At 40.7% G+C, this 123,754-nt stretch overlaps 1 long non-coding RNA gene across 2 annotated transcripts; it reads left to right on the top strand.

Annotated features, from left to right (window-relative positions):
* The first annotated feature begins 11,712 nt into the window (after positions 1 to 11,712).
* LOC142436150 (uncharacterized) lies at positions 11,713 to 106,999 on the top strand. 2 transcript variants are annotated; one of them, XR_012781807.1, is made up of 6 exons: positions 11,713 to 11,788; positions 12,403 to 12,585; positions 17,969 to 18,057; positions 24,632 to 24,765; positions 24,869 to 24,924; positions 106,295 to 106,999. It is a non-coding gene; the product is annotated as an uncharacterized LOC142436150 (long non-coding RNA). The 2 variants fall into 2 exon arrangements; XR_012781808.1 differs by lacking the exon at positions 106,295 to 106,999 and adding an exon at positions 59,620 to 61,115.
* The last annotated feature ends 16,755 nt before the right edge of the window (positions 107,000 to 123,754 follow it).

Genomic DNA, 123,754 nt, shown 5'->3' with positions numbered 1-123,754 from the left:
GGGGCAAACCATGGCTAATGAAAACAGGAAAACCAAGGCAGGAATGTGTGAAGTGCTGACACCTTGTGAGAATTGTAACCCCGGGCCAGGGAACTCCCCATGCATGCATTGCTGGATTAGAAATGAATTTGCTCTGGAAACTTTCATGTAAATCATAATAAATATTTTAAAGACAAAAAATGGTGGCATCACTTGCTTTCCTCAATATGATTCCATTTGTAAGCAATCTCCAATAGCCACCATCTGTTTGTTGGCTCAAGGCCTCCACCTGTGATTTTTAAAAACATTTAAGAACACTAACCATTTAAATATAAAAATTGCCTGTTAATACTTTGTGCTAACAGAACAAAATTATAGTTTTTATTCCTATACTAAAAGCTATACTTAGTTATTTCTACAGCCCATATTTATGACCCATTAAATATCATTTATTCTATACATTCTTGTTATGTACTTACGGTAAGTAGTGAGTATTTAGTGCATGCTGTATAGAGCAGGTATAGTATACATTTCCATGAATCATAAAATATGATAAAGGATTCAAAGACAAATATATGGTGCTAACTGTGTTAAATGCTACGAGGGAGTGAGAGGAGGTAACTTTATCGGGTATTTAGAAGATCTTTCTTCAGAAAATGGATGATACACAAAGTTCTGAGGGATATAAAAGGGCTGAGGGGAGATCATCAGGAAGAGGAAAGAGCTTGTGCAAAAGGTAAGAAAAATTGAGCATGTCAAAGGAAGCAAGCTAAGGTGCTTGAGAAAAGTTGGAAGGACAAAAGACAAGGTCGGAGAGGTACGGGTAGGAGCCCGTCATGGGGTATCCAAATAGACTTTGTGGAGAAAATTGGATTTTATCCTAAGTATAGTGGGGTGTTCTTAAAGGGTTTTAAACTGGGATGTTCTCTATCTTTCTGCAAATATTGCAGTGGCCTTGAAAGAATCAGCCTACCATTACGGTAACTGGCTAATAAAATTAGAAGGGAATTTAAGTATCTGGTAAAAGAGGATGAAAGGTTGGATATGGCATAATTAGGTATGCAGAGGCAGGGACATATTCAAAATGTATTTTGAAGGTACAATTAGCGGGGACTTGGCGTACATTGGACGAAGAGTGAGGTGTGGGAGCAGAGGGAGAGAACAGAGTCAAGGACGCCTCTGCGGTTTCCTGTCTGAGGGCCTGGGACCAACCGGGAAGGACTGTACCGGTTGGGGGTTCCGAGAAGAGGGAGGGCCACCTCAGATCCAAATGGAGCAGCTGCCAAGGCAGGCAGAGTACCAAGTGTGCAGTGTCACCAGTGCCTGGAGAGAAACACGTTTCAACAACAAGAAAGCGAGCAGCAAGGTTAAATGTAAGATACATGTGGAGTAGGGGAAAAATGGAAACGTATTCTTTTGGAAGACTGCAATTTTATTAGGTTGAGTGGAATGGGTATAAGCGCATACTTTTTAAAAATTGCAAAAGAAGGATATTAGAAAAGTGAAGTAATTTGCTATAAAGGATATAAGGACTCACAGAAAGCTTTTGTTTTATTGACTACTTCAATATGGGAGCCCGTTGTACTAACAAGAAAAGGAATTTGGTAGTGCTCAAGAAGAGAAAACTGGCATCTCGGTCCTTGCGGTGGTGAAGGGACTAATTTTTATAGTAGAAAGATGCTTTCAATAAACTTGAAAATCTGGTAGTGGGGAGATGAGGGAGCTCCTTTCTAATTGTGCTTTTTTTCAGTGTTGTTTGAGCAAGGGTCTGTAGTGGAAAGCTGAGGATGAGAGGTGAAATGTGAGCATGTAGGTCTGAGAATAAAGAGGCACACCTACTAACTACTGATTGCCTCTTTGAGCTGGGTGATTATGAACGTATCATAGACTGAATCTGCTTAATTACAGGATTTTCTCCAGTGACGTTCAGCTGCACGAGTGCGGGTTTAGAGAAGAAAAATACTTGAATTCATCTGGAATTGTTTTTTTGCCAAGCTAGTATAATTGAAGAACAGAACTGAAAAGTTGAGGTGGCTATTTGCCAAGAATTGATTAAGATGAACTATGAAATCTAAGGAAAAAGAAGACAGAAAGTATCTCACACACATTAACAATACGAACACAAATAATAAACTAGTATAGTGTGTATGATTTTAGCACTGAAGAAAAGAAATTGCCTCTGAGAATATAAGAAATTTAATGTCCTTATAGAAGTGTCCTTAAGCCCATAAATGTAAAAATGTTCAAGGAAACCTTACCAATCTAGAACATGTGGGGCGGAACCTTCTGGTCTCGATTACATTGCTAGGCAGTCGTAGGTCCTGATGTCATGGAATGTGTAGGTATTGGAGAGAAGTGGAGATAGTGCGTATTTTTAAGTGTTACCTGTACGTCTTTCCAAACCTCTCCTCTTGAGGTCAGTGTCTGTACATAGAGGTATGGCGAGAATGAATGTCGTATGCCCATTTTCTGGGCTAGCTGCTAGCAAACCTGGCATCTCAGTAAATGGCTGCATAACTACATGTGCTAGGCCTTACAACTTCAGGAAATCTCTTAAACTCAGAGGGGAATTAGTTTTTTTCAGGTATAAAGTTTCGACTTCAACTTTTTCCTCCGTGCTTTTTGTGTTTAATTTGTTGTTATTTTAATAGTTTTACTGGGGGCTCTTAACAACTCTTATCACAATCCACACATGCATCCATTGTGTCAAGCACATTAGTACATAAGTTACCTTCATCATTTTCAAAACATTATCTTTCTACTTGAGCCCTTGGTAACAGCTCATTTTCCTCCCTCCCTCTCCCACGCGCCCTACCTCATGAACCTTTGATAATTTGTCATTTTTTTTCAGGTCTTACACCAATCTCCTTTCACCTGCTTTTCTGTTTGTTGTCTGTCCCCCTGGGAGAGGGTTATATGTTGACCATTGTGATCGGTTCCCCCTTTCTCCCCCACCTTCCCCTTGCCTTCCTGGTATCACTACTCTCATTATTGGTCCTGAGGGGGTTAGCTGTCCTGATTTCCCTGTGTTGCAAGCTCCTATCTGTACCAATGTACATGCTCTGGTCTAGCCAGATTTGTAAGGTAGAATTGGGGTCATAATAGTGGGGAGTGGGGGTCACGGAGGAAGCATTAAAGAACTAGAGAAAAAGTATGTGCACACTGACTGGCTCATCTCTTCCTCGTGACCCTTCTGTGAGGGGAAGTCCAATTTTCTACAGACGGGCTTTGGGTCTCAACTCTGCCCTTCCCCTCATTGACATTGATGTGATTTTTTTTTATCCAAGCATTTTTCTCCTTTAGGTTAATTCGTATAATTTCCTTTCATTGGCCCTCTGGAACATTTTGACTTCTCTTGGAAGTAAAGTTGAACAGAGAGAGGTTCAACCCAGATAGTATTTTTTTGAGCTTGCTCATAAAGTTTCTAATGTATCCTGATCTTTTTTGCATCATGTATATTTTTCTAAAGATTTATACTGTTTTCTGAGCACATGCTTGTAAGGTATACATTAATATTATCAGATGACTGGTAAGGGCCAAATTCCTTACCCAGTTCTTCTGAGTGTGTTGTCATTGAGTTGAATTTGACTCGTAGTGAGTCTTTGTGAAACTGACAAACAAACAAACACCACACTGCTTAGTCCTGAGATAAACTCACAATTGTTATATTTGTGCCACCATATATATTTATCTTACCAAGGATTTCCTTGCTGTGCACATCCAATATCTCTCAATTAAAATGCATTTTCGTTTCCTGTAGTCTCCTGCACTGGGTGCTGAGCAAGAGTAGGGTGGGGGCGGTGATGGTCATAGACGTGACTTAACGTCAGTGCCCTCTTGTTTCCTAGGAAATAGTGCATTTTGCCAGCCAAGACCAAATATGTCTGTTTGGTAAGCTTGTAGTGGTCTAAGTCCTTTACCAGGGCATTCAGCAAAGGCAGTTCCCAAACTTCAGTTTTACCAATAGATACATTTTATGTCTGAGTAATATTTCACTCTCGCAGTGAAAGTGAGAAGTAGGGCTATTTTAGTACTCCAGAGCACCCCAACAGACTATTACTTTCACACTATTTCACTTACAGGTGTAGGACCCTGTCAGGTTGTTCTGGAACACAGTACACATCCCAAAATAGAAATAACTGCCTTTCTGCTGGTGTGCCTGCATGTTGGAGTCTGATCTATAATTAATACATAAAATACATATAAAAACAAACCTGGTATAAGAATGTTTCGCTGTCTTTAATTAAAAATCAAATGAATAGACAACTAAAAATCTTCATGGACTTACAGTTTATTTTGAGTGAAAATCGTCTGCCATACTGAGTAGCTTATCATGAAAGTATGAGTTTTAAAATACTCATTAAGTAGAATGATGAAATTTTTAAACGTGCAAAATTGCATTTTGCTCCTGGAGAAATATCTGGATCCTCCTATAGCCAATCAAACTACTTAGGGAGATAACTTTTGGCATAAACACACATTAAAAAAAACCCACAGAATCAGAATGACATATCAACAATAAAGTACTTTTCAGCGATTGTTCTGCATATTTAAATAGCTTTGTTCTTAAATGGCACCTTGCTGTTTTATGGTGGCTGGAAACCTCCAGATCTTGACAAGTGAGTAAGGGTTCCAAGAGATCAAATGTTCTTCTGGGAAGCTTGACCACAGTTGAATGGTAAATAGGGACAATTAATACCTGTGCCTCTGTTTCCTCCTCTGTTCTTCTCTCTGATAATGAAAATGTGAACTTTACTGCTTTTATTTTGTTTTATGCTTTGTCACTGCTTTGATGCTCATTTTACATAATCTCATAATCTCTAACTAGTCTTCTCATATTACCTAAAATAGCATCTGGTCTATACTCCAGCTTTGTGGTATTTTACTTTGTCATCTGTCACTGTGTGAGTCTCCTTGCTGCTTTCGTTCAAGGTCAGGGATTGTAGAGACATCCTCTGAATGCTGGCACAGGCCAGCATTCCAATAGATTTTATCCCACTCTCGGTGACATTGCTGTGACCTGGCAGTTTGTAATCTGTGGTGGTGGTGTTCATGGACCCCTTCAGGTTACCACACTCTCACAGTGCACACACTGGCACAGATTGGAGTCCGGAGCTCGTGGTCCTTCCTCTGCTTATGGACCCCGGCTGTGGAAGCTTTTGTAAAGACAAGAAAGTAGCTTATTATAATTATGCACTGTCGTCGCTGTCGCTTTATGTGCACCTCCGTCTAAGAGCTTCTGCACAGGCTGCATCCCTTTCAGTTTCTGTGTGTGTACAGGTTTGTGTGTGTGGACTTTAACCTTCTGGTCTGCCTCTTTTGAAAACTTTCCCCGATACTTATTATGCGGAGCCCTGGTGGTGGAGGGGTTCTGTGTTGGCTGTGACTCACAGAGTTACAGTCTCAGAGACACAGGGGCAGGTCCCCCGTGCTACTGGGTTACTGTGAGGAGTCATCCACTCGTTGACAGTGAGTCCATTTTATAACACACACAAAAGCTGGTGGGTTATTAGGGAAATTTAGCCATATCTTTGTTTTGTTTGTTCAGCTTACGGCACCTTTTAGTATTCTATCAGTTAGGGTTTGGAGTTGCAAGCCACAGAAGCAAATTCCAGCTGTATTATCCAGAACAAATTTAGTGCAGGGTTCAAAGGTAGCGCATTGGGTCAAAAGAAAGTCTAAATAGCTGGGCTTTGGAAATAGAGTAGTAACTAAAGGGTTCTGTGAAATACAGAGAGGCAGCCAGAGTCGAGCTACAGAACTCTCAGATCCAGTTGCTGACATGGCCCCCACCCAGCTCCTGTCACCAAGACAGGACATACATTTCAATGATCTTCCTTCCCTTCTTTGCTCTACTCCACGGGCATTCACAGACCTCGAAGGGAGCATGGGGTTGTCTGAGGACAGGGGGCACGCCCATCCTCTCTTACCAGAGAGAGTGGCAAGTGTGCCTGTAGTATTGTGTCCCTCTCCTTGCTCTCTTATAAAAGTCCGTATTGAATTATTGCCCCCATCGAAAAGTGCTGTTTAAATGTCAGAAAGCCAAACACTGACATATTTTGGTATCAATTGTTCAAGGCACATTTTATCGTGATAGAAAGAAATAATGTTTTAAACCTGTTTCAACCTTCCTGCCATACAGTCAGGAAAAAAAAATCAATGCCTGAATTTATTTATCATTTCTCAAACTAGTCGTGCAAGTAGATGACATCCTCATAGCAGAGTCACTGCGTGCAACATGGGGCCTGGTCTCACTGTAGAAAGCATTGTTCGTGGTGTGCTCATGAGCGAGTCTTCCCTTTTACTCATGAACTGAATTCTGACTTTGTTCAACGTCTCACCTTCACCTACTCTAGGCAGCCATATCCTGCTAAGGACTGGATTCTGCCTTTTGCAAGATCCAAATGGTACTGCTTAGTGCATCAGAAGCATGTTTTAGCTAGGTTGGTTAAATTATATACTAAATAATCCTAATATGTATAATTCATGACATCATAAAATTCTGATAAAGGAGAAATTTGAGGTATTGGCTGCAGGATCTGAAGCAAAGGTCTCTTGAGTCTTTAACATCTGATGGAAGGAACAATTCTGTCTCTGCCGACTGTGATATCTGAATCTTGTGCTTGGGCCTCAGCTGCTAAGAGCCCAAACTGGAGGAAAGATTCCACTAAGGGGGCTCAGTGAAGTGCTCCGGAGGGAGGGGCTGCACCTCTACTGTAATCTTCCTTTTCTTAGAGGACGGGACACGTTTTTATCACTTTGAAAGTCATCCTGGGGAAAAAAATAAAGAAAAGTCATCATAGGGTAAATTTTCGTTTTACTTTCAGCTAAACACATCTAAAGTACGTCATGCATCTTTGGTTTTTATTGAATGGTCCCTCTGTAACCTGAGGGATAGACTACTCATGCAGCTAATCTGCTGCCCTAACACGCGGAAAGACTCATTAATAAGAGAGTAAGCATTCCATAACTATTTGCATGTAAACCTTGAAAGATAATAGGCCTTTACTTCCTCAGCTCAACATTTTACTTTCCCTCTGGCCTTTCTTAGTCCCACTGGCTTTTATATATGAAACGTTATGAACTGTACTACTTGTTAGCCAAAAGTGGAAAACCAAAAATGGTATTATATTCAATCATTCAAAATCTTTTGATATGGAACTGCATATGTATTAATGTAAATTATATATAACAAATAAACACTGAGAAAAATGAGTTTGAGTATTTGAGCGAATCTGGTGTGAATAGTAAGGAGCACTGTTGGTGTGTGAGCTGCTAATCTCAAGGTCAGTTGTTCAAACCCAACAGCCACAGAAGAAAGATGAGCCTGTGCATGCCTGTCCAGATGTGGTTGGGAAAGCCTATACAGAGTTGCTATGAGTCAGAATGAACTCAGTGGCACTGGGTTTGGTTTTCTTGCTTTTATCAGTGTAATAAATCTTTTACTTCATTGCAAATTAGTAATAGAAAAGCATATTGACTAAGGAACCTCAGAAAACACACGCAGATTGAGCATTTATTGCGTACTATATTGGGAACACAGTTTGGTTAAACAGTGATAAGCCAAAACAACCAGGTCCTTACCTTACACAATAGAGCCCTGGTGGTATATTAGATCACTTATTGAACTGCTAAGTGCAAGGTCAATAGTTCAAAAGTACCAGCTGCTCTATATGATTTCTGCTCCTGTAAAGATTTATAACTTTAGACACCCAAAGGGGGCAATTCTACTTTGTGGTATACATCATAATCATTTGGATACCAGTACCATTTTGTTTTTGACCTTATGGCGAGAGGCGCTAGTCCTGCAGTGGGGAAGTGTTCTGTGCTAACCAAAAGCAAAGTAGTTTTAACCAAACATGGCAGATCTCTGTAAAACAAAAGAAGCAAAATTCTAGGAAATGCTACCGGAAGTGTGACTCCCTCCTACAGGACGACCATGCAGTGGAAACAGCTGGATGCCAATGGTTTGGGTGGGATTTACTTAGGGAGTTTTTAGATTATGTGGGCAGTTAAATTAATGAGCAGGCAATTGAAACACAGATTTAATATGTCTTCTGATAGGGTACAAGGTACTTGGCTCAGAATTAGAAAGGAGGCAGAAGTGGGCAAAGATTCTCAGGGAAAATGCATTAAAATTGAGACTTGACTATTAAAGTGAATTTGCACAGTAAAGGAGAAAGGTAAAGTTTGAGTGGAGAACTAGGAAATAGAGAAAATATTGTATTAGGCATCTTCAAATAAAGTAGCTAATCTGAGACTGGGCAACAAGTGCTAAGAGGCTTGAGGAAGTACAGCGGGGCTAGTCCATGAGGGAGCTCAAGGTGTAGTGTTTTCTGAGCACACCGTATTGGCTGGCTAGCACAGTGGTGTGTGGTAGGGTTGAAAGAGAGAAGAAGCAGTGGCAGGCGCTGTGTCCAGGTGAGAAGCTGTAATGTGTAGCGTGGCACCTTAGAGGAAGATTCAGGATATCAGAGCAGTAATGTGACGGGAAGGACAGGAAGGCGTGAAAGATGACTCTTTGGTTCATATTCATCATTGGGGAAAAGCCCTCAAGAAGAGACAGTTTGGGGGAGGAGAGTGAGTTTAGCTTTCTTTGAATATGACCCTTAATTATCTTTGGGGAATCTAGTGGATATTGGGCTGTAGACATATGTATGGGGTTTGGATATGGACCAGGGTCTGTGATTTCAAATTTCCTGATATCTTAAATGATTATATTACCTATCCCAATGTTATGTGAATTAAGTGAAGGAATATAAAGCAATTCAGTGTTAAGAGAGGCAAATGACATTATAGTTTTTTATGTGAAACATTCCTTAATTATTAGTGATGCTACCCTTTGGTTGGTTACGTAATTCAGTTTCCTATTCAGTAGCCTGAGCTTATTAAGAAGATTATTGTAGCTAATATCACCTCAATCACTATTGGTGGTGTAGTAGTTACGTGTGGGACTGTGATCCACATGGCTGGCAGTTCAAACCCACCAGCAGGTACATGGGAGGAAGACAGGGCTATCTACTCCCGCAAACAGTTACAGTTCAGAAACCCTCGGAGGGTCACTATGAGTCAGCATTGACTTGATGGCAGAGAGGTTTGGGTTATATAATATTGAACCTTCCTTTTAACTACATTTTAAAGTAGTTCACTTCACTTTTAACTACTATGCATGTTGGCTTTCCCATAGGTAGATATATCAGAATATGCTTTCGGTTAATCCCTTTTTAACTTGTAATCAGTTTATATTGCTAGATAGGTCTCATAAGTATATTCAACTAATCATCTTCATTATTTTCAACTTCTTTCATTTCTGAAATATCTAGTATAGACAGCCCATCACTGTTCTTACAGTGGATGTCAAAGCATTATACTTTATACATTTATATTGTAATGTCATATCTAATATTGGATTTTCATATATGTGTCTATATTTATTAATAAATTTCTTATCCAATCATTGTCATATTCATTTACTGGTAGGTTAGAATAGAACTTAAAGTCGTTCGATGTAAACATGCACCAACCATTGGAATTGCTTTGGCTCTGTAATTTTTGGTCCAAGACTTTCACAGCTTCAGTCACAGGGACCTACTCAAATTGCATCTTGTTATTTACATTTTTTTCTCAACGACCTTTTGCCCATCACTGTTCCTCCATTCCCACGAAACCTTCCTGGTCTATACTAAGTGCATTATACAATTCATGGAAATAAAAGAATAAATAGATGATATGGTTTTTAATAGGCATGATCCTCACATTTTCTTTGTAATTCTCCAAAGACTAAGAATATATTTCCATATGTATATCGTTGTTGTATAAGAGAAAGGCTGGGATAACTAAAGAATATGTGTTTGGGGAGGAAAGACAGTTGAAATCTGAAGAATTCCAATGCCATGAATATTGAAGCTGATGGGATTCCAACAAAAACATACCATTTCTATCCTGAATATCCAGCCTGGCATATGAAGACCCCCTTCTTAATCCTGACTGATTGCCATTTCAGCTTGTTAGAAACAAATTGGAGCCTTATACAGAATTGGGAGAGTAAAAAAGACATTGAGCTAATGATCAAAATCAAGCTAAGATCCAACCGATCTCATGGTAGACTGACTGTAGATATTCTGATCCACCCCAAGGGGAAACCTGTATTCCTGCATCGGTCCTTTCCAGATCCGTCGGTGTCCCTTTGCTGCCTCTCTTTTATTATCCCAATACCTCTGCATAAACAGAACTCAACAATAATAGTTCTCATTTAAATAGATGTTTCACATACATTTATAAGTTTCAATGTCCATTGTTTTTCAGTGTATTCAAGAGATTCCCCCAAGATACACACACAAACAAATTAAAAGCAAAATTTCTAATAATTTTAACACCTAATCAGAAAATGATTTAAATCCTAGTCCCAGGGTTCAAATAGAGAGTGCTTCATATAGCTCTCCTACCCAAAGCTAAACTCCAGGTTCAGATTAGTTCTTTGGAGATCTAAATTCGCAGTAAAGTTGTCCAGAGCATCTTGATGAGAAATCTGTCATTGCTAAGTCAGTGTGGATGTTGCTTCTCCAGGCGTCTGATTAAGTGGGAGGTGCCATCTGAACATGTGAGTTGCCCACAAAAGCTCAATCTGTCACAGGTGCTACAATTTGTATTTCAGAAAATCTGCTTCTACAACTTTAATTATCTCCAAAGCATCCCACTTTACATAAAGTTCTCAATGGAGTCAGCATTTTCCCCCCAGTTTCAGAACTGGCATGTAAATTAAGCATTTGCCTGTTACCTCCAAGTTCTAGGGCTGAAAGGATCTCAAATGAGACACTTTGCTTAACATCATCTATGTTCTTCTCCTTCTCCCACTTCGACATCGGAAAACGAAGTGCCCAGTCGTCATAACTGAGGACGCATTCACCGCGATGCATCCATGCCTCCCAGAGAGGAGGAAGGCTTAAATTAGAAAGAGAGTGTGTAGGTTTAACTAATAGTTGGGAATTCCTAAATTAAAAACATATTAGACCAGGATAAAATTTCTTTTTAATAATACTTTTTCATCAAGTCAATGAAAAGCAATGTTTATCTCTGTGATAATAGGCACCTTCGCACTAGAAAGCCTGTGACAACAGTCCTCTTTGGGCAAAGTGATACCTCTTACCTGTTTGACTAACAGAAGGCCATTGGGACTCATTTACACTGGCTACGTAGACAAAAATCAGCCAGTCCCACTTGACCAAATCTTTCTTAGTTAGGCCTTCTGATAAGGGTCACACAAAACCACACATTGCTTTCATTTTATACTCTTCCATGGAATCTGAACTCGAAAGACATCCACCGCAGTAAAGATTTGTTATTGTCAGAGTTGTTCTTATCCCATGAAATATTTTTTTAGATTCCAGTCTAAAATCCTGATGGGCAAGGTTTCCCAAAATATTACACTGGGGAGGTAATTTAATTCAAAAAGCCAAGGTTGACATGATAAATGAAGGGATGTTTTTTGACCCCCCCAAATCTATAAATGATTCAACTCTCAAAAATAATTTTTAAAGATTAAAGTTATTTGATACTTAATTAGAAAATATGCTATGCTTAAGTTTTTTTGAATAGTTTAATTCTTATAAACCTTTATGAGTATTTCTCTTTGTATCAATATAAGCACAGCAAATAGAATTGTTTATTTGATTTGAGAAATGATTATATTAACTGGTAATTGCTTAGCAGTTAAATTGTAATTCAAATCTTATTTTCTTTGTAGGATTATTTAACCATTCATAAGTATGGCAACGCAGCCAGAAATGATCTCTGGAATGCCTTCTCAGAGGTAAAGTATAGGAAGAAAAAGAACCCAAACCATTGGTAACTTTTATTGACGCTGACAGTATGTTTTCATTTTGAGCTTTTATTTCCTTTGTCGCATATTATTTATAAATGTATAGTAATGAGCTATATAAAATGTACTAAAAATACAATGGGATTTAAATGTACTTAATGTTATTGATGCCTTTCATACTTTAAAAAGATAATAATTATGGAATACAATTTTAATATATTTGGGAAGTGAGTCATGCTAAAGTGAGAAATACTGCAAGTTTTTAAGGAAATATGTTTTCTTGTGTGCATGACAAATATTTAAATATACCAACTAGACACACTGGGGATATTTAATGATGCTGCATGTATTTACTTTACCAGTAAAATGTATTTTATTCTCCATTATGTAAAAAAAATTAATGCTAATGAAACTTCCATATATATATGCATGAAGCCTAACTTAAGGTGAGAAAATTAATTTTAGTAACACATTATATTAGCTTCACTGATCTTGAAATGTTTCATATTTAGGTAAATATTAAAGGTAAAAGTGAAAATGATTTAATATAATTATATGTATAATTCATGCTTATAAAGCTCATTTATCCAATTTGGGTTCTAAAGGCTTTGAAGAGGAATGGAAAATATGTAAATATACAAGAAGTCATGGATCAGTGGACGCTCCAGAAGGGCTATCCTGTTATCACCATCTTGGGAAATGCAACAGCCGAAAAGAGGGTAACCATTACCCAGCAACGCTTCATTTATAAGTGCTAAGACCAAAACCTTTGAACATCGAAACAGCAGGTACCACTGACTGTCTTTTAATTTAACATGAATATAGGAACTTTTCTTTTTGCCATTCACCTTTTAATTTTAATATTTTAAGATAATTTTGACAACATAATTCTGAAATATAAGTTAAGACTCTTTTTATTTCTTTATTTCCATATGGTATTTTTGATTCCTTTCACTGCCGATACCTTACATATTTTAACCCCTGATTGATGAGCACACTTATGGTATTTCATTGAAGACTATTTTAAATTATTCTAATCATTTTAAATGTGAGATATGATATTTTACTTTTTGTTATAATATTTTTTAATCATCTTTAAGAAAGTTAAGGTGTGTTGTGAATTGAATGGGATCAATCTAGAAAACCAAATCAAAAGTATTTAGATAATAAATATTATCCTAGTTAACAAAACTCAAAAACTAAATAAATACCTTAAGGTGATCTTAAGTAGAAGTGGCAATATGAAAATATATTCTCTTTCCCTCAAATGTGGTGTTTAAAACTATAGAAAACACACCTGAATTTTGATTTGCTATAAATTTAACATTGGGGAACCCATTTAATTACTTAAAATTCAGAATATAAACATTCTATCCAATTTTTCTAGTTTATTTTTACTACTTTGTTTCAGTAAAGACTGAGTCAATGTAAGAAAGTACACTTCAAATCAGGCAGTTTTTAAATTTATATATAGAATGCCCTGGTAAGGGATTGGAGGGGTGAAGGGAGGGCAAGTATAGAGATCAAAAGTAATAAGTAAATAGAAGTGCTCATATTAGTTTACTCATGCTGTGTCCTATCACCTTGGGAAATTAGGATGCTGGACTTCATCATCCATTATTATGTAGGATTGGTGGGGAATATTTTAAACTTACATGAATGAATAGCATCTCCAAGTTAGCTTGATGTGAATAAAAGTGTTAGGGAGATTCATGAACATTTTCTGGTGGCTGATATTGGAACTCCATTTAAGAAAACATGAAGTCTTCACTGTTGTATTGAGATAAATACTGGTACAGCAGCTATACTATACAATACGATACGATACTATAGTATACGATACGATACTATAGTATACGATACGATACTATAGGTGTAGGAAGGAGCTGGGCTCCACAGCAGTTAGAATGGAAAGATTGGCCCTGGGTTCTCACCCAGCCATGCTGCCGGGGACAGACTTGCAGGTCTGCTGCCATACAGATGAAAACCCAATTCTGCGCCATCAGGTTGATGGCGACTCCTAGCCCCCCTAAACACAGGGTTGAACTAGCCTGGGAGTTTCTGAGACTGTAGCTGGGGCTGGGAGTAGGACCCCCTTCTTTCTCCAGCGGAAGAGCTGGAGGCTTCAAACTGCTGACTTTGCAGTTTGCTCTACTCTCGTCAAGATGGGGGCACATGGAGGTTAAAGGCTCAAGTAGAGAGAGGCCTTCACCAGGTATGAGGAGTTGCCTTTTGCAATTAAACTGCTCGAACACGCAGAATAACACTCCTCCCTTCACCCTGTCGGGATCTGCCTGTCACTGCTTCGTCCCCTTCTCTGGGTCCCCACAGCTGTCAAAGGCTGCCCTGATCACCCACCGTCTGGCCCCAGGCGAAACACGCTTCGGCATGGACCACGAAGTACACAAAAACGACTTGACTGTGGCGAAGCCAGATTGGGGCCATGCCTTTGAGAATGAACAGTCTGACACAGGCCTCCCCGATGCAGAAAAACAGAAAGGACACCCAGATGACAGAACAAATATTGAACAAAAATACTCTGCCAGCCCATAACCTGCATCAGAGGTGTCAGCCAGGAGCCTGGCTCTTCACGGGGGAAAGTCTCTCAGCATGAGTAAGCAGTTTTAGCACAGAGCGCTTAGCTTCTGCTGGCATTATAAAACCACCTGGATGGTTCTGAATCTGAGAAATTGGTATATAAAAATGTTGAGGAAAATTAAAATCCCCTTGGTGGCGTAGTGTTAAAGTGCTCAGCCGCCAGCAAAGATGGCATGTCGAAGCTGCCAGCCACTCCCTGGCAGAAAGGGGGAGCAGTGTGCTCCCATTAAGACAGCAGACCGGGACAACCCTAAGGCAGTTGTACCCCGACCTGTTGGAGGACCATGCGTCAGAATCCATTTAATGGCAAACAGAGCAAAAAATATATATACATGACATTCTATTATTTAAAATAATTTTCCTAGTAGGACAGAATCCATCTCTAGATGAGAATTTACTATTCCCCACTTAGATTATTGCTTAATTTATATTAATGTTAAGTTAAAGCTTGAAAATCAAGTCTGTGTGCTCCTTGTACAAGCCTTCCGAGGTCTCTAGAAGAGACATTGCTGACGTGCTAAAATAAATGTTTCCCACGGCTCTCGACTTTTCAGCTACTGACTTGGATCGTTCATTGGAGGGGCAACTGGGAACTCACAGACAATATTTGAGATTAAAGGGTTTTATTTAAGGAAGTTTACAGGTTACATACAATCAAGGTGAAAAATACATAGGACATGGTTGTCCTGTCAGGAGAAGTCACCAAGTTCTCTTCCAGGTGATAACAAAGACCCAGCAAGCATGGCACTCCTGTGTAAGGTTCAGCCCAAAGCACTTAGCTCCAGCTCTGTGCATCAGCAAACCCAGTTAAGTGGCCAAAGGCCCCCCACTCTACAGGCCAGCCGTAGGTCCCAAAGCACCCAGCTTTACTGATCATGACTTTCGCTTTGCCATGACTGTTCTGTGGGACAATTATCATTACCTCTTACCTGGAACATTTTAAATGTGTAATGTAATTATTTTTCCATATGTAATAAATGTACATCCTAGCTGTTAAGTAGAGGAAGAATGAATCTTTGCTATTTCTAACAATTGCATATATTTAGTAATGTGTTTAAGTGCATAAAATCCTTGGTAGGACTTTGGTACACAGGAAGTTGTGAATTTTCGTAGTTTGTTTTTCCTTCATTTCATTATAAATTTAATACATTTCACTGTTAACTAATACCACCTGAAGCATGGGGCACCTCCTGGGAGTCTTGGGCGACAGGGCATTCTGTGTGTCCGCACACTCACCCTTTCCTTATGGGCCCCGCCTGCAGCAGTCTCCGGAGGGTTTCCCTGTGTGCATCAATGCTTCGTGAATGTTAGTAGCAACTCCTGGGTGTGATTTTTCTCATTCCACTTTTTAAAACGTACCAATTCTTTTCCATGTTAGTACAATCAGAATTCTTAAGAACTACTGAAGAAAGGGATATATTTTTTGAAAATTTTCTATTGTTACTTAAAATATGATATCCATATGATCAGTTAAACAGAAACAACAAGAACATAATCTAACTACACACATTAATTTTTTCTAATCACTTTTTAAAATATTACATACTACTAGAGTCTTAGACTTATTTAGAGGGTCTTTAGATGTTTTTAGTCGTATATATTGTTTGCTTTTTAATTAATATCTGTTTGGCTTCACAATTTAGATCGTCAATTCAATGTGGAAGATATACACCTATAAAGTCTTGTTCATAAAGTTAGTCTATGTCTTACAGAGAAATTGATTTGGTCTTTCATTTTACTTATACTCCACCCAGTTCCTTTCGGTCTAATTACAGAGAGTAATTAATTGAATGTCTCCAATATCTATTGTTTGCAAGTACACACAAAAAATAAACTTGTGTTTTAAATTGAAAATTAGATCCAGCATTTAGATTAGATCCAGGTACTATTGCCTCTTAACTTATTTTTCCAATTAACCAAAATAGATTAATTATCTTTGGTGAGGGATGCTGTTTAAAAAATAATAAAATAATCTGGCTGTGATGTTCCCACGGTGTGTCCATTGTCATATATTTATCACATGTTTTTCATTGCATGCGTCGAGGCCTCTCTTAAGGAACATAAATTGTTTTGTTCACTAACTTCTATCCAAAGAACCAGGTTAGGCAACAATAAATTGGTTCTTTCATGATGGATTATGTGGAGTCAATTACAGTGTAACAGGGTACCTTCACATGGTTGGCACTCAGAAATGTTTCTCTGATTAAGTTCAGCTTATCATTTAAAATTCAGAATGTCAAGGATGGCCTTTTGACTTTTGACTTTGGGGATAGCAGTTGTTATGACATAATGAATTTTCCTCTTTTCCATCTGACATATTACTCTTGATGAATTCCCATGTATTAATTGTGAGTGTGAGAAATGAACTCTGTGACACGTAAAACAATTATGTGTCGAGGGACCGATTCAGCACTGCTCTTCCCAAATCTCCAGAAAGACGCCCATTTTATGATCAGTCACTCGGCGTCTCCACTGGTTCTCAGTTCTTCAGTCGCTCTCCAGTTATGAAGCTGACACAGTATAGCTTCTTATATCACAAACAAAATATATGACTTTAATACTCATTGCTCGCTTGTTGTGAAGTCTTGCCAATGACACAATGATAAAAGCAAACTAAAACAACAAGACAGGCCCACGTCAGCAAGTCCATTCTGACTCGTCATGACCCTGCATAGGGTTACTGACCCTGTAAACGTGTACAGTTGCTGATTGCCCCACTTTCCTCCCGTGGGACAGTTCTTAGCTTTGAACTTCCAGCTGTTTAGCAATAGCACAATGATTAGTTGAAGGAATCAGGTTATATTTCAAGAAAATAAAATATAATGCTTGAACGCAATGTAAAATCATCTATCATTAACTGGTTAGCCTTTCAGATTAAATAGATACTTTATGTAAACATATAGGCCTTGATTTTTATTACTATAAAAGGCAAACCTTATCAAATGTTTCTCTTTTATAACTCTGACCCACATTTGAACATTAAGTATCGGTGGTGCTTGGCCAATCCATTTGGAAATTTCATTTAAATCAGCAGGACATTAGGTGTGCCCTGTCGGGTGCATTGTGTTTATATGGATTTTAGGGGGATCTTGTCAGTCTTGTTTTATTCTCTTTGCCTGAATCACCTTATGTGTGCCATATTAACCTTATGGAAATATAATAAAATATCTCTCTGAACAGTTATAAAATAAATAAGGAGAAATTGGTGAAATGTGAATACATAAAATCACTAGTGTTTAATATTAAAACAATAGAAATGAATTATTTTAAGATTCAAATCAATATATACTGTAGTATTTAGCCACTTTTAACTCCTAATGCAAACATTTTGGGTTTTTTTGGCAAAGTATATTATTAGGAGATCTCTTCTACATTGACAGAAAACTTCTGAGTGCACAGTCTTCTTGGTGAGATAGAAACAATGAATTAGAATCTACTTTGATGTCTGAGTGCTTTTTTTATTGTTGTTTTTGGTAGCTTCCCTAAAAAGCATTAATAAAAATCCCTCTGAAGATGCATGTTTTTCAAATGAACACCAATTTGTATTTTTAAAGCTACTCTTCTATTTTGCAGCTACCTGTGGCAGATTCCATTAACCATTGTGGTAGGAAATAGAAGCCATGTGTCTTCAGAAGCAATTATTTGGGTGTCTAACAAATCAGGTAAGATATATATTCTCCCCTGTGGACAATTGGTTTCAGATAATTGTTCAGCAACTTAACCTCTGGTTTCTGGGGTTATAAAAATGTGCATAAAGACAAACTAGAAAGAGAAGATGGAAGAATGATAATCACCTCTACAAGATAAGAAAGCATAAGAGGATCTCTTCGGTATAATTTCTGACTCATCCACTTTCACCCTGCCTATATAATTCTTGTTTATTCGTTCCTTTCATGGTGAAGAGAAAACATTTAAATGCTTTTGTAGATCTCATCGTGGCTGTTTTAAACTGTATAATTTCATAATCACACATTTAATTAAAATGTAAGCAGAACTCCCATTAGAGCAGTGTCTCACAAACTGAAACTGAGGCAACAGTTTTAATCCCATTCCACTGTCTTTCTTTGCATTTTCAGACTATCTCTTTTAGAGACCAGAGAAGCAATATCCTTCATGGGATTAGATAATTATAATTATTGGATTTGAAGGGAGAGGATTAGAGTTGTCCTCAAAGTGCACCCTTTGGGGGTCAAACCTCAAGGTGCAGGGAGAAGAGCCAGTTCATTGTCTTTCTACCCACAGACCCAGTGCTATCAAATAGATTCCAACTCCCAGCAGTCCTCGGACACGGGAGCACTGCCCCGTAGGGTGTCCCAGGCTGTACCTGCACGCACAGGACACCGGTGTCCTCTTTCACCCCCAGAGGAGCTGTGAGACTGAACCAGGGACGCTTAGTTAGCAGCTGTTGCTCTTTGACCCCAGCACCACCAGGGCTCCTTATTGTCTGTGTAAATGGCGCCAAACAGGAGAGGGGCCTATTTGCAATCACTCACAGAAGAGTACTTGAGTCCCTTCTAAGTCCTTCATGGACAGCAGGGTCCACATGAGGGTTCCTTTTGCTCCGCTTCCCAGCGAGTTGGAGAAAAGGCGATGATCATCTTCTATTAACACTTCAGTGGCACTAAGAAGGTCACATTTTTCTACCTTTTTCCCCTTGCTGCTTTCACCAATGCTGTTAGTGTATTTTAATTCTTTATGCTATAAACATCATTTTGAGCATATATCTTTTGTTTTAAGTAAATAAACAAATGTTTGTTTCATTTCATACATGGCACAGTTAAGTACTCAAAATAGGTGCATGGCTACATATAGGCAAAATGTACTGAATCCAGAATGTAATCTGACTATCAGAAACATAAACACTTGTAATTCCCAGGGGTGAAGGTTACTCATAATTTCGTGTTAATGTAATTTTAATATGAAACTGCATATTATAAAGAGTTACAATTCCATTCACGTTTATTGTATATAAGACATTCACATGTAATGTGGTGGTACATTGAAATGCTGACTGTAACATTTATTGGTTTCTTCTCCTTTAAAATAACTCATTACAATTTGTTCTTTTAATTGCTTTGAGTTAGCGTTTATTTCGTGATTCTGAATTCACACTTACTATCTTATCTTCCTTTATAATTCTCTTTTATCCCCATGAAGCACCTTTACTTGAATACATAATATGTTATTACATGGTGAATGAAACTAGGGAGTTGTAATTGTCCAACGATTTGAATTATGCCATCCCTCCATACATTTCTTAGAAACATGAGACATAATAATCTTCAGAAATAAACTACGACATATCCCTTTGAAATGTAGAGTGGAAATGAGAAAGTTAAAGAAATGTAGAAGTACTTACTGATTATATATTTGAATCAGCCTAAACACTCAGCTTAGAAGGTGAGGGCTATAGGGAGTCTGTTCTTACTGGAAACCTGCTGGAGAAGGTATTTCCTCTTTATCCTTTACTTTCTCCTTTTTGGGAAGACCATAAGCCTTCCCTTGACCAATACAGGTTGTACTTGAGAGATTGCTTCATCTTGAGTTATTAATCAGGATAATGACAGTCCATTCTTTCAACATGTTTGCCTTAAATATCACCAATGTTAATATGAAGAACTGCTATGAACAACTGCACAGGTATACGCTTTAAAACTCTAGGGGATGCTATTTATGAAGGGGGTATTGTGAGTGGCACATCCCCACCCCACAGTCAGGCACTGCACACATATCAGAGTGTAAGGTGTCCTTTTGTTTCAATCCCAGCAGTGTTCTCTATTTGACACGAACATGGTAACACTTAATACTTAAGGTTGCTCAATACCGTCAAGTGTTTACTCAATAGCAAGTAAGTTTTCCACATGTCACTTGAAGGCCTTATAAATGCTTTATAAATGCACAAATTGGGGTGACCCATTCCCAGTGAAGCTAAAAATAAAAGTCATCTTTCTAGTTTGCCTTTTTCAGTGTCATTTTACCTATGCACCGTCTTCTCTTGAAGTCCTGAACTTCGATGAGGCCTAGTAAAAACCTGACACCACACTATAATTAGATAAAAAGAAAAGATTGGTTAACCTCAACTTCTTTTATATGTTATCTCCTATTTTATTCAAAACAAACAACTAATGTACATGAAAAGTATCTGCATTAAGCCAGGGAGAAAAACGCATTGGTCAATTGTTATAAACACATGTAAAAAAATGCCAAATTTTAATGACAACAACCAGATCAATGTTTTGTAATTTTTCATGGTCAGTAAAGATTTTATTTCACATATATTCACACAAGGCCATAGTTAATTATAAAGTTTAAATTTGATTATCATCATCATATTTTCTTGAGAGTTAAATTTTTGAAGCCCTTTGGATAAATATATAATTATTTCTAAAGATGACATAAAACGCTACCTAAAGTATTAAGTCAATTTTTAAGTTATTAGAAACAACCAAAATTTTTTCTCTCTTTCATTTTCACTGAGAAAATACCAACAATCTAGGCATTATAAATGTAATAGCTTGCATATTTACTGGATATTTGCTTACCCAAGAGTGGAAGGCAATACATTCAGTTACATTTTAGGAAAGAACACAGTCAGAATAGAGTAGACACTGGCTCTGAAAGGTCAGTAAACACTAAACTAGTGCTGAAGTGCTCTCACCTTTGCCTTCAGCATTGGCTTACTTGAGACTCAGAAGCCCTTAGAAGCAATATGATTTTAATCCCCATCTTCTAAATGAGTTTATTACAATTTGATGGTAACTTGGGTCAAGTCCGTTGGCAAATTAGGTAAAGAGCTAGGTCTAGGGCTGTGATTTTCTTCTGTTATTTTTAATACTTCTCTCATGAGCACACCCTTATTTACCGTGGATAAAATTGTAAAGTTTTGTTAGGCTGTCTGGGCGATCTCTTAGTTATGTAACACTTTGTCATTGGGTGTATGCCAGTGACTCTTAAAGAGCTACAGAACATTATCTCATTTAATTCTCTTACAAGTTTAGGGACGAAGTCCACCTAAGTTATCACAGAGTTTATTGTGTATTTCCAGTTTTGTTATCCTGGTTGACATTTCTTCTCATCTGCAGCCAGCCAAGTTTGTAAAGAATATATCACCTTCTTCTTTTGGTCCTGGGGTGTGTGTGTTGGGTGTGTGTGTTGGGTGTGTGTGTTGGGTGTGTGTGTTGGGTGTGTGTTGGGTGTGTGGTGGTGGTAAATGAATGATAAGAACTAAAATATTTTAAAGTATTAACTGCTCTGTGTTTTGATATGGCCTAAGACTTGTGTCATTTTGGGAACATTCCAAATAGAAATTTTAATTATTATTACCGACCCTCAAAATATAGCTTCCATAATTTTTTATGGTTCTCATCATGCACTGTACATCACGAGGCCATGGAAAAAGAACACTTTAAAATTCATTGCTTGCCATTAGTTAATTTGAAGAATATTTTAGGGATATAATTAACTAGAACTGAAAAGGTATTTAAGAATGTATTACTATATCTTGCCAGGGATTATTTCTCTACAGATTTCACTTATACCAGAGACATAAAAATATTCACGAACAGTAATAACCTTCAGGTTTTAGTTATCAGTTTAATAATGGCAAACTTAAAAGCAGGAGATGGTTGCCTTTTATTTCCTTTCCTTCTTTTTTACTGACCAGACTACATAAAAGGGGTAAGAATTGCTTTTATCATTTATACATACATATTATTTTAATTTGAGTATAGATTTAAATTTTTGAATAAAATTGATTTAAAAACAAGAGCCAATTATATCACATGAGATTTATATAAAAGATGAGCATGAAATAACTTTTAAATTATATTTAATAATTATAAATCATGACAATTTGAAACCTGTAAAACCCTAAATTATATGATCAGATATGAGGCTTGAATTTTAAATATTATCACCTATAAAGTGACTACTTAAGGAGTGGGGAGATCCAATTTATTCTGTGAATTCAGACATGATTTTAATATTTTATAAGGAATAGATCATTGTGAACTTACAGATGCATGAAAATAAAGTCAAAGTTGATCAACAGAAACAGTATCCTTAATGTTTCAATTTTATTTTTTATACTTGCCACATTTTCTTGTTAACTATATCTCTTGTCATCATTGCATCCATAAAATGGGGATGATATTCTAAAGCTTCTTTATAGCAATTGTGTGGATAAACATTGAAGTTTTGAAGAAAAGGAGATTATAAAGTCTCATAGGTAGAGAAAATCATTCATACTCTAAAATAGAACTTGATAGACTTTTCCTTCTGCATACCACTATTAAACTAGAGATCAATTGTCAGCCTAAGAGAATGTATACCATTTCTTTTCCATTGAATTGTAGCATTGAAAGGGACCTTATAGGCCATTGTTTGTCCATCAGGTTATAGGTAAAGTGGTTTTAAAAAAGGAATATGCTATCGAAGTTTAAAAATTTATGTATATAGATGTATAGTCAGTCGGGCATGACTTTCTTGCCCCTATTCTAGTTTATTTTAACTGTCATATTTCTCCTTTCAAATTAAAAAGAGAGAAGGAATGTGAAAATGTGTATTTTATGATAGTAAAAGCACTATACCACGTTGTGTCAGGAGCATAGACCAGACTAGAAAGAAGCCTAGATGGTGGAAGACCTGAGATGGACTATTTTCAGCTGTGTTGGACAATTGAATTACAACTGTCTGAGCCTCGTTTGCACGGGTACTACATATAAATGTGGCCAAAGTACAGTGCTTTGAAACATTAAATATTAGATTTTTTTCAATAGTTTGGGATTATATTTTAGTGGACTGTAATAGGTGCCTCTTCATCTTGCTGGCATGTTTGGACTAAATCTTCCACTTCATTCCAGTTTTGAGCAATTAATGACCACTTTTGTCCACGATACCTTTTGTGGTAGTAGAATTATTTTCTGATGGACTCTATGTAAAGAGATTCCATTCAAAAACTATATGTTTGAATGCGTCCTTGGGGAAATAATAGGAAAACCTGATTTGGAGTCTGAGATGTAAAAACATTGACAATGGACTGAAGCTGACTCCAATGGGCTGCACATGGTCTCTGTGATACATTTTCTGGTGTGAGCTATCATGGAAATGATTTATTTTTCCCTTGGGCATGAGACACTGTTTTAGCATAAGCTCTGCTGAATCCTGGAGGCTTTGTAGATAGAGAACATGAACACATGCTATAGTAAACGGTGGCATAGCAAGCTAAGCATTTGGACTGCAAGCTGGTTCAAACTAGCCAGCTGTTCCTTCAGAGAAAGATGAGGCTAGCTGACCTCATAACCAGGAGCAGCAGTTCCGTTCTTCCCGATAGGGTCACTGTGAGTTAGAACTGACTCCATGGCAGTGGTTTTATACATGTATACGTGTACACTTACATATATTTCCTTACATTTATGCACAAAGATTAAAAATATTTTATTTAAAGAGTATGCAGGTTCTAGGACACACAAGGTCTGAAAGCATCCACAATGAAGTACAAAATCATTGGAATTGTGACCTATGGTTTGTAAATAAATAAGGAAACAATTGAAAATGAATAGCATTCTCCATATGTACCATATTTGAAGGAGTTAAATGTGTAAGAAGTTATAAGATTGTTTTTACCAGCTCGCTTTCTTTAATTGAATTACCTGGCTAATATAATCAAGTTACTATTTTCCAAGGTGATTCCAATAAGCAGAATTTATTATCTTTGTTTTTAATTATGTGTAGAAATATTAGAGTCTTAAGTAAATGCAGTTTCTTTTTCCGGCGTTATTGATGATGCTGCATCATCTGTTATTTATAGTATTTCCAAGAAAGCACAAGGAAGAGGCAAGGAACACCCATGACTCTGAAATAAATGAGCTCGATTGTTTTAATAACTTTCTTACTGAACGCGTTAAGAGAATGTAGTTCTCAAAACTTTTCCCTTCATTCTAATCATACTATATGCATATATAGTCTATGTCACACAGACACAAGTACATGTTAGGTCACATGTATGTTGAAAAAACAATTATGTGTAGGGGATAGGGATTTTATCAGGAATAGAGGCTAGTTATAACCTACTAAACATTTACTAGTATATCCTAGATGCAAATGATTACGTGAAAGATTAGCTTTTATTTGAGCAATAATAATTATTAGTAACTTTACACTTGGTATTAAGAAAATATACTTTATATATCATTAACATCTAAATCTATTTCATCCTGAAAAACATGCTGTTTGTAGAGCACCACAGGATCACTTCTCTGGGCAAAGGAAGCTGGTTGTTGGGGAACATCAATCAAACCAGATACTTTAGGGTCAACTATGACCTAAGGAATTGGAGATTATTAATCGAACAGTTAATAAGGAACCATGAGGTAAATTCTGGATTTTCTCTTTAAGATCCGTTTTCAGATGTGAACCCTGGATTTTAATTCTAAATTTCTAACCAGGACAATATTTTTCTGGTTGGCCTCATAGGTTCTCTCAGTCAGTAACCGAGCAGGTTTGATCGACGATGCCTTCAGCCTAGCCAGGTAGGTGTGTTTTCCTATGCAACTACCCAATCAAGACTCACACTAGTGAGACTTTCTCTATTAAACTCAATCGCGTGTATGTTTTGAGTAATCTTTTGAAATAATTTGTTTCATGTGCTCTGGGGGTGGGATATGAATTATAATCATATAATCTTGATCAATAGTTAGCCATAGGGTGTTTCTGAGTCAGAAGAAGCTTGATCAATTTCTACTGAAAATTCGATTGACCACTCTGGAGATTAATAATTGCTTCACCATTTCACTAATTAACTCTACAAAATGGCCATTGCACCATATTTAATGTTTGATAGACTACACTTTTCAGTGTTAGCAGTTTTTTTCTCTTACATAGATTAGTATATCTTTTTAAAATGTGGTGCATTATGAAAAGCTATTGCTTTCAGAAACAGGTAGTTCCAAATTTTGATTAAAAATGCAGATTAAACATCTCAAGAAAAGAGTCATAACAATCTTATAGTAGCATTTTCATTGATATTTTTCATAATTTGTTATACTATTAAAATAAATTATTCTTTGCATAATTAAATAAAATTATTTAAATTAAATAATTTGAAAATAAACCCAAGTGATTTATTCAGTTTGGAGACGAACTAGTAAAACAGCTCAGTTCTGAATTGTTTGTACTGCTTCACATGCAAATTTTAATTTACTAATTTGATTTTACAAGCTACAGATTAGGACACAGTGGTTCTCTTAACTTAAGTGTTTGTCATTATTCGTTATGTTAATTCTCCTATGATACTGTGAAAACCACCTAGAGATGTCTCGTGCATTAGGCACTGTCTCATAATGGGACATTAAACTGCTTTCACAGTGTGCACATCCCATCACATAGCAACTTTCTTCTGCATGTTAAAAAGCATATAGTTCCCTAGAGCTTTGTATTTAATCAAAACCAATGAGTCTAAATATCGATCCCAGATAATTACTTTGATAGAGGCAAAATCAAAGCTTGGAATCAGGTTTCAGAAAACAGCACTCATTAAATAAATAATAATATATATAAGGAAAACCTCATTTAAAAAAAGGTAAAGGACTTTCAGTGGTTCTTTTAAAAGAAATTTATATCTGGCCTTTGCTGTTTCCTTGTTAAAGAAGCCAAGAACCAGTATCAATATTTTCTGTTACTTGATGTCAGTGCCTCATTTTGGGTGGAACTTCAGGTTCAAAAATAGCTGCTCACAGAATGCTAAGACTAAGGATCATTTAGCAGCAATAAAATGTCTAATACAGTTGTATTTATTCAAAACAGTTGTTTAATTAGAAGCATTTTTTGCTTACAACCAGGTAATTAAGAATTATTCCATATTACAACATCAACTTATTGGGCAAACATTTAGAAATAATAGAGATTGAGAGGATCTCCTTAGATACCGATGTGTGAAAATAATGATTAAGAGGTATTTTTTGCTTGAAAGTATGATGTAAAGACTTTAAAGTATGTTTTAGATACAGTGGAAAGATTAAGTCGACATAGAAGTTCCAAAAAATCCAGAAAGTCAATGAGCATACACTTACTCCAATATTTCACCCAGAGAAAATCAAGACAAGCAAGTAGTGCAATAGATTACCACAGAAAGTTAAAGTAGCTAGAAGAAAACTTATATCATGAACTAACAATTACCTGAAACTTAAAAGGCACCAGACACAAATCTGTGTACAGTTATTCATTTAATGAATAATTGATAAAGCCTTATGAAATATGTAGGATTGGTTGTTGCTGCTGTCGGTGCCCTTATGTCTGTTCTGACGTACAGTTACCCCATGTAAAACAGGACACAACATGCCAGTCCCGTGCCGCGCTCCCCCTCTGTTCTTATGTCCAATCCTATTGTTGCACCACAGCGTCAAGACGTCTTTGTCTCTGCTCCTCTGCTTTACCAAGTGTGCTATTCCTTTCTAGGGGCGGGTCTCCATCATGCCCATAGTAAATGAGATGAAGTTCAAGCAGCATTATGGCTGCCCATCTTCTGAGACAGATTGGTTTATTCACTTCACATGCATTGTATTCTCAATATTTTCTTGCCAGCACCATGATTCAAATGTGTTGACTCTTCTTCAGTCTTCCTTATTCAGTGTCCAACTTATCATGGTCACATGCGTGTGAGGTAATTGAAAAGACCATGGCACCTTAGTCCTCAAAGTAACTTCCTTGCCTTTCAAAAGTTTGTTTTTTATATGTCGAATGATCCTGTTACTGTTTTATAAATAAGGAAGCTGAGGATCAGAGAAGTCGTTGAACCTGACCACGTAACGCTGCTAGCAATTAACAGGGCACGTGTGTACATCCAACTTGTAGGACGGTCGAACCCATACTGTTAAAAAGGACAAGAGTCTACACTTCAACAGCAATGCCATTTATTTTAATAAAAGGGAAGTTTACTTTAGAAAACTGAAGGACTTTAAAAAGACATTTCTATAAAGAGGGGGAACCCCCGCCCCCCAAATGGAGAAAAAAGCCCCACTGGGCATAACTTTCACACTATGCATTTTTCTTGGTAGGTGAGTAACTTGCTCTTAGCGCACCCAGTGGCGTCACCTGGGAAAGTTCTTTCTGGTCTCAGTGAATTTTTTTTTTTTTTTGTAGAAGTAATATCACTGGAAATCAGTTTTTCTTTTGGCCAATTTAAGAGACCAGGATGCAGTTGTGAAATTTTATTTCCTGCCTGGAAAATATGCTTCAGAAACTCAAGTGTATGAATGCTTTTCTTATTTCAAGAAAGGTAAAATGCCGATTGATGATAAAACTCATTCTAGACATCCGTCGACATCTCAAAAAGACAAAAATGTTGACTCATAATCCACTTGGAGTTCCTTCCACCAGGTCAGATTATTAATCAAGCTTTCTATTTAGAGGTTCTGAAATGATAGAGTAACTGTGCCACAAAAAAGACCTTATTTGTGGCAGATGGGACTCTGGTTCTGCCACCACAACAATGCACCTGCTCAGGTAGCCATCTCAGTGTGCCAATTTGGGGTGAAAAAACAGCATGCCCCTCTGGCCCCATGCATCTTAACTCACCTGACCTCACTCTGTGCACCTTCTTTTTATGTCCGTGAATCCAGAGGGACATGAAAGGACAGCAATTTGATGACACAGAAGGTGAAGAAAATAATGAGGGAGGTACTGTCAGCCATCCGAACAGATGACTTTTAATGTTTCCAAGAATAGAATCACAAATATGACAAATGTGTTAAGGGTAATGGAGAATACTTTGAAGGTGATAAAGGTTGTTTTATTTAAAAATTTTAAATTTATAGTTTTGAAAAATAAATTCCATTTATTTTTTCCCTTTAGTGGGTACCTTCTCGTATTCTGAAAGTTTTAGAATGCTTATGAGAAAACAAGTAGTGATATTTTAAAGACAGAGAGCAAAAGAAAATGGAAAATATGTGAATATTTTTCACTCATTCACATTAACATGTTAATTTTAAATGTAATATTTAAAATATTTATAACCTTTGTCTGTCTGTTAGAATATTATTAGAAATATATCCCCTAATTTATATTCCTTGTTGACTGAGTCAGAACATTGCTTTCCATTTTAATTTTGGAAGTCTTAAACACTTGAAACAAACCATTTTATTCTCATTTATTAAAATTCACCAGGGAATATGCAAATGTTATTAGAGCAATAATTATGAATTTTTAAAATGATCATGAGATACCTTCATTTTAACATATGTAGTTGTAAACAAAGCCACATGGATGTAACACCCAAGAATCAAATCTCCTCAATGTGTGGAAAGGCAGATAGGGAAGCTCCGTATCCTTATCCAGAATTAGAACAAGGCAAACTATGGAACAGACCATCAATTGCTATTGTGCAAGTTCAAATTGAAACTGAAAAAGATGAGAAAAAGTCTAGTAGGATAAAAATATAAGAGTATTCAGGTGAGTATATCCCACCTGAATTTAGAGAATATCTCAATAATAGCCTTGCAGCATTGCCTGATCATTAATGATAAAAGACTAGATGATTTTGGATGACATCATGAGCATCATAGATGAAGGGAGCAAAAGGTCATTAAAAAGACAGGAAAGATAGAAGACATCAAAGTAGATGTCAGAAGGGACTCTGAACCTTGCTATTTATTGATCATAGAGCAACTAAAGCAAATGGAAAAATTAAAGACAAAGTAAAAGCTGACTTGAAAGTTTTATAGGCTCGCTCAAGAAGACAAGTGAAGCATTATGATGAATATGCATGAACATTCAGTTAGAAATCCTACACAGAACAACATGCAGCATTTTTCAAAATGAAATAAATAAGGAAAAAACTCAAGCCTTGAGCGAAAATACCAAAGGATTCTATGGAAAATATGCTTAATAATGCAGGAAGTATTAAAATAAGAATGAAAGAATCATAGTTACTGTACCCAAAAATTTGGTCACATTCAACCATTTTAGAGGTAGCATCTTAATCAAGAACCTATAGTATAACAGGAAGAAGCCCAAGCTTCACTGAAAATATTGAAGAAAAAAAAAGATTCAGGAACGGACAGAATAGCAATTGAGATATTTCAAATACTAGCCATAAGCTGGAAACACTCCCTCATCCATGTCAAGTATTATAGGAAACAGCTACCCCATCAACCAACTGGAAGAAATTCATGTATTTGCTCATTCCAAAGAAAAGTGGCCTAATATGTTGTGTAAATTATTAAAACAAAATCATAATATCACATGAAAGTAAATTTTTGCTGATAATAAGTTTAAAATAGTTATAACAATACATAGAGAAAAGACAGAAATTCAAGCTGGATTGAGAAGAGGATGTGAGATGAACTATATGATTGTAGATATCAGATGGATGCGTTTTGTTGACAATGCACAGGCATTTGATTGTGTATCCCAAAACAACCTATGGATTACTCTACGAAGAATACTTAATAGCTCTCATGCAGAGCCTATAGAAAGACCCAGAAGCAGTCACTGGGCAATCAAGGGGATGCTGAGAAAAATGATCCCAGAAGCCAGACTGCAAGAAGAACGCACCATCATGATTGTAAAAAGGCTCATAAACAACTTTCCATATGCAGATGGCACACCTTGCTTGCCAGCAGTCAAGAGGACCTGAAGCATTTACTGATTAAGATAAAAGGCTACAGCATTCAGCATGGATTGTACTTCTCCCTAAGGAAAAAATAAATCATCACAATTCTGCCTAATGAAAAATAAATACAACTGAACTAATAGGGACATCATGATAAATGGAAGGCGGTGGTGGGGAGAATTGAAATTGTGAAGCATTTTGTTTTATTTGATACCACAATTACACTCATGCAAAGAAGCAATCGAGACATCAATTAAATCTGTAAAAGGATTATTTAATATGTTAAAGAGCAAAGATGTCACTTGCAGGATTAAAGTGTGCCTTATCAAAGTCATGATATTTTCAATCTCTTCATGTGCATGAGAAAGATGGACACAGACTGGAGAATAATGAGTCATTTGAATATGGTATTGACAAAGAATATTGTATTTACCTGGGTTGCCAGAAAAAGTGACCAGACTGTCTTTGAAACAGTACAGACCAAATGCTTCTTCAAGGTAAGGCTGGTGAGACTTACGTCAAGTACTTTGAACGTGTCATCAGGAGGGGCTAGTCCACAGTTGAGAGTGAGTGAAAAAGAAAAAGGTACTCATGTGCAGAGTGAAATTACTCCATCAATATTTCAAGGCTGGTACCATTGGAAAGCAGATAGCCAGGCCTTCTTCTCAGAAAGTTCCGGATAAATTTGATCCACCAACCTTTGGGTTAGTAGCTGAACGCTTCCTATTTGCACCACTTGGGTACTTACTCTTCTACAGGTGGGAACTCCAACTGTGAAAATGAACCCAAGTTCCTGTCTGGCATCAGAGGAGCTGCTAGAACATTTCACAGTTGCCCACCGCTGAGATTATCTGGGAGAATTACTGACCTTCAATCCAAAGTAGCTAGTGCTTTGGCAGGAACAAAATGTCTCCTCCGAGGAGCCCTGGTGGCATAGTAATCACTCATCAGCCTGCTAATGGTAAAGCCAGCAGCCAGAAATCACCATCTGCTCCTGGAGTGAAAGCTGGGACTTAATACTCCCAAGAAGAATTAAAGCAGTGGTTCTCAACCTGTGGGTCGCAACTCCTGTGGGGGTGGAACGGCCCTTTCACAGAGGTCTCCTGATTCAAAACAGTAGCAAAATGACAGTGATGAAGTGGCAATGAAAATAATTCTATGAGGGGACCTGATGCAAAGGGCTTAAGTGGAGAGCAAATGCTTTGAGAATGATTGGGGCAGGGAATGTATGAATGTGCTTTATACAATTGATGTATGTATACGTATGGATTGTGATAAGAGTTGTATGAGTCCCTAATAAAATGTAAAAAAAGAAAAAAAGAAAGATCAATAAATAAAACTGAGGAAAATTTTAAAAAGAGTTGTATGAGCCCCTAATAAAATGTTGGTTTTTTTTTTTTTAAAGAAAAGAAAAGAATTCTGTGGTTGGGGGGTCACTCCCCCATGAGGAACTGTGTGACAGGATCACAGCATTAGGAAGGTGGAGCACCACTGTGTTCGAGTCTCAGAAACCTCCAGGCACGGTTCCATCTTGTCCTATAGGGTTGCTCTGAGTCGCCATCAACTCAATGGCAGTGAGTTTGGTGTGGGGTTTCATTGCCAAAATGGTTGCAATGATCCCACACAGGAAAGGTTGTAAGAGTGCGCAGTGTTTCTTTCTGTTGTGCTTGTCACTACGAGTTGGAATTAACTCTGAGGCACTAACCACAAGAAATCCAAACTCAGATTTAATTGGGGAAATGTTTTGCATTTACTTGGACTTGCAGGACATACATATTTTAGTATATGCTAGTAAATTCTCTAATTATGTTATTTAATCTATTGTCAACCTTTGGAGTCTGACTACATCCTGCTCCATTAAGCATGTTCAAAGAGACTGAGTAGAAGATAGCAAATATTCATGAAATTCTCGAAGGATCTCATTCATACTTCTCAGTAAAAGCACTTCATGAACTGGTCACTATCAAAATTGTATAGCTGAGAAATCAAGGTTAAAAGTCACTCAGCTCAGCAAAAATTGGGCAGCTCTTAAGTTAGGGATGGGGGATAACCTCAAACAATTGAGCAGCAGTTGTTCTGACCCCAAATCATAGGAATTTTGCCCAGTATTTGAAAATTCTTAAATCCCCGTTTGCTTAGTCAATTGAAGATATAAGTATTCATTTAAAAAATGGTTCTACTTAAAAAAAAAGCCTTGTCTACCCTCCCCAGCAAGAATAGGTATTTTTTTTTAGCAAGTCCAGTGTGTGTTTGTGTGTGTGTGTGTGTGTGTGTGTGTGTGTGTGTGTGTGTGTGAGAGAGAGAGAGAGAGAGAGACAGATTTGCCAATTGGAAATCCTAGGGGGTAATTCTGTATTGTTCTATATACTTCGTGTGAACTGGCAACATGCTTGGTAGAGGAGCACTGATGACATAGTGCTTACCTGTTGGTCTGAAATCTGAAAGGTCAGCAGTTTGAAATCACCAACTTCTACACAGGATTGAAAGATGAGGCTTTCAATTCCTGTCAAGAGTTACAGTCTCAGTGCTGTCCTCTGAAGTGCATTCTTCTAGCGAAGGGGTGGGGGTGTCCACATAGTTGGGTTTGGGGCTGGCCCCGCACACCTGTCTATCGGTTCCCTGGTACATGCCGGTATGTTGTAGTCACATCTTGGCACATGGGGTTGAAGACTGGTCTCTCTCCTACAGCCTGGGGAGAGGGGCACATCTGATTAGAGCACACAGGAGAAAGGAAAAGGGATGGAGAGGGAGGGGAACTCATCCTGGCCCAGCAAGCCCCAAGGACGATATTTCTGCACAGATCAGACAATGCACAGAGAGGACCATAGGGCTGGCCCCACTATGAGGCACAACGTCCCTCACTGAGCCATAGCGCTAAGGGGGACAACACTGCAGACACAGTGCATGTGCCAGTCTGACCCCATCACCCTGGAGGGAAACACCGAAGGCATGCAACAGAGTAGCAAGGGGAACAAAGTGGTGAAATCTCCAGTGAATACAAAAAATAGACTTTGGAGACAGAATGTGAGACCCCATCAGACTTGACTAGAAAGCACTCTTAAAGGCTAGCAAAGAGACCTTGAACTATTTAGAGGCTTTTCCACTTTTATCAGTGGCTTTCTTTTTGGTTTTGGTTATTTTATTGTTTTGTTGATTTTGACTTCCTTTGTTGTCTCTTTTGGCTTTGCCTGGTTTTTGTGCTTATTAATGTCTCTGCATGTCTTCTATCTAAATAAGATAGGTGGGATAAACAATTCGGAGAAGATAAGAATGGACTGATGATTCTGGAGGGATACTGGAGAAAGGGAGGTGGGAGAAAGGAAGGGGATGAGATACCAACCCAGGGATAAGAGAACAAGAAGTGAACTAAAATCAATGGAGAGAAAGACTTCAGATGCCTAGTGGGCCCTAACCAAGGGCAATGTAGCAGCAAGGATTACTAAACCCAAATGAAGGCCTAACATGAACATGATGGTGGGACAAGAGGAACGTAAAAGGAAATAGAGGAAAGAACCAGGAGGCGCAAAGAACATTTATAGATGTCTAAATACAGGCATGTACATATGTAAATATATAATGAGAGGGGAATAGATCTATGTACATATATCTATATGTTAAGAATTAAGGTTGTAGATGGACATCAGGCCTCGACTCAAGTACTCCCTCAATACAGGAACATTTTTTTTCTAATAATCTGGCATTCTGTGATGCTCACCTTCCCAACAAAATCACTGAAGACAAAATGAGTGCATAAGCAAATGTGGTGAAGAAAGCTGATGGTGCCCGGGTATCAAATGATATACCATCTGGGGTCTTAAAAGCTTGAAGATAAACAAGTGGTCATATAGTTGAGAAGCCACAAAGCCCACATGGAAGAAACACACCAGCCTGTGCGATCATGATGTGTCAAAAGGATCAGGTATTAGGCATCTAAGACCCAGAACAAAATTATACTCAATGTGAATGGGAGTGGGGGGTTGGGGGGAGAAGTAGAGACCCAAAGCCCGTAGGTAGACAATTGGACATCCCCTCACAGAAGGGTCACAAGGAAGAGATGAGCCAGTGCAGTAGAGCACCATTGAAACACACAACTTTCCTCTAATTCTTTAATGCTTCCTTCCCCCACACTATCATGACCTCAATTCTACCTTACAAATCGGATTAGACCAAAACATGCACAGTGCTACATATAAGAGCCTGCAACACAGGGAATCCATAAACCCCTCTGGGCCAACAATGAGAATGGAGATACCAGGAGGATAAGGGGAAGGTGAGGAGAGAAAGGAGAAATCGATCACAAGGATCAACATAAACCCCCTCCCATGGGGACAAACAACAGAAAACTGGGTGAGGGGCAACAGAGGAAGATTTAAGATATGAAAATAATAATATATAACTCATCAAGCGTTCAGGAGGGTGGTGGGTAGGGGGGGAGGGAGAAAAATGAGGAGCTGATATGAAGGGCTCAAGTAGAAAGAAAATGCTTTGAAAATGAGGATGGCAGCATCTGTGCAAATGGGCTCGACACAATAGATGATTGTATGGATTGTGATCAGAGATGTAAGAGCCCCCAATAAAAGTAATTAAAAAAAAGTTACAGTCTTTGAAACTCAAAGGGACCGTTCTACGCTGCCCTATAGACTCGCTGTGGGTCTGCATTGACTGGGTTGCAGTGGGTTAGAGTGAGTTAGATGAGTGTAGCCTTATCCTGAGGATAGTGCATTATCTCATCCTTATACTACTGCTTGCTACTCCAATCCATAGTGCAATGTTGTATTTGTGTGTGTTGTTGAATTAATCAGTCATTGATTGTTGAAAGGATCGACTTCTATGCAACTCTTTTCAGTAAACTGCTCTAGGTATTCTTATTTATGGCTATATTAAAATATATAAGTAACCACTGAACGCTTTCTAATTGTCAAGACTAAAACAAAACATAAATATAGTATGAAAACCTTCTTTTGCTCTTGCTCCATACTCATTTAACCCTCCTCAGATGTGAAAGTACTAATACTATATGCTCATTCATTCTTTGTATTTTCACAGGGTTTAATATTTACATATGAAAGCATTCGTTCTCTACTCTCATTTGTAAAAATATGTCTGGAGAGTTTGATTCTAATTTTTCAGTACTATAATCATGACTGCAGTGAATATTTTGAACAATCTTTTATTATAAAAATGACTTATTAATTTGTTATTGTAAGTGGAATATTTGATACAAAATGTATAAACACTTTGATACATTCCAAGAGATTCTACCAGTGTAAAGGTTCATCAACCACGCACCTAAAAATTCCAATTCCCTCACAACTCAAAGCGAATACAATAGGTAGTATAAATACTTTTAAGTTTTTAACGTTTAGCAAATGTGATTATGCATCCTTCCAAATGTATTTGTGAATTTTGATTTTTATTCTGTGAAGTGTTTTCTGATTAATGAAGGATTAAAGCATAATAGAAAATCAACAAAGGGTTTTTTCTTTTATCCTACTTTATTTTCATTGTTGTGGGTATCTGGGATGTTAATCCTTTTTCTAGGCTACATTTTATTGGATGTTTTCACAGTACTATGTTGATTTCTTTATTTTAACTTTGTTGGGTAGTTTACATTCAAAGAATGTTCAAAATTGTCAAACTATTCCTTTTGTGGCTCTCTAGGTCTACTGTCCATAGAAGGCTCCCCTAAGAATTTAGAATATCTTTGTACTTCAGTTGTTACTTTAGTTTACAATACAATTCGTCAACTCTTTCTTCTCTTTTATTATACGGGATAAAATGTAGATCTAATTTCCTTTAGCATTAACACACTCATAACCAGTTATTTTAATTAATTTTAAGCACTTTTATTTGGTAATTTTATATAATATCTTACTATTTACAGGGGATTGTCATTGGTCTGTTGGTATTCTTTTGGGCTTTGTTTTTGTTGTTGTTTGGCTCCCATACTGTGTGGTTCTCTTTACATTACTGTATAGGATGGCATCATTGGTAAGCATTTCCTGTTGCTCTTCTTTGAAACCTGACAGTTTTTCTCTTATTAGCAATTTTGTAATCAGTTTGGCATATTACATTAAAACTCTATTTTGACTTTGACTGAATATGCATGGGATGTATGAAATACTGTATGGAGAGTAACGTTCTTATTTCGATATGTTACAGAGGGAATTGTTCTCTTTACACACTTATCACAGCCCAGTTGTGCTTGCTTGTGTATAGGTAAACAATTACTCAGTTACTTCCAAATCAGATTATATTATGTCTCGATCTTTGAAATCAGTGATAAAATACCTAAATATTTTGATCATTGTTTTATTTGGTTTAGTTTCTTTTATTTTTGGAGGCAATATTTTAGATTGGGAAGGTATGCCAACGAGTAAGACAGATTCACTCTTCTCAAGACGCTCAACTCACAGTCTACTAGGGAAGATATTCAGTAGCTAAGTAGAATATTCAATATAGAAATGCTTTGGATAAGTATTACAAAATCATTGAGTAAATGTCACTTATTTCTGCACAGACAGTGATAACTTATGGCACTCTTAATGCGACATTCTTTTAAAATACATAATATATAGTTTGGTCTGCAAAGTTTAAGGAAGATAGCATATTAAGAGAATAAAAGTTTACCATGGGGATCCATTAAAAGATTAAACACAGGTAAGTGGGAGCAAACACATTTATAAAGTAGATGGCTTGTGGCAGGAGAGTGATTCATGCTATCCCTTGTGTAAAGTGGAGATTTAAAATTTCTTAGAAATGGAAGTGGTGTCTAGATAGCTGATCTAAATATAACCCCCTCCCTAGGGCATGGACAACTGAAAAAGTGAGTGAAGGGAGACATGGGACAGTGTAAGACATGAAAAAATATATATTATGAAGGGTATGGAAGGGAGAGTGGGGGGAGGGAGGCGAAAAAAACAAGAAGCTGATACCAAGGGCTCAAGTAGAAAGAAAATGTTTTGAGAATGATGATAGCAACACATGTACAAATGTGCTTGACACAATGGATGGATGGATGGATGGATGGATTCGGATAAGAGTTGTATGAGCATCCAATAAAGTGATTTGTTAAAAAATATTTTTGAGCTTAGTGTTTGATAAAAACTGAAAATTAGAAGAAAATGAAATAGGAATCAGTAATAACAAAAGGGCTGGCTATTTAAACTTATTCACATGCTCTGAGCACAGTTTTCAAAAATATGTGTATATTAATGCTTCATTGACCTATGGTATTTAATAACATATTTTAAAATACATGAAAATTATTTGGAAAATTTGTTCATAGTCTAAAGTCATCCAGAGATCGCTTTTAGTTGTTGCTCGGTACAATCGAATTGCTTCCTGCTCACAGCGACACTGTGCACCAGACTCACAGTGCTTGTTAGGTTGGGACCCTTTGTTGCTGCCACTTTGTCACTCCATCGGGCTTCTCATCTTTGTCAGTGCCCTCAGACTTCACCAAATAGATGTCCTTCTCCACAAATTGGTTTATCCTGATCACGTGTTCAAAGTATGTACAATGAAGTCTGATCATGCTTGCATCTAGAGGGCATACTTTTAAGATTGATGTGTTGGTTCTCTTGGCAGTCCATCGCACTTTTCAATAGTCCTCACCAGCACTGTATTCAAATGTATCTATTCTTCTGTATTATTTATTACTGGGTAGATAACTCTCACCTGCATAAGAATCTGTTGAAATTGCCACAGCTTCAGTTAGGAACACCTTAGCCCTGAACGCGATGGCCTTGCATGTCCACCATTTTAAGGGGACTAGGGACAGGAGATTCGCCCAGTGCAGTACAATGTTTTACTTGTTTTGACTGCTGCTTCCATAAAAATTGCTGTGGATCCAAGCAAGATGAAATTCTTAACAAAATCACCATCTCTACATTTATCAGGATAATGTCTATTGGTCCAATTGTGATGGTTTGTTTTTTCTTTACATTAATTTGTCATCCACACAAAAGACTGCAGTCCTTAATCTTCATCAGCAAGTGCTCCCATCCTCCTCACTTGCAGCAAGCAAGGTTGTGTCAACCGCCGATCATAGGTTGCTAGCAAGCTTTCCTCCAATCCAAATACTTCATTCCTCTGTATGCAATCCACTTTCTCCTGTTATCTCCCAGCACGCAGATTCAACAAGGATGCTGAAAGATTACAGCCCTTGTGCTCACCTGCCCTGATTCTAAATGATTCCGTCTTCTCTCGTTCTGTTCAGATGATGGCCATTGGTCCGCGTGCGGCTTTCCCAAGAGCACAGCGACGTGCCCCGTAGTCCTCACTCGTGTTTACCTCCCCCTCCTCATGTGCAGCTCTAAGTTGAGGTGGCAGCTCTCCATCAGCTGTGTACGGATTGCCTTCTGACTTGAGGGGCTTACCTTCCTGCACTATAGCTCACCATGATCTCTTGCTGTTCATCGTTTTTCCGCATAGTTGCCAGTGTTCCATGACTGTTCATGACATTTTACGTTCCTAATAACTCTGAAGTGAATAGCCTTCACTTTGTTCTTAGTTGGTCTTAGTCTGGAAGCTCCACTGAAAACTGTTCACCTTGAATGATGCTGCTGGTATGTGAACTACCCAGCCATAACTGTCAGCAGCTTTTCTTTCCTGGCTTCTTACTCACCTCCTGCTTTCTTCATGTATATTGCTTTGGGTGTCATGTATGTTGAGACGCTGGAAGATCCCGAGGTAAATCTCCCTAATTGTCTTCATTGTAATCCTCACTGTTGTTGCCATCATCATCTTCACCATGAGCAGTTAGTTTATTGATATACAGGAAGACCCTCGATTATGATCATCCAGCCTGTAAAACAACTCCTTGCCCTTTAACTACGTAAATGCCCTCATTTTGAAACGAGTAAACCAGCCCCAATTGCACTGAAATGCTTTATCTCATCGCCTTCACTTGTTGCACTGGCAGCTCTTTAATCATGAAGGAAGCTTATAGCTTTCCCTTGGACAGCTAAATACGGACCGGTGCGCCTGCTCCGACTGACCTGGGAATTTTAAAGACACCATTAAGAGATGGTCTCCTTCATAACCCATGGGCTGCCAGCATTTAGTCACTGCCTAGATACATATTTCGATTATGCAGAATACATAATTTATAGCAACTTTTAATATTATAACACTTTTAGAGAGTAACAGTGATACTTTTATTGGATGTTAGAAACTCTCATTACATACATTAGTTTTCCAAGGGATAGCTGTTTTTAATTTTTTAAAATCATTTTATTAGGGGCTCATACAACTCTTTTCACAATCCGTACATACATCATTTGTGTCCAACACATTCGTACATATGTTGCCATCATCATTCTCAAAACATCTGCTTTCTAGTTGAGCCCTTGGTATCAGCTCCTCATTTTTCCCTGTCCTCCCTGCTTCCCCTCCCCCTGAACCCTTGATAATTTATAAATAATTAATAGTTTATCTTATCTTACACCATCCCACATCTCCCTCACCTAGTTCTCCGCTGTCCGTCCTCTAGGGAGGAGGTTATAGGTAGACCTTGTCATCTCTTCCCCACTTCTCCCTCATCTTCCCTTTATCCTGCCAATATTGCCACTCTTACCACTGATCCTAAGGGGGTCATCTGTCCTGGATTCCCTGTATTTTCAGTTCCTATCTGTGACAGTATACATTCTCCGATCCAGGTAAGGTAAAATTGGGATCATGATAGTGGGGGGAGGGGAAGCATTTAAGAATTAAAGGAAAATTGTATGTTTCACCTTTGCTATACTACACTCTGACTGGCTAGTCACGTCCCCACAGCCCTTCTGCTAGGAGAAATCCAATCTCCCCCAGATGGGCCCTGGGTCCCCACTCTGCACTCCCCCTCATTCACAATGCTATGATTTTTTTTTCAGCACAACGTGCTTTCTCAACTTTTGTTAGGCCATGATTAATCTTTAATCTGCAAACTTAATTAAAGATGAAGAGAGCCCTCTGGTATAGTGGCTACATGTTTGGCTGCTAACCACAAAGCTATCAGTTTGAAACTCCTAGCTGCTCTTCTGGAGAAAGACGAGGGCAACAGCCTGGGAAACCCAAGGAGGCAATTCTACCCCATTGTATAAGGTCATTATAAATTAAAAATGGCTCTGTGACATTGAGTTTGGTTTTGAGAGTAGTTGTTTCAGTAATAACACACAAGGACATGTGTCTAGAGATTATTCCTGCCACTCTTAGTAGTGCCCTAAATATTAGCTAGCAGTCATCAGTAGTGTTTAATACATGTTTGATGAATGTATAATTTAAAAATTAATAACTATAGTTTTATTGTCTTGTTTCATCGCTTATAAATTTGTGTCATATTAGAGAAACTGGAAATTCAGTGAATTAGACACTGACAATAAAATGGCTCATAAAGAAGCACATTTTGAGAACATTCAAAATCTGCCTTTCAGTTTTATTTTATTTTTTATCTAAATCCTGGTTTCAGGAATTGTAACAGCATTGCAAATATAGCCTTAATATTTTTGCAAACTGGATTATAATAATCTCACTGAATCTGCTTTAAATCTCCTTATTGGGTTTTTACCAACATGTATTTTATTAAAGGGTCTTCTTTGTTTTCTGATGGGTCTCCAGTCTTTGGTTTAAAGTTTGCCAGATGAAACATGTGGTGATCATCTCTTTACGTATTGCAAAAGTGAAAAGTCAGAGGATGTGCTTGAAAACACAAAACTCTGAGCCAGATCAGAGGAACAGCCACTGGTTTTAGGTTGATAGGTGACTGCTTAACTTTGTAGAAATGCTGCCCTTTCAGGAATGAAATTGAGAATAGATGGCTTAGACACATTTTGTACAAAACACTGCCAGGTCGAAATCTTTCCCAGTTTCCTCAGTTTGCAATCATTGCAGCAGACACTTCACCGCAGTTAAGTAGGATTGTCCAAAGACAACTCTGGGATTACTGCATCCTTCTGACACTTCTTAGTGCTTTGCAAATGCAAATTTTATGGAAAACATTTAATTCTGGAGTTCTCTCTTCAATCCCTGCCCTTTCCTAGATGGCCAAAGCCTAAACATTATTCTTTCTTAGTTGTGTTTTCTTCTAGAATCATGAGTAGTATTAATAATAATAGAGCACTAATTCAAATGTGTTTTTTTTACCCAGTAGGCAGGAAGTGAAAGATAATTCTCTAGCTACTTGTATTGTACTCATTTGGGAGAAATATTCCTATATGATTATGCTCTTAGCTATCTTCTGTTAAGACAACAGAATGTGTGTGAAAAAGAATTAGCATTATATATTAATGAAATCCCAAAAGTGATAAAATTGTTTATTGCAAAGTAAGATTCATTGTTGGCTATATGCTTCCAGTCTTCTGCCATGGACCAAAAGTGATTAAAATTAATTTGTATCGTAGCTATCTGCTCAGCCCTGTGGCCAGTGCAGGTTGTTGGGTGCTATCAGTGGTGATTCATAGGGAGGGAGCACACACAGGAACTTCATGGCCACCCTCAAAGGCTCACAACATTTCTCACATCGTTGAGCCTGGTGATTCTAATGATCTATTTGTCATAACTGTAAATGCCTATCTTCGGATATTCAAAAGAGCCACCATGAAATCCTTTCCTTTTAAATCATTTTTCTGTATGCAATTGCTTAAGAATTCATATTCCGAAGGCTTCTAAATTAGCCTGGGTGTGTGCAACACGTTATGACAGAGAAATGTTAAAAATAGCCTGAGACACATTTTCAGGATGTTCTACTGTAAAGAGCTGTGAGCCGTTAGCTGCCTTTCTATGATAACCCAGAAAGAGCCTCGAGACTAGAATTTTCACACTGACCTGTCCCTGCAGGCATAAGCTGGCTGGTTCAAGTGCAGACAGTTAACAAGTGCCTTTCAGCTTTATTTAGAAATTTATTGAGTGTGTTCTCCTTGAAATGAGGCTATCGCTATCGAGGGGACCACCCGACCTTCTGGCCTCCACTTTGACCTTTGTTTCTTGCCTGTCTTTTAAAAAGACTTTCTGCTTTCCTCTTGAGTGATGGTCTTGAGGTTCAACCACAGCTCACCAGGTCTGCTGTCAGTACTTGCCTTTTGTGTTGTGGAAAAAAGTACCTGCTGTGAACAAGTTGTTAGTTTTGTAAAATCCTATCATGAAATCTCCAGCTCATTTACCAACTACTGTTCTTCCACCAGTCTCCAACATTTGCATTCCAATCAACACTAATTATCAATGCATCCTGATCGCATGCGATCAATTTCCAAATGAAGTTTGTGGTAGAATTCTTCAATTTCTTCATCACTAGCTTTTGTGGTTGGTCCATACATTTGAATAATTGCTTATTGATTGGATTTCCTTGAAGCTGGATAGATATAATCCTGTAATTAACAGCATTGTACTTCATGATGGATGTAGTGAGATCCTTTCTGACAATGAATACCACACCATTCCTCTTGATTGTGTTTTTCCTGGTGTAGAAAATGAAATGACCTTCTGATTTTAAATTGCCAATACCAGTCCATTTCCATTTACTAATGCTTAGAGCATTGTTGTACATGCATTCCAGTTCATTTTTGAGCACTTCCACTTTTCTTACATTTATGCTTCACATATTCCAAGTTCCAATCATAGAAGACTGTTGCAGCTGTTTCGCTTTACCTTGAGTCCTGCGCCATGAGCAAATGAAGACAGCAAATGCTCCGCTCTTGCCGGCTTTCCTCCATTCACTTCCACGTAGTGGACTCCCATCCAAGAAAGCAGCTCCTCTGCAGTCACATTTTGAGGGCCCTCCCACCTGAGGGGTCCATCCACATGCAGTTTATCTGACAGTGTTCTGCTTCCTTTGTTCAGGCTTTCAACATGTGAGCCTGCTTTGAAGCTCTGTCCAAGGTTTTAAGCAGCTTCTTCCTCAAGAGTGGGAGTCTAGTCCCTCCTTAGTTGTGCTTGGGGTGGCCCTGCTGGCATTTGAAACACCAAAGACATAGCTTCCAGCATCACAACAACACAGAAGAGCCCACAGCATGACAAACTGGCAGACAAGTGGTGCATTTGAATTGAATTTGCATTTGAACTGGGGTGCTGGAGAAGGACAAACTGCTCTGTATTGAAATCAGTAAGACCAGAGTGCTCCTTAGAGGCAAGGATGACAAGACTTCCTCTTACATGCTTTGGACATGTAGTCACAAGACTAAAGTGGAAGGGTGGCAAAAAAGAGGAAGGGGTTCAGCCAAGTGGATTGGTTGACACCATGGCTTCATCAATGGGCTCAGGCGCAGGAACCATCGGGAGGGTGGTGCTGAACCATGCAGTGTTTTGTTCCGCTGTGCACAGGCTCACTATGTGTCACAGTGGACTGATGGCACAGAACAATACCGTCGACAACGACAGACAACAACCCCACCTTGCTTGCTGAAAGCGAGGAGAACTTGAAGCACCTGCTGATGAAGATCAAGGATGGCAGACTTCAGTATGGATTTCAATTCATTAAAAAAAACAAAAACCCAAAGTCTTAAAACTGCACTAATACATAATATCATGATAAATGGAGAAAAGATTGAAGTTATGAAGGATTTCATATTGCCCTTTTCCTTGCTTTGATCATGGAAGCCACAATCAAGATCTAAGGATATGTATTATATTAGGTCAATCTGCTGCACAAGACCTCTTTAGAGTGTTGCAAAGCAAGGGTATTATGTAGAGGCCCAAAGCATTGTCTCTTCAATCACCTCCTATGCAGTGACGTTCGACATTGAATAAGGAAGACCAAAGAAAAGTGATGCACTTGAGCCATGGTGTGGGAGAGTATTGACAGTACCAGGGACTGAAAGGACAAACACATCTGTCTTGAAGTGAGTACAGTCAGAGTTCTCCTTACAGAAGATGACGAGGCCTTGCCTCACATCCTTTGCACAGACCATCTGAGAGACCAGTCCCTGGAGAAGCACGTCATGCCTGGGACAGTGATGGGCAGTAAAAGAGGAAGGCCTCAAGGGCAGGCTGCCACAGTGCGTGCCTCAGGGAGCTCATAGGCACTCTGGTACGCACGGTGCAGGCTGGGCAATGTTACATTCTTTTGTACCCAGGGTCACGGCCAGAGCTGCCCCAAGGCAACTAGCCAATGCCACCCTACTAAGTAGTTCTAAAAAGTCCAACTATTTCAAGTACTCTGTGGCTTTTGAGGATGGTAAGCTCTTTTGGAGACCCATACATCATTGCTTCTCATTCTTCCTAATGCGGGGACCCTTTAATACACTTCCTCATGTTGTGGTGACCCCCTAACCTTAAAATTATTTTTGTTGTGACTTCATAACTATAATTTTGCTACTGTTTTAAATCAGGCGGCCCCTGTGAAAGGGTCATTTGACCTCCAAAGGGGTTGCATCTCAGGTTGAGAACTGCTCTTGTAGGTAGTGTGGCTTCAAAGCCAGCAGATTTGTAGACTCTGCTGCCAAATGTTGACATCAGCAGTTATAAGGGTGAAATATCTTAATGTTACGTCTAAATGTGTGAGAATGGTGACATCATTTAACATCATTCTGTGAGACTGATCCACTTTCTTTGAAAAGTACCCACTTGTGTTTGTCTCCTTGGGTTTCCTAGAGACTCAGAGTGTAGTCGTTCATGATATCTAATCCATATACTCTAGCGTTCTCCTTAATGTTTTAATTCAGTGTGAACTCACAGCATATAGGTTGACCATTTTCTTAACATATCCTTGAAAGAAATGCAGACTAATCCTGTCTTCCAGTTTGACCGCAGAAATGGCAAGTACATGGTGATCAGAGCAGGAATTAATCCACTTGTAGTCTATGCTTACTTCGCATTCTCTGTGGAAAATCCATCTCTCTGATCTCTTTTTGTTCTATACCATTATATTGCATCTTTATTTAAAAGCACTGTTATGAGAATTTTCAATGTTATTATTCCTTAGTTTGGGAATTCCATAATCTTATCAATGGTCAATAGATATTTGGCAGATTGGAAAATAAATATAACTAATCATTTACTTGTGCAAGAGTATCCAAGAACTCTGCTGTTTGCCAGCCACAGTACTGAATATTAAAAAAACAATATGGTCTGTAATCCCCTAGTTATTTATTCAGCCAAAGTAGAATGAGGTAGTTGTAAAAATGTGGCTCTTAGATAAAATCTGTTTTCACTACTTCCTGGGAGAAGTTCTGCCTCTGTGTAATTCCTAGCATTCACCTGAACACCACTGCGGTCATGTCTGAACACGACTGGTTATTGCCCCAAAGAGAATGGTCATTGCAATTGGGTGCAAATTGTTTGGAATTATATAGGTTGTTTGTGATTATAAATTCTCAAATCCACTTTTGTTTCTTCATTTTACTTTAATTTTGACAGTCACTCTGTTGATCCTCACTATTTTCTAGAAGTTCACTGCTGTCTAGCTTTCCTTTTCTTTGTACAAGGAGCACTTACCTCAGTCTACTGAATGCCTTTTACTTTCCTGATTGATAAGAGCCTTGGCTATAAAGCGAGGAAGAATTGGAATTATCACTCCATGAATTGGTTTTAGGGATAAAAACAAGCCACAGCATATTGGTCTAGTCAACACCCTTCATCGGTCTCAGCACATGTTCCATGGCTGTGGTTGTTAGTATGCACGCCTGCCCAGCCTGTACTGACAGCCACTTCACAATCACTAGACATCATATTTATTTCCTGTCTATCATCTCACAATTCACCACATTCATCGATTTCTTTCACACAAGCATCCAGACACTGCGTGAAAAGTGTTGTGTTGCTAATTTGAAGGTCAGTGGGTAACACCCACCAGCCCTCCTCTGGATCCCTATAGAGCAAGGGTTCTCAAACTGGGCCGTGACCTACTTTGGGTTTGGACGATCCTTTCACAGGGGCACCCAATTCATAACAGTAGCAAAATGACAGTGATGAAGTAGCAATGAAAATGTTATGGTTGGGGGCCACCACCACACGGGGACCTGTGTGACAGGGTCTCGGCGTCAGGAAGGTGGAGAAGCGCTGCTCTTGGACCTCTTTTTCGTGATGGTTGATTTAAGAGAACAGCAGGCGGGTGTGAAATTCTGTTTCCTGCTTTGTAAAAATGCCACAGAAACTGTTGTGACGTTGAACACAGCTTCCAACGGCAGCGCTATGGGAAAAACTCAAGTGTCTGAGTGGGTTTCTCATTTCAAAGAAGGTGGAGTATTGAATGATGACAAACCCCATTCTGGATGTCTTTTAACATCCCAAATGGATGCAAATGTCGACTCCTAGTACCTTTGGAGTTCCTTCCACCAGGTCAGACTGCTAATCAAACTTTCTACTTAGAGATTCTGAAAAGGTGGCATAAAACGTAACCATAAAAGGTGACCAAAAACGGCTTTATTTGTGGCAGACGGGGGACTGGTTTTTCCACCACAACAATGCACCTGCTCATACAGTCATCTCAGTGTGCTGGTTTTGGGCAAAAACAACATGCCTCTCTTGCCCCATGCACCTAACTCACCTGACCTCACTCCCTGTGACTACTTTTTGTTTCTGAGAATTTAGAGGGACATGAAAGGACAGTGATTTGATGACATAGAAGAGGTGAGGGAACAAAAATGAGGGAAGTGCTATCAACTATCCAAACAGATGAGTTGGAAAATGTTTCCAAGAATGGAATCACAGATTTGAAAAATGTATTACGTATAATGTAGAACACTTTGAAGGTGATAAGTTTGTGTTGTGAAAAAAAAATTAAATACATAGCTTTGAAAAAAAATCACTTTGAAGGATACACAAAAAATCTCCTTTCAATTCTATTGCAATGAATTAGAAAGGCATATTTAAAATAAGGAATATATGGATATAGAAATCAATACAGGAGTTATTAAAAGTAATTATGCATTACTTTATATTGTCTTGTAATATATCTCTAGCTCAAAATGGAGATTCATAGAGCCCCTTATGATAATCATTTTCCTTAACAAACAAATATCCAATAACAACAACAAAAGGATCTACTCATAATTTTCTTCCAGAATTTATCAAATCTACTTTTGGTCTCTTATTTATCCAAGGTAGCAGTGCTATCTTGTTTAAGAGGTTCAAAGATAATTGGAACATGATCGATAATTAACAGCTTATGATAGTTTTTGCTTGCAGTGAAACTATAGAAGGTTACATTTTTCAGTTTGAAGAGGTGATGTTTTGAAGTGAGAGGAAAGGAAAACAAGGAGAGGGATCAATTCAAACTAAGCCAAACTTTGGCTTGGGTGGTAAATCTTCACATCTTGGGAGATGATTTTAAATACATCATGTACGCTGTTAATTGCATTCGATTTGGACTACCCTGTGTGGAATGCTTGAAATATTCTCATAGGGAATGGAGTGTCAGTGAAAAGGCTCTCACTGTTCTGGTGGTAAGAAAACATCAGATTAGGAAAATCGGACTGAGTGGAATTTTGCCAAAGCCTATTGGATATTGTTTAAAGATAAAAGTGCAGGCCGACTCAGGAGTTACGAAATAGCACCGTGCCCTCCAGAATCAAACCACATTTGATTAGCAGATTGGATTCTTCCTTTCTAGACTGAGACTGATCTGGAATGGAGTTGATTCAGGCATCTGAGTGAAGGGAGGCAGCGAGCCGTGGCTGCTCAGGTGCTTCACCCCATTAGAGTTTAGGATTAACGGAAGTTCGGCATCAAATTTCCATGTCACTTAGGTTGGAGTCTGGGCTGCCCCAAAGGGGGAAAATAGATTTCAGTAAGGTAGAACATATGTTAGGACTGCAGTCTTGATCGGGCAACTGCAGGCCAGGCTAATGGTCCCCGAGGAGAACCACGCTTGAGCGTCAGAAGGTGTTCCGTTTGCTCGCTGAACACACTCGCCATTAGCGGGACGTTCTTGGGAAGACTGTCAGAAATGCCAAGCAGAAAGAAAGAACAGGCGAAGATTAGTTGACTCTGCATTCCAAGTCACCAATGTATTGGAAGTTAATTGCAGACGCCTAGGGCAGATCATGAATTTTATCCATGGTCTATGGAAGAAGCTGCTCCTTCTCCTCTTTCAGTGGGTAGTGAATGCTATTACAGGCATGTGGTCACTGAGCAGAGCAACTCGCGAGCTGCATTCCCAGCCCACTCTGCTTTTACTTTCTTAAGGTGCCTGATTCCATTTTTTAAATGTTCCTGGCTTCTGTTGGATCTTGATATTAATAGATTATTATTTCTTATAAAGGTGACGAGCGGAGAAATACACATAAAAATTTGAGCTTCATTAGACCCAGGCACCTGTGGTTTTCAATAAATTATATATGTAGTGTAAATATTAGGGAGTTGGTAGGTAGGTAAGTGTGTACATATGTGGGTAGGTTTGGTAGGGAAGTAGCTGGATAGATAGATAGATGGATGATAGGTGGAATGTAGAATGATAAAAGTAGATATATAACAGAGTCATGGTATTTGAATGTAGAATGATAAAAGTAGATATATAACAGAGTCATGGTACTTAGTTCATGCCATGATGAAATTACCATATTTAGTCTCAGGAAGATTAGTTTTGACATACTGTTGTCATATGAGCACAGATAGAGAAATTTAAAATTTGAGCACAAAAGCTGATGTTTAGTACATAAATTTAAGTTGTTTTCCTAATGGAGGAAAATGTCACTGAAGATAAGTATTGAAAACATGTGAATTCTATAAATTCTGTATTAAATAATTATCACATCCAACAATATGAAGTTACAAATGTTTGAAGCAGAAATATTAAGAAATTTTCCAACTTCAACTATATGCCAAAGGTAAAGTAAAAATGTGTCCTTTATTAATCATTATGAAACTATAAAAAGCATATAAGCTAATAAAGTATTTTATATTCATGTAATTAGTCTGTATTTACTATTACCTTGTGATATATATGTATTATTCAGTTTACCAATGTAAATAGTGAGTTTGAAATAAATTGTGTATTCTCACAAATAAGTAATATGAGAGCTTCTTTACAAACAGGCAAAATGAAAATAGTGGGAAGCATTAGAAGTTCTCCAAATGGTTTTAGTGTGTTGACCTTTTTAATTTTAGTGTTTGATGCTTGTTACTAAGAATAATTTACAAATACTGAATTCTGTAATACAAAGTTCGTTAGCAGTATATTGCAACTATATGGTAGTTTTAGCCTGTACAACTGGAAATACATGCGGGTTGAAAATACATATAGGATAGGATGAAATTTTGCTTCAAAATGTTCTTTCAACAGTGTTACATTTCATATGTTCACCAAATATTTAATAAACACTATGTGCCAGAAATTAGTATAGACACAAGAGTAAATAGCAAAGAATAAAACAGCCAGTAAAACAACCAAAGTTCCTGCCCTCATAACTACTCTTGTGTTTTAATTTTTAGTTTTGAGAAATTATATTCGTGAAGAGCACAAGCTCCATAATTAAATAGGAGTATTAATTCTCAGCTCCAGTAACATGTGACTGTGAGCAAGTTATTGAATTCTTTGATCCTAAATTCCTCTGTCTATAATATATCGCTAATACAGTATCTATGCCATAAGTTTGTTTAATTCAAAACATTCACTACATCCCAGCCACTATAAGTGCTCAATCTATTTTTTTTTAGTAAAGCATATTAAGGAATATATGTATGACCAAACTACATCCTCAGTCAAGCATGGCATGCTGGGGAGGTACACCATAACACTGAGCTCAGGTTTGGAGGCCAGGTAAATAGTTAGTTCATATTATACCATTATACTTTAGTTTACTTCAGTGTAAATTTCTTAGGGTGTATTTCTTTGTAATGTATACCCATGTTTTATCATTTGAGTCCATTTTTTGCTATTTTATTGGGTTCTTGAAGAAAATTTACAAAAGAAGCTTGGTTACATTCTGAGACTTTCCACACAAATTGAGCAATGGCATTGTTTGGTCACATTCTATTTAATATGGTACCCATGTTGTCGTTAGTTGTCCTCTGGTTCTCCAATCTAGTTTCCATGTTGCATGAAGTTTTCACCCGTGCTTTGGGTGTGGTGTTTCTCTTCTGCACTCACACAAGTTATTCTTCCCCCACGAACTGGAGTCCACTTACCCTAAGATTCCTATCTAATTTTCCATGCTGCACTTGTCAGCTTGATCTCATATATGTCTCAAAAGAACACATTATTGAAAGCATAAATTATTTACTAGTCAAGGTAAACTATTGTTTAGATTTTTGTTTATTTTTCCCCAAACCATTTTATTAGTAACTAATCCAGACATTATACCATTCCATAGTTTAGTCACATCAAGCAGTATTATGCAATTGCTACCACCATCAGTTTCAAAACACTTTTGTCCTTCATGAACCTCTTGATATTTGCTTCCCCTTTACCCCAACTTCCCCACTGTTTACCCCAGGGACCCTTATTCTAATTTTGTTTCTACAGGTTCATCAATCCTGGTTTCATATACTGAAAAACATATTACAAAGGTTCCTTAAGGCTACCCATGATAACAGAATACTTCAGAGATAAACTTCAATATGCAAACAAATAAACAGAAAATATTGAAACCAGATCAAGTGATAAGGTTTTAATCATTCAAGTGAGGTTTGTCAGTTTAATCTGCTATGTCACCTCTCCAGTACTCTCTCTTTGTATCCAGTTTATTATGGTTAGAGGGAATTCACTGGAGGCTTAGTTATAGATCTCAAAAATATGTTGTCATCTGTCGCCTTCTGCAAACCTGAATCTCACAATGTAAGTTCTGATATCATTCCCTCCTTTTGCTTTGGATTATATAATTTACAGTCCTTAGGGCACGGGTGTTGGTGTGCTTCGTCCTTGTGGATTTAGTTGACATCTCACTTAGATGGCTGCTTGTTTGGAAACAAGCCTTTAAGACCCCAGATGCCATTCTAGCTGATAGCCAGGCACTATCAAATTTCTTCACCACACTTTGGTGTAGCACCATATCTTCTTTGCTTTCTTCTTTAGGACAAGTATCTTACAGGGTCATGTCATGAGAACTAATTGATCTTAGATTAGAGCTAGGATTAAGGGGGAGCTCCATATCCATTCTTGGATCTATTTATGGATCATGTAGACTTTCTTCCAGGAATGACTGCTAACAAGTCACTCCAAAAGTTCGTTGGGATGTATTGTCTCCATTCCAACCAGCTAGAAGGACATCAGACACGAAGAAACATCTGGTAGTTGTTAATACAGCAGCTTAAAAGAGACTCACATGAGAACAAGCATGTGGGGTTTTTATGCTGTTGTTGTTTTAAGATCATTTTATTGGAAGCTCTCACAGCTCTTATAACAATCCGTACATGAATTGTATCAAGCATATTTGTACGTATGTTGCCATCATCATTTTCTAAACATTTAGTTTCTATTACAACCCTTGGTATCAGCTCCTCTTTTTTCCCTCCTTCCCCCTCTTCCCCTCTCATGACCCTTGATAAATTATAAATAATTATTATTTTTATATCTTACACCAATGGTTTCTGCTGTTTATTCCCCTGGGGGTGAGGGTTTATGTATCAATCATTGTGACTGGTCCCCCCTACCTCCCACCTCTCCTCATGTTCTCCCTACCACCCTGGTATCGCTACTCTCATTTCTGTCTCTGATGGTTTCATCTGACCTGGATCCAGTGTGTCATGAGGTCTTATCTGTACCTGTGTTCATGCTGTGATCTGGCCCACAGTGAAAGGCAGGACTGGGGTCATGATAGTTGGGGATAAGTAAGCCTCAAGGAACCAGAAGAATATTGTGTGTTTCACCAGTGCTCTCCTACCCCTTTGTTGACTCCTCCCTTTCTTGGGACCCTATTGTGAGGATCTGTCCTATTGTCTACAGATAGGTTTTGGGTCTCTGCTCTGACCCCCTTTGTTCTCAACACATTTTTTGTTGCTTATTTTGGGTCTTTTGATACTTGTTACCTGATCCTATTGACACCTCGTGATCACACAGGCTGGTGTGCTTTTTCCATGTGGATTGGTTACTTCTCTGCTAGATGGCTGCTTGTTTAACTTCAAGCCTTTAAGACCACAGATGCTTTATCTTTTGATAGCTGATCACCATCAGCTTTTTTTCACCATATTTGCTTATGCACCCATTTTGACTTCAGCTTTACACCAGGAGGGTGAGCCTCACAGAATTCCAGGTTGTTAGAACAAAGTGTTCTTGTGTTGAGGCAGGGCTTGAGCAGAGACCCAAAGTCTCACATGAGAACAGTCATGTAGTTAAAACAAAACAAAAAACAATACACAGAAATCACATGGTAAAGACTCATGTAGGCAATAATCACATGGTATCATTTATTTTAAAGGAAGTTTTAAAACTGAAGTTTCATTATTTCCTCCCGATGAAAAGAGAAATGATTTTTGGTAAAGAGTCAGCTGATTCATACCAACTGAATGTGCTACCAGAATATATGAGTGTGCTAATTTTGGTACAAATTTCATAGAATTATTATTAGCTTCACTTTTAAAATATATGTAGTGGTTTGATTATTTGCCTTTTAAGGACTTCAGTTATGGGAAGTGAAATGCTACATGATTTTGTTCTCTTCTACTTACCCCATGACTCACCGTTAGTGACAAAATAAATGGAAAAGAGAAAACAAATATTTTTGCTACGCTCATACACAGGCACCAAAAACTATAAGCTATCAAAACAGACCAAAAAAAGGAGAACGACTGAAAATACAGTGAATTCTAGTCAAAATGTCAAAAGGATTCTGAGAATAGATACAAGAATCTATGGGTCTCCTCTCTATAGTTTACTGAGCACCGAGGTCTCCAGGAGTAGAAGGCCTTGTGTGGAAGAATGAAATCTTGATGGACTACATGGTGAAATCTTTCTACACATGGAAGAGCAGGAAGCAGTCAAGCCTGTAAGAGATTTACAAACCCCATATTTTTACAAGAAAAAGGGTGCAAAAATGGTGGAATGTGGAAGAAGTGTGTATATGGCAATTGACTTGGCAACCATTAATTGAGACAGCTGGAGAGAAACAATTACATGCTAAATCACCACCGTGATAACCTGCAATACACAGGGTTGAACTGTGAATCACACAGCTTTCCAGCATATTCTGAAATGGGACTATGGAGCAGAAATATGCCTCTAAACAGATGGAACCGTTGATTTGATTAGAACTAGGTCTGAAATAACACCCTTGATGTAAACTGCATTGGCTTCAAACTATTCTACATGATTGCTCTTTAGCCATAATTGTTCAGCAACCACTTCTATTAAAGAAGACTTTCCCCGTCAAATACAAAGGATATTTAAGCATAAACTAGCATAAAAACCTAGCAACTATGGGGAAAATTATTAACAAGGAGAGCTAAAATCATGATTCAGCACAACTACAAATGTCATGCAGAACATGTTAAAAGTATCCCTCTCTTAATTCTAAGAGATTAAAATGAGAGTTTGTGGTGCCCAGCTATCAAAAGATATAGCGTCTGGGGTCTTAAAAGCTTGAAGGTAAACATGGGGCCATCTAGCTCAAAAGCAAAAAAAACCCACATGGAAAAGCACACCAGCCTGTGTGATCACGAGGTGCTGAAGGGATCAGGTATCAGGCATCAAAGAACAAACAATCATATCATTGTGTGCTCACCTCCATGGTACCATCGCTGAAGAAAAATGGGTACATAAGCAAATGTGGCAAGAAAGCTGATGGTGCCCAGCTATCAAAAGATATAGCATCTGGTGTCTTAAAGGCTTGAAGGTAAACAAGTGGCCATCTAGCTCAGAAGCAACAAAGCCCACATGGAAGAAGCACACCAGCCTGTGCAATCACGAGGTGTTGAATGGATCAGGCATCATCAGAACAAAAATTTTACCATAGTGAATGAGGTGGGGAGCACGGAGTGGAGACCCAAAGCCCATTTGTCGGCCACTGGACATCCACTTGCAGAGGAGTCTGGGGGGAGGGGGGAAGACGAGCTAGTCAAGGTGTAATGTAGAACTGATGAAAAATACAACTTTCCTCTAGTTCCTAAATACTTCCTCCCTCCCTGCCCCCCCACCCCCCCCGCCAACTATCATGATCCAAATTCTCCCTTGCAAGTCTGTCTGGCTAGACCAGAGGTTGTACACTGGCACAGATAGGAACTGGAAGCACAGGGAATTCAGGGCAAATGATCCCTGCAGGACCAGTGGTATGAGTGGTAATACTGGGACCGTAGAGGGAGGGTGGGTTGTAAAGGGGGAACCGATTTCAAGGATCTACATGTGACCTCCTCCCTGGGGGATAGACAACAGAAAAGTGGGTGAAGGGAAACGTCAGACAGGGCAAGATATGAGAAAATAATAATTTATAAATTATCAAGTGTTCATGAGGGAGGGGGTAGTGGGGAGGGTGGGAAAAGATGACCTGATGCCAGGGGCTTAAGTGGAGAGCAAATGTTTTGAGAATGATGAGGGCAATGAATGTACAAATGTGCTTTACACAATTGATGTATGTATGGATTGAGATAAGAGTTGTATGAGCCCCTAATAAAACTATTTAAAAAAGCAAAAATGAGAGTTTGAAGCAAGGATAGAAAAATTAAATACTCTGATAAGGAGAATAAAATTGATCTAGCATTAGAAGAGAATCATATAAAATCTAAGAATACTATAAGCACAAGGAACACCAAAAGGATATATAGAGTATGTCTCCGATAGTTGAGATAAATTAAGTAGGAAATAGGTAATCATCATTATGCAATGACTATGTAAAGAGGCATCATTTGTGTGTGTGCAACACACTTGATAATTCTGGAAATGTCAGATGAAGAGGAGATACAAATGGTAAAGACATTTAATACCTGGAAGCTCAGTGTTCTTACAATAAGTATGTACATATGTATATTGAAAGGGTACCAGGTGTTTTAGAAAACCAAACAAGAGGATTAAAATTAAGATATTTTCTGTTGAACACACTGGATTTTAGGATGAAGAAAAAGGAACATTCAGGCTTACTCAGATGTTTATTAGCAAAAAAATTCCAGTAGATACATGATCATACGTGTAATCACATTATCACATACCAGAAAAACTGATGGCATCCTTGAGTCATTGAATTATGAAACTCCAATTTAAAGCTTACAATGAAAATAAATTTTTAAAATTTATTTCTTTAAGTCTTTATTTATTTTTACATTTTATTAGGGGCTCATACAATTCTTATCACAATCCATAGATATACATACAATTGTATAAAGCACATCCATACATTCCCTGCCCCAATCATTCTCAAAGCATTTGCTCTCCACTTAAGCCCTTTGCATCAAGTCCTTTTTTTTTTTCCCCTCCCTCCCCGCTCCCCCTTCCCTAATGTGCCCTTGGTAATTTATACATTGTTATTTTGTCATATATTGCCCTGTCCGGAGTCTCCCTTACCCCCCTTCTCTGCCGTCCCTCTCCCAGGGAGGAGGTCACATGTGGATCCTTGTAATAAGTTCCCCCTTTCCAACCCACTCACCCTCCACTCTCCCAGCATCGCCCCTCACACCCTTGGTCCTGAAGGTATCATCCACCCTGGATTCCCTGTGCCTCCAGCCCTCATATGTACCTGTGTACAACCTCTGCCCTATCCAGCCCTGCAAGGTAGAATTCAGATCATGGTAGTTGGGGGGAAGAAGCACCCAGGATCTGGGGGAAAGCTGTGTTCTTCATCGGTACTACCTCGCATCCTGATTGACCCATCTACTCTCCTAAACCCCTCTATAAGGGGATCTCCATTGGCCGACACTTGGGCCTTGGGTCTCCACTTCCCCCTTCATTCAATATGGTATGTATATACATACATACATACACACACATATATATACATATACACACACATCATTTTTTTTTTGCATGATGCCTTAGACCTCGTCCCTTTGGCACCTCGTGATTGCACTGGCTGGTGTGCTTCTTCCATGTGGGCTTTTTTGCTTCTGAGCTAGATGGCCGCTTGTTCACCTTCAAGCCTTTAAGACCCCAGACACTATCTCTTTTGATAGCTGGGCACCATCCGCTTTCTTCACCACATTTGCTTATGCACCCATTTGTCTTCAGCGATCCTATCATGGAGGTGTGCAGCCAATGATATGATTTTTTGTTCTTTGATGCCTGTTAACTGATCCCTTGGGACCACTTGATCACACAGGCTGGTGTGTTCTTCCATGTGGACTTTGTTACTTCTGAGCTAGATGGCCGCTTGTTTATCTTCAAGCCTTTAAGACCCCAGCCACTATCTCTTTTGATAGCCGGGTACCATCAGCTTTCTTCACCACATTTACTTGTTCACCGACTTTGGCTCCAGCAGTTGTGTCGGGAGAGTGAGCATCATAGAGTTCCAATTTAATAAAAGAAAATATTCATGCATTGAGGGAGTGTTTGAGTAGAGGCCCAAGGTCCTTCCGCCACCTTAATACTTAACCTATAAATATAGACACATAGATCTATTTCCCTATCCTCCTATATATATTTGCATGTACATGTCTTTGTCTAGACCTCCATAAATGCCCTTTGACTCCTAGCTCTTTCCTCCATCTCCCTTGACTTTCCTCCTGCCCTACTACCATGCTTCGTCACCACCTGGGTTAGAGTATACCTCTTCTCTACGCAACCTTACCCTTGATCATTACCCACCAGGCCTGCCACTCCCCCCCCCCCCCTGCTACCATTTTGGGTCCCATGCTGTTCCCTTGTCCCTGTGTTTGTGAACACCACTTCCTTACCCCCCTACCCCCCTACTCCAAGTCCCCCCGGAACTGTCGGTCCCGTTGTTTTTCCTCCAGATAGTTCATCCTGCCTGTCCTATTCAGACAGACCTGTGGAGACTCTAACGTGCACGAAAACAAGAAAGAGGAAAACAGAGCAACAGTATACAACCAGACAAAACAACAAAACAAAAAAAAAAACACTGACAAAGAACAGAACAAAACAGTTCTCAAGAGAAAAGGTTGTAGTTAGTTCAGGGATCGTTTGCTGGCCCTTAGGAGCGTTTTCCAGTCCAGTCTGTTGGGGCACCACGCCCTGGCCCCAAAGTCCACTTTCAGCATTCCCTGGGGACCTTGCCTCTCCATTCTCTTGCTGTTCTGCTGCACTCCCCCAGTGCTTTGCCTCAGTGTGGTGGGATCAGGTCAGGTGCAATTCACACACTGTGTCTCCGGTGCTGTCCCCTGTATCACCCTTGGTCACTGAGGGGCATTATGTCTCGTAGTGGGGCTAGCCATGTTGTCCTCTCTGTGGATTGGCTGCTCTACTCAGGAATATCATCCTCACGGCCTGGTGGGCCAGGCTGTGTTCCACTCTCTCCTCCTGCCCCTTCATCTGCTCCTGTGTGCTCTGATCAGATATGTGCATCTCCCGGAGCTGCAGAATCAATGCTGTCCTTTGGAACAATGAAAATAAAATTTTATACCAAGAAAGAAATTTAAAAGTCAATAAATAAAGCTCCATAAAGACAAGAGATATTATAGAAAGTGTAAATACCTGGCTTATTCATAATGCTTGTAGGATTCAGTGGATACTGGTTAAACTACTGATAAATCAGGTAAGAAAGAATAAATTGATTCTTTTATAATATTTTAATTGAGATATTTTCTTTTAGAACAAAATAACAGTGAGTCTACGTGTTATGGTGATTTTTAGCCACTTAGGTTCTATGAATTTTGCATTTTTTTCTTAAAACTATAATTTTTAATGAACTATTTTATCAGTCATCTTTTTTCTTATTACTATATGAGTCTTATAAAAATTATTGTTTTTCCAGTGTTGTGTGTTAAATAATAATGATATTGTTTTGTTTTAAATTTATATTTTAGACCTTTTATAAATATGATTCAGTTAACTTGACGGTATTTTCTCACCTTTTCAATTTCTTTTTTTTATTAATCGTTTTATTAGGGACTCATAAAATTCTTATCAAAATCCATGCATACATCAATTGGTAAAGCACATTTGTACATTCATTGCCCTCATCATTCTTAAAATATTTGCTCTCCACTTAAGCCCCTGGCATCATGTCCTCGTTTTTCCCCTCCCTCCCTACACCCCCTCATCTTTTCAATTTCATGTGACTTGCAACTTCATTAATAATCTTGAATTATATACCATTATTTCAGGAAAATATAAGATATTTTGATAATTTTAAAAAGATATATACTTATTTGGATTTTCATATTTAGAATATGAGCACATATCACTGTTGTTAGATTGTATTTTTGTCATTCTTTGTTATTTTATTGATGCTTCTACTTTAGAAAATTACCTCTTACAAATGGTAATGAGGGATAATTTTCAGATAGTAACGAAGGATGATTATTTTAATTAATGAGTGTCACTGATAGAAAATAGTAAATCCATACCATTAATGTCCTTGAATTGTTATTCATCATTGAGTTAGAACATCATAATCATTACTCTTTCCTAAACTTTATTTGAATATCATCAGCATTAAAGAAAAATCAAAGAAAGCTTATGGTTTATATTCCTAACCTAAAGATCCCCAATTTAATAAAATTTCTATATAAATAGTGTATTTTCAGAAACAAAATTGTATGTTAAATTGAGATACAGTAGAGATGTTGCCATTCCGCTGGTCAGAGAGCAATTTTCTCACCTCCATCGATGGTACAAAAACAGGTCGCCGTAGTTTTCTTCATGGCTGTGCTGAGTGGGTTGAAATATCAACCGTTAGTTTTGTAGTCTAGTGCAAACTCTTGCTAGAGAAAGCAATTTCCCTTCATCCCTCTTTGCCTGGAGAGATTTATAAATTGTCTCTTAGTTACTGTTACCTAGAAAAAAAATCTCCAGGTGATAGAGAAACTTCATGTATTTTTTGCTTAATTTGATTTGATTTAAACACTATTCCAGTGTATAATAATTCTAAGAATATAAAATGGTGAGGTATAAATACAAAGTCCTTTGCAGGTGTAAGTTCTCAAGTAACTTCATAGCATTGTTTCAGTGCAGCGTCTACTGTGTACATGTCACAGCTCAGCCATGGGTGTACCTTTACCCTTTCTCTGTACTTGAACCCCTGAAGAAAGAGAGCAAAGTGTCAAAACAAACAAAAACTACCCAGCATACCTTCCTCCTCACCGCTGAATTCAGGGTAGCCCAGCTAGCTTTTCAACAGAACCCGCCTTTTAGTTGATGTCCCGCCTCGCTCTCCCATAGAAAAAATCTTTTTTACTGCCCACATTTCATCTGCAATGGGATTGGGTGGCTTTTAACTCTAATTTGAAATAGAGTATAACATTCTGAGAGGCAGGAAAATACCTCTGTACATCATGAGGAATTATAGTCGATGTTTCATCTCTCTGTTAAGTCAAGATGAACATTCCCCCAAGACTAGAGAAGAAAATAAGGACTCGCACAAAGATGTGTCCTTCTCTGGTCCTTGTCATGTCCCTCACTGTGATTGCTTGAGAGAAGTTTATTTCTTCGACAGGCTTTTATACCTCTAGTAACAGAAATGATTCAAGTTAAAAGAAAGAGACCCGAGTGCCTATTAAGCTTCTTAATTGTAATACGCCCTCTCCCCTCCCCCTTCAATGCAGTAGAAAAATATGCAGAAGCAAACAAACAGCTTCCTGCAGCCACGTGTACAGTCGACAAGAGGCAGATGAAGGGGCTTTCTCTTGCTGACGGCTGTCTATCACCTCATTTGCATTGTTTCCACAGTGGTGCCCAACATGCTGCCAGCCTGGCTTTCCGCATCTGACGTGAACGCCTGCTTCAGGATGACGTTGGAGGGCGGTGGTACTCACGGATTTATGGGCACTTGTATGTGGGACTCTTGTCACTATAGAGCAGGCCTGTCGCTCTGGTGACAGAGCTTGTTTGACTGGTTTTGGATTTATGATGGAGATAATTCAGAACAGAGTCATAATTTTCCCATGGCAATTACACTACCATTTGGTAATTTGTCCCTAAGCAGGGAATGGATGTGCTGGGATCTACCCACGAGTTTAGTAGCTCAGTGCAGGGAACAAATCAAGGTCAGAATGCAGATGGAGAGCACATGGTCGCAGAAGTTCTAGTTCTGCTCCTTCAGCCTTAAGGCGCTGTACAGTTTATATAAGAAATACTCCTCTGTTTGTGATTTTTTAACCCTTAGAATGACCATGAGAGCTAAATATCATTTGCCCATTTTGTCAAGGAGGAAAGCAAGATTGAAATGATTGACTTTCTTGAAGATAATATTCATCAAATACTTTTAAACATATGCCTTAGGATGACATCATGATGCCTACTCCCGGCATACACAGAAAGCTTAGAACTACTTCCCACTTGACAGTCTAACATTTTATTATGAAGAATTTCAAATATATGAAAAAGCTGACAGAAGATGTAGTGAACTCTTTTGCATCCATCCCTCTGCATCAGTAATAGTTAACTCAGGTGTGCCTCCTTTAATCCACCACCCTCTGTACCCATTCCTTCTGTGTGGAAGCCCATTTGAGGCATCATTCATTCCATCAGAGCAATTTTCACTATATATATATTTCTAAAATAAATATGTACTTCATGACACCCCCACCCCATGTTTTCAGTTTGTGAGTTATGCTAAGACCCAAAATATGATCTCTGTTCATTGAACTCTTCCCCTGTTTCTCATTCCTATTTGAGTCTCACCGATTGCTAAATCTGCCCATAGAAAATTGAGAATTGGATGGCTTAAAACTGACTGCTTTGCAAATAAAACAATATGCAAAGCCATGGAGAATACAGTAGCCATGCCTTATCATTTTTACCATTTGCTTTGTCTCTAAAAATAGATCCTGACTAGTGAAACTTGTTTGTTTATTATCCAGAAGTTTCGGACACATTTTCAATGGCTCACTGTGATACTGCCATAAGTTGGCCCTTGATCAGTCAAATAGTTTGCATCATTAGAAGGAAAATGATTCCACAAGTAGGAGCCGTGTTTCTGTTCTAATGGAATCTGCGGAGGTGGCTATTTCAGATACTGAAATAGTTGCACTTTCTTCAACATTATTACTATTATTTTACTACAGCCAGGACTGTATGTAGCATTTGGAACAGATTATGATGTATTTCTATTAATAACTTTAGCACTAGCTATACTAGTCCAATGATTTGAACCCATTAAGCCTGAGTGTATAATGAAATAAATCTCTTCATTTAATTTGAAGAAGGAACTTAATTTTGGAATTGTTTTTTATATGGGTTCACAAATCCTTTTTGTTTTATATTCTGTGAACTTTTATCTTTGTACTCCACTTAGTTGTTTTCATTTCATTTACCAAGATGCTAAATTATGTTGCTTTTAAAATTTGGTTTTATCATAGCAAGTGCATTTGAATAATCAAAAATAAAGGCAATTTATTAAAAACTAGCATTTGTCAAATGCAATTTACATTTGAATTTAGGCATTAGCACAAACATTTTATTTGGAAATTGGTAGCTAAAAAAATTAAGGCCTGAGGTAGTCAAAAGAAATAGTACTTTTAAGTCACTTGGAAAGATTTCACTATTTTGTTTTGTAATGTTTGGTGGTGAGCCCTTCCCAGATATCCATGATCCTTGTTTCTTAAAATCATACTTTAAAATGTCCATATTCACTTTCTGTCCTGTGATCCTGCATCTTCTTAGTTCATTGAACCACTGCTGTTGGTTCCCAGCTGGAGCGAGGGCTGTTCTAAATACCATAGTACAATTTCAAGGGTATGCTCAACATGACGCTAAGTGTAAGTTAACTTTGTACAGGATCGGATAATGTCATGAGCCACCTGATTATAGTGCAGATGACTACCATTCTCATGTGGTCAATAAGAGCTGATTGTGAAGTTATAACTGATGGGTCCAAAATGAACCAGAAAATATAACTGTTATTGCATTCAACATTTTTTTAAATGTTAGTTTCATTTAGTCGCTCCCAGTTCCCTTCCACTCTGATGTTCTCTTTTCCCTATATCTTATCTGCTTGGCTTGCACATGTTATATGCTTTGGACATCTGCTACCCGTTTTGTTGATTCCATGAGCCTGTGCTTACACCTTTACTTATCATGTTATTTATTTCTGATCAAATCCAGTAGAGAAGTAAAGATTTCCATTAAGGAATGACTGCTGTCAGAGAAACCATGGAAGAGGGTCAACTAATAACCTGTGTATGGGAAACACATTTATGCTGATCCTAATTCTTAACGCTTACAAGTTCAGATTTCAAGGACTTCATTCCAACTCGACACACACCGAGGGTTGAATTCCTGTGGGCCATCACTGTGACTATCCCCACCGCATGATGGTGGACAAAGACTGAAAACACAAACTTAGAGATTTTTTCAGGGATCACAGAAGCCAAATGCCAATTTTCAAAACTCAACTTGGAGATTTCATGCATAGAAATTTATTTAGAACATGTAGAAGAGTAATAAAGATGCCAATAGCCCTGTTACTTTTTTTCATGGAAACTTATGTAGCCAAGATTCAATCCATGAGGGAATTTTGAACAGCTCATAGTAATGTAAAAAAATTAGGATGTTAATATGATATATAATTTTTTATATATAGTATAACAAAATCTCTATAAAAATGCAACACTCAAATGTTATACAAGGAGAAATATTCCTAGTTATTTTTAACTGGTTTGGTTTGAGTAATATCTTTCCCTCCTTTAGTTTCATGTTTTCCACACATTTCTCTATAAAGCAGTTTTTAAAAGGAAATTAAAGTCTCCTATGACTTATGGATCTTTAGGTTAATGATTTGAATCTGGATGGCATTAAACTCAACCTCCGCAAAATCCTGCTGGAATTTTTTGTCCATTTTTTATCCAGGTAGCTTTGTAGAACATCAGTAAATTCACCAATAAGCAGAATTCCATCACCTTTTGCCTGGGAATAGTACACTGCATGGATAATTTCCCCAGTTTCTTTTAAATATTTTCCCATATTTAAACCATCGGATAGCTCTGCTGATTAACTAAAGGTAGAATATATAATTTTCTAAGGGTATGCTTTTAAAATATCTTCACTATTAAACAACTTCTAAGTAACCTTCTCAATATCTTGTTAGATTACACAGTTGAACAACAATAAATAATGTGTAGATAAGCTTTTGGAAAATGTTTAATGTCTGCACCTTTAAAAAAAGATTTCAAAAAGATATATCATTGCAATGTCTATCTTAAAATATCGTGTTCTGTGTTTTCATGACATCCACTTCATTCACTAGTTATCTATTTTTCTCATGAGCATAGTCCATATAGTGAGAGAGGAGACCAAGTTGGAATCATATTTCATTTTGCTCTCATCTTGAAAAACTGTGTGACAGACTTGAGTGTGTTTTCTGCAGCAGCCAGAGTCACCCTTCCCAGTAATAAATCTGACCACGCCCTTCTCCAACAAGACTTGCAGTGGCCTTGTGTCCCACGTAGAAAGCAAACTCGAGCCTTATTACTTAAGGTTCTTTGTTCTGTAGCCATCACCCTCTGTCCTACCTCATTCCCATTCCACCCAGGAAGGTCTTCTTGCTACTTTTCCAACTCCCGCATGTGTTCCTGCTCAGGACTTCTGAGGTTGCTGCTCTTCTCAGCCATATTCTGAGATGTGTTCTGCTTTGGTTGTTCAACCTGTTCCTTAACTTAATACAGTTTTGTTTAGTGAGGATTCAAGCTATTCTCTCATAATTCTCCTTCCCTAAACTTACGTGCTTTAATTTCACAGCATCTGGAATTATGCTCTATGTTTAGTTGCGTGTGGAATAGAGTGTCGTAAGTTCTAAGACAGTGACATGTGGACAGGTGTTAGGGAATGGTACGAGTGATACTAGAGGAGGCCAGTGTGTGGGAGCTTTCTTGGCAATATTATAAGGGCTTTCTCGCCTATCCTGGCTTTCATTCTTTGACTTTTTAACAAGGCGAGTTTGGCAATTTGTTTAATTGTAATAAACCTATGTCTATTTCTAAAATTGACGTACTAGTATTAACCTTGAAGTTTCTTAAAGATAGTAGTCTGAAATGAATTAACACATCTCTAGGTAACACAATAACTATAAAATGTCGCTGTGAGGACTAAGGTGTGCTCGACCCAAGCCGTGGTGTTTTCTTTTTTGTTGTTGTTGTTTTGTTTGTTTGTTTGTTTTTGTTTTGTTTTAAACGTTTTATTAGGGGCTCATACAACTCTTATCACAGTCCATACATATACATACATCAATTGTATAAAGCACATCTGTACATTCTTTGCCCTAATCATTTTCTTTTCTTTCTTTCTTTTCCCTTTTCCTTTTTTTACATTTTATTAGGGAATCATACAACTCTTATCACAATCCATACATATACATACATCAATTGTATAAAGCACATCCATACATTCCCCGCACCAATCATTCTCAAAGCATTTGCTCTCCACTTAAGCCCTTTGCATCAGGTCCTCTTTTTTTCCCCCTCCCTCCCCACTCCCCCCTCCCTCATGTGCCCTTGGTAATTTATTCATCGTTATTTTGTCATATCTTGCTCTATCCGGAGTCTCCCTTCCCCCCCTTCTCTGCCGTCCCTCTCCCAGGGAGGAGGTCACATGTAGATCCTTGTAATTAGTTCCCCCTTTCCAACCCACTCACCCTCCACTCTCCCAGCCTCGCCCCTCACACCCCTGGTCCTGAAGGTATCATCCACCCTGGGTTCCCTGTGCCTCCAGCCCTCATATGTACCAGTGTACAACCTCTGCCCTATCCAGCCCTGCAAGGTAGAATTCGGATCATGGTAGTTGGGGGGAGGAAGCATCCAGGATCTGGGGGAAAGCTGTGCTCTTCGTCGGTACTACCTTGCACCCTGACTGACCCATCTCCTCTCCTAAGCCCCTCTATGAGGGGATCTCCAGTTAAGCCATGGTGTTTTCAATTGCCTCCTATGCGTGTAAAGTTGGACAATGAGTAAGGGGGGGAATCCATGTATTCTGACTGTGGTGTTGGTGAAGAATATTGGACGTGACATACCCTTCTCAAAAAGCAACCAGACTGATCTGTCCTGGAAGAAGTGCCGCTAGAGAGCACCTTAGAGGCAAGGCTGGCAAGACTTCATCTCATGTACCTTGGGCATGTTGTCAGGAGAGACCAGACCCTGGAGAAGGGCAGAATGCTTGGTAAAGTAGGGGGGCGGTGAAAAAGAGGAAGGCCCTTGATGAGATGTATTGACACAGTGAAGTGACTGCGGCAAAGGGCTCAAACAGAAGACCAAGTGTGAGGATGGAGCAGGATGGGAGGTGCTTTACTCTGTTATGCATAGGGATGGTGGAACCAGTGTGAGGGTACCTAACAACATAGCGGCCATACAGGGAGTAGTCAGTGGGTAGGTGCTGTTGCATCGCTTCCAGCTCCTCGTGTCATCAGGTAGAACTGAATGAAATGCTGCCCAGCAGGGCGCTCCTTTACAATCACTGCAGTGGCTCAGCCAAGTTTTGCAGCGACTGGTTCACTCCATCACCCTGAGGGTGTGTTTCCTCTACGCTGACTGTTTTATCAAGTCTGAAGTCCTTCTTTAAGGACTAGGCCCTGCTGCTAACAATTCTTTATACAATTGTAATTCTTTTAACTTCAGCCTTTTACTTTGCCATTGTTTACGGAGCAAATCAGTTTTTCATTAAAGAGTTCGTACACATTTTATGTCATTCATTGCGTTTCCCACGATCTAAGATTACTTCCTCCGTCTGTTGCCTGTTCCCATTCCTACCTCATTCCTAATCCCACTGGCTGTTGTCCTTGGGAAGATGCTGCTCTTTTAGAGTCTCAAGGTGGACGTATATCTCTAGGATTATTGTACTCCTTAAAAAAAACAGTCTCTTGCCTGGCTGAAACTTGAGCGCCATGGGAGTGAGTTCATTTCCGGATCTAACAGGTGACCGAGGGCCATGATCAGAATCACCTGTGTCTGATTAGGAAGCCTGGTGGTTTCTGTTATTTTGAGTGTTCCTCATACGTCTGCTCTATTGGGAATATTCTGATGCGACCCCTTTCAGAGCAGCCGATAGTGGTAGTAGAGCCGGCCTAGTTCTTCTGGTCTCAGCGTGACAGAGACAGGTGTTTGCGTGACCCCTAGTTCATTGATCCAATTATTCCCATATGGCTTCAAATTTCTTCCTCACTCTTCCAGAGGGGGAAAGCCAGTAGTTCACTTGGATGACCCCTCAAAAGCGTTTAAGAACAAGACACTACTCCTTTAGGTGGGATGTACAGCATTGCCTTCGTGGACTCTGGTGTGACAGTTGACCATGACCCTGAGCCCGCAGCTCTAGCAACGTCTTCCCTCAAGGTTTTTGGTTATATCTAAGAAGGTTTCAGAACTTGGCCCCTATATGCTTGACTACATTCGTGGATGTATTTTTGGCAATAGTAAACATGCCTGTACAAGTAATCAGTTTTCAAACAAGTATACTTAACGGGTATACTCCCAGTCTCCCTTCCACACCTTACAGCCGTCATGCTTATCCTGAATCTACTTGGAAATCATCCTAATTGCAAGGTTGGGTATTAACAGTATTTACACCTGCTCACTTTGGCTGTGGGACTCCGGCTAGCGTTCGTCATTTTTGCTCTCCCTGCTCTTATGCATTGCCTTCCTCTCTACTGTAGTTAATATGCCTGCCTCTGGTCCGTAATCTACCTTCCCTTGCCCTCAACCTCTGATCATTATCAAAGAATATTTCTTTCAATGTGGATTTTTTTTTTACTTTTTAGAGTAGTGGTTTCATACTTTACCTGTCCTGTTACAACTGATTAATTTTACTCAGCAAAATATCCTCTAGGTTTATTCATGCTCCAGGTGTTTTACAAGTTCACGGTTTAGTTTGTGTAGTATTCAACTGTGCGCATGTACCTTAGAGAAGCCTTTCTCCCGTTGCTGACCATTAGATTGTCTCCATCGCTTTTGCTATTTTGAAGAGGGCTACAGGAACACGAGTGTGCATGTATCTGTGTGTGTCACAGCTCTTATTGTGTGACAGCTTTTATTTTCCAAGGAGATGGCTTGCTGGGTCGCATGGTATTTCTATTTCCACATTTAAGGAAGTGCTACGCCATTTTTCACAGTGACAGCATCACTTTACCGTGCCACCAGATTTATATGGAGTCTTGCTAGCCTTTTTTGTATGCTGTTTTACATTTTTTTTCTATAAACTTTGCTATTAATGCTGAAGTATAGTCATCCCTTTGTTGTGTTGATTTAATTTCTTAAATATCTTATAATCATAAGAATTACTTCATATGGTTGTTGGCCTCCTGGTTGACATTATGAAATTCCATTTATGGTTTCTTAATTTTTATTGGATTATTTATCTTTTTCTTGTGTTCAAGTTCTCCATAAATTCTATAGATCAGTTCCCTTGCTGCGTTGGTACTGGCAAACACATTTCCCCGGGCTGTGGCTTCCCTTTCCATGTTTGGGTGGCACCTTGGGTGCACAGCAGTGCCTGCTCTTAGGAAGACCCCAGTGATCCAGCGTGTCTCCTGCTCTTGAAGTGTTCTCACTTACATTTGATCGTGTATTTAGCTCTGTGTTACGGCTCTCATGTGTGTCCCTGTGGTACCAGTGATAACCTCTCTAGCTCTAGGTTTCACATCTGTAATTCATCTTGAATTTCTTTTATGTATGATATGAGATATATACCCAGTTTAATTTTTCTATAAATGAGTATCCAGCATGGTCAGTACCACTTTAATATTATTTTTTCCTAGATAATGCATTTTGACCCTTTACAAGGACCAGCTATCCATAGTCGGATGGATTTACCTCTGGATTTTTTTATTCCATTCCATTGATTATGAGTCTATTGAAACACTAAAAGGCTTTTTCTTTTCTTCTTCCCCTTCTGTTTTTTTTCCACTCCAGTGGCTGTTCAGTAGGTTTTGAGATTGAGAAGTATAATGTATCCTACCTTGTTTTTCCTTAGTATTGTTCTTACTCTAGAGTGTCTCTTTTCTTTCCATATAAAGCTGGTAATTGGTTTTTACCTCTCTTTAAAGAGTTATATTGGAAACTAGGTCAGGTTTGCATTATATCTATTGATCTTTTGGGGTGTTATTGATATTTCCACAATGCTGTGTCTTTCTGTATAATGAACATGGTGCACTCTATCATTTATTTATTTTTCTTTGGGTTGATTTTATTTGTGTTCTTAGTTTTCTTTGTATAGGCCTTTTGTTTCTCTGGTTAGATTTACTCTTAAGTATTTCCTTTGAGTAGTTCTTGTAAATGGTTGTAGCCTCTCACTGTACTGGGGCAGTCCGTATGCTAAGGAAAGAATCAGAGAGGCTGGCTTTTATGAAGGAGAATGTAGCATCAGGTTTGGAGGTAGGCTTATTAACAACCTAGTGTATGAAGATGACACAACCTTGCTTGGTGAAGATGAGGAGGTCTCGATGCACTTGAAGAACAAGGATTGCGGTCTTCATTCTGGATTATGAGTCAATTCAAGACAACGAAAATCTTCACAACTGGACCATCGTGGTAAAGGGAGAAAAGATTGAATTTGTCAAAAATCTGTCTTGCTTTGATCCACAATTAATGCTCATGGAAGCTGCTGTCAAGAGATCAGAAGGCATAATACTTTGGGTAAATTTGTTGCACGAGGCTTCTGGAGTTTTGAAAGGCTTTGATGTTACAAGCCATAGTATTTTCAGTTGCCTTACAAACATATGACTGTTGGACACTGAATAAGGATGAACGAAGAAGAATTAATCCAAATGAGTTGTGGTACTAAAGAAAAATATTGAAAGTACTGATGACTGGTACAATGAAAAACTGGTACAATGATGACTGCAGCTGATGACTGACTAGTACAATGAAAGAAGTTTAGCCAGAGCGCTTCTTCTAGACAAGGATGGCAAGACTTTGTCTCTCATACTTTGGACGTATTATCAGGAGAGACCAGTCCTTGAAGAAGGACATCATTCTTGGTAAAATGGAAGACCAGCAAACAAGAAGGCACATCAACGAGTCATTGGCACGTGTCTACAAGAATGGGCTCAGGCATGGGGACACTTGTAAGGACGGCGCAGGACTCTCAGGGTTTCGTTCTGTTGTGCGTCGGCTCCCTATGTGTCAGAATGGTCTCAGAGCAACGAAGAACAGCATTGTAAATGATCAGTGTTTTCCTGAGTTTCTTTTCAGATTTCTGCTTATTGGTGGAAACGAATCTTGACTTATTGTTGCAAATTGATAATAACATCTGAAAATAGAGTTTATTTATACTTTTTCAATTTGGATGATTTAAATTTTCCCTTTTTTGCACCGGAGCTCTAACTAAGACTCCCAGCACAACAGTGAATAGAAGTAACCCTTCAGGGCATTCTTGTGCAGTACCTGTGCACAGTGTGATACTTACAGTGATTCTTCATTGTGACTAATGTTGGCCATTGATTTGTATATGTGTCCTAGATTTTGATGGGAATTACCCATCTATTACTATTTTATCAAGAGTGTGTGTTATATTTAGGAAAATTAATTTTCTGGAAATTAAAATTTTTTAATGTAGTTATTGAACTGATTTCCCCCCCCTAATATTGAACCATTCTTAAATAAACATTATGGATCCCACTTGGTCTTGATGTATTTTTAAATATGTTCTTGTGTACTGTTGAATAAACTTTGTTGAGAATGTTAATATCAATGCTTATCAAGGATATGTGTCTATGATTTTCCCTCTTTAGTGATGCTTTTGCCTGGTTTTAATATCATGGGTATGTTTGCTTCATTAAGTGTGTTTGCAAGTATTTCATCTTTTTCTGTACTCTGGAATAGCCCAAGTAGGATTAGAGTCAGCTCTTCTTTGAAGAGTTGGTAAGATTCTACAATGAAACTTTGTGTGCACAGACTTTTGTTCTGCTGCTGTTGTGAGTTTAATAATAGGATTCATTTCTGCTTAATGATGGCTCTGTTCAAAATATCTACTTCATTCTTTATTACTTTAGGTAAGTTGTGTGTTTCTATAAATATGTACATTTTATAGTTTAAAACATTTTTGGAGCACAGTTGTGCATATTTTGGGTATCCCTTTTATTTTACCTGACTCTTGTGGTGTTATCCATTTCACTAGTCTTTTTCCTTCTTTTTCTTTGTTACATTTCCAATGATTTGTGTATCTTTTCAAAGAAACAAGGTCTACATTGTTGAGTCTATTATTTTAATGTTTCATTAGTATCTGCTCTGATCTGTTGCTTCTTTTCTTCTGTTGATTGTAGGCCTTTTATAGAGCTCCTTTTCTAATTATTAGAGATGTTGGGTTAAAGTGGTGATTGGGTTCTTTGTTATTTGTGTGTGTGTGTGTGTGTGTGTTTATTGCTAGATTGTTTTTCTGAGCAGTACTTTTTCTGTGAGTATTGAGGTTTTATTCTTGTTTGCTTTAAGGAGTTTTAAAAAATATCTATTATTTGATAGTTTTTTATTTAAAGCTATTATTTAACTTTGGTGTAGTTGATTGTTTATTGATCTTTCTATTGCTGATTTCTAATTTTAGAGCACTTTGCTCTTAAAAGATGCATTATAGTATTTGATGTTTTTCTTAAATTATTGTGATTTAGCTTTGTGGCCTAGCATGTGATCTATTCTGTAGAATGATCCATATGTGTTGGAAAAGAATGTATAGTATGTTGTTGAGTGAAGTGATCTGTATGTGTGTATGAAATCATGTTGATTGATGCATTCAGTTTTGTTGCGTCTTTGTTGAGTTCCTATGTAGCTGTTCTAGTCTTCATTAAAAGTGGTGTATTAAAGTCTCTTGCTACTATTTGCAAGTTTTCTGTTTATCTCTTCAATTCTGTTAAGAGTTTGATTTATGTCTCTTGAGGCTTTTTCATTGACTTTTTTATGACCTAGACAATTATTATGACAATATCTTCTTGTTCAATTGATTCTTTCATCATCATACAATCAATGGCTTGCCTCTTATGCTGCTTTGTCCCTTGTATGTTTTATCAGAAATTAATATTGCCCATCCCCTGTTCTTTTTTATTCTTATTAGCTTGAAATTTTTTATCTCTTGATTTTTAATCTATTTTTGTCTTTGTATCCAACGTGTGTTCCTTGAAGACAGTATCTGATAGGCCCCGTTTTCTTATCTATTTAGTTACTCTTTATCCCTTACATATTGCATTTAATCTATTTCTGTAGAGTGTAATTAACAATGGGTATTAATTTATTGCTGTTATTGTGTGTATGTGATGCTACTAGTTTCTTGCATATAATTTTCTGGACTTTGTTAATTTTTAAATTGTTGATCTTTCTTCACTTCTATTGTTATGGTTTTCCTTTTGCCATTGTTTTGAGGAAGTTTATTAATTTTTATTAATTTTCTTTATGTTATCTTGTTATTAATTAATTTTTCCAAGTTTAGAGCAATATAATTTAAAATAGATATGCCATCTCCAGTTGGACTTTCTATAAGTACAAAATATATTCCTTCTCTTTTACTTTATAATTCTCTCATTTAAATTGATACCCAGGGCTCCCTAATTTTAGTCTTGGCTGTTTGCCTTACCCAGGACACTCCTGTATTGCCCTGCGGGTATGCTGACTTGTGTGCTGACATCCGGTCGTTGCCTGGCATGGTTAGCTCTTTCCAAAGAAGTCCCTTTAGTATTTCCTGTAAAATGGGTTTTGCACATTCTTTTCATTTCTGTTTTTCTGTAAGTGTCCCAGTTTTGCTGTTGTATTTGAAATTATTGGTTGGCAATTTGATTTTTTTTCTTTTAAAGTTTTATATACATTATAGCAATGCCTTCATGCTTGTGCAGTATCTACCAAGAAATCAGAGCTTAATTTCATGATTTTTCTTTTAGTTAAGTTTTCAGTTCCCCTGAGTTTCTTTCCAGATTCTTTCCTTATCTTTGGTTTAACCAAGTGTGATTATAATATATTTGGTAATTTTATTTAGCAGTAGGTTTGGCATTCAGACAGCATTATCTACGTTTATATCTGGGTTCTAATATTTGTTGCAGTGGCTACACAGGACTCACAAAACTTTTTCATGATTAAAGGGTATATAATGCAAGTTAACAGGTTGCAATACAAGAAATGTTCAGGAGAGAGTTGTTCATCAGGACACATTACACAGTTCTTTCAGGTCTTCTAATAAATACCCCAAAGGCACGCTACTCTCCTGTAAGCCTCAACTCACAGGCCTTCAGCTCAATTCCCTGGTTCAGCAAATCCACCTTCCCACATTAAGGACCCAGAGGGAACCCACTTCACAACCAGGCTCCAGCCTCAAAGCCTTCAGTGTTAGTTTCTCCGGGGCCTGGGAAATCTGCCACGCTGCTCTATGCTCTAGCTTCTGGTGGTACTGCTTCTCCTCGATGGGACAACCTCCTTCTGAAACAAGGAGCTTCACTATGCAGAGATCCCGGCGTCCAGAGGGCACTCCACTCCCGGCTCTTACAGCTAATGAGTTCCCCTTTCCTGCTTGACCTAAGGGGTCATATCTTATACCCAACAGGATGGTTAGCGAAAGTATCCTTTCAGCAGTTTCTCAAAGATGCATCCACTCAGTGCATCCCCCTTTTCTGACCCAGTCCAAGGCAGGGAAAGGTTTTAGGGGAGGTACAATAGCTTTCATTAGAAAAGTCATGTTAAGAAATTCACTGGCCCTGCAGCCATCTATCTGATTGGAGTTCAGTCAGCTTCTTGAAGGCATACCTTTTTGTTCTCTCAGCTACTGGGGACATTTTCTTCCCATAACTCTTTAACACTTTTCTCTGTGCTTTTTGTTGTATCTGCTTGCTCTGAAATTCTGATCTTACAAAGTTATTCCTTTTGATGGTATCCTGCATAATTCTTTGGCTTTCTTTAGTTTTTTTCTTTCTACTTTCTTTTTCTCCTCTATTTTTCTAACATATTAGTATGGAGAAATGTTTATTTATGCTTACAAATACAGCCTTCTATTGCTGCATCTTACTTATCCTTTCAGTCTACTTTTTCAGAAATCATAATGCAATTCTCAATTTCCATTTACTATTTTCGTATGTTTGCTCACTTTTTATATTTTTCAAGTTTGATTTTGTGTTTTCCTGCATTCTTCTAATATTTTATGTTTTATTTGATTTCTTCTTCAGCTTTATTGATTTTTTTCCCCTCAAGCCTTTGTAAATACCTAAATGTCATGTTATTTGAATTCCTTCTTAGTTAGCTTCATTGACAGTTCTTCTTAGAAATGTTCCTTAGTTCTATATTTTGGGCACATATTTAAGCTATTTTTGTTTTGTTTTGTTTGCTTAAGCTATTTAATATTGTGAATTGAAAGAATGTGTTTGTCTTGTTGTTGTTTGCTTTTGAGAAATTGTGATGCTGGTGTCCGCCTATTTAACTGGTGATTGTGTGCTAGTGTGCTCTTAAGCACTCAGCACCAGTATCTCTGTGGGAATAACAGATAATAGGAATGTGTCCAGGCCCCTCTGTTTTCTGCTTGTATATCACAGCTGATGGTGGATTTGGCTGGTGTGGGTCATTGTTAAACTAGGGAAGGTAGGAAAAAGAAAATAGAATAGTAAAGAAAAGTAAGGGGAAAAGAAAATAGAAGTAGAAAAGAAGAAAAAAATAAAATGAAAGCATAAAGAAGAAAAGCACAAAGAAGAAACACTACCATGAGGCAAAGGTCAAACAAGCATCCACTCTCCATCTTTACAATTCGTTTCTCTAGTACCCCACTCCTGGTACCATAATGTGTTAGTCTGGGTTGACTAGAGAAACAAATCCATGGACACTCATATAGAGGTAAGAAAGAGCTTTATATAATAGAGTAATTATATATTAAGAAAACATCCCATCCCAGTCCAGATCAAGTCCATACGTCCAATATTAGCCTATATTTCCAATACCAGTCTATAAATTCCTCTTCTGACTCATGCTACACATGCACTGACACCAAATGAAGGAAGGTCACAGGTCAGTAGGTGGGAAGTCTTGTGGATCCAGTGGCAGTGGAAGCATCTCAATGCTGGTGTGGGCCTCCACATGGTTACTGCAGCTCCAGGGCTATGGCTGCATCAGTGTAGCTCCATCTGGCTTGCCAACAGGCATGTCTCGCCAGGAGTGTGGGTCCTCCTCCATGGAGCTATTTATCTCCATAGCGCCTTCAAATGAGGTCATCAAGATGTGACCTGTTTGACAGGCTAAACTCCACCCCTTCATGCTTAAGAGTCTAAAGTTGACACTAAATTATGTAACCACCAAATGAAGAAAGTAAAAAATTTGATGAAACGTGAGGGAAAAAAGGAGAAAATTAGATGGGCAAAAACTCCAAGGAGAAGACTGTTGGAGGTAGAGCAACTGACACTATTCTTGCCTTCTAGTATCAAAGGAAACCACAGTATTACTTTTAGGTAGGTCTTTTACCAGTCAGAGAATAAAGAACAGAGATGTTTGCATAATGTCCCTACTATCTTACTCACTTTACAACTATTTCTTTTTGGCAGCCACCTGGCTATTCAAAACTATTGATTACGCAGCATTAACCTTTTCTTTTACACTCTGATGAATAAATGAAATTAGAAAAAATGTTATGAATATAGCTCTAATAATTTTTTTCAATCCTGCTGTTGTCTTTTCACCTTACAAAATGCTCAACATTTTAAAAAGTCATTATTTCTATGTTTAATATACCTAGCAAATGTACTTTGTTTTAAAATAACTTTGAGATTATATCCACAGTTTAATTTAGATTGAAACCCATGCATGAGGTGCCTATTTTGTGCTAGATTCTGCTTTAAACTTTGAGGATAAAGAGATAAAGTTTGCATCATTCTCTTCAAGACCCTGCATCCAATGAGGTGGAAAGTTAATATTATGATAGAATTATGATTGTTAAACATCATGAGTAAATGTGTTATAAAGTTATTATCTGAGTCCATAAAAGAAGCACCAAGTCTGTTTCTCCATAAAATGTTTCTGGAGGAGAAACAAACGAAAAGAAATGGGGAGGCCCAATAGTGGAGGAGAAAGAGGGGAAGCTGCGTGGCCTCTGCAGCGTGCACGCGGCCAGCTTCAGGGGACAGGAGCCTTTGACAGCTCAGCACTGCCGGTCAGATTCTTCTTTATCTAGAAAATTGCCGTGTGGATGGCTGGCAACAATACATCCTTGCTGTATTTTCTTTTTTGTTCTATGGTTTTCAGAGAACTATTTGGGTTTCCATCCTATAGCGTAGTATTTTTCCATAAAGAACCTATAAATAGCTTTTAATAATGAATAGTAACGATTTACAGATAAAAGTTGGTAAGCCTTTAATTAAACATTTAGCAAATGCTTAAAAAAAAAAGCTGTACCCTAAGGGACAATGATAATGTTTTCTGCATATATTGTACAATATTTAATAGGATGTTCATTAGTTTTTAAATGTACAATCAATTAATGAAAACTGGAAAGAGTCTGGTCAGAAAAGTATAAGGATTATTATTTTTCTCCCCAAGTTTCATGCACTCAGAAATCAATTGTTTAAAAAATAGTACAGAAAATATACTTATTTGTTTATAAGCCGTGGATCTCAGGAGATTCAAGTGTTCACATTTGCAGAATTTCATAATGGTTTTAAAACAGTGGTTTGGGATCTGAGATGAAAACAAAGCTCATAAGATTAATGTATTTCAATATCAGCATATATCATCTAATTTAAATCATCTTTTGAAATATATATATTTTAACCATTAAATATATATTTCTTTGCAAGTTCTGGTGAATTAGGGAAGAAAGAAGGTAAGTGATGGAACATTGGCTTGGGAAGAGATACAGTTGTATTTGACAGTTTTTCTCTGTTTCTTTAACAGTCTACATTTGCTTCCCTTCATTATTGTATTTTCTTTAATTCCTAAATAATTCTTCTGCTCATCCCACCTGAATAGTATACAAAATAGGAGATATCATCTACAACCTTTTCATAATATATTAATAACACATTTAATAGTACATGAAATATTCTTTAAGTTTGTTGTTTGTTTGTTTTTCATTTTGTTAGCAACGTTTTCCTGTAATGATGAAACTTTAGGAAAACTGCATTTCCACATCCGGACCTTAAGTGTACTCCCTACCGTGCTAATGACTTGAGCTAATGGAGTGCTCCATTCAGTGGAACCCACAGTTTGCTTATATTGATTACATTATCAGTAGTAGTAATCAAAGATACCATTACCAACCAATTACACATACACATATCTAAGCTAGGTGACTTATTCACTAACATAATCTCTTACGATTCTTAATTTTGTAATGAAGCTGATCATCTCCTTGTCCAATTAAGTGTAACTACATAGTTTCATCAAGTAGGCTTAAATGCAAGTATATTGAATTATGTAGTGGGTAATTACTTGCATATGTTTGTAACAAGGCCAAATGAGGGCAATTTGAGTGTAATCTGTTTCTGATTCTATTTGAGAACTGCACTCGGGAAGGTTAACTGCTTTTAAAAATAGACCCAAACATGTATGTGGAGCAAACATCACAGAACTATATGTCCCGCTCTCATAGCAGAATGGAGTGTACTAACTGGTACTTGGCCATGCAACCAGGACCCAAGGCAGTAGACTCCCTGGAACCTTCGAGATAAAATTTCCAAGGTCACCGTGGAAGGTTCATTCCAGGGAAAAACAACTTAGAGACACTCTTGAAGTTTTCTATGAGATAAACTAGGGGTAAGGCACAGTTATGTTCTACTTGCTAAATCTTCGACATGAGACCACACATGACTACCAGGGGCCATCACCTGTCAGTTGCCCTGCTTTGATGACTTGTACATTGTTACAAAGCTAGAAGCTATGTCACCACCATTTCAAACACCAAAAGGAATATATGAGCATGACAGGTTTGGACAGATCTTTCAGGCTAAGACAATAAAGAAAGACCTGGAAATCTTAATATTGGCCAATTAAAACCTCTGGGTAACAGTAGAATTTATCATTATGTTATACATTAGGGCTGTAGGGAGACTTATTAATAACCTGCAATACACAGATGTCACAATCTTGCTTGCTGAAAGTGAGGAGGACTTGAAGCACTTCCTGATGAAGAAGGATTGCAATCTCCATTGTGGATTACAATTCATTATAAAGGAAACCCAAATCCTAACAACCTGACCAAGAAATAACATCATGAGAAATGAAGGAAAGATTGAAGTTGTCAAAGATTTCCATCTTGTTTGGATCCAAAATCCATTCTCATCTTAGCAGCAGTTAAGGTATTGCTTTGGGTAACTCTGCTGCACAAGACATCTTTAAAGTGTTGAAAATCAAGGATGTTACTTTCAGGACTAAGGTCGGTCTCACCTAACCTATGGTATTTTCTGTTACGTCATATCCATGTGAAAGTTGCACACGGAATAAAAAACACCGAAGAAATCGATGCATTGGAATTATGGTGTTGGTGAAGAATACTGAGAGTTTCACGGATGGCCAAAAAGAGAAGCCAGTCTGTCTTGGAGGAAGGAAAGCTAGAATGCGTATTAGAGCCAAGGCTGGCAAGGCTTTGCCTCACATACTTTAGACTATTTTAAGCAGAGGCTTGCCCCCGCAGGAGGAGCGCATGCTCGGTAAAGGAGAAGACCCTTAGTAGGATGGAATGACACAATGGATGCAGCATGAGGTTAAACAAAGCAACAACCATTAGACTAGCACAGGTCCGGGAGGTGTTTTGTTCTGATGGACAGAGGGTCGTGATCTGTCAAAACCAACTCAAGTGCAAGTACTAACAACAAACAACGAGCTTGTGTGTCCTCAGAATTTCTCAGCCTACTACATTATAGATATGATGTTGTTAGGTGCCGTCAGTCTAGCTCTGACGCATAGCAACCCTACGCACAACACAACGAAGCACTGCACGGTCCTGCACCTGCCGCCCAGTTGTTCCTGTGCCTGAGCCCATGGGAGCAGGCACTGTGTCAGTCCATCTACTTGAGGGCCTTCCTCCTTTTGCTGCCCTTGCACCTTACCAAGCATGATGTCCTTCTCCGGGGCTAGGTCTGTCCTGACAAAATGTTCGACGTATGTAAAGCGAAGTCTTGCCCTCGGTGCTCCCAAGGCCCACTCTGGCTGTCTTGCAGTACAGATCGGTTTGTGCTTCTAGCAGCACTTGGTACTTTCAATATTCTTCTCCAGCTCCACAACTCAAGTGCAGCGTGTCTTCTTCTTTCTTCCTTACTCAACGTCCAACTTTGACATGCAAATGATGCCATGGAGAATGCCATATCTCGGCTTAGATGTACCTTTGACCTCAAAGTAACATCCACATTTGTGAGTACTCTAAGGAGGTCTGTGCCGCAGATTTACCGAATGCAATATGTCTTTTGATCTCTTGACTGCTGCTTCCAGGAGTATTCATTGTGGATCCAAGTAAGACAAAATCCTTGACCACTTCAATCTTTTCTGCCTTTATCATGATGCTCTCTGTGGGTCCAGCGATGAGGATTTGGGGCTTGCTTCCATAGAGGGTGAAGACTGCACTCCTCGCTCTTTCTCCACACGTGTTCCAAGTCCTTTCCACTGTCAGCAAGGTTGTGATGGCTACATACCCCCGGGTGTTAGTACCTTCCTCCACTCTTGATGCCACACTCTTCTTCAGATTGTCCAGTTTGGCTATCAGCGTGTCATATCGAGGTGGTGCTTGGGTTGCTGTGATGTTGGGTGCTGTGTCACTGGCATTTCAGATGCCAGCAATCACTCAATGGGAAAGGGTTTCAGAGGAACTTCCAGACCAAGAACAGACAACAAAGAACTGCTCATCTCCCCACAGATTCGAAGCACTGTCACATGAATATGTTACTTAGAGGAAAATGGGGAAGCCAAAAGGATATCTTGCAGTTCTATATTCTTATTTCAATCTTAACAAAAATTAGGATGCGATTTATTTGTTTTATTTTACAGAGTATAGGTGGGAGATGTGGTCTATACTCTTCAAGTGAATGTTTCTTTTTGTACAGGATTTATGCACTTTTGATTTGTGGTTATATTTCCCACAGAGCATAAGTTATTAAACACTGTGAATCTGTTTATAGAAATGATGCAAAACCAATGAAATATAATTGACATAACACCGGATAAATCAAAAAGTATTCCTACAAGGAATTAGCCCATATATGCCTGAGTTTATTCCAAACAGCACACATTTCTGTAATCGGTAGAGAGCTGCAGACAAGTTCTCTCAGTAATGCACTTGCGATAGTTTTATTAGTGTCTTCAAAAATAGGAGACAGATGCCATGGAAAGTCATGACTTTGAAATCGACTAATAGCAAATATTTAATAAAGTTTATATAGATATCTTCCCAAATCATTGAATCCGTGCAACACATTCGTGGGAATGAACCCCGACAAAAACAATTTTTTCACATGGATCAATCATTTTTAGGAATATCAAGAAGACCTCAAAATCCACCAATAGTTCATGAAGATCATTGAACAGTGTGATCCAGAGAGCAAGATCCGGTGAAAGCAGTGGCTTCCCAGGGGATCTGTTGAGCCCGTTAACTTCAAGTCAGTGTAGTGAGCTCCATAGGAAATCACTGCTACTTTGGCAGTCCTAAAGGATTGTCTTGATAAGCTTTCCCAAAACATGCAGGATAAGCATAGGTACTTATTATGAAGATAGTCCAAAATGATGAAAAACTTAATTGATAAGAAAACATCCAAGAAAAAGGTGCACGAAGTAATTTTTTTCCGTGTCAGTAATATTATTATTGTTTGTTTTCAATGACATCAGGGTCTGCCCTATGTGAATTTCATCTGGGAGCCCTTACCCTATCCACTCTATAGGCCTGATCTTGATATTTTAGATTTCATTTTATTTCCAAAACTCAGAGAACTTTGAAAAGGAATACAAATTGAGTCCCTCAAAATTACCAAAACTGCCAGTTTGATATTGTGTAAAGCAGAGTGCAGAATTCTTTCAGGAAGTGTTATAGCGATAGGAACATTTCTTTCAGGAGTGTATAGACCTAGATGGAAGATATGTGGGATAAGATAAATGGGAGACAGGTTTTTTTTAATCCCTGTAGATCTAAAGCAATTTGCTGACTAAGAGTCTGATAGTTTAAGTTTCCTTGTATTAAAGCAACTGACCCGACTGCAGCTAATCCCATAATCCCAAGCCCTGTTACCAGTGGGACCAATACTGGGGCTCTTTGAACTCATCCGGAAATTCCAAAGTTATCCCTACACCTCCTTCACCAGAACACAGGTACACTTGAGGACTAACATGCACTAGCACACAAATACCCGGGTCCGCTACTAATACTGGGGAAAAGAGACAGGGTGTTCGTCCTGTGGAACAAGTAAAAAAAGTACTCATTGGAGCAGATAACAAATTAGGATCAACATTTGGTTCAATGGGAACAGCTTGAAGGCAAAAATCTCGATATCTTGATATATTAAAGGGATACTTAGATGAATAAAAACACAGTCCTTGCCCTTGCAAATCTTTTAAAGTGAGCTTAGACTTGAGTCCATACTAACATCACCTATAGACTGCTGCTTCGTGTAATCCTTTTCACTAACATTTCTAATTGGATTACACTCTGTACCAATAGTGCTATTTGTACCTGTGCCTACATAGTAAGGGGAAGCTGGGTTCAGACAAAGCCAACAATCAGCTGTGAGGTGAGGATTTGAGTTCATAAATTGGAATATAGCATCCCGAGAATCAAACACAGAACCTTGAGGTGGCTCCTGAATGAGAAGGGCCCTGTGAGTTGGGCTGGCAGTAAACGGGAAAGTTACTGGAGAGTCTGGAGGGTGCGGCAAAGGAATCTTAATGACACCAGCTGTGGCTCTTCAGGATTTATCCCGAGGTTTGGGCCTTTGTACGGATGGCAGGTTGCCATATTTTACTTTGCTGGATAGAAAAGGTTGTCCCGGGATCTCTGTCATTTACATAATGTTGAATTCCCCATGTTTTCCCAGTGAACCCAATAACGCTTGAATCCAATTCTTATTGGGCTACATTTGGAAACCATACACGTAGTGGGATCAAACCCTTCCGACTTGAGTCTCATTCTTGTAAAAATAATAGGGTCATCTTTAACAAGTTTCCACCCTGAAAATGATAGTTTCACAACCCCAAGCTGCACAATGGTAATGTCCCTCCCCTTGGCAGTTAGGGAGTCCTTGAGCCGGGCATATATAGACATGGTTTGTTTGGAGCCTTCTTTCTATAGAGGGTATTCCGCACCCATAGGACGGGATTCCAGTATAGGTCCCATTGTGCCCTTTACCTTTAAAGGATCCAGAATGCCAATTCTTTCCTAGCAAATCAAACAAATCAAAATGAAAACAGGGGGTCATACCCAGTATAAGAGGTTACATATTCACTGCTGGAGGTTAGAATAGCAGTCCACAGATGTGTTTGTACTTGGGGGAAACACTGGGTGCTATCAGCAATACTCGGAGAAAAACAATTAAGTTCTGTAAAGCCTTAATTTTGAGGGATTTTCCGTCTTTCTGGGTGTCCATCTTTTCAGGATATGCTCAGGGAGGGCTTTTTTTTTTAACTTATGACTGATGAATCCACGGCCCCCTCCCCACTATTTTAACAGCAGTTGGTGTTGTAAGTATCACCTGGTATGGGTCAGTCCACCTAGGTTCTAAGGTGTCAGGTTGGTGCTTCTTTACCCATGTCCAGTTTCCTGGTTGCACGTTGTTGGCTGCCTGTTCCCTTTCCCTTGGTTAGGCCCAAAATGAAGGTGTCAGAGCAGATGATTTGTCTCTCACCTGTTGCACAGGCTGCAGGCACTCGATGAGGGAACGATTAGTGACTTCCATTATTTCTACTTCCTTCAATGTTGGGAGGATTTGGGGAAGGTCTGCCAAACATAAATTCAAATGGGGACATGCTTTTCACATAGGGAGTGCTTCAGACTTGAAGTAGGGCAAAAGGTAAAGTAAGGATCAACCCAGTTCTCGCCAGGTCCTAAATGCAACTTAACGAACAATTCCTTTAGGGTTCTGTTTATTTTTTTCTACTTGCCCTGAAGAGCATTGCTAAGACTTTAGTAATTTGAGCAATAAATGTTGGGCCACTGTTGGACCCCAAGGTGGTGGGAAGGCCAAATCTAGGGACGAGTTTAGTTACTAATAATTTACACACAGTGGCAGCAGTTTCCTTCTTGGTTGGGAAGGCTTCCACCCATCCAGAATAGGTGTCTACGAACACCAGCAAATATCGGTAGCCATACTTTCTAAGTTTGATATCCATAAACTCCACCTCCCAGAATTCTCCAGGACTACTACCTCGAGCTTGTGATTGGGGTTGCTCCTTTTCTTTCTGGGATTGTTTACCCGGGCACAGTGCAATCAACGGTGGGTGACATCTGCCACCCAGTGTCCAAGCCTGGGTATGTAAAAGTACCCGAGAAGCAACTGAGACAGTTTAGAGAGGATCCCAAATGCATACCTTCATGTAGTCCTTGAATCAGATCTCTCCCAGAGCTTCTGGCATGAATCTTCTTCCATCAGGATGGAGCAGCCACCCTGGATGCTCCCAGTCTTTTTGGCAGGCCAGCTCTTGGCTTATCTTTAGATCATTTTCTGAGTATGTAGGTTGTGGCTGTAACAATGGGGATGGCATGGTCACAGCCACTACCTTGGGGATTTGTGGTATAGTCCTGGCATTCGAGATCCACCGGTCCGGGGGACTGGTTAGGAGTGGTTCAACCATAGGTCCCCCTACCACAGCAATATCCTGTCCCAGTGTAAGCTTCCTAGCTTCTATGACTAGGATGGCCGTGCAGCCTCAGCTCGCATGCAGCTCAGCCATCCTGCAGCTACAGAGTCCAGTTTCTTTGAAAGATAGGCCACAGGTCTCTTCCATGGCCACAAGTTCTCAGTTAGCACTTCTTTTGCTGTGCCTCTGGCCTCACATAGACAATTGGAAGGGCTTTACTATGTCTAGTAGGGCAAGAGAGGTTGCCCATATGAGCGACTTTTTAAAGGATTCAAACGCTTGTTGTTCTACTTCAGTCCATTTAAGTTCTTTTTCCTTTCCCCAGTACTTGCATATAGGGGTTTCGTTGTTTTTGCAAATCCCAAATTCCACAATGGACAGTACCCCACAGCTCCTAGAAACTCTTGCAACTGCCTCTTAGTCTCAGGGACTGGGATTTTGAGGATCGCCTCAGTGCGGCTGGGGGACAAGGTCCGTTTTCCCTCCTCCAGTTGGTAGCCTAGGTATACAGCTTTATGGACACACAGTTGAGCCTTTCTTGCAGATACCCTGTACCCCAATGGGCCAAGGACTATTATCAGGTCCTTGGTAGCCCGTTGGCATTCCTCCAGGGTTTCGGAGGCCAGGAGGAGGTCATCTGCATACTGGAGCAAGGTGGTTTGGGGGTGTATCTCCTTGTGTCCCTGTAAGTCTTCACTGGGTTGATGTGCAGGGGACACGGGTATGGAGAACAAAGCATCATTTAAGTCCAAAACAGTATAACAAATTCAGTTTGACGGAATAGTACTCAGGAGGGTCTCGGGGTTTGGCACGTGGGGTGGCCAGTTTCTATCCTCTCATTTGCCTCTCTGAGAACCTGCACCGGTTGAAAGTCCTCAGTTCCCGGCTTCTGCATGGGCAGCAGGGGAGCATTCCATGTGGACTTGCAGAGGACCCAAATGCCTGTCCTCTTTAGTCTGCAAATGGGAACAGAAATACCCACCTTTGCTATCCAGGGAGTAGGGTTAGCTTGACACACCAGTGTAGCTGAGCTCAGAAGTTGTACGACCCCAGGCACCTGAAGTTCAGAAAGGTCTGGCAGGTTGTTCTCTGCCCAAATAAAAGGAATATCTTTTAGCGATTTATCAAGAAGTTCCTTTGAGGAGGTCTCTTCTGCTCCTTGATAAAACACATATCACTCTGACATTGGAGCGGTGAGCAAAACTTTTGGCTTTACAAGTTCAAGTGTTAAGGTGGTTGTAGCAGATGAGAAAGTAATTATGGCTGCCATTTTTCATAATAAGTAACGATCAATTAGGGGAAAGAGGCATTGAGGCATTACCAGGAAGGAGAGTGTGTGTAACTGTCTCTTGTGTTAAATCTGTTATTCTGGCCGTTGTCCATGGGTGTGCTTGGGTCTGCCCTGGGGCCCCTGTAATGGCCTTTCCTTTTGACAAGGCACCTGTAGTCTTTTTTGAAACCAAGAAGGTGACCCCTTTGTCCACCTAGAAATTTACTGGCTGGCTCCCTACATGGAGAGTGAGCATGGGCTCTTTGGGGTCAAGTGAAACAGAGCCTGGACACCTTTATTCAGCTTCGAGCATTATTGTCTGTAGCTTCGATTTTTCTAGGCAAGGACTAGGCCCGTTCTCTCTAGTGGTGGCTCGTCTGCCTCTCCTGGGCTTTCAAGGCACTGATTTTTCCAATGTCACTGTTTTGTACAGTAGGTACCTGGATACTTCCTCAGGACTAGGCGAGAGAGAAGCAGGATATTATGGTTAGCCATTCTTAGTTGAACCAAAACTGCTCTGGTCGTTCTCGCAAGCCTTCTGAACACCCATTTCCTTCATGACATTCCCTTGGGCGACGTCTGCACAGCCTACCTCCCCAATATCAGCTAGTACATTTACACCTCCTAGCTACTTTATTTTCTTTTCATGGTGGCTTCTGTCAGCACCAAATGGCTTCACTCTTGTCAAAGCTGTTTCAGCTTTTCCCAGAGATCCTACACAGTCGCCATTGTAGCCGAGAGGTAACAGGATCTGTGACCATGGCCAAGATGGCAACCACCAGTCCAAACATGTGGAAGGGCGCTGCCTAGGGAGCTGGGTGAAGAGGCCTGGGAGTTAGCCCTGCCTGGTCCCGGGAGCCAAAAGTTTCCCTTTTCCCCTCCATTCCCTTTGCCTTTCTCCTGGTTTTTCAAACAAGCTGCTCTAGCCCTATAACGCCAAGCACAAAATTGTCATAATTCTTAATGAAAACATATCTGGTACCCAAATTATAAATGTGACAATTTGGTCACATTTCAAAAACACTGAAAATTTTATGCTTTTAAAATATATTTTGAATGCCATATATATTGATAACTATGAAAGTAAAGAATAAAAACCAAAAAAAAATTACTTCCTAAATTTAAAACTTGAGGCGTTATAGGGCTAGTGTTCTTCCAGATTTGGTTTGTTCCTTCTTACAGGCTGGTTTTCCGTGGCCCAGGCTTAGGCCAATGGCGTTCGGAAGCCTAGGTGGAGTCACTGTTACCTTTAGGCTTTCAGCTATGCTGCTTCAGGCACTTTTGGGGACAGCTCTTACTTAATACACAGCTCCTCTGCCATGATGTTCCAGCCAGAAATTCCAATTTCCCTTAAGGTTCCCTGACCTGCCACGTGTCCCTTCCCTTCAGAGATTTGAGCATCAGCCCCGCCAGCAGGCGTCTTGGAGGGCCTTGGGGCCATCCCAAGCAGTGGTCCTCCTAGCCTGTTGTCCAGAAAAATGGTTGGACCTAAAGGTCGCCCTTGGCGACTAGTCCTTGACGCCTTCCCTCGGGCTGAGGCATGAGATTCAGGGCAACCCAGGGGTGCGCTCTCAAGTGGGGGTTATTAACCTGGAGGCAGCAAGCTGTCAATCGCCTCCTTGTTTTGTGCTTTCTAGATGGGACTTAGCAGCTTGATGCTCAGGAATTGCCCCCTTGCATGAATCGTGTGCAATTGGGATAGAGTTGATACAGAGAGGCTGGGCAAACAAAAGCTGATAGATTCACTTTGCAACTCTATTTGGCCACAGTATCATTTTGAGAAAGGAGAATGGTGGGCAGAGAATGGTACGCTTTCCCTTCCAACCGTGATTCACTGGGAACAGTTCGGTAGAGTGCCGGGAAAGTGGGCGGAGATGCCAGGACTTAGAGCATTTCTCCTCTCGAGGAGCAGTAGGTGACCTTCATCCCCAGTGCACCCAGGAACCCCTAAGGCAGGCGTCCTCAAACTGTGGTCCATGGGGCACATGTGGCGCGATGCCATTTATCCCACCCTCGGGGTGTTTTTGCTGCCACTGCCTGTCCTGCTTAGCAGCCGACTCGTGCAGTGTGCATAGGAATTTGACCATAGGTTTTTTGAAAACCATAGTCTGGCCCTCCAACGGTCGGAGAGACAATGAACTGGCCCCCTGTGTAAACAATTTGAGGACCCCTGCCCTAAGGGATCCTGGACTTCAGGTCACTATTGTCCCAGCCCTGAACCCTCCCTGAACATTCTACCCCTAGTAGAGGCACCAGGGGCATTTGGTCCCCGGGTAACTTACAAGCCTTTTACTCAAATGGAACCCGAGAAAATTAAAAACGACACAGGCAGTTACTCTACTTTTGATCCCTGTTGAATCCGCCTGTAGCATACCATAAACTGGTACTGGCAGTTAGTAAATCGTCTGGATTTGTCAGAAATTTCTGCTACAAGTAAGACCACTGGACTTACACTGAATATGTAAGCAACGTGCTCAGTGCGAGGCCAGGTTGGAATTCAGTGGAATGCCTCTGAGGTAGTGGTTCTCAGCCTTCCTCATGCCGCGACCCTTTAATACAGGTCCTCATGTTGTGGTGATCTCCAACCACAACATTATTTTCGTTGCTACTTCATCACTTATTTTTCTTCTCTTATGAATCATAATGTAAATATCTGATATGCAGGATGTATTTTCATGGGTAAAAATTGAATATAATTAAAGCATAGTGATAATCACAAAACAATATGTAATTATAGATTGTGAAATATTTATTTCTAATAACAATTAAATGAAACTTTGTCGTGAAGCATGGTGTAGCATGGGTAACAGTCTATGCGGGCGGACCTGCCTGGAGACAGAGCTGTGTCTCAGTTCCTATAACCATGTGTTTTCTGATGGTCTTGAGCGACCTCTGTGAAAGGGTTGTTTGACCCCCAAAGGGGTCACGACCCACAGATTGAGAACTGCTGCTCCAAGTCCTTCCCCTGGATTAAAAGCTCAAGATTTGAATCAACCAAACGATAGTGAAACTGTCTTTCCTCTGGTTTGTCTTCGCTGGCGACTTCTATTTCAGTTCCAGCTCTTTAGAAGCCTGGTAAAGCTTGACAAGCCATCACCCCTGTCTCTCCTGCTCATTATTCCTCATGGCTGTCTCCTCCTGTATGTTTTCCAGGAGCTTCTAAGCTTGGTCCCTCAACCCAGAAATGTTTTAAGCTTTATGGTTGTGCCTTCCCAGGGACAGCTACTCCGTGTCACCACTGCAGGGCACCCACCATTTATTCCATCCCTCACCTTTCACCTGCTATTCGTACATATGAGCAGCCTTCCAAGAGTTGGTGGACAATTTCTTTGGTCTTTCAATTTCGTGTGTCTGTGAACGTCCTGAAGCACCCTCATCTACGGAATGACTGCAGCTCCCAGAGATGTGCACGTGTGAGGGACAGGGACGGTGACAGGGACGGGGACAGGGACAGAGAGTGGGTGCATGCGGGGAGAGCAGAACACCCAACCTCACTGCCATCAAGTCCATGCTAGCTCCGGGGAGCAGGAGAAGGAAGCACTGCCTTTCTGCCCTGGGGCCATTGGTGGTTTTGAACTATCGACCATACGGCTAGCAGCCCAGGGTGTAACCAGTATGCGGCCGGGGCTCCTGAACGAGTGCAGGTGGGGAGAACTACATTGCTCCCTGGAAAGTACTAGCAGTCTCCAAAAGTGAAATACCTTCGCTAGAGTATGGAGACAGTCAGAACCCTAGTGACAAGACCCCAGCTTATATTTTTTCATGTATTTCCATGACTAATTCAATCAAAAAGGATGGAGGGGAAGATGGGAAATAAATCCAACGCCCAGCAAAGACAGAGTAGATGACCCAGTTTTTGAGCAGCGGCTCTCAACCTGTGGGTTGTGATGAAGTAGCAATGAAAATAATTGTATGGTTGCGGGGTCACCACAACAGGAGGAACTAGGAAAGGGCCGCAGCATTAGGAAGGTTGAGAACCACTCTTTTAGATGGCGGAGGTTGGGTCAGTGGCCTTACACCTTGTGCTAATAGCCCCTGAGAAATCCTTGCTGATGTGATATGATAGCTATCCTTATTGTCTCCATTGAGTTGAGCCGAGTTTTCTGTTCACTGTCTTCAGTGACAGTTTAGCAGAAGAAAGATAATTATAACAGTTGCAAAATTAAAATTGGAGCTGTGAAGGAGGGAGCCAGCACAACGCATAATCAAAAAAACCGAGACGTTCTTGAAACGTGTCAAGGAGAAGACAGCCATGAGGGATGTTGAGAGACAGTGCCCTGGGTGTGCCAAGGTGCACAGGAGCCCCTGAAGCTCGAGCTGAAATAGAAGCGGTCATCAAAGACATGCCGGAGGAAAGCCTTTCTGAGTTGCGCCTGGAATTAGGGGCACACATAGAACAGCTGCATTGTGCTTCCAAGCAGGTCTGTGAAAACAGCACCTCACCTCTGGGGAAAAGTTTTTAATGAGCAAGACAAAGAAAAATGTATTCATTCTGGTTTAAAATCTGCCCTCCACCTAAGCCCCTGGCATCAGCTCCTCATTTTTTCCCCTCTCTCCTTCATGAACCCTTGATAATTTAGAAATTATTATTTTGTCATATCTTGCCCTGTCCAACACCTCCCTTCACCTAATTTCCTGTTGTCCATCCCCCAGGGAGGAGGTTATATGTAGATGCTTGTAATCGGTTCCTCCTTTCCACCCCACCCTCCCTCCACTCTCCCAGTATCGCCACTCACACCACTGGTCCTGAAGGGATCATCTGCCCTGGATTCCCTGTGTTTCCAGTTCCTATCTGTGCCAGTGTACATCCTCTGGTCTAGCCAGATTTGTAAGGCAGAATTGGGATCATGATAGTGGGAGGAAGAGGGAGGAAGCATTTAGGAACTAGAGGAAAGTTGTATGTTCCATCATTGCTACACGACACCCTGACTGGCTCATCTCCTCCCCAAGATCCTTCTGTAAGGGGATGTCCAGTGGCCTACAAATGGGCTTTCTTCTTGAGGAGTTCTTGACCTCCTTGCTCTCCTGCTACCGCTTTCCACCCACATTCAAATTCAACTCTGAAAGTGCATGAGGACAGGGCCTGTCCAATGTTACCTAATATTTATCGAGCTTTCAATTATATGCGAGGTACTGTGCTGAGTGTTGTTTAGGTATTATTTTCATTCCCATGTAAACCTGAGGTAGGCGCTGTTGCCTCTACCCTCATTTGGTATGTGAGGAAACAGAAGCACAGAGAGGCTGAGAAACTAGAACCAGATAAAGGATGCATGGTTGAGACCAAGTAGGACTCTAGAAAGCACCATGCCATGTTGCTCTTTCTTTCTGCATTCCAAGGAAGGCCGTTCATAGCTCAATAGCCTCTGGGGCTGGTCAGTGGGAGGGACTTAGCCATGTAGATTGAAAACACTTACTTCAGCCCAGGAGGGGACAGACTAAAGGTAATGGAAGGAAGGATGTGAATGGAAGGCCAATTCCTAGTTTCAGAGTTAGGCCACCTAGGGAAGTCCACTCAGAGATGCTGTCATATGACAAAGGAAAAGTCAAGGAAAAGGCCATATGTGAAAATCCACATGGACCACCAACAGAGAGGTCTGGAAAGACCTATGAGCAAAGCAAAAGCCCTTAGAAGAACTAGACTGACAGGCAGATTATTGACACTAAATTTCAGTTGTTATGGATCTGAAGCCCCAAACTAATTCCTTATTTCCCACCTGAGCTTGAATTTCCTTGTGAGACAGATAGAAATCAGGCAGATAGTTTGAAATATAGTTTAATAGAGATAGAAGAATAAGCCTTCGCTCTGCAGATGAAGCTTTCTAATAGTGAAACCTAGAATAAGGCAGGTGTACCCCGTAGTCATAGCAGTCCTGGGCCACCATCGGCCTCTTCCAGGGGGAGAGGGACAGTTTGGTGTAAGTAAGAAAGTGGAGCAGAAATCCTATTGTCTTCAGGCAGGGGGCTCCCAAGAACTGACAGAGAGCTGAGGTAGGTAGGTTCAGAGGTATATTATCCCCAAAGAAGTTACCCACGTCCCTAAAGTGGAGCTTGTCCACATACGACGAGCAGCAGAAATGAGGCGGAAACTTTCCTTCTTCCTGCTCCTGATAACACAGGACACTGGGGCACAAGGTGGAGAGAAAATTGCTGAGACCAAGAAGCACAGTTAGGAGTAAGCAAGGAGACAAGCAGGAGGTCCAGTTATGGGAACTGGAACAAAAGACAGGAAGTTAATGACAGTGGTGCAAGGTAAGTTTCTCCTAGTAGGCTAAATTCCCAATCAGGAAAAACCACCGATTGCAACAGTCTCTTACTTGGTTGTTCCTTTTCCACTCTTGCCCCATGACAGTGCGTTTGCCACACGGCTGCTGGAAGACCTTTCAAAGTTCAGATAATATCCACTATCGATTTAGAAGGTTTCACTGGCCATTCTCTGCATGGGCCCCCCAGCACCACACAACAGACCCTTACTCAACTCTCTTCGTTCATCTCCTCTCTTCTCTGCTCATTTATCAAAGCACCAGCTTTTAATGATGACCCAATTTTGGTCTCTTGAACACTCTACACTCATTTCCTATCTCATTTTGCACCGATCCTTTTCTTGGACTGTTTTCTAGTATTCCATGGTTGCACATCATTCAATGCCTTAACATTGAATGGCTTCAAACAGCAACCCTTTTACCATCCGTCAGTGTTGTAGGTCAGTGTGATGGATTGCTTGTGTTCTCCCTAAAGATATGTTGAAGTCGAAGTCCCTGAGCCCGTGATTGTGATCCTGTTTTGAAAGTGGGGGTTTCTTTGGCTAAACAGCTAAGTCAAATGAGATCCTATCAAAGTTGGGTGGGATTTGCTTCATGATGAGCATCTTATAAAAAGAAGAGGACGAACAGAAAGTCACACTCCGCGTGAGGACAGCATGGCACATCCTTCTAAAGCCAAGGGATGCCGATGGTTGCTCAGAGTCACCAGGAACTAAGGGAGACACAGGAAACAACTCTTCTCTCAAACGTCTCAGGAGACAGCATGGCAGACACTCTGAATTGTACTTTTAGCTTCCAGAACTGTGAGGAATACATTTCTGTGCTATCTTGTTATCACAGCCCTGGAAGACTAAGTCAGGCAGAACTCAACTATACATCTTTTGTTCCAAATGGCATTGACTAGGGTCACATGCTGGTATGCACTTGACAGCTAGTCTGGAGGGTCTACGACGGTTTTGCTAAATGTTCCTCATTGCCAAAGATGATGAGAAGGTTGGGCTCAGCTGGGCGCCTCTCCTTGTCTGTGTGTTCTCAAGGCTTCTCCACATGGGCTCTGCAGCAGGGCACACAGGCTTCTTACCTGGCAGCTAAAAGTTCTGAGTGAGGACTCTTCAGAGTCAGGAAGTGGAAGCAGCCAGTTTCTTACAGACTGGATACGGGCACTGTGTCAACTCTGCTGTATTCTATTGATCAAGGCCCTCAGGGAGGCCAGCTACTTCAAAGTGCTTAGACTCCTTCCAGCTCTCACTGGGAAGGAAGGCAACTAATTTCCGAGCCTCTTTTAGTTTGCTGCATCCTGAAATGTCCTTCCCCGAGATCTTGCCTCCAACATTCAGGCCTCAGCTCAGATAATTTTCACATGGTCCGCCATCAATCCTCTTAGGCTGTCTTCTTCAGAATTCTCATCAACATTTGAAATTAGTCTACTTGTCTTTTCCCACTGAAATCGAAGCTCTTTGTTCGGTCTACTGTTTCATCCAAGGACCTAGAACAGTGTCTGTCATGTTGTTGTTGTTAATTGCCCCTCGTCATCACCAACTTATGGTGCCTGAGATAGTTAACATTTATTGTGCCGACCTGGCTGATTAACACATGTGCGGTTAATTGAAGAGCAGAGGGATAAATAGTTCCGTGAGCCTGGCGTTTCTAGTTCTCGGGTCTCTTGCTTTCTGATGGTTGGAGCAGGGTGCAGCTGCCTTAACTAGCTCCCTGTTCACCTAGCCGGGCTCACTTCCTTCAAGACATTGCTGAGGAGAAGCCGTATGGACCTACCCCGATGCAGCCCTGGGTGCTGGAGCAGCCGCGTGGTGACCCCTGCCAGCGCTGAGATGCTTACACGCTCACTGATTCAACTTTCCTCCTGCAGTCGGCCACATAGGTGTGTTTTGTGAAATCGAGGAGGACTTTGTGGATTGTTGTTGGACATATGGGTTAATGTTGAACTTACAGGCTTGGGCAGCACTGAGTTGGGATTGTTTTCTTGATGTGCACTTACCCTTTATATAAAACTCTCTCTTATATCCTTTATATAAAACTCCCCCTCTCTCTGGATTTGTTTCTCTAATGTGCCCAGATTAACACATAATGGTACCTTGGGAGTGGGGTACTGGAGAAACAAATCCTAAGATAGAGAGTAGATGTTTGACCTCTCCCTCATGGTAGTTCTTCTTCCTTGTCTAGCCAGAGGCCAGACAAAGCCACCCTTTACTCGGTTGTTTTCTGGGGAAAATATGGGAAGTATGAAAATAGAAAGTTTGTAAGTCCACTTGATTTGAGCCATTAAAATTTGATCTTTAGGTAGATTTAGCCCATGCCTGTAAAGAAAACTTTGAAAATATATGCCCCACCCAGTGCTTTGGAGGATTCAGGAACCAATGGTTTTTGTTAGAAGCTGGATAAAATCTGGAGCCATGAAGAAAACTCCTCTCTGGGACAGAATGTTAAAGGGAGCCTGAGAGAAGGCCGAAAGGCTTGCTAGGGGACCAGCTGAATCTACTAGTTGAGTGGAAGTGGGAGAAAGGCAGCAATAAAGAGACGGGTTGAGCTTGACCACTGACACCTGTGGACTCGGTTTACAGGAAAAAGGGGAGAAGAGAACGGGTTGACTGGTCTAAAGTTCATGACCTAGCACGAGGGGGCTAGGCTTGCTGAGTATTGGTGAGAGCCTATGGTCTTAAAGACAGAATGACCATATGGGCCCCCTGTGGAGGCGGAGTGAGGCAGCCACACGGAGTTGACCTTGTGGTTAGCAGCCCAGTGCTTGCTTGACAGCACCAGCTCCGGGGACAGTTTTCTGTGCTTCCCATTGGTTCTCAAGCCTATCAAGAGACCACCTACACTAGAACAATTTAGTGTGCTTCATAAGAATGCAGATTGTTAACTCAATCCTGAGCAGTGAATCTGAATCATTTGGGTCAGAGGTCAGTTAACTAGGACTTGTGGTTGTCCTGTGAACTGAGAACTCCTGCCTCAGGTGCACTGTGAACATTAATAGTCTATATTAAACTATGTCAGTGGATAGATTATATCACCATATTAAAGCTCCCTAAAGTAAGGGGTTATGTCTAGATGATTTTGATTCTCTGATTTATACTGAAAATCATTTCCTTCAGTCAATAACTCATAGGTTTTACTTATAATTTGCATACTTGTCTAAAAATAGGGATTATAAAACTCAGTTATGTAATTCCCTGACAAAGTATATGATTGTTATCTGAAAATATATTCGTATCCCAAAAAGTTACCAGAATATTTTTATCCAAATGATTTTGTATTCTCAAGAAATTTTTGAGGGGAACTGATAGCAACGATGGATGTTTCCACCCCACCTCGGATGGGGGCAAATAATGGAAATGCGGGTGAAGGGGATACAGTGGATGGTGTAAGATATGGAAACAAAAAAGGGAGAAATTCACCTTTTCTGTTTGTAGTGGAGCTGTTATTCTTGTGGGATGGCAAACGGTGTCTACTACCTGTGTTAAATGTCATGCCACTCTGCTTCTGCACCTCCGCGGTCGGCAGCTTATTCCCCACCAGGTGCCACTCCTTTACCAAAGCACCAGGCTGTCTCTCCCCACTCCTCAGGCCCCACATCTCAAATCGGGAAAGAGTACACAGGGGCCTATCAATTGCATTGGTTTATTGTTCTGAAATTGGTTCTTATTGTGTGTCCATGTATTAATGTGGAAATAATCTGAACCTCTCAGATTTCTTTGAAATTTGTTTAGTGAAATAATACTTTATTGGGTTTATGTGAAAGTTTACAAAGTAAATTAGGTTCCCAGTTAATATTTTTAATGCAAATTGTTCCATAACATTGGTTATATTTTTCAAAAAATATCAACATTTTTGTTATTTCTATTCTGTTTGTTCTTTTTCAATTAATTGAACTTCCTTGCATCTTCCTACCATCTGATTTTTGCTTTAGGGTAAATGTTTATCATTTGGTTGATTACGTACGGGAGCTCAGCACTCAGGGGTGAGATTGTTTGTTATTAGAGAATGTATTGATTGATGAAACGTGGCCTCCAGGAGTGACTTCTGCTTCAAGGTCAAATGGAGTTCCTTTAGGCGATCAGTCCAATAAAGGAATTTGAATTTTGTTCTTCCTTTTTCTCCCGTTTTATATGACATCTACTTGGATGGAACGGTAGGTCAGTATAAGGCATCATTTAGTTCTGAGCTCAGGATAAATGAAGTGATGGTTCCTGTGGACAATTAGACTGTGGACTAGTTTCTTCTTTGAGTCTTTGGTTTCTTTAATTCTCTGGTGTCTGAGTTGGATTCTTGGAAGCTTTTAAAGGACAGGTGCTACTCACCAAACTAGGAGGGAGACAATTAACTTCAAGAACTATGTATGTCAATTGACTGTTTGTCCCACAGAACTATGGTCCCATAGTTTTTTAAATCGCTTTATTAGGGGCTCATACAACTCTTATCATAATCCACACATACATCAGTTTTGTAAAACACATCTGTATATTCATTGCCCTCATCATTCTCAAAACATGTGATCTCTACTTAAGCTCCTGGCATCAGGTCCTCATTTTCCCCCTCCCTCCCTGCTTCCCCTCCCCCTCCCTCATGAACCCTTGATAATTTATAAATTATTATTTTGTTATATCTTGCCCTGTCCGACGTCTCCCAAGTTCACCCACTTTTCTGTTGTCCATCCCCCAGGGAGGAGGTCACATGTAGATCCTTGTAATCGGTCCCGTAGTTTTTAACTGAACAATTTAACCAAGGATTTGTTCAATTCTGAAAGGTGTGTGGAGATGCCTAGACAATGTCTGTAACAGTGCCTGCGCTTTTTCCTTCTAAATTGTGTTTATGGTTTTGTGGTTCTTGAGAAGACACACAGCAAACCATATACTGTTGGGTTTCTACATGTATGACAGTTTCTACATGTATGAGAGCCTCTACATGTAGAGAAACTGATGACATGCTTCCAGCTGTGGGAGCATTAGCACCCTTCTTTTCTGAGTTGTTCCTTCCTTAGTAATACACACCCACTCCCCTCGAACTTTTCTACTTAATCTTTGTAGTTACTGTTCGCAATGTGATTCCATATAGGTCGTTCTCAAAAGAGCATCATGCTCAAGTTCATGAAGCTCACTACAAGGAGATTTTAAGATGGTGCTCGGGGATACTTTGGTTTCAGTCTTTAAAATTATCTCAGGGCAATGGTTCCAGAGCTTTATCCCTCTTCTTGGCTCCAGAAAGACTAGACTCTAGGAGAGTTTGAAATTCTGCTTGGTTTTTGTTTTGTTTTATTGAGTTGTAGGACAGGATTCTTCTATAAAATCCATGACCAAATTGTGCAGTAATGAGAGGGGGGCACCAGCCCAGTTTCTGGCCTCAAAGGGAGGCAGTTGTTTAGAGAGGTAATTAGCCAGACCCTTCATATCCGCCTACGTCCAGTTCTTTCTCTCCCTCTGTTTCTCTGGGTCAATAGAGCTACATTATCGTGCCTTGGATGACTCCTTGCAAGCTTTAAAGAGTCCAGAGGGTATTCAGTGAAGCGGGAAGTAAATCAGTAGCTCTGCACACTTTACCAGGCAAAATGAACAACAACAACTACTGGGATGTTCCATGAAACCATGTCCCTAAACCTCCAAACTAAGGAACCAAATATCAGTTTTGATTGAATATAAGCAGGGTCAGCAGCTACTCTTATTTAACTTGTTATTGTAAACATACTTCTTGTACAACGTTTGCCAATTCTACTTTTACAGCTATATAAATCATTGACAGCAATTACAATAATTGGGTGTGCAACATACCCGTAATCAATTCTATTGTTTTATTCAATCATTCCCCCCTCCTTCCTGCCTCTGGTAGCCACTAGTAAACTTTGGTGTTTATATATTTGCCTTTTCTTTCTTGTAAGTGAAGTCATACAGTATTTATCCTGTAATTGGCTTATTTTGCTCAGCTTAGTTCCTCAAGTTCCACGCATACGTAGCATGTATTAAGACTTCTCCTAAAGGCTGAGTAGTATTCCTGTATGAGGGGGTACAAAAAGTACATCACAGGAAAAAGCTCCTCTGGGCAGACCTTTCGTAGTAGGCTTTTCCCCCTGCTAGGACAGCATCTACTTGTTCTGAGTTAGTGCACCCAGTAGCATCTCTTGGGAAGCTTCTCTCTGATCACAGTGAATTTTTTTCATAAAGCTGTTTTGCTCTAATCTCGTTTTCTTTCTTTTTTTTGTGTGATGGCTGGTTTAAGAGAACAGTGTGTGGCTGTGAAATTTGTTTCCTCCTTGGGGAAAAATGCGGCAGACACTGTTGTGATGTTGCACACAGCTTATACGGAGAGCACTATGGGAAAAACTCGTGTACAAGTGGTTTGCTCGTTTCAAAAAAGGTGAAATGTTGACTGATGACAAACCTTGTTCTGCATGTCCATCAACTTCTGAAAGAGACAAAAATGCCAAATTGTGGGGCATTTGGTGTTCGTTTCACCAGCTCACACTGTTGACTAAGCTTTCTATTTAGAGGTTCTGAAAAGATTGCATAACAGTGTGCAACAAAAAAGGCCTGATTTGTGGCAGATGGGGGATGGGTTTTGCCACCACGATAATGTACCTGCTCATGCAGCCATCTCAGTGCACCAGTTTTTAGCTAAAAGAGCATGCCTCTCTCGCCCCATGCACCTGGCTCACCTGACCTCACTCTGAGCGACTTCTTTTCATTTCCACGAATGAAAAGGGGCATGAAAGGCCAGCAATTTGATGATGTAGAAGAAATGAAGAAAAAACTAAGGAAGTGCTGTCAGCCACCCAAATAGGAGTTTGAAAAGGGTTTCCAAGGAAGGAATGGCAGATTTGTCAAATGTATTAAGTATAATGGAAAGTACTTTGAAAGTGATAGGTGTCTTGTCAAAAAATTAAGTACACAGCTTTGGAAAATTTTTGTTTCTTTATGGGGGTTCTATATATATGCATGCATTTATATGTGTATATATACATACACAGCACGTTCTTGATATAAATCTCTGTGTGTGTGTGTGTGTGTGTACATACATAACAGAGCTCATACAGCTGTAGAAGTAGGTAAGGACAGTGTGGCTTTAAGTCAGCCAGTCAGATTTTAAACTGGAAGCTTCTCCTGACTTGAGTAGCTTCAGCTTCTATACCACAGGCTGTAGAAGTAGATGAATCTCGGGTCAGCAAATCAGGCTGTGACAGGAGAGAGAAACGAAGTCAAGGTTGGCAGGTCAGATAGCAGGTTGCTGATTGCTCTATGGATCGGCAGCCATTATGGCAGGCCGCTGGTTCAAGTACAAAGAATAAGAGACAGACAAGTCAGATACAGGACTCAGACGCAAAAAAGCCAGCAAGTGTCTCCTCAACCTCCGCTTAAATATGAATTAGGCCCCACTCTGAGTAAACTTCCTCTCAGGTGTATTGGTGCTGTTACCTGAGTAAGAGGATTGTACTCCACCTTAATCTGATTAGCTGATCACAGCAGATCCCATTATGGGATACATTGTGTTATACAACATCATAGGGATTACTAGGCCTCAGTTACCAACCCCCTGAGAATTCTGATCTGGTCAAGGTGATACAAAACCTAACTATGACAGTTAGTTCTCTATTTTTGGTTGTTTTCTTTGTCACTAGCTAGAGTTTTGTTATTCTTAATGATTGTTTCAAAGAAACAACTTCTGATTTTATTGGTTCTATTATCTTTCTGTTTTTAATTTTATTTCTGGGTGATCTTTGCTATTTCCCTTTTTCTGGTACATTAAGGCTTCTTTTTGGTCTCCTCTTTCTAGTTTCTAGAATTATCAAGTTAGGCTGTTAATTGGAGATCCCTTCACCCTCTCCTTCCTGTTTATTGCTGTAAGTTTCCCTCTGCACACTGTCTTCTCTGAATATTGTATGTTGTGCTTTCATTTTCATCAGATTTTTAAAATGTGTGATTTCTCTTTTGATATTTACCGTGACCCACTATTAGTTTCATAGTATGTTAATTAATTTCCATATTTTCAGGGTTTTTTCTGTTACTGATTTCTGGTTTCACTCACTTGTGATCAGAGAAAATACTTCATATGATTTCAATTTTTAAAAATTTATCAAGACTTGCTTGGATTTGACTCAATGGCAATGGGGTAGAACAAGATCTCTCAATTTTATCTTAGTCAGTAAAATTGCTGGCATTACCCTTAATGAAGACTCTCTTTAGGATACCTGGTCATTCATTCTCCAGGAGACCTTTTGTTTCTCATCAACCTTTCCTCTTCCACTTCCAGAATTATATTTTTCCTTTCTCCTGAGGCCTGTTTTTGAGCCCATCATTTGCATATTTACTCAGTTTATGAGTGGTGTCATTGACTACTTCATTTCCGTGCAGTTTGTTATTTCTAGCTTCCAGCTACTGGATCTAATAGTTTACACACCCAGATCTGTGCCTAAATTGTGAGTAATATCCACAACAGTATCCCCAACATTCCACTCATGAGGAGGAGTCCAGGGTCCCAGCACGAGCTCCCAGATACAGTCTACCTGGTTCCCAGGGTTGGACCAATCCTCACCACTGGGATCCTGTTTGGCCTCACTTTTCATCGTTTTTCCACCTGCTATTTGCCAAGGGTTCTGCCTCCCTCCCTCGTTCTTGCTGCGTCCTCTTCTGTGGTGGGAAAGCAATAAAAGGCTGGATCATCTTCACGTGCTGGTGATCTGGTGCTTCACAGCAGATCTCCCAGAATGACCACAGTGTTCTCCTTGCATCTCCATTATTGCCCAACACGTTCACTTCCATGTGTTGCTACATAATACCCAGGCTTTCTTAATCATGCCGTGTTTTTATTTTTAAACTTCCTTGCCCCTTTATCTGAGCGTTCTCTGTTGCTGTTGATGCTTGTTTAGTTCAGTTTACATAAAAGCTCCAGCGGGTCAGTTTTGCTTTGTGTTATGTATGTGTTTTGGTGGTTCCTAAGGCTTAATAAACCAATACGAGGGAGTATCTTACAACATATAAAGAAAGATTAGCATTGAGGGTCTCAGAAACAGACCAAAACTCAACTTCAGAAAAGCTCCCTGCTTGAGCAAATCTCCCAGAATTTGGTGAATTCTTCTGTACTTGCTGAGGATTATTTGAAAACCAGCACATTGTTAGGCTCTCTCTTTTCTGGTGCTTTTGCGTAGTCAATAAAACACAAATAAGCATCTCTCTGCCATTTTATAGTTTCATCCACCATCTATCTCATGTCAGCAAGAATTCTCTTTGTATCATATCTGCTTCTGAATCCAGCTTGAATTTCTGGCAGCTCACCGTTGATGTCCTGTTGTAACCATTTTTGAAATATTTTCATCAAAATTTTACCGGCATGTGTTATCAGTGAAAATTTTATCATTTCCATTCTGTTGCATCACTTCATTTTTCTTTGGAATGGCCAGAAGTATGGATTTCTTCCAGTGGGTTGACCGGGCAGCTGTCTTCCAGATTTCTTGGTGAGTGAGTGTTTCCTGTATTTTGTCAGTTCCCAGAGCCTGGTGTTTCTCTAGTGCCTTTAATGCAGCTTGGGCTTCTTCCTTCAGTACTATTGGTTCTTGGTCCGATGCCACCTCTGGAAATGGTTGAATGTCAACCTATTCTTTTGATACCATAACTCTGTGTATTCTTTCCATCTTTATTTAAATGATTTTATTGGGGGCTCATACAACTCTTATCACAATCCATACATAAATCTATTGTTTCAAGCACATTTTTATGTTTGTTTCCTTCATCAATCTCAAAACATGTTCTTTCTACTTGAGCCTATGGTATCTGCTCCACATGTTTTCCCTCCCTCCTGCCACACCCTCCCTCATGAACACTTGATAATTTAGCACTGTCCAACATCTATCTGCCTTCACTGACTTTTCTCTTGTCCATCCTGCAGGGAGGGGAGTTATATGTAGATTCTTGTTACTGGTTCCCCCTTTTTACCCCATCTTCCTTCTACCCTCCTGGTTTTGCCACTCTCATCACTGGTCCTGAAGGGATTCCCTGTGTTTCCAGTTCCTGTCTGTATCAGTGTATGTCCTGTGGGTCTAGCTGTATTTGTAAGGTAGAATTGGAATCATGATAGTGGGGGTGGGGATCGGGGAGAGGAAGCATTTAAGAACTAGAGGAAAGTTGTATGTTTCATCGTTGACTGGCTCTTCTCCTCCCTGTGACCCTTCTGTAAGGCGTTCCCAATCTGTACTCCGCCTCATTCACAATAATTTGATTTTTTGTTCTTTGATACCTTAAACCTGATCACACAGGCTGCTGTGCTTTTTCCATGTGGGCTTTGTTGTTTCTGAGCTAGAGGGCCACTTGTATACCTTCAAGACTTTATGACTTCAGATGCTATATCTTTTGATAGTCGAGCACTATCAGCTTTCTTCACCACATTTGCTTATGCACACATTTTTCTTCAGTGATCATGTCAGGAAGGTGAGCATCATGGAATGCCAATTTAACAGAACAAAATGTTCTTGCATTGAGGGAGTACTTGAGTGGAAGCCCAATGTCCATTTGCTAACTTAATACTAAACCTATAATATGTGCACATAGATCTATTTTCCCATTGTCATATATAAATATATTTACATATGTCCATGCCTGTATTTAGACCTCTGTAAGTGCCCTTTGCCTCCTGGACACCCCCTTACTGAAGGGTTGTGGAAAGTAGATGAGCCAGTCTGGGTTCAGGGTAGCAACGATGAAACATATAACTTTCCTCTAGTTCTTAATGCTTCCTTCCCACAATATCATAATCCCAATCCCACCTTACAAAGCTGGCTAGACCAGAGGATGTACATTGGTACAGATAGAAACTGGAAACACAGGGAATCCAGGGTAGATGACCCCTTCAGGACCAATGGTGAGAGTGGCGATGCCTGGAGGGTAGAAGGAATGTGGGGTGGAAAGGGGGAACCGACTACAAGAATCTACGAATAGCCTCCTCCCTTGGGGATGGACAGCAGAGAAGTGGGCAGGGGGAGATGTCAGACAGTGTAACATATGACATAATAATTTATGAATTATGAAGGATTCATGAGGGAGGGGAAGGAGGCAGGAGGGGCACAAAAGGAGGAGCCAATATTAAGGACTGAAGTAGAAGGCAAATTTTTTGAGAATGATGATGGCAACAAATGTATATATGTGCTTGACACAATGGATGGATGTATAGATTGTGATAAGAATTGTATGAGCTCCCAGTAAAATGATTAAAAAAAAGATTAAGTGACTGGTCACTACACATACACTGGGAATAGGATAAAATTTTCAATAACATTCATTCACAAAGCCAGGACTATACCTTCCAGATTAACATATGTGACAAAAAAGCAAAGAGAGAATACAAACAGTAACTATATGATAGTCCTGGGACACCATTCACAGGGTATTCCCAAAGCAAGAGATCCAGACTGAAATCCAACAAACTCAAATTCCAGAGTATTAAGATAGCAGTCATCTGCATCTTTGGACACTAGAGCACTTTGCCCTAAGTCCAAGGGAGTATGTTTTAAAGCACTTTCTTAAACCTGTTTCAGGCGAATCTAAGGTAAATCCCACTGATTTGGAAAGCCACTAAGGAGCTAATAAGGTCTAGTGGGCTTTATCTTATCAGCTCCTTAGTGACTTTCCAAATCGGATCCTTCTGATGTGGCCCATGGAGGATGTTGTGAGCCTGGAAAGAACAGAGTCTAAAATCCTAGATGACTACAGCATCCAGTCTGGATCACCAAGGACTGGATAGAAACCAGGTCAAAAGTGTCCAGTTAGGAATGTAATACCAGGCGTATTCTCTCCTTGGGTTCTATAAGTACCGTTAAGCATGTTTCCCCCCAGATGGCATCTTGCTCTACCCAGTTTACCCATCAACGAAAGTGTAATTGCCTTTTCCAAGACAGACCCGTCTCCCCCTCATGTCTTGACTTGAGTTTCCAGGATGGTTTGCTAATCACTCTCGTAGGAGTATCTGTTGAATTTGGGTGACCGTAGGACAATGTTGTATGGCAGCAACTGATTGGTCGTCTCCCTCCTTCCTCCCTTCCCATCTTGAGAAATTGATCCCAGTGGAGGGGACGTGTCTTCCGTTGAAGTGGTTTGTAAGATGCAATTGTAAAGAGGGCAATATATAGTGCACGGGTACTATACTGGCTCACTACCTTGTTTGGGAGGCCAGATTTCATGACAAAAAGATGATTACATGACCCAAGAGCAGAATTCTGCCTTTATCTTGGTGTTTATCCTTATAGTAGTGTGCCAGTCCTTTTGTGATTGACTAACTTTACGAAGCATAATCATTTCCAGGCCCATCTATGTAATGGGGTGTTTCATGGTTTCATCACTGTTTTTCAGGGGCACATAATTTCCATGTGTACCAGAGTTTCTTCCTCCATTCTTTTACTGATGGGCATTTGGGCTCTTTCCAGCCTCTTGCTATTGTGAACAGTGCTACGGTGAATGTAGGAGAACACATGTCTGGGGTCTGTCTCTTACTACTTTGGGGTATATGACAAGCAGAGGTGTTGCTGGGTCTAATGCTACTTGCTTCAGGTAGTCTCATAGCGTTCCCCACTGGTTGTAAACGTTTACAAGACTACCAGCCATGTATAAGAGTTTCAAATGCTCCACGCCCTCTCTAGCATTTGTCATTCTCTGTTGTGTGTTTCAATTGCTATTGTGAGGAGTGTACGGTAATAACTCATTGTTGTTTTGATTTGCATTTCCTGGGTGGCTAGGAAATGGTGAGCATATCTTCATGTATGTGTTAGTCATTCACAAGCCAGCTTTGGTGAATGTCTATTTTATGTCCTTTGCCCACCTTTCAATTGGACTAATTTTTTTCTTAGAAAAATTCCATAGATTTTGGTAACAAGTCTCTCGTTAGTTGTGTCATTGTTACCCCACCACCCCAATCTGTGAGTTCTCATTTTACTATTTTGATGAAATTTTTTGAGGTGCATAAGTGTTTTATTTTAGTAGGCCCCAGGCATCTGTGTTGTCTTTTGCTCTGTGTGCTTCCTTTATTAGATTTGCTAGTCCATGTATGCCCTGCAATAGACCCCTTAAGTTTCTAATTGATGATCCTGATAGCTCTGGGGTTTACATTTAGGTCTGTAATCCAGTTTAAGTTTGTTTTTGTACATGGAGTGAGGTATGGGTCCTGTTTCATTCTTCTGCAGATGGAGATCCAAGTTTTCACCCACTTTCCTGTTGCCCATCCTCCAGGGAGGAGGTTATATGTAGATCACTGAGGGGTCTATGGGGCCATCCCCAATCAAAGCCAAACTGACAACCCCGCTTCCATTTCCCCTAGAAGTATGCGCTACAGAGGACAACACTTAGCCTACAGGTTGGGGAGAGGGGCTGGCCCGCCATGCCCATATGGAAGTGTAAACCCAAAGGAAAAAGGGAGTGAGGGTTTAGACTGGATACTGGCACACCAAGTCCTGAGGAGGACGGCCCTGCATGCTGCTGCTAAGGCACAGAGAGGACTGTAGGGCTGACAACAGCTTGAGACATGGTGTCCCCTCACTGGAACATATTGTGAATGAGGACAATACTCGGGACACCCAGCAGGGAGTGAGTCGGGCCTGACCATCCCCACAATGGGATGAACCAGGAAGGAAACAGAACAGATCAGCAATGGGAGCATTGCCAAGCCACGAAGCCCTTGAAGTGTCCCTACAATAGATTTCAGGCTAGGAGGGGCAGTTCTCAGAACCCCTCTAGACTGGTGGGGAGATAATCATAAAGGTCAGCAGACAGATTTGGAATTTTGTATGTGTTTTCAGGGGGGTTTTCTAGGTTTCCCCCCTTTTGTTGTTTTCCCTTTTTATTCAGTCTTTTGTTTTCTTTTTGCTTTGTCTCTTTTATTGCTTTGCCTACCAATATAAGATAGGTTTGGGAAGAAAGCCCAAGGAGAAAGTAAAGGGACCGGCATTTCTGGAGGCACTTGGGAGAGGAGACAGTGGGAGGAAAGGAGTGGTGAGCAAACGATGCCATAGACAGGAAACAACTAGGGAATTAAAAGGAACAACAAGGAGGACATAGAGATCCTGGTGGTGGTGGTGGAGCAACGGCAATCTAGCTGAGAGAAGAAGGGCACGCATGATGTTGGGAAAGGAGGAAGGTAAAAAGAAAACAGGAACGATCTAGGAAGCAAATCTAAGGATACAGGAATAAACATAGGTGTGCACTTATGAAAATATATTAATAAAAATCGAGGTATTGGCCTATGTACATATATTTACATAGCGATAAATTAAGGAAGTGGATGGACTTTGGGCCTCTGCTTAAGCCCTCCCTCAACACAAGAACACTTTGTTCTAACAACCCAGCATTCAGTGATGCTCACCCTCCCAGCATAATAGCTGAAGGCAAAATGAATGCATAAGCAAATGAGGTAAAGAAAGCTGATGATGCCCAGCTATAAAAAGATAAAACATCTGGATTCTTAAAAAACTGATGGTAAACTTGCAGCCATCTAGCAAAGAAGCAACAAATCCCATATGAAAGGGCCCTAGCCTGTAAGATCATGAGGTGTTGACAGAATCAGGTAGGCACCAGAAGACTGCAAACAAACAAAAACCCCCATATTGTTTAGGATAAAGGGGTTGGAGCAGAGCCCCAAAAACCATCTGTAGACGGGAGGACATACCCTCACAGAAGGGTCACAACAAAAGGATGAGGCAACCAGAGCACAGTATAACACTAATGAAATGTACAACATACCTCTGTATCTTTAAGGCTTCCTCACCCCCCTCTATCATGATCCCAGTTCTGCCAATCAGTTGTGCGTAGGCAAGAGCATGTATACAGGTACAGATAAAGGATCATGACACACAGAATCAAGGTCAGACCAACCCCTCAGGAACAGAAACCGAAGGGTACCAGGAGGGTAGATGGAAGGTAGGGGTAGAAAGGGGAAACCGATCACAATGATTGCTGTATAATACTGCTCCCCAGGGGGGTAAACAACATGAATGTGGTGAAGGGACACAGCACTCAGTATAAGATAGGAAATCAAGGGGTCACGAGAGTGGGAGTGTAGGAAAAGAGAAGAATTGAACCAAGAGTTCAAAAAGAAAGTAACTGTTTAGAAAATGATGGCAACAAATGATAGTGGTATAAATGAGCTTGATACAATTGATGTCATGGACTGTTAGAAGAGCTGTGAGGTAGTTAGTTTGCTGTGACAAGCTGGCCGATAAACACATGTGGGGCGAATTGAAAGGGAGAGGGATAAGTGGTTCAGGGATCCACGCCTTTCTAATGCTGGGGTGCCTTGCTTTATGATGGTCAGATCCGGATGCAGCTCCCTTAGCCAGTTCCCTGCTTTAGCTCCCAAGAATAATTTCCTGAAAGACATCCCTGAGGAGAAGCCACATGGACCTAGTAGACACGATGCCAGTGCAGAGATGCTTACACATTCACTGAATCGGCTTTCCTCCTCCAGTCAACATCATGGTGTCTGGTTTGTGAGATGGAGGAGGACTTTGTGGTTTGATACTGGATAAAGGGGTTGAGGGATTAATTTTGGACTTGTGGGTTTTGGCAGGACAGGTTTGGGATTTTTGCTTGATGCACACTATATATAAACTATATAAAGCACTTTATATAAACTATATAAAACTCTCCCTTAGACATGAGTTTCACTGTAGTTCTTTCCCTAAAGTACCCTGACTAACACATTGTGGTACCTTAGCAGTGGTGTACTGGAGAAACTAGCCATAAGATGGAGAGTAGATGTTTGTCTGACCTCTCCCTCATGGTAGTTTTCCTTCTCTGTCTAGCCAGTGGTCAGACAAAGCCACCCTATATTCAATAGATTACTGGGGAAACTATGGGAAGTATGAGAGCAGAAAGTTTGTAAGCCCACTTGCTTTGAGCCAACAAAATTTGATCTTTACATGGGCTTAGGAAACACCTTAGAAGACAGCTATGCAGAGAATTGATTTATATGCGAAACAGTGCTTTCCTGTACTCAGGAACCACAAGTCTTTGCCAACACTAAAAAAATCTGGGAGTACAAAGAAAATACCTCCCAGGGAATGGGTGTAAAAGGGAGCTTATGAGCAGGCTGACGGTTTTGCAAGGTGACCACGTGAATCTACTTGCTCAGTAGAAGTTGGAGAAATGTAGTAATAAAAACACTAATTGAGTTTGGCCTCTGACACTTGTGTATTTGGTTTACAGGAGAAATGGAGAATATGAGAGTGAATCAACAAAAATTCATGATCTAGCATGAGTAACCCAAGCTTCTTGAATATTGGAGAGAGCTCATGGTCTACAAGCAAGGTGATCGGTGGACACCGTAGAGCTGAGGAAGGCATGGGTTGACCAGAACCCAAACAGATGGTGGATTTTCGAGGCTGTGAACTGGAGTGGATCATGGCTGACTTTATGAATGGCTTGTTCGGTTTTGACATTGTTGATGGACGCAAAATTCAATAGGTTCCTATTGGAATGAAGATTTATTCAGGTCGAAAATGATTTTTTCCTCTGAGAAAAGGTTTGATCTAAGAGGGCCGTAGATTAAGCAAACAGCGAAAATATGAGGTACAAGTGCACGGAGTAGATGGCTTAAAAACATTCCAGAGGGAGAAACATAATCAGAGGCTTATAGAATTAAGTTATTGGTGTCACGTAATTTCAATTCTGAATGGGTGCCAGGATGGCATGTTTGGATATAGTTCGTGAATTGTGCCAACCTGGGCGATACACACGTGCGGTTAAATGAAGGGCGGAGGGATCAATGGCTCCTTGAGCATTGCCATTCTAGTTGGGTCTCTTCATTTCTGAATGTGGGAGCAGGGTGCACCTGCCTAAGCTTCTTACCTGCTTTAGCTGTCAAGGCTCCTTTCGGCAAGACGTCCCTGAGCCGAAGACACATGGACCTACACAAAGGAAGCCCGGGCTGTTGGAGTAGCCGTGCAGAGATATGCTGACATATCCAATGCCCACGCTGCTCTGCTTACACATTCAATGCCTCAGCTCTCCTCCTTCAGCCAGCAACATGTCATCTGTTTTGAAAGATGGAGGAGGACATTGCAATTGGTGTTGGACATGTGGGTTAATGGGTTATTGTCGGACTTGTGGGTTTGGGCCACACTGCTTTCAGATGTCTGCTTGATGAACACTTAACCTTTATATATGAGTGTCACTTAGACATGAGTTTCTGTGCCCCTGTTTCTCTACGAGAGCCAGAGTCACAAATAGGATACCTAGCAGTGGGGCAATGGAAAAACTCATCTTAAGATGGAGAGTAGCTATTTGTTTGACCTTGCCCTCATGGTAATTCTTCTTCCTTGTCTATGTAGAGGTCAGACAAAGCCACCCTGTACTCGGTTGTTTTCTGGGGAAAATATGGGAAGTGGGAAAAATGAAAGTATGTAAGCCCACTTGCTTTGAACCACTAAAATGGGGTTATCTTTAGCTGGGTTTAGACCACCTCTGGGTAGACAGCTATGCAGTGAAATAGATGCCCAACAGTGCTTTCATGTACTTAGGAACCATAAGTCTTTGCCAGAATTTAAAAAAAATCTGGGAGTAGGGAGAAAACATCTTCCTAGGATGGTGTGTTAAAGAGAGCCTGTGAGCAGGCTGAATTGCTTTCTGGGTGACCACGGGGATCTACATATGGAGTGGAGGTCGGAGAAATGCAGCAATAAAAGGACTGCTTGTGTATGGGCCCGGATACCTGTGGATTTGGTTTACCTAACAAGGAGGAGAACACGAGGGTAACTCAATTAAAGTTCACCAGGCCGCATCAGGAGCCCACTCTTGTTGAACATTGGCGAGAGCCCATGGTCTACAAGCAAGGTGACTGGTGGACACCCCGAGAAGGCTGAGTGAGGTAGCTGGCACGGGTCGACCTGAAGCCCACCAAAGGACGATATTGGAGACTGTGAACTGGTGCCTAAGAGTGCTGACTTTATGCACGGCCTGTCCGGCTTTGATTTTGCCGATGGACACAGACATTGAAAGGTTCCTATTGGAATGAAGATTTCTTCATGGCGAGCAATGATTGTTTCCTCTGAGCACTGGGTTTATATTAGAGGGCCATAGATAAAGTGAATAGCTAAAATTAAGGGTAAAAAGGCACAGAGCAGTTGGCTTACAAACTTTCTGAGTGGGGGAACATTCCATAAGGTTTAGAATTAAGGTCCTGATGTTACTTAATTCCATGTTGGGGTTAAAGAATTATGAACGGGTGCCAGGTTCACAAATGTGGATTTAGTTCGTGGATTGTGCCAACCTGGGTGATACACACGTGCAGTTAAATGAAGGGCGGAGGGATCAATGGCTCCTTGAGCATTGCCATTCTAGTTGGGTATCATCATTTCTGAACGTGGGAGCAGGGTGCAGCTGCCTCAGCTTGTTCCCTGCTTTACCTGTCAAGGCTCCTTTCCGGCAAGACATCCCTGACCCGAAGACACGTGGAACTACCCAGAGGAATCCCGGGTTGTTGGAGTAGCCGGGAAGAGATATGCTGACATATGCACTGCCCACGTTACTCTGCTTACACATCCTCTGTCTTGGATCTCCTCCTTCACCAGCAACATGTCGTCTGTTTTGAAAGATGGAGGAGGATAATGCAATTGGTTTTGGACATGTGGGTTAATGGGTTATTGTCGGACTTGTGGGTTTGGACCACACTGCTTTCGGATGTCTGCTTGATGAACACTTAACCTTTATATATGAGTCTCATGAAGACATGAGTTTCTGTGCCCCTGTTTCTCTATGAGAGCCAGAGTCACAAATAGGATACCTAGCAGTGGGGCAATGGAAAAACTCATTTTAAGATGGAGAGTAGCTATTTGTTTCACCTTGCCCTTGTGGTAATTCTTCTTCCTTGTCTATCCAGAGGTCAGACAAAGCCACCCTTTACTCGGTTGTTTTCTGGGGAAACTATGGGTAGTGGGAAAAATGAATGATTGTGAGCCCACTTGCTTTGAGTCACCAAAATGGGGTTACTTTCGCTGGGTTTAGAACACCTCTTGGAAGACAGCTGTGCTGTGAAATAGATGCGCATCAGTGCTTTCGTGAACTCAGGAACCATAAGTCTTTGCTAGAAGTTAAAAAAAAAAATCTGGGAGTAGGGAGAAAACATCTCCCAGGGACTGTGTGTAAAAGAGAGAATGTGAGCAGGCTGAATTGCTTCCTGGGTAACCTCGGGGATCTACATATGGAGTGGAGGTCAGAGAAATGCAGCAATAAAAGGAATGCTTGCGTATGGGCACGGATACCTGGGGATTTGGTTTACCTGAAAAGGAGAACACGAGGGTGACTCGAGTAAAGTTCACCATGTGCATCAGGACCCCAGGCTTGTTGAATAGTGGCGAGAGCCCATGGTCTACAGGCAAGGTGACCGGTGGATACCCCATGAAGGCTGAGCGAGGTCCCCGGTACGGGTCGACAAGCACACCAGAGGACGATATTGGAGACTGTAAACTGGTGCCTAAGCGTGCTGACTTTATGCACGGCCTGTCCGGCTTTGATTTTGCCGATGGACACAGACTGTGAAAGGTTCCTATTAGAATGAAGATTTCTTCATGGAGAGCAATCAGTGTTTCCGCTGAGCACTGGTTTTATATTAGTGGGCCATACATAAAGTGAATAGCTAAAACTAGGGGTATAAAGGCACAGAGCAGTTGGCTTACAAACTTTCGGAATGGGGGAACATTCCATAAGGCTTTGAATTAAGTTCCTGATGTTGCTTAGTTCCATGTTGGGGTTAAAGAATTTTGAAGGGGTGCCAGGTTAACAAATGTGGATTTAGTTCGTGGATTGTGCCAACCTGGGTGATACACACGTGCAGTTAAATGAAGGGCGGAGGGATCAATGGCTCCTTGAGCATTGCCATTCTAGTTGGGTCTCTTCATTTCTGAACGTGGGAGCAGGGTGCAGCTGCCTCAGCTTGTTCCCTGCTTTAGCTGTCAAGGCTCCTTTCCGGCAAGACGTCCCTGAGCCGAAGACACATGTACTTACCCAAAGGAAGCCCGGGTTGTTGGAGTAGCCGTGCAGAGATATGCTGATATATCCACAGACCACGCGGCTCTGCTTACACATTCACTGCCTCGGCCCCCCTCTTTCAGCCTGCAACATGTCGTCTGTTTTGAGAGATGGAGGAGGACATTGCAATTGGTTTCGACATGTGGGTTAATGGGTTAATGTCTGACTTGTGGGTTTGGACCACACTGCTTTCAGATGTCTGCTTGATGAACACTTAACCTTTATATATGAGTCTCACTTAGACATGAGTTTCTGTGCCCCTGTTTCTCTACGAGAGCCAGAGTCACAAATAGGATACCTAGCAGTGGGGCAATGGAAAAACTCATCTTAAGATGGAGAGTAGCTATTTGTTTGACTTTGCCCTCATGGTAATTCTTCTTCCTTGTCCATCCAGAGGTCAGAAAAAGCCACCCTTTACTCGGTTGTTTTCTGGGGAAAATATGGGAAGTGGGAAAAATGAAAGTTTGTAAGCCCACATGCTTAGAGCCACCAAAATTGGGTGATCTTTAGCTGGGTTAAGCTACCTCTGGGATGCGTGCTGTGCAGTGAATTAGATGCCCACCAGTGCTTTCGTGTACTCAGGAACCAAAAGCCTTTGCCAGAAGTTAAAATAAAATCTGAGAGTAGGGAGAAAACATCTCCCTGGACCGTGTGTTAAAGAGAGTCTGTGAGCAGGCTGAACTGCTTGCTGGGCGACCACGTGGAGCTTCATATGGAGTGGAGGTCGGAGAACTGCAGCAATAAAAGGACTGCTTGTGTATGGGCCCAGATACCTGTGGATTTGGTTTACCTGAAAAGGAGAAAAAGAGGGTGATTCGACTAAAGTTCACCACGTTGCATCAGGAGCCCAGGCTTGTTGAACATTAGCGATAGCCCATGGTCTACAAGCAAGGAGACCGGTGGACACCCCGTGGATGCTGAGTGAGGTAGCTGGCACAGGTCGACCAGAAGCGCACCATAGGGCGATATTGGAGACTGTGAACTGGTGCCTAAGTGTGTTGACTTTATGCACGGCCTGTACGGGTTTGATTTTGCCGATGGACACAGACTTTGAAAGGTTCCTATTGGAATGAAGATTTCTTCATAGCGAGCAATGATTGTTTCTTCTGAGCACTGGTTTTATATTAGTGGGCCATAGACAAAGTGGATAGCTAACATTTGGTGTATAAAGGCACAGAGTAGTTGGCTTACAAACTTTCCGAGTGGGGGAACATTCCATAAGTTTTAGAATTAAGGTCTGATGTAACTTAATTCCATGTTGGGTTTAAAGAATTTTGAACGGGTGCCTGGTTAGCAAATGTGAATTTAGTTCGTGGATTGTGCCAACCTGGGCGATACACACGTGCGGTTAAAGGAAGGGTGGAGTGATCAATGGCTCCTTGATCATTGCCATTCTAGTTGGGTCTCTTCATTTCTGAATGTGGGAGCAGGGTGCAGCTGACTCAGCTCGTTCCCTGCTTTAGCTGTCAAGGCTCCTTTCTGGCAAGACGTCCCTGAGCCAAAGACACATGGACCTACCAAGAGGAAACCCGGGCTGCTGGAGTAGCCATGCAGAGATATGCTGACATATCCACTGCCCAGGCTGCTCTGCTTACACATTCACTGCCTGGGCTCTCCTCCTTCAGCCAGCAACATGTCGAATGTTTTGAAAGATGGAGGAGGACATTGCAATTGGTGTTGGACATGAGGGTTAATGGGTTATTGTCGGACTTGTGGGTTTGGACCACATTGCTTTCGGATGTCTGCTTGATGAACACTTAACCTTGATATATGAGTCTCACGTAGACATGAGTTTCTGTGTCCCTGTTTCTCTACGAGAGCCAGAGTCACAAATAGGATACCTAGCAGTGGGGCAATGGAAAAACTCATCTTAAGATGGAGAGTAGCTATTTGTTTTACCTTGCCTCATGGTAATTCTACTTCCTTGTCTATCCAGAAGTCAGACAAAGTTACCCTGTACTCGGTTGTTTTCTGGGGAAACTATGGAAAGGTGGAAAAATGAAAGTTTGTAAGCCCACTTGCTTTGAACCACTAAAATGGGGTTATCTTTAGCTGGGTTTAGACCACCTCTGGGTAGACAGCTATGCAGTGAAATAGATGCCCACCAGTGCTTTCGTGAACTCAGGAACCATAAGCCTTTGCCAGAAGTTAAAAAAACATCTGGGAGTAGGGAGAAAACATCTCCCAGGGACTGCGTGTTAAAGAGAGACTGTGAGCAGGCTGAATTGCTTTCTGGGTGACCTCGGGGATCTACATATGGAGTGGAGGTCGGAGAAATGCAGCAATAAAAGGACTGCTTGCGTATGGGCACGGATACTTGTGGATTTGGTTTACCTGAAAAGGAGAACACGAGGGTGACTCGAGTAAAGTTCACCATGTGCATCAGGACCCCAGGCTTGTTGAATAGTGGCGAGAGCCCATGGTCTACAAGCAAGGTGACCGGTGGATACCCCATGAAGGCTGAGCGAGGTCCCCGGTACGGGTCGACAAGAAGCACACCAGAGGACGATATTGGAGACTGTGAACTGGTGCCTAAGAGTGCTGACTTTATGCACGGCGTGTCCGGCTTTGATTTTGCCGATGGACACAGACTTTGAATGGTTCCTATTGGAATGAAGATTTCTTCATGGCGAGCAATGATATTTCCTCTGAGCACTTGTTTTATATTTTGGGCCATAGATAAAGTGAATAGCTAAAATTTGGCGTATGATGGCACAGAGTAGTTGGCTTCCAATCTTTCTGAGTGGGGAAACATTCCATAAGTTTTAGAATTAAGGTCCTGGTGTTACTTAATTCCATGTTGTGGTTAAAGAATTTTGAACGGGTGCCAGGTTCGCAAATGTGGATTTAGTTCGTGGATTGTGCCAACCTGGGCGATACACACGTGCGGATAAATGAAGGGTGGCAGGATCAAAGGCTCCTTGAGCATTGCCATTCTAGTTTGGTCTCTTCTTTTCTGAACGTGGGAGCAGGGTGCAGCTGCCTCAGCTTGTTCCCTGCTTTAGCTGTCAAGGCTCCTTTCCGGCAAGACGTCCCTGAGCCGAAGACACATGTACTTACCCAAAGGAAGCCCGGGTTGTTGGAGTAGCCGTGCAGAGATATGCTGATATATCCACAGACCACGCGGCTCTGCTTACACATTCACTGTCTCGGTCCCCCTCCTTCAGCCTGCAACATGTCGTCTGTTTTGAAAGATGGAGGAGGACATTGCAATTGGTTTCGACATGTGGGTTAATGTCTGACTTGTGGGTTTGGACCACACTGCTTTCAGATGTCTGCTTGATGAACACTTAACCTTTATATATGAGTGTCACTTAGACATGAGTTTCTGTGCCCCTGTTTCTCTACGAGAGCCAGAGTCACAAATAGGATACCTAGCAGTGGGGCAATGGAAAAACTCATCTTAAGATGGAGAGTAGCTATTTGTTTGACTTTGCCCTCATGGTAATTCTTCTTCCTTGTCTATCCAGAGGTCAGACAAAGCCACCCTTTACTCGGTTGTTTTCTGGGGAAAATATGGGAAGTGGGAAAAATGAAAGTTTGTAAGCCCACATGCTTAGAGCTACCAAAATTGGGTGATCTTTAGCTGGGTTAAGCTACCTCTGGGAAGACTGCTGTGCAGTGAATTAGATGCCCACCAGTGCTTTGGTGTACTCAGGAACCATAAGCCTTTGCCAGAAGTTAAAATAAAATCTGAGAGTAGGGAGAAAACATCTCCCTGGACTGTGTGTTAAAGAGAGTCTGTGAGCAGGCTGAATTGCTTGCTGGGTGACCACGTGGATCTTCATATGGAGTGGAGGTCGGAGAAATGCAGCAATAAAAGGACTGTTTGTGTATGGGCCCAGATACCTGTGGATTTGGTTTACCTGAAAAGGAGAAAAAGAGGGTGATTCGACTAAAGTTCACCACGTCGCATCAGGAGCCCAGGCTTGTTGAACATTAGCGAGAGCCCATGGTCTCCAAGCAAAGAGACCAGTGGACATCCCGTGGAGTCTGAGTGAGGTAGCTGGCACGGGTCTACCAGAAGCCCACCATAGGGCGATATTGGAGACTGTTAACTGGTGCCTAAGAGTGTTGACTTTATGCACGGCCTCTCGGGCTTTGATTTTGCCGATGAACACAGACTTTGAAAGGTTCCTATTGGAATGAAGATTTCTTCTTAGCGAGCATTGATTGTTTCTTCTGAGCACTGGTTTTATATTAGTGGGCCATAGACAAAGTGGATAGCTAAAATTTGGTGTATAAAGGCACAGAGTAGTTGGCTTACAAACTTTCCGAGTGGGGGAACATTCCATAAGTTTTAGAATTAAGGTCTGATGTAACTTAATTCCATGTTGGGTTTAAAGAATTTTCAACGGGTGCCTGGTTCGCAAATGTGAATTTAGTTCGTGGATTGTGCCAACCTGGGCGATACACACGTGCGGTTAAATGAAGGGTGGAGTGATCAATGGCTCCTTGATCATTGCCATTCTAGTTGGGTTTCTTCATTTCTGAATGTGGGAGCAGGGTGCAGCTGACTCAGCTTTTTCCCTGCTTTAGCTGTCAAGGCTCCTTTCTGGCAAGAAGTCCCCGAGCCGAAGACACATGGACCTACCAAGAGGAAACCCGAGCTGCTGGAGTAGCCATGCAGAGATATGCTGACATATCCACTGCCCAGGCTGCTCTGCTTACACATTCACTGCCTGGGCTCTCCTCCTTCAGCCAGCAACATGTCGAATGTTTTGAAAGATGGAGGAGGACATTGCAATTGGTGTTGGACATGTGGGTTAATGGGTTATTGTCGGACTTGTGGGTTTGGACCACATTGCTTTCGGATGTCTGCTTGATGAACACTGAACCTTGATATATGAGTCTCACTTAGACATGAGTTTCTGTGTCCCTGTTTCTCTATGAGAGCCAGAGTCACAAATAGGATACCTAGCAGTGGGGCAATGGAAAAACTCATCTTAAGATGGAGAGTAGCTATTTGTTTTACCTTGCCTCATGGTAATTCTACTTCCTTGTCTATCCAGAAGTCAGTCAAAGCTACCCTGTACTCGGTTGTTTTCTGGGGAAACTATGGAAAGGTGGAAAAATGAAAGTTTGTAAGCCCACTTGCTTTGAACCACTAAAATGGGGTTATCTTTAGCTGGGTTTAGACCACCTCTGGGTAGACAGCTATGCAGTGAAATAGATGCCCACCAGTGCTTTCGTGAACTCAGGAACCATAAGCCTTTGCCAGAAGTTAAAAAAATATCTGGGAGTAGGGAGAAAACATCTCCCAGGGACTGCGTGTTAAAGAGAGACTGTGAGCAGGCTGAATTGCTTTCTGGGTGACCTCGGGGATCTACATATGGAGTGGAGGTCGGAGAAATGCAGCAATAAAAGGACTGCTTGCGTATGGGCACGGATACCTGTGGATTTGGTTTACCTGAAAAGGAGAACACGAGGGTGACTCGAGTAAAGTTCACCATGTGCATCAGGACCCCAGGCTTGTTTAATAGTGGCGAGAGCCCATGGTCTACAAGCAAGGTGACCGGTGGATACCCCATGAAGGCTGAGCGAGGTCCCCGGTACGGGTCGACAAGAAGCACACCAGAGGACGATATTGGAGACTGTGAACTGGTGCCTAAGAGTGCTGACTTTATGCACGGCGTGTCCGGCTTGGATTTTGCCGATAGACACAGACTTTGAATGGTTCCTATTGGAATGAAGATTTCTTCATGGCGAGCAATGATATTTCCTCTGAGCACTTGTTATATATTTTGGGCCATAGATAAAGTGAATAGCTAAAATTTGGCGTATGATGGCACAGAGTAGTTGGCTTACAAACTTTCTGAGTGGGGAAACATTCCATAAGTTTTAGAATTAAGGTCCTGGTGTTACTTAATTCCATGTTGTGGTTAAAGAATTTTGAACGGGTGCCAGGTTCGCAAATGTGGATTTAGTTCGTGGATTGTGCCAACCTGGGCGATACACACGTGCGGTTAAATCAAGGGCAGAGGGATCAATGGCTCCTTGAGCATTGCCATTCTTGTTGGGTTTCTTCATTTCTGAACATGGGAGCAGGGTGCAGCTGCCTCACCTTGTTCCCTGCTTTAGCTGACAAGGCTCCTTCCCGGCAAGACGTCCCTGAGCCGAAGACACATGGACCTACCCAGAGGAAGCCCGGGCTGTTGGAGTAGCCGTGTAGAGATATGCTGACATATCCACTGCCCACGCTCTTCTGCTTACACATTCACTGCATCGTCTCTCCTCCTTCAGCCAGCAACATGTCATCTGTTTTGAAAGATGGAGGAGGACACTGCAATTGTTGTTAGACATGTGGGTTAATGGGTTAATGTCGGACTTGGGGGTTTGGACAACACTGCTTTCAGATGTCTGCTTGATGAACACTTAACCTTGATATATGAGTCTCACTTAGACATGAGTTTCTGTGTCCCTGTTTCTCTATGAGAGGCAGAGTCACAAATAGGATACCTAGCAGTGGGGCAATGGAAAAACTCATCTTAAGAAGGAGAGTAACTATATGTTTGACCTTGCCCTCATGGTAATTCTACTTCCTTGTCGATCCAGAGGTCAGACAAAGCCACCCTTTACTCGGTTGTTTTCTGGGGAAACTAGGGTAAGGAGGAAAAATGAAAGTTTGTAAGCCCATTTGCTTGAACCACCAAAATGGGGTGATCTTTAGCTGGGTTTTGACCACCTCTGGGAAGACAGGTATGCAGTGAAATAGATGCCCACCAGTTCTTTGGTGTATTCAGGAATCATAAGACTTGGCCAGAAGTAAAAAAAAATATCTGGGATTAGGGAGAAAACATCTCCCTGGGAGTGTGTGTTAAAGAGAACCTGTGAGCAGGCTGAATTGCTTGCTGGGTGTCCACGTGGATCTACATATGGTGTGGAGGTCGGAGAAATGCAGCAATAACAGGATTGCTTGCGTATGGGCACGGATACCAGTGGATTTGTTTACCTGTAAAGGGGAACAAAAGGGTGACTCGAGGAATGTTCACCACGTCGCATCAGGAGCCCAACTTGTTGAATAGTGGCGAGAGCCCATGGTCTACAAGCAAGGTGACCAGTGGACACCCCGTGAAGGCTGAGCGAGGTAGCCGGCACGGGTCGACCAGAAGCCCACCAGAGGGCGATATTGGAGACTGTGAACTGGTGCCTAAGAGTGCTGACTTTATGCACGGCCTGTCCGGCTTTGATTTTGCCGATGGACACAGACTGTGAAAGGTTCCTATTAGAATGAAGATTTCTTCATGGCGAGCAATGATTGTTTCCTCTGAGCACTGGTTTTATATTACTGGGCCATACATGAAGTGAATAGCTAAAATTAGGGGTATAAAGGCACAGAGCAGTTGGCTTACAAACTTTCGGAGTGGGGGAACATTCCATAAGGCTTTGAATTAAGATCCTGATGTTACTTAATTCCATGTTGGGGTTAAAGAATTTTGAACGGGTGCCAGGTTCACAAATGTGGATTTAGTTCGTGGATTGTGCCCACCTGGGTGATACACACGTGCAGTTAAATGAAGGGCGGAGGGATAAATGGCTCCTTGAGCATTGCCATTCTAGTTGGGTCTCTTCATTTCTGAACGTGGGAGCAGGGTGCAGCTGCCTCAGCTTGTTCCCTGCTTTAGCTGTCAAGGCTCCTTTCCGGCAAGACGTCCCTGAGCCGAAGACACATGTACTTACCCAAAGGAAGCCCGGGTTGTTGGAGTAACCGTGCAGAGATATGCTGATATATCCACAGACCACGCGGCTCTGCTTACACATTCACTGTCTCGGCCCCCCTCCTTCAGCCTGCAACATGTCGTCTGTTTTGAAAGATGGAGGAGGACATTGCAATTGGTTTCGACATGTGGGTTAATGGGTTAATGTCGGACTTGTGGGTTTGGACCCCACTGCTTTCAGATGTCTGCTTGATGAACACTTAACCTTTATATATGAGTCTCACTTAGACATGAGTTTCTGTGCCCCTGTTTCTCTACGAGAGCCAGAGTCACAAATAGGATACCTAGCAGTGGGGCAATGGAAAAACTCATCTTAAGATGGAGAGTAGCTATTTGTTTGACTTTGCCCTCATGGTAATTCTTCTTCCTTGTCTATCCAGAGGTCAGAAAAAGCCACCCTTTACTCGGTTGTTTTCTAGGGAAAACATGGGAAGTGGGAAAAATGAAAGTTTGTAAGCCCACATGCTTAGAGCCACCAAAATTGGGTGATCTTTAGCTGGGTTAAGCTACCTCTGGGAAGACTGCTGTGCAGTGAATTAGATGCCCACCAGTGCTTTCCTGTACTCAGGAACCAAAAGCCTTTGCCAGAAGTTAAAATAAAATCTAAGAGTAGGGAGAAAACATCTCACTGGACTGTGTGTTAAAGAGAGCCTGTGAGCAGGCTGAATTGCTTGCTGGGTGACCACGTGGATCTTCATATGGAGTGGAGGTCGGAGAACTGCAGCAATAAAAGAACTGCTTGTGTATGGCCCAGATACCAGTGGATTTGGTTTACCTGAAAAGGAGAAAAAGAGGGTGATTCGACTAAAGTTCCCCACGTTGCATCAGGAGCCCAGGCTTGTTGAACATTAGCGAGAGCCCATGGTCTACAAGCAAGGAGACTGGTGGACACCCCGTGGAGGCTGAGTGAGGTAGCTGGCACGGGCCGACCAGAAGCCTACCATAGGGCGATATTGGAGACTGTGAACTGGTGCCTAAGAGTGCTGACTTTATGCACGGCCTGTCCGGCTTTGATTTTGCCGATGAACACAGACTTTGAAAGGTTCCTATTGGAATGAAGATTTCTTCATAGCGAGGAATGATTGTTTCCTCTGAGCACTGGTTTTATATTAGTGGGCCATAGATAAAGTGGATAGCTAAAATTTGGCGTATAAAGGCACAGAGTAGTTGGCTTACAAACTTTCCGAGTGGGGGAACATTCCATAAGTTTTAGAATTAAGGTCTGATGTAACTTAATTCCATGTTGGGTTTAAAGAATTTTGAACGGGTGCCTGGTTCGCAAATGTGAATTTAGTTCGTAGATTGTGCCAACCTGGGCGATACACACGTGCGGTTAAATGAAGGGTGGAGTGATCAATGGCTCCTTGATCATTGCCATTCTAGTTGGGTCTCTTCATTTCTGAATGTGGGAGCAGGGTGCAGCTGACTCAACTTGTTCCCTGCTTTAGCTGTCAAGGCTCCTTTCTGGCAAGACGTCCAAGAGCCGAAGACACATGGACCTAAAAAGAGGAAACCCGGGCTGCTGGAGTAGCCATGCAGAGATATGCTGACATATCCACTGCCCAGGCTGCTCTGCTCACACATTCACTGCCTGGGCTCTCCTCCTTCAACCAGCAACATGTCGAATGTTTTGAAAGATGGAGGAGGACATTGCAATTGGTGTTGGACATGTGGGTTAATGGGTTATTGTCGGACTTGTGGGTTTGGACCACACTGCTTTCGCATGTCTGCTTGATGAACACTTAACCTTGATATATGAGTCTCACTTAGAAACTCATGTCTGTGTCCCTGTTTCTCTATGAGAGCCAGAGTCACAAATAAGATACCTAGCAATGGGGCAATGGAAAAACTCATCTTAAGATGGAGAGTAGCTATTTGTTTTACCTTGCCTCATGGTAATTCTACTTCCTTGTCTATCCAGAAGTCAGACAAAGCTACCCTGTACTCGGTTGTTTTCTGGGGAAACTATGGAAAGGTGGAAAAATGAAAGTTTGTAAGCCCACTTGCTTTGAACCACTAAAATGGGGTTATCTTTAGCTGGGTGTAGACCACCTCTAGGTAGACAGCTATGCAGTGAAATAGATTCCCACCAGTGCTTTCGTGAACTCAGGAACCATAAGCCTTTGCCAGAAGTTAAAAAAACATCTGGGAGTAGGGAGAAAACATCTCCCAGGGACTGTGTGTTAAAGAGAGACTGTGAGCAGGCTGAATTGCTTTCTGGGTGACCTCGGGGATCTACATATGGAGTGGAGGTCCGAGAAATGCAGCAATGAAAGGACTGCTTGCGTATGGGCACGGATACCTGTGGATTTGGTTTACCTGAAAAGGAGAAAACGAGGGTGACTCGAGTAAAGTTCACCATGTGCATCAGGCCCCAGGCTTGTTGAATAGTGGCGAGAGCCCATGGTCTACAAGCAAGGTGACCGGTGGATACCCCATGAAGGCTGAGCAAGGTCCCCGGTACGGGTCGACAAGAAGCACACCAGAGGACGATATTGGAGACTATGAACTGGTGCCTAAGAGTGCTGACTTTATGCACGGCGTGTCCGGCTTTGATTTTGCCGATGGACACAGACTTCGAATGGTTCCTATTGGAATGAAGATTTCTTCATGGCGAGCAATGATATTTCCTCTGAGCACTTGTTTTATATTTTGGGCCATAGATAAAGTGAATAGCTAAAATTTGGCGTATGATGGCACAGAGTAGTTGGCTTACAATCTTTCTGAGTGGGGAAACATTCCATAAGTTTTAGAATTAAGGTCCTGGTGTTACTTAATTCCATGTTGTGGTTAAAGAATTTTGAACGGGTGCCATATTTGCAAATGTGGATTTAGTTCGTGGATTGTGCCAACCTGGGCGATACACACGTGCGGTTAAATGAAGGGCGGAGTGACAATGGCTCCTTGAGCATTGCCATTCTTGTTGGGTCTCTTCATTTCTGAACATGGGAGCAGGGTGCAGCTGCCTCACCTTGTTCCCTGCTTTAGTTGTCAAGACTCATTTCCGGCAAGACGTCCCTGAGCCGAAGACACAAGGACCTACCCAGAGGAAGCCCGGGCTGTTGGAGTAGCCGTGTAGAGATATGCTGACATATCCACTGCCCACGCTGCTCTGCTTACACATTCACTGCCTTGTCTCTCCTCCTTCAGCCAGCAACTTGTCATCTGTTTTGAAAGATGTAGGAGGACACTGCAATTGTTGTTAGACATGTGGGTTAATGGGTTAATGTCGGACTTGGGGGTTTGGACCACACTGCTTTCAGATGTCTGCTTGATGAACACTTAACCTTTATATATGAGTCTCACTTAGACATGAGTTTCTGTGCCCCTGTTTCTCTACGAGAGCCAGAGTCACAAATAGGATACCTAGCAGTGGGGCAATGGAAAAACTCATCTTAAGATGGAGAGTAACTATATGTTTGACCCTGCCCTCATGGTAATTCTTCTTCCTTGTCGATCCAGAGGTCAGACAAAGCCACCCTTTACTCGGTTGTTTTCTGGGGAAACTAGGGTAAGGGGGAAAATGAAAGTTGGTAAGCCCATTTGCTTGAGCCACCAAAATGGGGTGATCTTTAGCTGGGTTTTGACCACCTCTGGGAAGACAGGTATGCAGTGAAATAGATGCCCACCAGTTCTTTGGTGTACTCAGGAATCATAAGACTTGGCCAGAAGTAAAAAAAAAAATCTGGGAGTAGGGAGAAAACATCTCCCTGGGAGTGAGTGTTAAAGAGAGCCTGTGAGCAGGCTGAATTGCTTGCTGGGTGTCCACGTGGATCTACATATGGTGTGGAGGTCGGAGAAATGCAGCAATAACAGGATTGTTGCGTATGGGCATGGATACCTGTGGATTTGTTTACCTGTAAAGGGGAACACAAGGGTGACTCGAGTAAAGATCACCACGTCGCATCAGGAGCCCAACTTGTTGAATAGTGGCGAGAGCCCATGGTCTACAAGCAAGGTGACCGGTGGATACCCCGTGAAGGCTGAGCGAGGTAACTGGCACGGGTCGACCCGAAGCCCAGCAGAGGGCGATATTGGAGACTGTGAACTGGTGCCTAAGAGTGCTGACTTTATGCACGGCCACTCCGGCTTTGATTTTGCTAATGGACACAGACTGTGAAAAGTTCCTATTAGAATGAAGATTTCTTCATGGTGAGCAATGATTGTTTCCTCTGAGCACTGGTTTTTTATTAGTGGGCCATACATAAAGTGAATAGCTAAAATTAGGGGTATAAAGGCACAGAGCAGTTGGCTTACAAACTTTCGGAATGGGGGAACATTCCATAAGGCTTTGAATTAAGGTCCTGATGTTACTTAATTCCATGTTGGGGTTAAAGAATTTTGAACGGGTGCCAGGTTCACAAATGTGGATTTAGTTCGTGGATTGTGCCCACCTGGGTGATACACACGTGCAGTTAAATGAAGGGCGGAGGGATCAATGGCTCCTTGAGCATTGCCATTCTAGTTGGGTCTCTTCTTTTCTGAACGTGGGAGCAGGGTGCAGCTGCCTCAGCTTGTTCCCTGCTTTAGCTGTCAAGGCTCCTTTCCGGCAAGACGTCCCTGAGCCGAAGACACATGTACTTACCCAAAGGAAGCCCGGGTTGTTGGAGTAGCCGTGCAGAGATATGCTGATATATCCACAGACCACGCGGCTCTGCTTACACACTCACTGTCTCGGCCCCCCTCCTTCAGCCTGCAACATGTCGTCTTTTTTGAAAGATGGAGGAGGACATTGCAATTGGTCTTGGACATGTGGGTTAATGGGTTAATGTCGGACTTGTGGGTTTGGACCACACTGCTTTCGGATGTCTGCTTGATGAACACTTAACCTTTATATATGAGTCTCACTTAGACATGATTTTCTGTGCCCCTTTTTCTCTACGAGAGCCAGAGTCACAAATAGGATACCTAGCAGTGGGGCAATGGAAAAACTCATCTTAAGATGGAGAGTAACTATATGTTTGACCTTGCCCTCATGGTAATTCTTCTTCCTTGTATATGTAGAGGTCAGACAAAGCCACCCTTTACTCGGTTGTTTTCTGGTGAAACTATGGGAAGTGGGAAAAATGAAAGTTTGTAAGCCGACTTGCTTTGAGCCACCAAAATGGGGTGGTCTTTAGCTGGGTTTAGACCACCTCTGGGAAGACAGCTATGCAGTGAAATTGATGCCCACCAGTGCTTTCCTGTACTCTGGAACCATATGTCTTTGCCTGAAGTTAAAAAAAATCTGGGAGTATGGAGAAAACATCTCCCTGGGACTGTGTGTTAAAAAAAGCCTGTGAGCAGGCTGAATTGCTTCCTGAGTGTCCACGTGGATCTACATGTGGTGTGGAGGTCGGAGAAATGCAGCAATAAAAGGACTGCTTGCATGTGGGCACGGATACCTGTGGATTTGATTTACCTGAAAAGGAGAACACGAGGGTGACTCGAGTAAAGTTCACCACATCGCATCAGGAGCCCAACTTGTTGAATAGTGGCGAGAGCCCATGGTCTACAAGCAAGGTGACCGGTGGATACCCCGTGAAGGCTGAGCGAGGTAACTGGCACGGGTCGACACGAAGCCCACCAGAGGACGACATTGGAGACTGTGAACTGGTGCCTAAGAGTGCTGAGTTTATGCACGTCCTGTCCAGCTTTGATTTTGCCGATGGGAGACAGACTTTGAATGGTTCCTATTGGAATGAAGATTTCTTCATAGCGAGCAATAATTGTTTCCTCTGAGCACTTGTTTTATATTTTGGGCCATAGATAAAGTGAATAGCTAAATTTTGGCGTATAATGGCACAGAGTAGTTGGCTTACAAACTTTCTGAGTGGGGGAACATTCCATAAGTTTTAGAATTAAGGTCCTGATGTTACTTAATTCCATGTTGGGGTTAAAGACTTTTGAACGGGTGCCAGGTTCGCAAATGTGGATTTAGTTC

Source organism: Tenrec ecaudatus, unplaced genomic scaffold, assembly GCF_050624435.1.
Source record: "Tenrec ecaudatus isolate mTenEca1 unplaced genomic scaffold, mTenEca1.hap1 Scaffold_1830, whole genome shotgun sequence".
Taxonomy (NCBI): Eukaryota; Metazoa; Chordata; class Mammalia; order Afrosoricida; family Tenrecidae; genus Tenrec; species Tenrec ecaudatus.
Note: the sequence above shows the minus strand (reverse complement) of the source record. Positions and strands in the feature narration are given on the sequence as shown.